The sequence below is a fragment of the Stenella coeruleoalba genome (genome assembly GCF_951394435.1).
Source record: "Stenella coeruleoalba genome assembly, chromosome: 18".
In the NCBI taxonomy this organism is placed as follows: Eukaryota; Metazoa; Chordata; class Mammalia; order Artiodactyla; family Delphinidae; genus Stenella; species Stenella coeruleoalba.
The window spans coordinates 68081038-68225216 of record NC_137164.1 but is presented as its reverse complement, the minus strand read 5'-3'; the positions used below and the strand labels follow the sequence as shown (position 1 = coordinate 68225216).

Here is a 144179-nt window from a genome sequence, read left to right as displayed (position 1 = left end):
TTTGTTTTGATGGGCAAAAGACTTGAACAGGTACATCAAATGACAAATGTATCTACAAATGGTCAATGGTCCCATGAAAAAGTGATCAACATCATTAGTCATGAGGGAAATGCAAATTAAAAGAAAAATGAAATGCCACTTGGCACCCACAGAATGGCTAAAATGAGTAAGACTGACAATACCAAGGATTGACAAATGTTGTGGAGCAACCGGAATCCTCATGTATTGCTAACGGGAACAGAAAATGGAAAAACCAGTTTGGAAAACAGTTTGGCTGTTTCTTATAAAATTAAATACACACGTACCTTGCAACCCAGCTATTCTACTCCTGGTCATTTACCCCTAAAAAACTGAAAACGTATGTCCAGAAAAAGATATACACACACATCTGTGGCAACTTTATTAATAATAACGAAAAACTAGAAAAAAAGTCAAACTTCCATCAACAGGAGAATGGATAGTGCAGATATATCTACACAATAGAATATACGCAATAAGAACAAACCCTTGCACAATATGGATGAATCCCAGAAACAGTATGCTGAGAAGTCCAGAGGAGGCAGTTAATGATATTGCTCAATAGTTCAGTGATGCCTCAGGGACCCAGGCTCTTTCTCTATTTCTGCACCACCCTTACCATCCTGACTTTCATTCTCATGATCATAAGAGAGCTGCCACAGCTCTGGACATCACGTTCATGTCAAAGGGGAGAGGAAGAAGGGAAGGGCAGCACCAGCTCCATCTGTCTACTTCTTATCAGACTTTCACTTAACAATTCTCTTTTATGGCTTTCATATGTTTTGCCAGAACTACATCACACAGCAACCCCTATGAAAGCCAGAAAGAAGAATTACCCATTTTGATTTGCACCAATTTTGATTTCTCTTCTTAGAGGTAGGGCATATTATCACCCAGAGCAAAATCAGAGTTCTTTCAGCAAGACAGACAGGAGGAATGGATCTCCCACCAACAACTAGCAGTGTCAGCCATACAACTTCAAAGTCGACACAAATCAATCTAAGTCCCTTGGGACTGGGACTAGGAAGAAACAATAAGGAGATGGAATGGCCTGAGCCACATTGGAGGCACCCTCTAGGAGTCAGGGCACTTCCTCTCAGGCAGACACCAAGAAATTCATTCAATACAAAGGAAGAAACAGTGGCATCCCCAAACAGGATATTTTGAAATACTGTAGCTGCTGAGTAATGAGAAGCAAGGACCAAGATGTGGGAAGTCCCAGTGCTATGTGTTGACATTAAGAAACAAGTTAGATTAAGGAATTTAAAGAAGGAAAAACAAGGGTGTATTAGTCAGCTGGGGCTACCATAAGAAAATGCCACATACTGGGCAGCTGCAACAACAGAAATTTATTTCTCACAGTTCTGGAGGCTGGAAGTCTAAGATCAAGGTACCAGCCAGTATGGTTCTTGGCGAGGACTCTCTTCCTGGCATGCAGATAGCTGCCTTCTTGCTGTATCCTCAACCTGGCAGAGAGAGAACTCTGGTGTCTCCTCCTCTTCTTGTAAGGGTACCAGTCCTATCGGATTAGGGCCCCACCCTTATGACCTCATTTAACCTTTATCACCTCCTCACAGGTCCCATCTCTAAATATTATAGTCATATTGGACGTTAGGGCTCCAACAAATGAATGTGGGCAGGGGACACAAACATTCAGTCCATAACAAAGGGTGAACAATTAACTATTTAGGGGATATGTCCCATTTCAAATGAACACATGATCATGGACATCAGGACATTTCTCCAGACCGAACGTCTGGACAGAAAAACCATAACAGCACCACCTGGGATGGACTAAACCCCAAGTTTTTGTTTCCCCACTAGAGTCAACAGGCTCAGTATGAGATGGCGTGTTTGTTTCAAATGCTTAGGACACTCATCTCTGCATGACCAGGCTGCTATACACTACACAGCCAAGCTCCCGACGGCTGCCTGGAGCAGATGCATTGTTTACAAACAGAATACACTGGATGGCATATAGCAGCTGTGATTAAGTTAATGACTAAGTGCTGTTTTAAGATGGCATATATCTGAAACCCACATGTCTTGCATGCTATTATTTGGTTCGGTAAATGTTTAGACAGCTGGAGGACGTTTGCCCTGACACTGGCATTAATATGCACCATGCACTCCCAGCAACTGAGTTCTTTTTCCTCCTTCATATAGGAGAGACTTTGCTGTTCCGAGGCAAAGCCATCAGAGCTGAACCCTCTGTGCTTCGTGAGCCATAGTTTATGTTCCATACAATGAAAAAAATATAACTGCCCCTTTGTCATTGTCTCATAAGAACATGGACGCGTTTTAGCTGAAACAGGTGTAATAATCTTCTAATCCAGTGGTGTCCAAACTCCCTTTAGCAGCAGAACCCTGTTTTCAAGTGAAATATTCTGCAAAGCCCCAGTAACTACAAGAGAGGAAAGCAGTGCCGCTGGGCTAAAACACAGATGCAGACAATTCTCACAGTCCCCCAGGGAGGCCCTAAGTGCCTTCATGATACCCTAGATCTCAAAAGAGCCTGGTTTGCAAAGTATTTCTCTAGTCTGTTTCTGAGACTTCTTGAGCCTCTTTTGACTCCTTATACATCTTGGGGAATAGAATCAGACCTTTCCTGTCAAACGTCAGAGTCAGGAGCCTAGTAGGGAAGACTAGGCAAGAGAATTAAGACTGAAAATTTCCCATTTAGCTGAAATCAACTGTGAACTCTGTGTGCTAAAATAGCTGAAGGGAAAAGTAGAGCCCATCTCTCCCAGGCAGGAGATGAACATTAAAAAAAATAATAAAAATAAAATATATACAGGTGGATTACTTACTTAGATGGGGCAGGTGTGAATCCAGTTTTGAATCCTGGTTGAATGGGGTGGGGGTAAGAGGCCTGAGACCTTGTTCACTGGTCATCTGCCCATCCCTACTCAACAAAAAGTGGAAGTCTCAGAAGCACCTCTACAGAACACTAAGTCTCCACAGGACACATTTTGAAATCCGTCCTTCAACACTAATGCCCATAATACTAATGGGCATAGTAAATTACTAGCAAGAAATAATGCTTCTCAGTGGGGCCATCCAAGAGAGATCATGCCTCAAATCAAGTTGGTCTTAGCATTCTTCACTCTTCCTTCTGCCCTCTTGCCTACTCTCAAACACAAAATACTCTCTCCTGCTGAAGAGAAAAGATACCAGATGAACTTGCTTATACGAAAGTATGGGGGAATCACGGCTCACCCCATTCATGACAATTCTAGAGAGACCAGAAGAGGACAAACTTGAAAACAAGCAAATAAAGCATCTAAAGAAAAACTGAAAACATAGGGGGTAAGGAAATTCACAACCACAAGTCCCCTCAAGTCACAGCTTAGAGGAGAGACCTCCTTCAATTACTAAAGTAGAGTTTAAGAAGCTGGTATGAAACAGCCTCGAGGAGACTCCATTCAAGCAGATTTCCATGCACTTATAGTTTAATCAATAGTTTCACAAACATTTATTGAGCACCTACTATATGCAGAGCACTTTTTCAGCACTGGGGAGAGATTAAGGACACTGGTCCCTTCCTTAAATGAACTCAAAAATCCAATGAAAGAAAAAAAGCAAATAGTTGAAGGGAAAAGAATGTGAAGATGTATTTTTAGAGAGGAAGACGCTAACTCATTTGGGAAGTTGGTAGGGTGAGATACGGCTTCACAAAGGGGTAATGTTTAAGGAGAACTTTGAATAATAAATGAAAGTTCGACCACCAACTTAGAAAGAAAGTTTATTCCAGGACCCAAGACACGTGTAACTGGGAAACATTTGAAAGCATGAGTGGCATGCTATAGTTTATTTAGATACATTACGCCAGTGGAATGTGGAACATGTATTTGGGGGTATGAAAGCAAACTTGGGTTTAAGGAGCTTGGTTAGAAAGCTGATTTAATAATATAGGCAAGGGCTTCCCTGGTGGCGCAGTGGTTGAGAGTCCGCCTGCCGATGCAGGGGACATGGGTTCGTGCCCCGGTCCGGGAGGATCCCGTGTGCCGCGGAGCGGCTGGGCCCGTGAGCCATGGCCGCTGAGCCATGGCCACTGAGCCTGCGTGTCCCGAGCCTGTGCTCCACAACGGGAGAGGCCACAGCAGTGAGAGGCCCGCATACTGCAAAAAAAACAAAAAAACAAAAAAAAATAATATAGGCAATATATGATGGAAGTCTAGGGCAGTAGTAGAGGTGGTGGCTTTAACATATCTTTAAGACATAAAATGGAAATAAATTGATGACCAAGGGGGAATGGATGGAAGAGAAATAGAAAATATCTCATGGGCATCTCCTCCATCTCCCCATCACACCAAATTGCTTTTTCCTCTATGTCACTATCTTCATTTGCACACTATCCCTCACCCAGTCCCCAAGCCAGAAACTGGAGAGACAGTCTTTTTTTTTTTTTGCGGTACGCGGGCCTCTCACTGCTGTGGCCTCTCCCACTGCGAAGCACAGGCTCCGGACACGCAGGCTCAGCGGCCATGGCTCACGGGCCCAGCCGCTCCGAGGCATGTGGGATCTTCCCGGACAGGGGCAAGAACCCGTGTCCCCTGCATCGGCAGGCGGACTCTCAACCACTGTGCCACCCGGCAAGCCCTGGAGAGACATTCTTAATTCTTCTCTTCTCTTTATCCTGACATTCAATCAGCAAATCCTGTGGAATCAACAGCTAATTATTTCTTAAATATGTTTACTTCTTACAACCCACTTGACAATGCTGAATTTTACTTGAGACCCATGTTCATGTAAATCATGGATGGTTAATAAGTCGCCCTACCCTGTTGTTTTCCAGGCAACAGCCTATTGCAAAGAACCCCCACCCCTTCCCCAGATGACACAGGCAAGACTCATGGATGTCCCCTTGTTTACCTATGACAAGGCTACACACAAACCCTCCAAATTCCCATTCTTTGCTTCATAAAGGATTGCTTGTCCCCACTGATCAACCAGAATAAAATGCCCATTAACATGACTTGATCAAACTTTAGTCCAGCTTCTCTCCTTCCTTTAGAGCCCTGAACTTGGATTCACCCTCGGCCTGAGTCAGCATACAGCCCCCTCCTTAAAGGTTAATCCCAAAATAGGCTGAACTCAGGGTAAAACTGATCTACTGTCCTATATCATGCCACCCCCCTTGTTCATCCCACTTGCCCACAGCTGGTTCTTTCCAGCCTTGTTCACTCCTCTCTGTAAGAGAAACCTTTCCTGCCCGACCATGGAGATGCTTTAAGATCTCAGAGTCAGAGTTCTCTTTATTGCAATAGCTCCCATTTCTCCTTGTTGCAATAATAATTTCCAATAAAGTCTCTCCTTCCTTAATTTGTTTTATTTGGCACAATGCATCACCCTTGGCCAAGTCATCATTCTCTCTCTCCTGACATACTACATTGGACTTCAAACTGCTCTGGCCACTTCCCTTCCAGCCAATGTGTTTCATTTCCCACACTCTGCTCACAAGATTCCACACAGCATGACCCCTGCCTACCTTTCCAGTCTCGTCTCTCACTGCTCTTCCCCATGCTGGGGAAGCCATTCCAGGCTATCCTCAACTACTTAAATATAACACAGTCTCTTGTCTTTGGACCTTCCAACATGCTGATTTCCACACCTAGCTACTCACTGTGGCCAAACAGCTATTATCTGAGCTTTGAGGTATGAGCTTTGAGGTCTCCTGATATGTAATCCCATAGCTCACTTTAATAATAGTTTGTACTCTACTAGATAGCAAACTATGCAAAGCAAGGACCACGTCTGTCTTATTCACTTGTCTGTGCTATCTCAGACATAGAGCTCAATTAATATTTGTTAAGAAGATGAAGATAGAAGAATGGGTGGAGAATAGAGATAGGCCATCAGAGAGGAAAGAATGATTTCCATGAGATGAAGTAGCCATAGAGATAGGAAAATCAGGAAGCCAAGGTATGTGAGAGTTTCAAGGAGGAGAAGTTGTTCAACAACAGTGTGAGAATTGAAAGGAGATAAATTTTGAATAGACTAAGAGATCACTGATGAACTAGGTAAAAGCTGTTTTAGTGGAGTGGTAGAATAGAAGTCACGTGGAATTGGGTTGAAAATTTAATGAGTGATGAATTAGGAGAGGAAACTACCAAATAGAGACTGATCATCCAAAAAGAATAGATGACAAGGGCAATGGAGTGACAGGACAGTTACTGGAAGAAAAAGTCTCTTCTTTACCCGCTGCCCATCCCCATGCTCTACTGTCTTGGTGTGTACAGTCCACGCATAGAGAGACCATGGTTTGAGTAGAACATGTCAGAGTGCTTATTTCAGCCTTTCTTCACATAGAAAAAGGAGTCTACCCAGCTTTCAGCTGAAAAATCTTAATTGTATGACCCCCCCCCCCCCCCCACCGAAACTCAACAACATTCGCATCACCAGAGTTCCGCAAAAGCCTATTTGTCCGGGGTTATTAAACATGTACCTTCCAGTCTTCTTCACTGTCCCCTCAGCCTGAAGTAATAACACACTGGGGAACCACAAAGAGAGGAGAATTTTACTACTGTGCTGGTGCTCCCGGCCCATGTAAGCTGTTGACTTCCAGGAAACCAACGGTGGGGATCCTTCTCTAACCAGTAACAAGGTCAAGATATGAACCTAGACTTTTATTTCTGGTGGAATGGCCAAGCAGATAAACTGAACGACTCTCCCAAGTGAAACCACTTTAAAAAAGGATAAAATTTGAGAAATATCTTTCTAAATGAGTTGGCCCTAGTGAAAGAATCCACAATGGCCAAAAATAAAGTAAAAGCGAGAACTGTGGCAGACAACAAAGCCTCAAGCTAGCTCTTTCATTCGAACAGTTTCTGCTGAACCCTGATTTACTGAGTTTACACTCTGATGATTTCAGGTGTTGGAAGATTCAAGAGGAGAGGAAACCGAGGACTCACCAAAAAGTGGGGGAGGCCAAGAGGAGGCTCGCCACCTAAACTAAGGCACCAAAGAACTACACCTTGATGGTAAAGGTGAGGAGACATAAACGGGCCGATCAGAAGAAGACATCAAGGAAATATGCATGTCTTGACATTGGTGCTTGAGAGAAGAGGGTAAAATTTTCCTTGAGAATTCGTAACCAAAAAATACCCCTTAGTAAGTCTATGATCTAATACATAATAATTGAGAGTACAAAAAGAAGTCCTAGCTTATTTCCAAGGTTGATGGCTCCAGGTTGTCAATACTTGCAAGAAATAAATTGAAATCCACTCTGAAGAAAGCAAGGCTCCTTGGAAAAATGGCTGATTCTAGGGCCGGGGCGGGGGTTACTCAGGATGGGCCCAGATCACCTTTTAGTCCCAGAAGGTAAGGAAGTGCTAAAACTCCCCAAATGATAGGGTCATATCAGAGGGACACAGGAACCAACCTGAAAGAATTCCCAGTAGCCAAGGTTGGAACAATTTGAGCAACAATGTAAGTAAGGTAATATTGGATTATAAACCCAATGTATGAAATAAATACCCATGGGTCCAGATTTATATTAATGAATGAATAAATAAATAAATGGGAAGTGGAGCATAACTCCCCATTCCTTAAGTGTGAGCTGCACATAGTGATTTCCGTCCAAAGAATATGGTATGGAAAGGAAGAGAAAAAGATTAACTTACAGTGGAGAAACCTTACAAATACTACCTGAGCCAGGTGATCAAAGTTAACATCAACAATGGTAACACAGGTTGATAATACATCCCCTGATATGATGTGATGAGGACAGCATTTCACCTCTGTGGTCTTCCTCCCAGAACCCCAGAGCCCCAGTCTAATCATTAGAAAAACATCAGACAAATTCCGGTTGAAGGATATTCAACAAAACATTTGATCCAAATTCTTGGAAACCATCAAGGTCATTAAAAAAAAAAAGGAGGGAAACTATAAGAAACTGTCAGCCAAGAGGAGCATAAGAGATGTCATGTGGTATCCAGGATGGGATCCTGGAACAGAGAAAGGTCACTAAGGATATACTATGGAAATCTGAATAAAGTATGAACTTTAGTTGATAATAACGTATCCATATTGGCTCCTTGTGACGAATGTCTACCTGCAAGGCTCTTCCCCATGACTTCTGTGTGGCTCATTCCTTTGCTGCTTCCACATCTCTACTCGAACATGAAGTCTTTCCTGACCACCCTATTTAAAGCAAAATCTTCTCACCACTATTTGCTATCCCTCTTCCCTGGTTAGTTTTTCTCCATCACCAATGAACTTGACACATAATTTAGAGAAACTTTGTAGTTTAAAGTCATAGACTATCAGGAACTTCACTATGTGACATTATATCAATAAGAATGAAACATTCCACTCTTGCCTAAGAATCTAAATCACTTTGACACGGAGAAGTATTCTTGATTCACAATCAATGCAGAGCTTCAGATAAGAGGCTTCTGGACTCAGTATTCTCTGTCTAACTTAACTTTGTAGAGTCCAAAGAAACAGGTCCTTGGGTTCACTTTGCAGTGAAGATCTGACAATGCTTTGACAATGCTACCCTTCTCCCATCCTATACTATCTCCATCTTTTCCTTTGTCTGTTTTGACACCTAATGATTCTTGGTGTATGGTTCCCTCATGGCAGTGGGTCAATGAACCTGATTCTGTCAGACTATAGGGCTCACAGGGAAGCTTCTAAGGTACTGGTACACAGCTATTCATTTATTATTTTTTAATTTGTACATATATATTTTGTGGCACTCACATTGAGGGTTTTTTTAATTAATTTTTATTGGAGTATAGTTGATTTACAATGTTGTGTTAGCTTTTGCTGTACAGCAAAGTGAATCAGTTATACATATACATATATCCACTCTTTTTTAGATTCTATTCCCATATAGGTCATTACAGAGTATTGAGTAGAGTTCCCTGCGCTATACAGTCGGTTCTCATTAGTTCTCTATTTTATATATATCATTGTGTATATGTCAATCCCAGTCTCCCAGTTTATCCCTCCCCCCGCTTCCCCCTTGGTAACCATAAGTTTGTTTTCTACATCTGTGACTCTACTTCTGTTTTGTAAATAAGTTCTTTTGTACCGTTTTTTTAGATTCCACATATAAGTGATATCATATGATATTTGTCTTTCTCTTTCTGACTTACTTCACTCAGTATGACAATCTCTATGTCCATTCACGTTGCTGCAAATAGCATTATTTCTTTCTTTTTTATGGCTGAGTAATATTCCATTGTATTATGTGTATATGTATATATATTTATTTTATATATATATATAAAACTCACATTGAGGTTTACCTGTTAAATAAATTATGTTATCTTATCTTATTATGTTATCTTCATTTACTAAGAGAAGTCAAGATTAGCAAAATTATGTCTCTGAGGTAGATCCTCAAATAGACCTTGACATATCAAAAACTTCTAATAATTTATATTTTGTTCTCAATTCATGGAATGTCTGACTTTCCCAAAGAGTGATGCCTCTTCCTTTGCTGATGCAGTCCAACCGTGAGCGGACAAATCAAACCATTCAGTTCAGCTGCAAGGAAGCCAACATCCTCAGATGAGTGTGTTCCCTCCTCCTAGAGCCAGTGATAGGCTCTGGAAAATTGGCCCCCACCACTGCATTACTATTCCATCATATCCTTGCCAGACGTTCTGTCAGATTGATAGGGTGCCCATCCCTCTTTATGTCTCATATTCCTTTAGTAGTCATTATACCAACCTGTCTAGGGGCCCAGACATTCTATACTTGTTAGACACAGATGTGTCTCAGAGATAAATTATGCACATTAGATTTTTTTTATGTGACTAGTTTATTGAATCACTGTGAATGATAGTGACAACACAGTAGGGCAATCTTTTCAATGAATCACTGATTTGCTGAACATCTGTTGACTTTTAGTGAGAATTCATCATTGAATGACATAGTGTAGTTTGTCATCTTTCTTCATGTTTTCATTAGAACTTATTGAAACATCTCAACTAGAGAATTCCAAGGGTTTTTTTTTCTCCCATGAAATAAAAAGCTATTCTCTTTCAAGAAAGAATTAATAAATTTTACTACGTGTTTTAACATTTTGACTCTTTATGAAAACCTTCCATGGGTCCCTGTACCCTGGCTAGGATTCTTTAGAAATCCTATTTAGAAATCCTATTTAGAAAGTGGTGTCACATATCTAAGTTCTTTTCAGCAGTAGCATGGTAATAACAATAATCTCTAACTTTTGCTGTGTGTTTACTATGTGCCAGCTAATTTACATACCGGCATGGTCTCATTTTATCCTTACGACAATCCTGAAAATGTAGTATCCTTATCGACTTCTGAGGGTGAGGAAATGTTGGCTGAAAGAGACTGGGTGACCTGCTCAAGGGCACAAAGCTGAGTCAGGATATGGACCCAAGTGTGTCTGCCCCAAAGTCTACATATCTTCCACTAAACTCAGGCTCCAGTATTGATGCTCCAGCTAATTAGCTGATAGCCAGACCTTTGTCTCGCTATGAAGAAACAGGACTCCATTTTTATTTTTCATTTTTGCCAGTCGTTATGACACTCTCAAGCATGAGGCATGCTAGGACTTCCGAAGTATGAGTCAGAGAGAACGGAGAGGAAACCAGGACCATGCTGGACGGAGGTGAGCAAGCTGCCCTGGTGCAAGAAAGACTAACTTCTGTCCAGTGCTCAGTGTCAGACACACACGATGAAAGAAAGTCCAAGCTCAAGTTGGAACCGGCAGAGATCAAGTGAAATCCCAAAGGGCCACTATGTGTAGTTAGCATCACAAGGCTTGTACCACGCAATGCTTTAAGTCAGAAGGTGGCATTGGGTTTCCAGGACTGCAGCTGGGGGCCATGGAAGGCTGAGGCCAGCCCCCAGGAGTGCCAACAATTAACTGGAGAACTAGCAGGGAAAGTAAAGGACCCTGGTGTGGTGAAAGGATCCAGCCAACAAGAAGCTCTCAGTGGGTACCTGGCTCCAACTGGTGAACTGACGCTTCTGCTCACTTCTGCTGGTCAGAACTGGCTTAGAAAGCAGGCAGGACTAATGTCACAGATGACAGACACCTGAGAATTGAGCTGGGAGGGTGGAGGAAGACCAGGAATCGGCCTTTGCAGGGATGGATGGGGTGACTGTTTTATTGTTTAACATCCTAGAGGAGGAAGGTTTTTGAAATAGTACATCAATAAAACATTTTAGAAGTCAGTGAAGGTGGCTTGAACCTCCTCCCACAGATTGAGAGAACATTTCATCAATTCCAAAGTAAGCAATAGCTCTCCAAATTAATTTTTTTTAATATTTATTTTTGCTATGTTGGGTCTTCGTTTCTGTGGGAGGGCTTTCTCTAATTGTGGCAAGCGGGGGCCACTCTTCATCGCGATGCGCGGGCCTCTCACTATCGCGGCCTCTCTTGTTGCGGAGCACAGGCTCCAGACGCACAGGCTCAGTAGTTGTGGCACACGGGCCCAGTTGCTCCGCGGCATGTGGGATTTTCCCAGACCAGGGCTCGAACCCGTGTCCCCTGCATTAGCAGGAAGATTCTCAACCACTGCACCACCAGGGAAGCCCCTCTCCAAATTATTTTTAATACACAGAAATGCCCATAACAGTGAAAGTCTCCACTGAGTCCCTCAATTTCGCCCATCTCCACCTGCCACACCCCCCGCAAAAATTCAGAAGTATTAATGAAAATACTTTCTCATTTTAATGTGATATAAGTTTTAAGTCTGGAAACAAAGGTACAACTATTATTGTGTTGTAAATATTAACACTTCAAAAGGCCAACCCAAAGACCATCCGGAGGATGCCCCCTGAATGCTTGGATAATAACAATTATTGATAACTGCATCATGCTTGTGCTTTTACATGTTCTTCCATTTAATAACCACATTTTAGGAACACTCTTTCATTTACCCATCACATCTCTAGAGTGGTTTAATTACTGTTTCACATTTACAGATAAGGAAACCCATATCCAGAGATTTTGATTGACTTGCCCAAGGTCACACAACCAGAAAGATCAAGGCTGGGTCTAAATCCCAGTTCTCTGACTCACTCTATAGTTTATGCCTTGCTTCTCTCCACCACATTGCACTACCTCCGCCCTTCAAGAAGAAACAGAGGCCAGGTTCTGTACCCAGTGCAAGCCTACTTGGTCCAAGATGGACTTTTTTCAGAGGGGGTCCATCAGGAAAACAGTGATGAAGCCCTATGATGTAGTTAAGACATAAATATGATGTGTGAGCCATAGGGATTTTGGAGCCTCAGAAAGAAAGGAGCATCCTTGATTTCAATTGTGGCACATTCACTCTGTGATCACGCTTTTCTAGTCTGGTATGTCATTCCTTTTTAATCTCCAAATAACTCAGAATGTCACATGTCGCAAAAGCTGTGAAATTCTGAGCCTGCCATGGAAATACGACCCCTGATGCATGTCAAAAGAAACTGGTCAAATCCAGCAGAACTTCTTCCAAGGAAGCTTTGCATTTTTCAGCCCACTGTTTTCACCTCTGTATCAACTGCAATGAACGTAACATTATGGGTTAAATGGTTACTTTTACTCATATTCGTTAAAGAAGCACCATTTAACTATCTGTGCATAATTTGAGGTAAAATAAATTACTCTATCTAAGACTCTCTCTATTCAAGAGTCCCTTTCCATTATATGAGATAAACTGTGAAATCTGTCGTTTTTCCATGACCATACTATAAAAATCTATTGTCTTTCTCCATGGTTTCCATCTTTCCTTCTGACTTTATAGATAAGATGGACTTTTCCCAGAGTATCAATGGAGTTAGATCAGTAGCACAATTCATAATTGCATACATTTGGCCAAGGAAAAAAGCTAGAATGGAGACATGAGGGTGTTTTCCATCTAGTTAAGGCAGGTTGGCTGAGGATGAGGGGAAAAGATCATTGATTTACAAGATATACACTCAGATTCAACCTCAGGTGTTTTCAGGAAATTCTAGAAGCCATTAGCAAATGAAAATCAAATGGTTCAGGGCACCAGCCTTTATGTCATCTGAGAATGGTTTCTCCTCAATGCTACACTTAATATTATGACTACCTACATCTCAGTTAGTTATGAAGATTTACTCACATGATGCTTTTGCCTTATCGGGGCAGTTCTGGCACAGATATGGCCCTGAGCCTGAAGAGAAAGCTCACAGTGCTCAATGATCAAAAGCTACTGATTTTGATATGAGACTCTAAGACTCTTTGTAAATATTGTGATAATGCTGAAGGTAAGTTGTCCTTTCTGCCATATCTTTTATTTACAAAGTATTTGAAACCAATTAGAACCTTTGTTCCCATCACCACAGGACATGAGCTGTTTACTTTCATTTCCAGGAAAAGGAGATTTCCCTTAAATTTCACAGGGAAAGGAAAACGGAGAGTCAGCAAGGTGAAGTGATTTCCAAAGTCAGAAGTTGAGCTTGTATTAGGAACAGTTGCTTAACCACACAATCATTTGTCGACTGATACTCTCATTACTCACTGTACCCAGGAGATCCTCAAAATTACATCAATCTCCAGAGTGGTGGAAACATAACAGGGTCAATTGCTAGGTGCAAAATGGGACATTGTCTCACTCCCTCCTGACTCCACAAATAAGGAAGCTGTGGCCCAGACTGGAGGAAGAGTGTCCTCCCGGCAGCTTCTTTAGCCGGGAGAACTCCGAGGTCTTTCCCGAACTAGAGGATTCTGAAGTTATTGCAAGGGTCCCAGGGTAACAGCTAGGATGACTATATACCCCAGTTTCGTGGAAGATCTCAGTGTACGTCTGTTGAACTTGCAATAGTCATTAATTGTACTCCCTCTCATTTTCAAAAGTGAATACTGGCAAAATATTTGGACAATATAGTATATAGCCACCCTAGTCATGACAGAAACCCTAATTCTATCTGGGTTTACTCTATAAGAGATTCAAATTCTTTAAACTGTTATAAGAAAGCAGAAAAACCGATCACTATAACTAGAAAAAATATGAAATGCTCTGCTTCATGCATTCAACAAATATGTATAAGACATAGTACTTACTTAGCCTTATAGTGAATATGAAGATGTGTAAGACTATGGTCCTTGCCCTTTTTATGAGTTAAGCAAAATTTATCCTAGCTTGTAAGGTCTCATTGTCTCATGTCTGTCCTTCCTGGGTTCCAAAGCCCAAACTCCTGTGAGTTTGTTTTTTATTATTAGAGTTTGGATTCTCCATATTTCTGCTCATGTGACCTGATCTCTGCTATTCTTATCTTGTTCTTCCTTGATATAGTGGGAGTCCTGTAAGAGGGACCCTAGTGATTCTGTCTCATGGTAGACAAATCATTGTGTAATCCTCTCCCCTTGAGTCCTGGTAGACTTATCAGCTCAATTCTAAAGAGATGGGCTTCGCTGGTGGCGCAGTGATTAAAAATCCGCCTGCCAATGCGGGGGACACAGGCTGGAGCCCTGGTCCAGGAAGATCCCACATGCCACGGAGCAACTAAGCCCGTGTGTCACAACTACTGAGCCTGCGCTCTAGAGCCCGTGAGCCACAACTACTGAGCCCGCGTATCTACAGCCCGTGCTCCACAACAAGAGAAGCCACTGCAATGAGAAGCCCACACACCGCAACAAAGAGTAGCCCCCGCTCGCTGCAACTAGAGAAAGCCCACATGCAGCAACGAAGACCCAATGCAGCCAAAAATAAATAAAATTTTCTTTAAAAAGTCTTAAAAAAAAAAAAAGAAGAATGTGGCAGAAGTTACTGGATATCACCTGTGAGATTAGGTTGCAAAAAGACCGCTTCCATCTTGGGCACCCTCTCTTGCTCTCATTTGCTCATTCTGAGGAAACCAGCTGCTCTATGGAGAGGCTCATGAGGCAAAAAATTTAGGGAGGTCTTTGGCCAACAGCCAGCAAGAACCTAAGCCCTTACTCAGTGCAAGAGTCCATGAGAATCTAGCTGACACTTAGACTGCAGATTTTGGAGAGACCTAGAGGCAGAGACACCTAGCTAAGCTGCACAGATTCCTGACCCACAGAAATTATGAGAATGTTCGTTGTTTTAAGACATTAAGTTTGGGGATAACTTTTTACCTAGCAACAGATAACTAATACACTTGACCTGTCTCATCCTATACCAAAGACCTAGGCTTCTCACTATGCCAGCACTGACCTTATTCTCACTCTTAGCAGAGGCTAGTAAACAGGCAGCCGCAGTTCTACTCTGTCCTTCAAAAAGACTGGAGATGACCAAGGAAACTTCCATTGCACAGCAGACTAGTGACCATAGCCTTTCCCTGTTTCTTGCAGACCCAAGATTCTGGTACCAGTCTCTGGGCTCAGTCCAGCCTCCAGGGCTACTGGAACCATGTAGCAAATGCCTGAACCATCTCTTAGGGTCCTTCTCTTTCCTGTTTTACTTTTATAAAAAATCAGATGTTAAGCTCATCTTCTATGTTCTTTTTAGCATTCCAAAGGCAGACTGATGGCTAATTATCTTGCAAGATCAGTTCACAGAGTTTCAAATTCAATTCCCAGCAGGTTTTTAATCCTTTTTCATGAAGGTGAATAAACAGTCGAGACATTTGTATATTTCTATGGTAAATACAAAACCAAGCATGTTAGAAAGATGCCATTGTTTCCATTCAGGAGTTAATGTTCTTTTTAAAAAATAAGTAAATAAGCCCAAAGGCATATATAACAAGGAGAAAACAGTGAACAGCAAAGAGACAGAATCTCCAAAAGAGCACAGCTAGAAGGTGTAGGTGTGCAAAATTTTAGTGTTGGTGGGTTTCACACGAAAGACTAGACTGACTTCTACAAGGAACATTACATCTTGTCCTCCTATGAGAACAATTCTCCAAGCATGTAAAAGTGCTTCTGCATCCATTAACGCTTCATTCTGAAAAGACTGACTATGACAGAGGGAAAAGCTGAAATCTCATCTCACCTTGAACTCATCCTACTTGTTAAAGATCAGAAAACAAAGATTTCTCTTCAGGAGAGAGCAAGGAGTACAGCTTTTATACTCCCAGGTAAGAGCAGAATTACACAGAGGCAGAATAAGATTTCCTTTGGGGAAATGAATGTCTTTTACCTAACAGTCATAAGCAATTCTAAATACTCTGGCAGGTTGCATATCTCATGCAAGGCCCAAACACAGAGCCACTGTGAGCCACCAAAAAAAGAAGGAAAACTCAAAAGTGGTATAAAGCAGAATTCCCCTCCCTTTGCACTGTATCCCCTTGGGATAACTAAGGAAGCTCTGTCCTCAACAAAAAAACTGCAGTCATCATGTGATCTTTATCAGACACAATGTGCTTTTTGAGAACAGAAAGGGTGACCTGGTCAGCTGCATAACACTCAGCTTGACTTCTTCCAGAATTCATGTCCAGTGGGCAGGGCAAAGCTGAGACAGCACCATTAGGATGTGCGTCCATTTCCAAAATAGATAAGATGAGCCCTTCATCACAGTGTTTTGCAATATCTGAGACTGGAAAGAGGCAGTGGCAGACAGAATCTGAGCCTCAGAATGTTTCAAAGTTCCATCCTTAGGAAAATGAGAAAAGAAGCCAACTTGGGACCTCCATCCTCTGAGAGCGCATCACTGGTCTCAGAGATTTAGGTTTAGAACTCTGTGTCTGCAAAGGTCAGCAGGGCTAACACAGATGGCCTCTGGCCTTCCTTTAATGGGCTCTCTTCCCCCTGACTGAGGACTGCTGTTCCTTGTAGGTCATTCCTTACCTCTGTGTCCTTGACTTGCCCGGCTCAAACACATCCCCCACCCCACACCATACATACAAGGACCCCAAAGCCTGTCCCAAATCCTTTTTCCTTTCCATTCAAACCCAGTCAATATAAAACGTGCCCTCCACATAGCTAATGACACAAAAGCTTCAGTGTACCAGCCCTCACTTATCATTTATACCAGGTACTGTGAAGAATCTGAGTCACTACTTCCAATTCCCAACCACCCAATTATGTTGCAATTTTTATCCAATTAATCTCTAAATAGTCTTTTGAGACAGGAAGGAGCAGTGACTCAGATAAACCAAATACCTTAAATCTATCTTTTTCATGTAGCCCTTTGCACACTGAAGCCAAAGGCAGCCGTGGCTCTATGAGCCCGCTATTGCTATCAGTTGACACTTCCAAGTTCAGCCTTAAAGAGGATGAATACAAATCAGGCACAACTCAAACTCTGACTCAGCTCCTGAAATTCCAGTTAGAAGGATTCAAAGGCCACATCCCCAAAATAAACAGTACTGCAACCTTTTAGAAAAACAAATTGGCTGCATATCTTTATGGGCTGGGTTTTATCCCTTCTAGAATTCATACATCAAAGTCCTAAACCCCGGGCTTCCCTGGTGGCGCAGTGGTTGAGAGTCCGCCTGCCGATGCAGGGGACACGGGTTCGTGCCCCGGTCCAGGAGGATCCCACATGCCGTGGACCGGCTGGGCCCGTGAGCCATGGCCGCTGAGCCTGTGCGTCTGGAGCCTGTGCTCCGCAATGGGAGAGGCCACAACAGTGAGAGGCCCGTACCGCAAAAAAACAAACAAACAAACAAAAAAAGTCCTAAACCCCAAGCCTCAGCATGTGACTATGTTTGGAGATAGGGTCTTTGTACAGGTCATTAGGGTGGGCCCTAATCAATATGACTGGTGTCCTTATGAGAAGAGGAAATTTGGACACAGGCATTGTACAGAGAGAAGATGATATAAAGACACAGGTAGAAGGCACACCTACAAGCCAAGGAGAGAGGCCAGGAACAGAGCCTTTCCTCACAGCCCTCAGAAGAAACCAACCCTGGCGACACCTTGATTTCAGACTTCTGGCCTCCAAAACTGTGAGAGAATAAATTTGTTTAAAGCACCCAGTCTGTGGTACTTTGTAATGGCAGCCCTAGCAAACAAACACAATATCCATTTCCATATTAGGAATCAGCATGGTTCCCTGGGTAGAAACATGTCTTGGGAATCAGATAAAGCTTGGTTGGAGTTACACCACCACCACTGCCTCACTTTGTGAACCGGGGCAAGGTGCTTCACTTTTTGAGACAAGTTTCTTCGTCTTTGAAATGAGGATAATAATGCCTAGCCCATTGAGCTGTTGTGAGGATTAGAGACGATGATGCACACAAAATGCTGAGCATGTGCTAAGTGCTCAATAACAGTGACTCAGCATTGATGGCTGCATGAGTCTTTGACCTTGACAGACCATGAATATACACAGCAATGACATTAAGAAAATAATCTCTCTGGATGCTGGAGATGTCAGTCTTTGTAGTTTATAAGCAGTTCAACATCAAGGGAACACGAGTCACCATGAATTGAAGGTGTCTTGGATGAATTATGAATAGTTCTGCTGACAGCTTCATAAGTTAAATAATACTTTCAGGAATAAATTCATGCAATGGATTCAATAAAGTTTTACAACTTTTCCAAGAGACGCTGAAAACTGAGAGATAGTCAGCCTTTAATTGCAAAACTATTTAGGTCCTAAAGCCCTAGCACCTAATCCAGCCATTGTGCCTTATTGGATTGTGGTTTACAGTTTACTGGATGAAATACGATTTCTCTTTAGCTTCCTCTATCAAAAAATAGAGAATTCTCTTGCCCATTAGAGGATAAGTTCTTGCCCACAACTTTTTCTTTACCTTATGGATTTTCTGATGCTGCCTTCTTTTTACACTTTACCCAGTGCAGTCCAGCAAACAAGATAATCAAAAGACATGGAGTAAATGTTGTTAAAGGAAAAGGAAATGTCAAGACACAAACTTTCTTCAAGTGAAATCATCCATGGTAAATGGGCCAGTGTCCTAGTGTTCAGCCCCTTATCTTGGATTGCTCCATTACTTCTAGCAAGAGGACAGGACCAGGCCTAGTACAGTCTGAAATCACCCCAGTATTTCTGGGTTAAGGTTGTATTAGCTGGTTGGTGCAAACCCCCCCATTCTTCTGGTCCCTGGAGGAAGATGGTTCTTCTTCTCTCTTTTTGTCCCTTCACTCTCTCATTCATTCACCAAAATCTGTGATTACTTCTTTAGTCAGGGAGGGCTAGGATCTGCTGTCAAAAGAAACAACTCCAAAATCTTTGTGTCTTAACACGACTGAAGTTTATTTCTCCCCCTTGCAAAGTCAAAGTATATGTCTAGGGCAACTGCCCACCACATGGCAACTGAGACATCCAGGTTGCATCTACCAACGTAACACAAGGCTTCCTCAGTTGCCATGGCAAAGGAAAAACCTATCAGGGGCTGGCTTGCACTGACAGTTCAATGCTTTGACCCCAAAATGGCACATGTAACTACTGCTTGCAGCCCATTGGTTAGAACTAATTATGTGCTCTCCCAACTGCAAGAAGAGCTGGGAAACGTAGTGGAGCACGTGGATATTTGGTAAGCGTTATTGTCTCTGCTACAGTCTCCTACTAGATTCTAGACCTGCATTGTAATATGGTATCCAGTATGCTATCTAATATGGTAGCCACTAGGCACGTATGGCCACTGGGTACTTTATACTATGGCTGATTCAAATTGAGATGTGCTCTAAGTATAAAATACAGACTAGATTTCAAAGACTTAGTATGATAAAAGATATAAAGCATCTCATTTATAATTTTATATTGATTATATGCTAAAATGGTAGTATTTTTATATATTGGATTAAATATACTATATTATTAAAATGTATTTCTCATGTTTATTTTTACTATTTTAATGTGGCACTAGAAAAATTTAAATTACAGATGTGGATCTCATTATATTTCTATTACACAGCCTGTTCTAGACTCTACTCCAAGCTCTGGGGATGGAGAAATTTAAACATAGCACTGCCTCTGCTTTCAGGGTGCTCTGCAAACCCCAGGCCTTGAGTGGTACTTAACCCTTCTAATCCTCTGCTTTCTCATCTGTAAAACCTGGATCCTAACTGTTTTCCCTTCAAAGGGCTGCAGTAGGACTAAATGAGTTCATGCATATGAAACACCATGATGGGCTCCTAGTGAGCATTCATAATTCTGAGTCATTTTTTCCTGTTGCAATTCTTACCCCTGGACAAAACAAAATACTAAAACCCTCTTCTCCTTTTCCCCATTTTATACTGTTCTAGTGGTTCTGCCCTTACTCCTGTCAAGTAGCAAGAAAACTATCCTACCCACTTTTAAATGTATGGAAGAGGCATAGAGCTAAGAACACATGGGGCAATCCTCAGTCTGCCCCACTGGGATGGGAATTTGGACAAAGCCACAAGACCAAGAAGTTGACAAAAGTGTAGAAAGAGAGATTCTGGCTAAAGGAATACAAAGAGTAATATGGGGAACATTGCCATATGTCATATTTTAATCAATCGCTTTGAATTTTGGTAGTCTTAAAGATAATACTGTTATAAGCCTAGTAAAGTCTGAATGAAAAACACAGGATTTCAGTCAACCAAGAAGACAACTGCTTGGAGGAGGGAGTGTATGTGTTGGCATGGGGGTGGGGCTGTAATTAAAGATAAGGGTCAGATGGAGACACATGGGTAAGCTGGAATAAATATAATTTGGAAGCTTCCAAGCCAGCATACTTTAAATATTTGTTCACCACTTACCTGGAGGACAGAATGGGCACCAACACTGGGAGAGCAGGAGAATAGGGGCTGTGGTAGGTGGCTCTCCAGTTAGCAAAACAGTTACCCTTACAGCTAACCTAAGCCACCTCTTTTAAAGAAAGATTATATTGATACAGCCACTATGAAGAATAGTATGGAGTTTCCTTAAAAAACTAAAAATAGAACTGCCATATGACCAGCAATCCCACCCCTGGGCATATACCCAGAGAAAACCATAATTCGAAAAGATACATGCACCCCAGTGTTCACTGCAGCACTATTTACAATAGCCAGGACATGGAAGCAACCTAAATGTCCACAACAGAAGAATGGATAAAGAAGATGTGGTACATATATATAATGGAATATAACTCAGCCATAAGAAGGAATGAAATTGTGTCATTTGCAGAGACGTGGATGGAACTAGAGACTGTCATAAAAGTTAAGTAAGTCAGAAAGAGAAAAACAAATATCACGTATTAACACATATATGTGGAATCTAGAAGAATGGTACAGATTAAACTATTTGCAAAGCAGAAATAGAAACACAGACGTAGAAAACAAATGTATGGACACCAAGGGGGGAAAGGGGGGTGGGATCAATTGGGAGATTGGGATTGACATATATACACCACTATGTATAAAATAGATAACTAGTGAGAACCTACTGTATAGCACAGCAAACTCTACTCGGTGTTCCATGGTGCCCTAAATGAGGAGGAAATACAGAAGGGAGGGGACACATGTATACATATGGATGATTCACTTTGCTCTACAGCAGAAACCAACACAACATTGTAAAGCAACTATATTCCAATAAAAATTTTAAAAATTTTAAAAAAAAAGCAAGTTTATAGCCTACTTTTGTGACTAAAGTATGCCCTTTCAGGGTCTCAATCTTACCTCCAGAAGAGTATCAAATTCCCTGGGAGAAGTTCTCATAAGGAACAATTTCTAAATCTTGTCACCTTTCCCGTGAGGCTTTAGAACCCAATATGCTGCCTATCTGTCTTCTCTCTTAATCCAAGGAGATTGGGTCCCAGGTCAAAGAGCAGGCTTAATGGAAGTAAATCCATGGCACAATGCACAATAAATGAACTTTAACTGGGGAGGAAGACTGTAGCAAAAAGAACTCTCAGAACTCACATGGGATGTTATTATATAAAGTCTGACTGAAGTCCCCTCAAGGCCTTTTCAATCCTTGGATGATGATGAGAAGAAAGGATACAAAGACTGTTACTCTCTAAGAAGATGGAGGTAGGGATGTGATAGGCAAGAGAGAACCATTCCAACGGGTTGATCTGGCCTGGCGGCTGCTTGCCTGGCAGCCCCACAGTGGTGCTGATGCCACAGAGAGACTAAGTTGAAAAGCTTCTAGCAGTGGGGTGGTACAGGGAGTTGTGCTGAACACAGCTCTCAGACTGTGAGTTCTATGGCCTGAACTGTGTCCCCCAAAGTTCATATGTTGAAGCCCTATCCCCCAGTGTGACTGTACTGAGATAGGGCCTACAAGCAGGTAATTAATGTACAATGAGGTCATAAGGGTGGGGTCCTGATCCATAGGATTAGTGTCCTTATAAGAAACACCAGGAGCTCATGCTCTTTCCCTCCCTCTCCCTGCCATGTGAAGACACTGAGAGAAGGCCATCTGCAAACCGGAAAGTGAGCCCTCACCAGACACCAAATCTGCCAGCACCTTGATCTTCGACTTCCTAGTTTCCAAGACTGTGAGAAATAAATGTTTGCTGTTTAAGCCATTCAGTCTATGGAATTTTGTTAAGGTAGCCCAAGCAGCCTAAGACAGAGCGTAAGGATTTTATTTAAAATAAGAGGTATAATTCTCCCTGTATAAAGTATGGGGAAAGATTCCCCTCCCTTCTATTTTCATTTACTTTAGAACCCCTAAAGCTGTAATTTCTTCTCTCTTTGAAACGTAGATAAATCCTTTTGAGAACTAGGTAGGTCTTTTGTCAGCTTTACAACACAGAAATGCCTTTATCAAAGACTGGGACCCATCTCTTTAAAATGTAAATGTCAAGACAGATAGCACCCAGACCTCCCATTTCCTGTGAGCACCTGGTTCCAAGCTGTAGGAGGGATCTCCTAAAGAGATGAGAAGTTTGTTTTCCCTCTATATAAAGCCAATTATCTAACACAGATAGTCACCCCAATTACTGGATAAAGTTAGTGACAAATGGTGCTGTCAAGTCCTCTTACCTGAGAACTAGTTATTGTTTATCTTGAGAACGTGTCTTTAATGAGTTGTATCTGCTTGGCTATATAAAAGGTGAGATTATTTTCTGCTTTGCAATCTCTAAGCGGGTTGCCTGTGATGTGCATCGCTTGCTGGTTTAATGCTTATTCAATAATAAAACGGGTTTCTTTCTCTACTACCTTTGTGGAGACAATTTCTGGGCTGGAGGAAGATTCTGTTCTTAATTCTATTTCCCCAATAGAGTTCAGTTCTCGGCATCCTCTCTGCAGCCTGAAAGACAACAGGCCATGTAAGATGGAAGGATTCCAGGGAGGGTATAGGACTAGCAAATCCACTGTTAGGACTGAGCTCTGGAGATGTTTTCTATCTTCTGATTTCTCCTCTGGGCTGGTGAACCCTAGAGAAACACAAGCATTTGGTGATTACTTACTCAAAGAGTCTGCAGCCACATGCTTCCCTGTACCCAAGATGATAAGAATGGTGTGTTGCTGCATTTGTTTGACCTCCACTCAAATACCAGGTCTCAGGTTGGACCCTGGTTTCCCTCCTCCAGGTCTGTGAATCTTAGAGATTAGCATCATAATCACCTGAGGAATTTTTCAATCTGCAAATGTCCACTTCCCACCCGACCCATCACATCAGAAACTCTGGGGATGGGGCCAGGCAATCCGGGTTTAACAAGCTCTCCAGGTTATTACACTGTTCATTAGAGCTTGAGAACTACTGCCTTAGAGCAACAGTTTAAATCTGAGGAGCTTTCAAAAGACTGAGGTCTGGGTCTCACTCCCAGTGATTCTGATTTAATGGGCTTGGAGTCAACCTGCTTAAAAATTCACATGATTTTTTAAAACTACCCAGACATTTTTAACATGCAACCCAGGTTGAGAACCTCTGCCTCAGAAAGTCTACATAAATGGACTCCTCATGCATGAACCCCCTGAAATTTTGTGTAAAATTGGGTATATGTGCATATGTGTACTTTTCTGGAAGAGGATCCATACGTAACTTTCATCAAATTCCCCAAACGGGTCTGTTATCCAAAGTGTTGAATAATAAGAGACAGTGCATTTTCTCTTGTTTACTTAGTAATGGGGAGACTTCATGAAGAAAGTGGTTCAAAATTTAATGAGTGCCAGAGGTGCTAATTTAATGTTAATTAACCTTTTACAACCAATAACAATATGGTTTCATATATCTTAGAGCAAGGAAGGGAAAAGTGAAGATAGCTATTACTTCATACTGGTCTCTATCATTGTCATCATTAGAATTTATTCAACATCCTAGAGAACAGGCTACCATATGTTAGGGAAGTTAATAAAAGTAGTCTTCAGGCTGCAGAGGCAATAATAGGCCTTTGACTGAACAGAGACCCTGAAAAGAGTTACGTGCCAAAGTGCTGACCAGCAGAAGCCACAAAATTAGGTCTTGAGAACCAACAGATAAGGAAGGGAGTAAGTCCAGCAAGTCTTGAGAACTAGCAAAGGGAATAAGTCTCAAAGCTTCCGGGGCCCTGGGAATCTGGCCAGTTCCCGGGGATCAGCAAACATTCTGAGACTTACGATTATAAATACAAACATTTAACATAATCGCCAGAGCTGCACATTTGCACGTAAGCTGGTGATTATCAGCTTGCGGCTTGGCGATAAAAGCAGGATTCCTTGGGAAGACACTTTGAAGTCTCACCCGTTGGGTAGACGCACTGCCCGGAACCTTCCCAGTTGGGACTCCAGACTGCTGTTCCAGGGATCTCCCAACACTGCTTCAATCTGGATGAAGTTCTCCCAAATTGCTGATGTATGCGCTTCTATCTCCATACATATTGCTCGTTCTCCCAACTTGGTGATGCAAATTCTCCCTGGTTAATGATGTTCCTCGTTCTCTCAATTTGGTGATAAATGTTCTCTCAAACTAGTAACATACTTGGCAATGTAAATGCTCCCAAACCGATGACATATGTACATATATATCTATTGCTTGTCATACTGTAATCTACTACTAAGATAATAAATTTCCTTATTTCTTGCTTATTGAAGTGTGGAGTGGTTATTTTGCCAGTGAATCCTCTGAACCTGAAACCAAAAGTCTTTCAGTAGAACATAAATCTTTTGGCAAAACACCATACTGTGTTTATCTCATCTGACCCCTGGCAACCCTGTGAGCTATGACAGAGCAGGTAATACGATCCTACTTATACCTGAGAAATTGAATGACTTGCTCAAGGTCACACAAGTTGTAGCGAAACAAGAACTTAAAGAAATATGTCAGTGTTTGGTCTGAACTATGAGAGACTGAATATAAAATGGACAAGCAGACCGTTTATACAGATGAACTCTGACCCACAACCTGCAGCAGCCTGTGAGGAAGCCAACCCCCTACCTACAATAAACAGCCCAGGAAGCCAGCCTGCTGTCAGTCAGACTTGCAGGAGCCAGGTTGCCATCCCTAGTGACAATCCACGAAGCTCAACAATAACTTCTGCAACAATCTGCCCCAAATGGCAAGGAGTTAATAACTGACAGCTTTCCTGATTGTCGACCTCAATTCCAACTTAGTGCCAACCAGAGAAAGCCAAATATGCAACCTAACCAATCACATAGGAGCCCCGCTCCTTAGCCCACCTCCAGCTTCCCAGGCCAACAGCCTCCAATCAGGGCACACCTGGAGCCTTCCCTTCTCTCTTCTGTGAAGCTCTCCTACTCCCCTGCCTGCCTTTGAATCTCTGCCAAACACAAGTGACGGTGGCTGACTCTCTTGCTGTAACAAGCTCTGAATAGCCTTTGCTATTCTCATTGGCTTGGTCTTGATTTATTTCCACAACTATCAACCCAAGCTTGCCCTTCATAGTTTCAAAAACAAAGAATATCACTAAGAGCCAAATATGTCACACTTTCACACTGATACACGAAGAAGAAGATGATACTTTTTCAAGTTAGCCCAGACTTTTCCCAAAGAACTTTCTAAACACTCTACCAGTGTGTGGGTCAATACAACAGCTGGATCCATGGAACAGATACTAATCCCAAAGTGATTCCCAGAGTAAGGATCTAAATCAGATGTGAAATGAATGTCCTAGGTGCCACCTCCTTCCCCCCTTCCCCTGAGGTCTTATCAATCTGACCTTCACCTTTGGACTTCACTCTTCTAGGGTAATAGTTATTTCTTAACTATGTATAGGTTTGTTGTTGTTTTTGTCGTGGTGGTGGTTGTTTTTACTTTTTTCAAAGCATTCCTTTTTTAATTTTTTTATTGTAATATAGCCAATTGACAATATTATGTTAGTTTCAGGTATACAACATAGGGATTCAGTATTTTTATAAATTACACTCCTGAAGCATTCTTTATTATCGTTTCTCTTATTGAATGTGAAGTGTGTGGGGCAGAGAAATGAGAGGAAACTGATCCATAAAGAGGTTGCATAGCTTCCTCAAGGTCACATGACCAGGGCCTAGGCCTTCCAACAAGGTTCTCTGGTTCTTTCCTGAAAACACACAGAACCATCCAAGGCAGAAACATGGGACACGGCTGTCTTCACATTGCCAGCCCCCACCTTGCTCATGGGGCCCTCCTGCTCCCCAGGAAAGGCATTCTCTTCCCTCATTACCTGCTCACCTTGTCCCCAGGGAGCGTGGAATAAGTTTCCTTCACAACCTCTTAATGACACAGTGGGGTTGGGGAAGAACATTGCTGAGTCATTTCCAGCCAAAGGAAGGTGTTATTTATAGCAGTCTGCACAAACCAACTGTGGTGTTAGCTGAAATGCCTTCCTTCTGGCACAAGATAAGTACCAGGTTAATTGTCACCTGTACCCTTTAAAACAGCTCATTAAGCATATATAGGCTGCTAATTGCCTCCTCCAACTTTTCCCATCTCTCTTCACTGGACATAATAGGGTTGCTTAGCCTCTCCCCAAATGGGTCGCATTTCATACGACCTCAGAGGTTTCTTCTTCCAATATAGTTTAAGTCAATATGGTGCATTCTTGGCAAAGGATGACTATGGGGGAAAATGGAAATCTGCAGTATTCCCATCAATGTATGGTCTGTATATGTTTACTTTATAACTGTCACTTGACCCTCCTCCCTGCGTTTCTACCTTTCAGCCTTTCACACTGCTTCCTTTCCCTTGCACATTATCCTCCACTGTGATCACCAGGTATTTCATCTTTCCCATGTACCAAATGGATGTTGACTCCAGGGAGGCGGGACTCATTTACTGTTCCTGAGCTTCACATCAAAGTGCCTAGTTGAGGTTTATGTGCCAGAGCACAGGTTAAAATGAGCAACAAGATAGATGTCCCTTGACACTGACTGAGTTCTAATTACACATTGTCTTGCATTTTACCCAGAGAGACCATAAACCAAGTTACTACCATATCTTCCCTTTATATTACAGCCCTATTAGCCATCACTGAGTCAGTGCCCAAAGAATTTGGTTGAATCAATGTCTTTATTATATAGTACACCCAGTTCCCAGTATTTGGAAAATAACCCTGTGTGATTTTTCTAAGGTTCTCACACATTCCTGTTTTCTTTCTTTGCTTGTTCTTAGATCTGCAGGGGTAAATAGTAAGTTTAAATTTTCTCTTTCTCCAACTGATTCATGTCACCTAGCATAATACCCTAAAGGTCCATCCATGTTGTCACGAATGGCAAGATTTCAGGCTTCTCTGGTGGCGTAGTGGTTGAGAGTCCGCCTGCTGATGCAGGGGACACAGGTTCGTGCCCCGGTCCAGGAAGATCCCACATGCCTCAGAGCGGCTGGGCCCGTGAGCCGTGGCTGCTGAGCCTGCCCCACAACGGGAGAGGCCACAACAGTGAGAGGCCCACACACCGCAAAAAAAAAAAAAAAAAAAAGGCAAGATTTCATCTTTTTTATGGCTGAGTAGTATTCCATTATATATATATATACATATATATATATATATATATATATCACATCTTATTTATCCATTTACCCCTTGATGAGCACTTAGGTTGTTTCCATATCTTGGCTATTGTAAGTAATGCTGTGATGAACATAGGGCCAGATAATTAAAAACTTCTTTTTCTAATTAAAAAATAAATAAATTTTCTCTCACATTTAACGCTTACTAATAAGAAATATTATCAAAAGTCTTTTTTTTTTTTTTTTGCGGTACACGGGCCTCTCACTGCTGTGGCCTCTCCCGTTGCGGAGCACAGGCTCCAGACGCAAAGGCTCAGCGGCCATGGCTCACGGGCCCAGCCGCTCTGCGGCATGTGGGATCCTCCCAGACCAGGGCACGAACCCATGTACCCTGCATCGGCAGGCGGACTCTCAACCGCTGCGCCACCAGGGAAGCCCTATCAAAAGTCTTATGCTTGAAATTTGGAGTAGACATATATACGTATATAAAACTTTACTTGAGATTTCAAACATAGCTAAATGCTTGAAATTTCCATTACTACACTTGTACACAAATATTACAAACTTAAAGAGTATGAAAATTAAAAGAGGAAATGATCACTGAAGTGATATTTTACATTGGCCATGGGACAGATTAATGTTTGAGGTCTTTAAATGTTAAGATAAAGTGTTTAAAGGAGATAACATGAAATCTGTAGGACACCACATACGGAATGATATTATTTGCTCTGTAATGGAGCTTACTGATGCATGGAAAAATACTTTCACTCTTTACTTTTCACTTTCTTTCTGAAATTTTACAAATGGGTGTAGTTATATTCCAAAAAAGCTTTCTTTACAAAAATAGGCAGTAGGCTGGATTTGGCCCAGGGGCTATAATTTATCAACCCCTGGTCTAAACCAATATTGTAGCCACTAACCACATGTGGCTATTTACATCTAAATTAGTAAAATTTAAAACTCCTTTCCCCGGTTGCACATGCCACATTTCAAGTGCCCAATGACCACATGCAGCCAGTGGCTGCCATACTGGACAGCACAAATATAGAACATGTCCATCATCACAGAATAAACTCATCTCCCAAGATATTCAAACTACATTAGAATTCTTTCAATAAGAGTGAAAAAAAAGCATTTTATTCCCTACGATACTAAATCCTAGTCATTTTTGACACTTTCTCAATATGAATGATTTAGAATAGCGTCAAGTCATGTGAAAGCTTCATATTCTGCACAGAATTGCCATGGTATGATTTTGAGCAACATTTTAATTTTCACCAGAGACAAGGTGTTAAAAAGCATGTTGGAATTTTATTTACAAAATTTAAGGACGGAAAACAAAGCTATCTATACAATAAAGATTATAGAGTTGGCCTTTTAAGGAAACTGAAGTCTGAAATACAGTAATTTTTTAAAAAACCAAAAATCTGACATAATCATGTCTAGGAAATGTTTCATTTAAAACTACCATCTGGTTCCAGAAGCATTTGAAAGGGACTCTGTCCAAGTTTCACTTCCCAGGACTTCTACCCAAGAGCTTGTTCTGGTTTCCTTAGGAATCAAGGGTGGAAGCAAGATGGAAAAGGGACAACTCCTTTCTAAAATTGTGAGTCATAAGAGGCTCCAGTTCATGACAAGGAAGCTTGCAAAGCTACACAGGACACGAAGAATAAGGGGAAGGACTTTAAGAGAAAATAGCATCATAGTATTTCCTGTGCATAAGCTGCCGTTTTTCCCGTGCATTTCTTGGTGGGTTAGGTGGACGTACTTCTTATTGCCCACCTGTAATTCCCTTTATAGAGAGAGAATTCACATTCCAAGAAAAACAGAAATTCAGAACCGATGGCTTGAGAGCAGCTCAAGTTCATCCACTCCCCTAGCAGCCAAATGAAGTTAGTCTCCTCAGCAGCCCATGTGAAAAGGGGTACATAGGCAGGCGGCCACAGCAGCAGCAATCAGCATTTGTGCTCAGAAAAAGCATGACTGCCAACTACAGAAGGGAGGATCAATTGTGGGGAGCAAGGTATACCATGCCAAGAAACCAGTGAGAAATGTGTTCAGTTAACCCTGGCACAGGTAGGCTGGGGGGCAATAGTCTCCTTCCAAACTGCATAATTTTATAATTAAAGACCGGGGTGGCCAAAATAAATAGAATGACATTAATCAAGGCTTAAAAATACCAGTGTACAAATCAGTCTCTTCCCTTTCAAAGAAACTCTGACAGCTTCCAAAGGGCATCATCTTGTGCAAATGACATCCTGTATCCTAACTGTTTAACTAGCTCGGGTATCAAAAGGCTGTTCTGACTCCGCTGGGAATCCCAACACCACATACAACAAGCCGGGAAATGCCGACCGCTATCTCTGCATGATTACGGTCGCATTCCCTATGACAGTCATCATCCCCAGTCCTTCATCAAGCCCTCTTTTTTCTCTGACTCATTTTCCCTTTATAAACATGGCCAAAGTGTGAGTGTCCTCGTGGGAATTTTCTGGGATTTGATGTGGTTTCTGGAGACATACTTTGAAGATGAAGGCAGTGAATTTCACATGAACAAAAAAAAGTGAGTTGTGGTTCTCTAAAGCTGTGCTTCTCAAACTTTAAAGGGATGCACATCACCTGGGAACCCTGCTAAAATTCTGATTCTGGAAGCTTGGGTGAGGCCTGAGGTTCGGTATTTCTAACTATCTCCTAGGTGATGGTGATACAGCTGGTCCACTGAGGACACCTGGGCAGCAAAGCTAAGTAGCACATTAATTTTCCACGATCAAAGAATGATCTTTAGGTGTGGGATTAATAGAGGGTATTACTCTTTAAATGCAGAACTGGAAAATGCTAGAGTGAGATGGGACCTAAGAGTTATCTAAGATAAACCCTTGTGGGTTTTTTTGGCCATGCCATGTGGCTTGCAGGATCTTAGTTTCCCGACCAAGGATTGAACCTCTGCCCCCTGCAATAGAAGCATGGAGTCTTAACCACTGGACAACCAAGGAATTCCCAAACTCTTCATTTTTAAAGGATGTTAAGGGACTCACCCAGAGTCTTACCACAGAGTAATGAGAGATGCTGAGTCTGGCTTCCTTTTAACAGACACAATAGCACAGATCCCAAGTGCTGCACAGCAGGACGAGTGTGTGCTGTGACAGAGGGGAGTGGAGGGGGGCCGAGAAGGGAGAGGAGAAGGGGAGAGCATCTTATTCCTCACCCATCTGCATAAATGAGTTAGATAAAGAGCCTGGTCCACAACTTTAAGAACCATTGAAAATAGTTCTCAGGCTAGCTAGGTTCCCATAAAATTAATCAACCCTCAAAGATTGTATCATTTCTACCACACTTTTCCTTGTAAGCAATACTATCACATTGTGAAAAAGCAGGTAAGGTGGTGTGGATCCCATGCTCACTGTCTAGTAAAAGTCCCATTTCGCTCCACTAAAGAGGAAAGAAACCGACTTGCACTAACACCTACTCTGTACCTAACACACTGCTAGTTTCTTTATGTATGGGTATCCCATTTAATTCTTGCAACAAATCTGTAAAATGGATAGAATTATCCCTGTTTTCTGGATGAGAAAAGTGAATTTGAAAATGACTAAGTGCCAAGTCTGTGGTAAAACAGCTAGTAAGCAGCTTAGCTAAGATTCAAATTCATGGCCGCCTTCCCCAAACCCTGAGCTATATTTTTGTTTTCAAGCCTAAAATCATATCAGGCCCACAGCTTAAGTCAACCTATAATTAGCCTCCAAATTTATACAGGCCTACCTCAGAGATACTGCAGGTTTGGTCCAGACAACTGCAATAAACTAAATAGTGCAATAAAGCAAATTACACAAATAGTTTGGTTTCCCAGTGCATATAAAAGTTATGTTTACACTATACTGTAGTCTACTAAATGCACAATAGCATTATGTCTTAAAAAATGTACATACCTTGGGGCTTCCCTGGTGGCGCAGTGGTTGAGAGTCCGCCTGCCGATGCAGGGGACACAGATTCGTGCCTTGGTCCGGGAAGATCCCACATGCTGCGGAGCGGCTAGGCCCGTGAGCCATGGCCGCTGAGCCTGCGCATCCGGAGCCTGTGGTCCACAACGGGAGAGGCCACAACAGTGAGAGGCCCGCGTACTGCAAAAAAAAAAAAAAAATGTACATACCTTAACTAAAAAATACTTTATTGCTAAAAAATGTTAGTCATAATCTGAGCCTTCAGTGAATCATAGTAGTAACATCAAAAATCACTGATCACAGATCACCAAAACAAATATAATAATAATGAAAACGTTTGAAAAATTGCAGGAAATTACCAGAATGTGACATAGTAACACAAAGTGAGCAAATGCTGTTGGAAAAATGGTGCCAATAGACTTGCTTGACACAGGGTTGCCAAAAACCTTCAATTTGTAGAAAACATAGCATCTTCAAAGTGCAATAAAGTTTAATAAAATGAGGTATGCCTGTATATGTTCCATTCTCAAAAGCTACAATTATTTCTAAAAGAAACTTCCTGTCCCACACTTTATCAGCTGTTGGACCTAGGCTTTTAATAACAAGTAACCCAATTTCATCTTTCAAACTCTCCAGCCCATGAAAGTTCCCTACACACTTGAGTGCTTAAATACCTTTTTGTAATGGGCAATAAGAACTTTAAACTCACCAAGAACCACCAGCAAAACTGATGAATAAATCAATTTCTAGAGTCCACTCAATCATGATAGGTGGGTGTAAAAGAACAAGAGAACAGAAAGCATTGCATGTCTGAAAATACAAGTCTCTCAATGAGAAAAGCATTCAAGAAAAGCATTTGATTTCCAAGAGACAGCGTCTGGTAATAACAATGGTGAATATGCATTAGCTTGTATCATCTGAGAGCTTAAATAGATCATTCTGATGAAAGTCTATCCACAGATGAAAAGTTATCTCCTACCTGGCCCTTTAAAACATTCTCCAGTAGAAAGGTAACCGAGCAGAACGCTATGAGGCCTTCCCAGAATAGACCCCCACCACCTGCCTTTTGTCTGTAGAAAAACTTTAATCAAAGAATAAATTTAATCAGAGAAATGAGAAAATGCAGAAAGAAAGGAAAACTGTCAAGCAAGACATAATAATGACACTTTAGCCATTAAACAAAATCAGGGACTTTTAGTCCTTCCTCAAGGACTATAGATAATATTCTGAGCCATGGCCTTTGAGCTGTTTTGAAGATACTGAAACCCCCAACAGGTAGAACAAGTTAACTGTATGCTGCCCACAAGCACGTAGACCACAGACCAGTTGGAACCAGAAGGTTGATGATGCTGACTCCCAATTACCTCACCACCAACCAATCAGAAGAATGTCCATGAGCTGATCACGCCCTGCTCCTTGAACAGTATAAGACTTGTCACTACCCCCTCCATGGCAGGACACACAGTTTTGAGGGCATTAGCCTGCTGTGGCCCCCTTTGCCTGGCAAAACAATAAAGCTATTCTTTTCTACTTCACCAAAAACTCTGTCTTGGCATTTCTATTCGGCACCGGTGAACACAAGCACAGAGAAATAGGGAGAATTGAGGCTCGTAGGGGGACTAGGTCAGCTTCCTCCAGGCAGGAAGCGTAATAGCCCATCAGTGAAATCAGGATTCTAAGCCTCAGGTGGGGTCTCTGAAGGACCAGAAAAGCAGAGGAGGAGGGACTCACTCAAGTTCATCCATTAACTAACTTTTTTTTTCCTTTAGGATCTTCAGTACATAGATTTTAATTAATCATACCTCTGTGTTCAGGGCATATTATAATAGTTATTTCATGTAGGAATCCTCTCTCATTTTCTTTTGTTTTGTTTTCTCCTGTTTGATCCCCAACCCTCATTCCTATTTTTCTCCCCCGACAGGCTTCCAATGTGATGTGTTTGATATGCATCTTTGAATAATTTTATAGATGAATCTGTCTCCGTCCGCTCAGGCTGCCATACAGTGGCTTAAACAACAGAAATGTATTTTCTCACAGTTCTAGAGGCTGGAAGTCCAAGATCAAGGTGCCAGTATGGTTGGTTTCTGATGAGAGCTCTCTTACTTTCTTACAGATGGCCATCTTCTTGCCACGTCCTCATATGGCAGAGAGAGAGAAAGCTCTCTGGTGTCTCTCTTTATAAGGGCAATAATCCCATCATAAGGGCCCCAGCCTCATGACCTCATCTAAACCTAATGACCTCCCAAAGGTCCCACCTCCAAATGCCAACACATGTGGGGTTAGGACTTCAAAATAAGAGTTGGGTTGGGGGACACAATTGGTCCATAGCCATATGCAAATTAAAATTTGCATAAATTATACTGTTCTCTTTTTTTAAAACAAATATCCCCCAAAGAACATGCCCTGCTTACTGCTGCCCAGGGAGCAGTTTTAGCCATTTTACTTGGGCAGAATATGCGTAAATGAAAGCAGAGAAAGGTTGCCTCAGGAATGAAGAGAAGGGGGCCAAGGGAATTAATTTCCCTCTGTTGGCAGTTTTGCCTGATCCTGGGTGTCATCCCTCCTGGACACAGCACTGGAAAGCCAGAAGCGGATACAGGTGAAAATCCACACATAAAATTCAGGCATGACAAACTGTCATAACAGATGGATTTTATGCCATCTAGTTCTTCCTTTAAAAATTTTTACACTTTTAATATTCACAGCATGAGAGCTACTTATTTTTGCTTTTTACTTAAATAAAATTCCATTATAAAGATTAAGGCCATAATTACCCAGGAAACTGTGTGAGAATGATCTAAGACCTGGAGTCTTAGACTAGAGCTTTATTGTGAAACAGACCGTCATCGAGATAATGGAATAGAAATGTGAACAATGTGTAAGCATTTATTTTTCTATTGCCTTGAGGACATCCAAACCAAGGAAGGTAGGCTTCTGAGGTTAGATGTGTGCCAGTGGGTCTCACACTTGAGTTGGCATCAGAAGCCCCCAGAGGGTGTGTTAAGTTTGGGCCCATCTTCAGAGTTGCTGACTCGGAAGGTCTGGGGCTGGGCCCAGGGATCTGAATTTCTCACAAATTCCTACTTGATGCTGACGCTGCTGATCCAAGGCTCTTGCTTTGAGGATCCCTGTTCTGTCAAGATGCAGATGCATTGAAAGATTAGAAAATGGGCTGGGATTCCCAATTGAATCTTTGTGTTTAGACAGTATATATAAAACATATGATTATTTTTATGTGTGTCTCCTTGTTTTTTAAGTCCTTATGACTCTCTAGATATATATTTGGAGCACAATTTTTACCCACTACCCAACCTATAATGGGGTATCTAAATACTCTTGTGCCCTCAATTTTTGTCTACTTGATCTGCCAGGTTCTGAGAAAGGTGTGTCAAAATCTCTCACTATGAATGTAGATTTTCAGTTTATTCCTTTGCTTTATTTATATTTCAAAACTATGATGAAAATTATAAATTGCTTTATGATTCTTCTATTTTCTTGGTAGGTGTTTTATTAATATAATTCATCTTTTCTTTTTCCTTCTCAATGCTTTTACCCTTGAGTTATATTTTGTCATTTTAACATTGTTACTCCTGTTTTCTTTTTATTAACATTTGCCTGGCATATAATTTTCCTTCCCTTTACTTTCAATCTTCCTGCACCATTTGGTTTTATATTTGCCTCTTTTACACAGCTCATAATGGAATTTTTAAATTCAATTCTGAGAGTCTGTGTCGTTCACATAGATTGTTATTCCTGACATGCTTTTACTTTCTGCTATCCTGTTTTGGTTTTCTGTTTAATGTGTACCTTTTTAACTTTTTTCTTTCCCCTGTCTCTTACCAGTAAAAATTTCCATATTCTATTTTTCTCCTCTAATTACTTGGAAATTAAATCTATTACTTACTCTTTAAATAGTTACCTTAAAATTTTTAACATGCACCTTTAAGCATATTTTCCAATGCTTTCCAAAAAATTTATTTATTTATTTATTTAAGATATATTCAATGCCTGCTTACTCTGTATGAGGCACTGTCCTGGGAGCAGGGATTCTGCAAAGCATGACATGGACAATAATCTCATGGAATTTACATTTGAGTGGGAGGAGAAAGATAATAAAGATGGCCTGTGGGTATTTACAGTCCAGCAAGGAGACCAGTGAAAAAGAAAGAGGGCAGTGGGAGGTGAGGTCAGGAAGGTGATGGGGGCCAGGTCACAAATGGCCACGTGGGTCAGAGTGAGGACCTTGGCTTTTGCATTAAGTGAGTTTGGAGCCATCGGAGGGTCCTGATCAGAGGAGAGAAACCCTCTGACTTGGGCTTAAGCAAGGTCACTCTGGCTGCAGTGTTGAGAATCTAATGAAGGGAAGCAAAGCGAGAAACAGGAAGCTATTGAAAAAATCAGGTGAAATATAATGGTGGCTTGGACCAGAGGAGTGGCCAAGGTGGTGAAAAGTAGTCGAATTCTGGCTATATTTTAGAGGTAAGGGCCAAAAATAAAGTTTGCTGGGAAACCAGATTGTAGTAGGAGCAAAAGAGAGGAAGACAAAGACTTTCTGTGACCTAACTAGTCAGGGTCCCCTGAGCCTTCAGACCCCACTCTCAGTCTCTGTCCTTGGCCCATTTAGCCCAGTTTTAGCAAGAATTCTGCTAGGCTGGTTTAGTGAAAATCTCCCACCTTTGATATCTGTATGGACTGAATGACTCTCCCTCCCCCAAAATGCACATGTTGAAATCTAATCCCTAATGTGGTGGTACATAATTAAGACATGAGGATAGAACCCTCATGAATGGGATTAGCGCCCTTAAAAGAGTCGGGAGAGAGCTTGCTTCCTCTCTCTCAGCTCCCTCCACCATGTGAGGATACAAGAAGTTGGCAGTCTGCAATCCAAAAGAGAGCTCTCACCAGAGCTCAACCATGCCAGCACCCTCATCTTGGACCTCCAGCCTCCAGAACTGTGGGAAATATATTTCTGTTGTTTATCAGCCACCCAATCTATGGTGCTTTGTGATAGCAGCCTGAATGAAGACTTATCACCCTCAGCTACCTTCAGCAAGAATACTGTTGAGTTAATCTAGCATGAATCCCCCTAGCCTTGATGTTTCCTCTTAGAACTTTCTATCCACTGACCCCCACCCCACCCCCCACCTCCACCTCCACTCTGCCCTTTGGCTATAAATTCCTACTTTCCTTGGTGTATTCAGAGTTGAGCACAATCTCTCTCTCCTCTACTGCAAATCCCATTACAATAGTCCCCCCCCCCCCCCCCCCCCGCCCCAAATAAAGTCTGTCTTATCAACTTTAGCAAGTGCCTGAATAATGTTTTCTCTACCCAGAGTAACACTAGAATGTTTCATCCCAAGACTGAAGGCCTGGCATTGCCACTAATGGGAAGAAGAACTGGTTATAGAAGGGCAGGTTGGGAAATATTGGGAGGTAAGTTCAGAACATGTTAAGTCTGAGAAATCTCTTACACATCCAAGTGAGATGGAAAGTGTGCAGTTATAGAGAAGGGACTGCAGGCTATTGGACACAGCAGGGCTAGAGAGAAGCATTCAAGAGTGTTCAGCGCAGGGGTGGCTTTTGCTGATACAAACGTGGAGGCATCCATGAGGCAAGCAGTGTGGAGAGAAACGAGAAGCTTCTAAGAACTGAGTTTTGGGACAGTGTACATTCAGAGGTCAGCAAGAGAAGCCAGGGGAAAACTTAAAAGCATAAGACAACAGTCAGAATAATAGGGGGGAAATCCGGTGAGCGCACGTCCTGGAAGCCAGGTAAAAACAGTGACCTATCTATGAAATGGTGAAGTATGATGAGACCAGAGATGGACCATTGGATTTAGGAACATCACCAAGATCTGTGGAGACATTCATAAGATCAGTTTCAGTGGAGACAAAAACCTGTTTGGATTGTTTTCTAGAGAGAATGAGAGGAGAGAGATTGGAGGCAATTATAGACATACTTTCCAAGGGTTTGGCTGCAAAGAAGGGAGGCCATTGGTGGCCACTGTCAGGCCAGGAAAAATATTTTTTAAGATGGGTAAAATAGTAACATGTCTGTATGTTGATGGCAAAGATCTGATTGAGAGGAAATAACCCATGCTTGCAAGAAGAGAGAGAAAAGAAATAATGGAGAGAAGGTAGACTATATGGACATATGCCCTTGGAATATATTTGTCGAAAACACCAGATCATTTATTCCATAAAGTTTCCCACAGTCTGGATGTCGGTTGTTGCATTTCCACGTATAGTTTAGAATGTTGGTTTCTAAGCGTAACTCTTTAAATAGCAAAACTCTCTCTTTAAAATAAAAATACAATGTGAGTGATATTCACAGTCGATAAATTGTAGGAAGGCACAGCTTTCATGTTGAGGTACGGCAGGTTAGGAGAGCCCAGATATGCCCACTCACGTGCGACCCCTCAGGCCACACCAGAACCAAGGGCTGCACCGCAGTTGCTGTGAGGCCTTGGGTATGAACTACTCTGGGGTGGAGAATCAGTACATAAGCATGGATTTCTGTTCAAAGTGAGATTTTGAACATCTCCACTTGTTTATGGCATTGAGCTGGAATGAGATCAAAATATTATTTCTTGAAATAAACAGAATGCAGAGTTTCCATTTAAAGCTATTGCCGTGACTAGAGATTATTTTCCATAGAGAAGAATCATAAGTAACCATCCTGTTTTGGATTTGTATCCCTCTTTGCATTTTGAGAGTTTTCACAGACATGATATCATTAAATCCTAACTGCCAACTTCCTGATAGCAAAGCTGAGGCTCTGAAAGGTCAAAGGCCATTATCACACAACTAATAAATGGGATTTTTCCATATAATGTTCTCTTCTTTGGCTGTCGAGAAAATAGTACTGACCACAAACATCAATAGGGCTTCCTGCACTTTATAAGTCGTTTTGCAGAAGTGGCGATGCATCTGACTCAGACATTCCGTTTCCTTAATGATTAAGGGGACATGTTCTCCAGATGACAGTGCAGAACCAGAGGAACAAGCTGTGGCTACTGAACTAAGCAAAATTAACCAGGTCCGAACGTGGCCCCTTCAGGGCACTCTCACTAACTGAGCAAGGCCTGGGGAACCTTCTAATTCTAATTAAAGTTAGAGAGGGGGTGTTTTTCTTGCTTGTTGTCCATTCCAGGCAGGACGTAGAAACCATTTTACCATGTATCATGTTGTCTCTGATTAGAGAATGCACAGATTCTGTTGAAACACAGCTTTGGGGTTTCTTAGAACAGTAATGAAACAGAAGGGTATCAGCATGTCAAAAAGGAGAGAGAGTTCCACAGGAACATTTCTGTACAGAAACAGAGACCTTACTCAGGACTATGGGTTTCTCGGCTTCTCCAGACTTACAGTAATGACTTATGTGCCATCAGGAGCTAAGGTATTTTCACACCCTCATATTAAGAAGCAGAAAGTTCATAAATATTTACTAGATTGTTGCCTGTGACATATAACTTTTTCTGTCCCCATAAATTATAAAATGTGTTCAGATTTTTACGTCATTGGGGGGAGAAAAGTGTAGGAAAACAATAGACAAAATAGGTCAGTGAAATGGCCAGCCCCACTCTGGTGGGCTGTCTGATTCTTTTCCCTGACAAAACCCCACTATGGAGAGAGAAAGATTCTCAAAGCTCTGGAAGGCAGTAGCTTAAATGAAAGCTCCACATTCCAAGAGGAAACTGATCAATCCAAGTGACTTCCTAACTCGGAGTTCTCACACTAACAAAAGTTCAAATAATTGACCATTGAATATACTGTTCCCTAACGTAAGCTTCTAAACTAGGCTTCAAGTCACATTTTCCAGCTTCCCTTCTGATACTGAAATCTTCACATTGATTTTCTTCTCCTCTTCTGTTGTATCTCCTACAATCTAAACTCGTTTTGATTATCTCAAATAATCAAAATAACCTCAAATGAGAAATAATAATCAAATAATGACTAAAATCTTAGGCCATTTAAGGACATACTGCCATGATGCCACACCCCCAGAGACAGAGCACATAGTTTAAAAACTGGTGGTTCGCTGTTCAAATCTGTCCTACAAACATGTATTATCTATGCCACAAAGTGTTTTAAAATTTTTAGTTGATTACTAAAATTTACAAATTGGAGGATTTCTAATGATTTTATGGTGCAACTTAAAAATTTGGAAAATCTGGCAATACTAGGTTCACTGATTCTCTTGGTGTTTCCATGTTGCCACAGTCCTCACCACTCCCTATTGTCCTTACACTCAGTCTATTTCACTTTATAGGCATTTGAGCTTACAGTCTCTTTCCAAATGTAATCCCTACCCAAATGCACCCCCTTCAATAACAGAGGAACCTCTAAGATAAATTTTAAAATCACATTTTCTTGTTCTATTTAATTATTCATTGATTCATTCCAATACTGGCATACCAATGCTAGCCACTGAGGCTACAAAAATGATTAGAACCTTTTTGGATACTTTTTTTTTTTTTTAACATCTTTATTGGGGTATAATTGCTTTACAATGGTGTGTTAGTTTCTGCTTTATAACAAAGTGAATCAGTTATACATATACATATGTTCCCATATCTCTTCCCTCTTGCGTCTCCCTCCCTCCCACCCTCCCTATCCCACCCCTTGGATACTATTTTATACACCTAGTACAATGGCTAACATCCCAAAAAACCTAATACCACCAAATGCTGATGAGGATGCGCAGCAACAGAAACTCTCAGTCATTCCCAGTAGAAATTCAAAATGGTACAGTCCCTTTGGAAGACAGTTTGGCAGTTTCTTTTGTGTCCCTTCACAATTCATATGTTGAAACCCTACCCCACCAATGTGGTTAGTATTAGGAGCCGGGGGCTTTGGGAGGTGATTAGGATTGGATGAGGTCACGTGGGTAATCTCATGAAGAAGATTAGTTCCCTTATAAGAGTCACAAGAGAGCTTGCTTCCCTTCTCTGTTCTCCATCACGTGAGGATACTGAGAAGTCAGCAAACCTGGAGGAGGGCCCTCACCAGAACTCGACTGTGCTGGCTCCCTGATCTCAGACTTCCAGCCCCCAGACCATGAGAAATAAATTTCCATTGTCTATAGACCCCACCTATGATGCTCTGTTAGAGTGGCCTGAACTAAGATACATGCAACTGTTTGTAGCAGCTTTATTCATTAAAAAATGCACAAAACTAGAAGTAACCAAGATGTCCTTGAGTATGTAAATGGATAAACTGTGATATGTGCATAAAATGGATTATTAAGTGATAAAAAGGAACAAGTTATTACATACACGACATGAATCTTAAATGTATTTTGCAAAATAAAAAGAAAAACTAGTCTGAAAGGTTATATAGATATACCTGACATCGTAGAAGAGGAAAATCTCTAAGGACAGAAAACAGATCGGCGATTGCAGGGTTTTGAAGAGGGGGCAGGGGGGCAGTGTTTGCCTAGTTGGAAGCACAGAGCACTTTTTAGAGTCATCTAACTAATCTGTATGGTACAGTAGTGGTAGACACATGATGACATGCATTTGCCAGACCCATAAACTTTACAGTACAAAGAGTGAATCTTAGTGCAAGAAAGTAGAAAAAAAAAAAAAAAAAGACTTAGGAGGTCAGGCTATCCCAGGATGGAATAGAGACAAAAGAACCTAACTTTACTACAAATGTATGAAATAACTTCAGTACAGAGGTGGTAGGAAAAAGGTGCCGGCCTAAGTAACTTTGGAAATGAGTAGAGGTTGCAGGACTAAATTAGGTAAAAGGAAGCTTACATAAGCACAGTACTCGAATTGATAATGTTTTCCCATGGGGGAAGAGGTTAACAATTCTGAAGCCATCATAGATAGATAGATAGATAGATAGATAGACAGATTTTGGAATTGAACAGTTAAGTAAATGGATGGCAGATGGTGGGAGCCAGATTTTTCACCACTGGAGTGGGAGATTACAGACAAGCAAAAGAAGACTAGAGTGATCCAGGTAGTAATGGATTTGAGTTCAAGAACATCAGTATGACTTCATGTTTAGCTTAATTTAGATACAGAAGGATACATATAGAAATATTTATAGATATACGTATACACATGAGTTAGTCTACATGCATATATCTTCTTGCTCTCTCAGCTGGGAAGGGCTGGAAGCATTGACACCCCAGTAGCAATGAGCACTCCTAGGGCCACCTATTAGCTTCTAATACCACTGTCCAATAAAAGGAACCAGGGCTCCTTGAAGAACTGGCTGATTCCAGGGCTGGGATGGGGATTACATAGGATAAGCCTGGAGCATCTTGTAGTGCCAGAAAGTCAGGAAGTGCTCAAAAAAAAAAAAAAAAAAAAAAAGATGGGATTATGTAAAAGGGACACAGGAACCAACCTGAAAGAGCTCCCTATGGCCACAGCTAGAAGAATTTGAGCAACAAAATAATTTAGTACTGGATTATAACTCAATGTATAAAATAAATATGCATGAATCCATACTAATATAAATGACTGACTAAATAAATAAATGGAGAAGAGAGATATCTCCCATAGAGAAAAATCCCAAACAATTTATGTAGATACTCCCCCATCAAGGAGGTTGAGTGTGGGCTGCACTTAGTGACTTGCTTCCAACAAGTAAAGAAAAGCAAGTGGGGAAAAGTACAGTGGAGAATACTGGCAAATACTACCTGAGACAGGTGATGAAGGTTGATATCATCTGTGATAAGTCATGTTGATAGCATGTGACATTTCCCCTTGATCTAATGTGATGAGAATGACACCATACCGCTGCTGTCCTCCTCCCCAAAACAAAACACCAAACAAACAAACAAAAAAACAGTTTAACTATGAGAAAATAACATCAGACAAAGCCAACCCGAGGGACAGTCTACAGAATACCTAACTAGTACTCCTCAAAATGCCAAGGACCTGAAAAACAAGAAAGTCAGAAACTGTCACAGACCAGAGGAGGCTCAGGAGACATGATGACTGAACGCAATGTGGTGTCCTCGACTGGAACCCAGAACAGACCATGGACGTTAAGGGAAGCCTGGTGAAATGTGAATAGAGGCTGGAGTTTCATTAATAATACCTACCAAGTTTGATTCCTTATTTGTGGCAACTGTATCATGATAATGTAAGATAATAACAATATCTTACTGAAACCGGGTGAGGGGTACATAGGAATTCTCTGTACTGTCTCTGAAAATCTATCTCTCTACTATCTTTGAAAGCCTATCTCTGTGATATCTATAAACCTAAAATTATTCTGAAGTTAAAAGTCTACTTAAAAACAAACAAATAAAAAGAAATCTTGAGAAGTTTTCCTATCTAGAAGGCGACATATTTCTTCTGGTTAGAACACTACACCCCTGGTAAACTCTTAATTCTTCCTGTAGCTCTCAGCTTAAGCTATTCCTACACCCTGAACTGGGTCTCTTCTTTGTTACTGCTCATACAATCCTTTTCTCATTATTCCCAGCAATTATGCCACTATATTTTTATCTGGGGAACACTGGTTAAAATCTGTCTTCCATGAGGACAGATACTGTGTCTGTTTTGCTCCCCACTGCATTATCGCAATACCTAGGAGAGAACGTAGCACACAGCTGATGCACAATAAATAGTTTTGGAAAGAAAGGAGGAAGAAGGGAGGAAGAGGGTGATGGAGAAAAAGAGAGAGAAGGAAGAGGGGTGGATATGCATTATGATAGAGCAACTATCATAAGATGAGGCAAATCAGACTGGGCAAGTGGAAAGTGAGTGATGGACAGATAGGGCACAGAGGATTTTTAGAATACCGCAAATACTCTGAAAGGTATTCTGATGGTGGATACAGGTCATCATACATTTGTCAAAACACATGGAAGATACAACATAAAGAGTGAACTTTAATATAAATTATGGACTTGAGTGACAACGAAGTGGCAAGTAAGTTCTTTGACTTTAAAAATTTGCCACCCCAAAATGTCTCTTTGGCATGTGGATTATTCTGCACTGAAAACAATCAAGGCCCAAAAGACTCAGGAAGAAACTTTGACCTTCCCTCTAACTGTCTAAGAGAATGTAGATAGAGGACCTATCCCAGGAAGGGAACTGTCACCGCAGACAACTATAATGTGAACTAGGTAAGGTAGACCGAGAGGAACCTAGCAAAGTCTCTGTTAGAATTCCTCCCATTGTCTCTGCAGGGCCCAGGCAAACATTTGCTTTTCCATCTCCACGTGAATTGCCTTCCTCCTCTTGAAGTCCCAAACCACTACCCCCAACAGCCTCTTTTGTGTTTAGCTGAAGATGGTATTTAAGGTGAGGGTTTTGGCCATTTTGGTGAGTTACTCAGTTCTTCTGGGTCTCTCCCATGTATACACGTTATTAAACTTTTGTTCTATTTTCTCCTGGTAATCTGTCTCATGTCAATTTAATGCTTAGTCCAGCCAGAAAAACCTAGAAGGGTAGACGAAAATTTCTTCCCCCCAACAGTAACAAACATACCACTGTGGTGGGAGGTTTGGTAGCAGGGAAGGCTATGCATGTGTGAGGACAGGGTGTATTTGGGAACTCTCTGTATCTTCCTCTCAATTTCTCTGTAAACCTAAAACTGCTCTAAAAAATAAAGTCGATTAAAAATGCAATCAGGGCTTCCCTGGTGGCGCAGTGGTTGAGAGTCCACCTGCCGATGCAGGGGACACAGGTTCGTGCCCCGGTCCGGGAAGATCCCACATACCGCGGAGCGGCTGGGCCCGTGAGCCATGGCCGCTGGGCCTGTGCATCCAGAGCCTGTGCTCTGCAACGGGAGAGGCCGCAACAGTTAGAGGCCCGCGTACCGCAAAAAAAAAAAAAAAAAATGCAACCAACTTTCCAAAATATGAGCTATACGTTTCATAACATTTATACAAATGGACATATACATTTCATATTTGTACATTCTTACACACATAAAACATTTCACATACATATATAAAACGTGTACAAAGTCTCCTTTCCAAAAGATCACCATTGCGCAGTTGTTTTTGCTTCTTTGTTTTTATTTTCTTTTGTTTACTTTTTGCCCTCTAAAAACAACATTGCAAACTCCATGTCCAATGCACTGATGAAATCCATAGTTTGCCTGAAATGCAATCTTTTATTTCAAGCCATGCCCACTTTTTTAATCGTTTTACATATTTCCTATGTGTCTCTAAAAACATATTTTATATCACCTTGCTATTAAATCTTTAACAGATACAGTTCAACAACATCCAGGGGCAGAAAGGGATGCACTGACTCATAGGTGATAAAAATTCACAGTAAAGCCACAGATGTAGCAGAGTGAGAATTGCCACACCAGCAGGAACTGGAGATAAAAGAGGATTACATGTGATGAAATGTAGTAACTGACTAGAAGTCACCGAAAAATACCAGATGGATGACACTGCTCTGTATATCTCTAATGAGCCTGTAGACTTTATTGAGTATCACTATAGGTTCACTTTTAGTATTTTCCTGAGTGTAATTGAAGTTTATTGATATGCTATTATTGCCCAGTTTAGATGTGACCATAAAAAATACCATTTGATATACTTGTGTCTCCATAGAAATCTTGGGCTTTTTGCTTAAAATGAAAGCTCATAGTCATAATTGTCATAATATTTATTCCTCTTCCTCCATCAGACCTTTACATAGACTATGGACAGTAACTGCTCCAGATAGCATTGAAATTGCAGGGATATTTTCAGGAGTGATTGGCACATAAAAGATCAGACGTGCAATTTTGGATACTACCAAGGGAGACAAAGGATTTTTATGTCGAAGGTAAAAGAAAACAAATTTATATGCTGAAATGAGTTGCCATAGGTGGTGCAGTTCTCTATTAGTTATCATGGGTCTATTTCCCATTTAGTTTTCAATATAGGAAGAGGATAAAAATAACTGTCCGTCTGAGCTAGAATATTTGTTCTGTAAACACAGAAGCCTCAGATCGCAACAAAAGACCTCTCAGCATAATAAGCAAAGGGCATTTCCCTCCACAACAAACATTTTAAATTAAGCTGGAAATAATGGGTGTGAAAATGATTGCTTCTCAGAGCAGCAAAGAAAAACTCTCCGTGGGAATTCCAGGTACAGCTTAGATCATATCACCATTGAGTTCGAATAAACCGATAAGAAGCTGCTCTAAGCCCCAGGTCAAAGGGCCATGCAACTTGATTGTACTTTCACAAGCTGAAAACCAAATTTCCTTATTAAGGAAAACACCTGAATTCTGAACTCTGGTGAGGGCTTGGAGTAAAGTAAAGCTGCCAAAGTGATGTGTGGTCCTTGGGACCTGAGGCTTCCCAGAGGAAACAGGAAGGGAAGGGAACTCCCAGCTGAGGGAGGCTTTCCTTTTCCCCACCCCCTTCCTCTCTCCAACCCACAGACACATGTGCCAGCCGCACTGGTACGCCCCGCAGGTCCCACCCAACACACTTTTTCCATGAACTGCACCTTCAGTGTTGAGAGCAATGTGCCAACATTGGCTAAAGTCTGGACGGCACCTCAACCTACACTTCCAGCCCTGATGCAGTGTTGCTCAGAAGGCTTCGAGCAACAACAAAAGGCTTCAAGCAACTACAAAATCCACTTTGGGTACTCGGAGCCAAGGTTAATTACCCCCAAAGGTCAGCAGCTGTGGCATCAGCCTTTGGACGACAAGTCTACCTGCAGTTAATTAGGACTTACGGACTGAGAAAAAGTCAAGTGGGCCCACCCAATCTTTGAATGGGGCTGATTCACAAACTGCCCCATTTCAGCAGCACTGGGTCCCTCTGATGCTGGCAGGCCATCCTCAGGAGTCCCACACACAGACCTCAGAACCCACAGACTGCCGGTCACAGCCACAAAGATCTTGTCACGTATAACGCTGGAGACCAAAATCTGTGTTCCTGGTCCTGAGTGCAAGGTTCTGTGGGTTGCCATTCTTAACAGGTGTCACAGGATACAGACAATGATCATATGAAATTATTATTATTATTATTATTATCATTATCATTTATAATTCTCTTCAGGGTCAACTTGTCGCTTAAAGCACTTAAGCACTTATTCTTTCAACAGTATTTGTGGGGTGCCTGCTCTTTTTCAGGGAATGGAATTGGAAAGTCTCTCCACTTATTCTAACAACAGTGTGTGTTGAGCACTCAGTGCCAGGCACCTTGATCTATACTGGATTGGGGGAATCAAAGGCTTGGCTACTGCACTTGTGGGGCTCCCATTCTCGGGGGGCGATGGGAAATGTGCCTTCCCACCTCCGGTTTCCATGAGGAAACCATACCGCAAACACTCCTGGCCTCCTGATCCGCTACTAATCCCTTCCCAAACAGGCGGAAGGACTTACCCGGTGGGTTTGGCTCAAGCCTCCGTTGTGTGGAGATAATTCAAAGATTCTCTGCAGGCGGAGGACAGTGGGATCTGCCCTCTTCCTTCTCCACCTGGATCAGCAGAAACAGCCCTCTAGTTGAGTGTAGATGCTCGAAAGACTCTTTCTCCCAAGAGGGCTGCCCAAGGGCTCAACTGAGGGAAAGGAAGGTGCACACCCATCTGGGCACAGACATTAACCTACACCTTCCAGTCCTACATCCCAGCCTCCGTCGGTGACAATGGTGATACTTCAGTTTTCCCTTCATAATGCTTTGTATCTTATTTTCCAGCGAATCCAAAACTTAGATGAAGATGGGGTTGTATAATAGATTCCCTCAAAGATACCAACAGCATCTGAATAGAGGAAATAGAAGGGAAAAAAAAGTAAGCCAACAGCTAATTATACAGTCACTAATTGTGTAATATGGCACGTGCCTTGCCTTCAAGGACCTTACAATCTATTAGGGAAAATAAGACATGAGTACACGTGGCTTTAATACATAACACACCGTGGCACTGAAGAGACAGAAAGTGCTATAGGACTGACAGAGAGAAAGCCAGGCATGAAATTTACACAGAAACCAAATCACATGATCAGCCAGCCCCCTTTTGGTGTATGCTTCTTTGGCAACGCCTATATGTCTTCTGTGACAATGTCACTCTTGTAACAATGAAGGTGCCAGGATAACTCTGTGTTCCCTGATGAATCCTGGCACCACTGTGGCTTCTTATATTATCTTGCTTCTTGGATTCAACAGAATTTGTTTTGATTATTCCTTGATAATTCATGTCATAATAGCAATAATTAAAACTTCACAGTTTCAGCTTTTCCCTTCCTCAGCTTTTAATCTCACAGCTTATAAAAAACGTTTGCAGCTTTCGAGAATTATAGGAAAATACGGTGCAAAAGCCAAAGAGCATGCAACTTCATTGCAACAAATTGGGTGAAAAAGAGGGAGAAGAGAGTTTGAAATAATAGGTCAAAGAAGAAGCTGAAATTTAGGAGACTGCAGGGAGTCACAGATAAAACTGGTGGCCCTGCCTTCAAAATTTTCATTATTGCTGTAATAAGGACTGTCTTTATGTGGACCCCTCAGTGTATGATGGGTCTAATTCCAGAGGGCCCTCTGACCAAATCTTTCTGTTCTGTAGAGAGGGAAGTGGTGTGTGGGGTTGATCTACCTCTCAGAAGCATCTTGGACTCAGCCTGAGAGATCTCGACTTTTTTCTGCTCCCTTGTAGCTTGTCAACTCTGGGTACCAGACTGGTTACACTAACGCCCTCCTAAGTGAAGAGGATGTCATGTATTTTGAGTTCCCTTGGCTTTAAAAAGATATGTCACCAAGACCTCACCATTATGGTCCTGCTTCTCACAGCCCTCTGCCTTATTAGGGAACTTCCTAACGGAGTCAATGAGGGTGTCACACCTAAAAAGAGGCAGAGAGACAAGGGCACCTGGCGTGGGTGTCATCAACTGTCCCCACCAGCCCACAGTCGTATCTGTCAGCCTGGCCTGCTCCCACGTGCAGATATGCACCCACACTCTTGCGCGCTCACAGCCCCGCACCCCGGGGCCACAGCTGGTTAGACTAGGGGTAGGCAGTGGATACAGGCCAGGCCGTGGTCCCCTCTCAGAATTTGGAATTGAGGGGTCCAAGGAGCAACAGACAGACACAGACGGGCTTTGAGGCTAGATCTGTACTTGGGAGATGTCAGTGGCCTCCGGCTTTGCCTGCTCCAAAGAGCAGCACAGAGAGCCAGTCGGCCCAGAGAAAAGAATGAAGAACAAACCACAGGGAAAGAGACCAAGAGGTGAGCAGGAATATCCCCTGGAATTTTAGCGGAATTCCTGGTTCCTGTAATGATCGTTTCTGAATCCCAGCCCATCCCTGACCTTAAGTTCTAAGACCCATACCTGCCTGTTGCTAAAAGATAAACTGAGGCATACTAAAAAGTTTAAGAGATTATATGAGCAAAAATCATTTCAGGCAGCGCCAACCTGGCTAGGAGGGCTCCACCACCAGGAACTGGGGCAAAGCAAAGCAAAGCAAGGAAATGATTGATTGGCTGGAGCTTAAAGCCTCGTTGGCTGTTTGTGATTGGTTGCCCTTAGGTTTCGATTTTGTAACCTTGAGGCATTTACAGGCTTCGCTGATTCTGGTTTGCTTACTAGGCCACCACACACAGCATTAGAGCCATCTCAGCCTAATGGCCTCCTTGTTTAATTAATTTAACACTGTGCTCTTATGATAAATTCCTCTTTTTTTATGTAAGTTGTTTTGTTACTTGAAACCCAGAAACCAATACAGTGCAGAGCTGCTGTAAAAAGTCCCTGGGCATGTAAGTTGTAGCAAAAGTCATCATGAACAGTGATGCCTCGATTTTGTGTGATGTCACTCTCCCTGTGAATTCCCTTGGATACCTGAACAGTGCCTGTACGCCTCTCACTTTATATCAATATTCTCCAGCCCCAACCCGAGTGCCTCCAGCCCCTCCTGGAAAATACAGCTAGTAGCTGTTGGCTGGGATGTGCCCAGTCACTCCTGTCTCCATTAAGATAATGGATGGGGACAGTGCAACTCAGATAAAAACAGGAGGCTCAGCAGTGTCCAGCCCAGAACATCAAAACACAATGGCAGTCGTTTACATCAGTCACAAGTGGCTCCACTTAACAGCCTTTTTGAAGAAAAAAAAGGAGAAAAGAGCATTCTTGTTGCTGCATTGAAAAGTGTGAAAATGATCATTTGTATAACACAGCTTCTGCCTTGAACACTGAGATGCCCACAATGTAAATGGAGATCAAAATAGCGGCCGGCAAACAAATAATGCAAAAGTGTCTCAAGAAGAACACCCAGGGTTTCGTTTTCAGATTTATTTAAAAGGCTCATGGGTTGCAAGCATCCTTTCTTTCTCATTTCCAAAGGGTTTGTCATGCCTGTCCTGTGCCAGTGTGACTGAGCTGGGTCTCCAGTGCCCTTCTTTAAAGCATGCATAAAGCAGAGGTGCCCAGGGCAGGCCCAGAGCACCAGACCCAGCTGCCACAGTCCTGGAATGCAGGCCACCGCGGGCCGCAGAGCGATGAAAGACCAGCATCAGGCATCTCCAATGCTTTGATTTTCAAGAACAGCTTGACACCCATAGCAACGTGGCTAACGTGAAAAACACAAGATAAAAACATTCCATTTAATTAAAAGCTCACAGTTCAATGGTAGTATAATTATTACAAGTGCATTTTATGGCTGTCTGCATTCATTTTGGGTACATAAATTAATATGCAAATTACCAGCCCCTCTCGTGTTCTTAAGAAGTTCCCCTGTCAGTCTTTTCTCCTCCGACATGTCAGTTGCATAAAGCGTGGCTTTTTAAATGCAAAGTAAAATTCACATTTATGGTTCTTCTGAAATCTCCCTATGCCGGCGAGCTTTGCTTTAGATGAGTGTTGAATTAACAGAGCACACCTCTCTCTGAAGGCCTTCAGGACCACAGAGAGACTGAGACAGGCATGGCCTTCTGACTAATCAGGGTGAGAGACTATTTTCCATCTCAAGGACCACCTATCAAGGTATTTGTGGTTCTCATTCATCCCTTCAAGGACTTTGTTATGGGAAAATATTGTTCTGATGTACAAAAAAGCAAATTCCCAAACCATAGACAGATGAATTTAATATTATTCACCGGGAAATCCTATAACGAATTACTTAACAGATGGTCTGTAGGTATTTAGAAAATACTTTGCACACAGGCAGCAGACCCTTAGAAATGGTGTGGGCTCTCAGAACATGATGTGCCCAACTGACCTCATTTCCCTCTTTGAGAGAGTTACTAAAATGGCTTAGCTGCAACATTCCATAAGTATACCTCACTGTGAATAAGGCTTTCAGGAAAATCTTTCGTGACTTCCTAGTAGACATATACAGAAGACGAACCAGCTGTGTGAACAGTCCCATCTGTTTTTCTTGGGCTACCAGAGACTCAAAGGTGGGACTTACAGGTGAGCTCTGATTCTAGGCTTGGTACCGTTTCATCAGTATCTCTACTGTTGGCCTGAATAAAGTGAAGGAAACCAGAATATGTCACCCCACGATATGCCTCTTTGACATAAGAATTATTTTGAGCTTAAGGCAATTAAGAAGCTGCAATCACGGAAAAAGTTTCCTGACCTTCCCCTATTTGCTAAAAGCAGGACACAAGTTTACAAAGGGGTCCCTCCTCCCCTCTCTCAGGAAGGACAAAAGCTAATCTAATCTAGACCTTCATCAGCCTGGAGATGGCACCAGAGGAATCTGCATAACAAACTTTACCAACTAGCCTTGATCTACCATTAGTTTTCCCTGCTTCTGACTTCCCTGGGGCCACAAGGTCCTTTTCCTTTTTCTTGGTGCTTCTCTAAAACTTATTGTTCCTATACTAAGATGCTATATAAACTCAAGTTCTAAACAAACCTTTGATTTACTCATCTCTGGTCACTCCATGTGTTACATGGGCAGTGCACATGTTAAGAAACCTCTGTTCATTTTTCTTCTGTTAATCTGAAAGTCTCATTTAAAGGGCCCCAGCTGGAGAACCTAAGATAGGTAGAGGAAGAGATTTTTTTCCTCCCCTACAAAAGTCAGAGAAAATATGCTTGAATGATGTATAAGTGTCTCAATACTAGAAGGGACAACTAATATACTCTTTGTCAGAATTAAAACTCCTGAAGTAAAAACATCTCAGGAGACTGAGCCTATTCAATGAAAAAATTCACTTTTAAAGAACAAGAATGACTCAGTTCATCTGAAAAAAAAAGAGTTTTGGCTTCCAGTGAATCCAAGAGTGCCTGTTAGCTTGACATGGATGAATAAATAATGGTAACAGATTTCATTAAATAAGAATTATAGAAAATAAGCTAAATGAGGGCAAGGGCTTGGTCTTTCTCACTGCCAATGCCAAGAACAGTGACTAGCACATAGTATGTACTCAATATTTATTAGATAAATAACATTTTCTATCCAGCTTTTAAAATTATAAATAGAATTTACATTGATTGTAGAAAATTTGGAAAGCATAGAAAAGCACAAAGAAGGAATAAAAAATTACCCTGAGTCCTGAGATAATCTCTCTTAATATCTTAGTATAGTTCCTTCAATTCTTTTCTCTATGCACTTTTCACATGGTCTAAATAAACAATTTTCTATCATAGCTTATTTACATTATAAAAAATTATTTTCTAAATCTCTAAAATCTTCATAAATGCAATTTATGTAACAGTCCAATTTGTAGATGTACCACCACTAACTGTTGGCTATTGAGATCGTTTCAAAATGTTTTATATATTTAAAAGATGCTGGGGAAAGTACCCCTGTGTGTGAAGGTTTTCTATGTTTCAGAATGCATGAAAACTTCGTTGCCGTTGGAGATCTCCAAAAGTAAACAGAGTTCCCTTATGAAAACAGCCAAGAAGGCAATCATTCCTCCTAAAATACAATGCCTGCCAGGAAAGTGACAGAGAAGAGAATTAACTTGCGTGAAGCATGAGCTTTGGACAGATTTCTTTCTGATTTTGGTTCTGCTGTAAACCAGCTCTGTAACAAGTTTTCCTGCAGCCAAGGCTCAGTTTCCCATTCTGTAAAATGGGAGTGATAACATGGACTTTGCTGCATTGCTGTGAAGGAAAAAGGGAAATATTGCCTAAAGTCCAGATGTAATAACTTAGGACATGGTGGCTGTTATTGTAAACATGGACATGACTATCCAAGCTTCAAGCGTCTGTTAACAGAGTTCTGTAACTTTGCTCCCTGGAACACATAACCAGTCACTGCTGGCCAGAAAGTTCCTCCAAGTCAACTGAACAACGAGAAAGCTTTGAGAGCAAGCTCATTTTTTAGAGGGCATTAAATTCATACCACATGTACCTCTCCTAACAGTCCCCTGCTACCTTCCATGGTATAGCGTTCCATCTTTGCCTTAAATTTTTTCCAGAAGATTCCAGAATATCTGTTATCAATCTATATCAGTAGCTAATAATTCTATTCAACAACAACAACAAAAACAGTGAGGCCTGGGCTTTCCTGGTGGCGCAGTGGTTGAGAGTCCGCCTGCCGATGCAGGGGACACGGGATCGTGCCCCAGTCTGGGAAGATCCCGCATGCCGCGGAGCGGCTGGGCCCGTGGGCCATGGCTGCTGAGCCTGTGCGTCCGGAGCCTGTGCTCCGCAGCAGGAGAGGCCACAACAGTGAGAGGCCCGCGTACCGCAAAAAAACAAAAAAACAAAAACAAAAACACAAAAAACAGTGAGGCTTTCCTCCTGTCTCTAGAATCTAAAGCAGTATTGCTGTGGTTTACGTGAACTATAGGGGAAGAAAAATCATCTTCCTTCTACCCTTCTGAGTTCTTGGCTGAGACCCCCTATAGTAAAAGATTAACAAGAGAAAAATAGGTTGAAGCTTATTAACATGTATACCTCATGTACACATGACAGAGACCCAGAAAAACTCAGTAACTCCCCAAGATGGTTCAAGCCACCACCTTAAACACCATCTTCAGCTAAAGACAAAGAAAAGAAGGGAAGAGGAGAGGCTAGTAAGGGGAGGTGATCAGGAAAAGCACATTTAAATCTAAACTTTTCTCCATTTATAAGAGTATCTTAGATTTAGAGCCATTCTTCTCTTCCTGGTACAGAGAGCTATACTCTCAGAAATGAAATTTTCCTTTACAAAGGTAACTTCTATTCTATCTTCAGAACTCCTCCTATGTCTGCTGCTTTTCGAAAATAATCAGCTCGGGCTTCCCTGGTGGCGCAGCGGTTGGGAGTCCGCCTGCCGGTGCAGGGGACACAGGTTTGTGCCCCGGTCCAGGAGGATCCCGCGTGCCGCGGGGCGGCTGGGCCCGTGGGCTGTGGCCGCTGGGCCTGCGCGTCCGGAGCCTGTGCTCCGCAGCGGGAGACGCCACGGCAGTGAGAGGCCCGCGTACCGCAAATAATAATAATCAGCAGCAGCAGCAGCAGCAGCAGCTCGAGATAATCCTTATGCCAGAGAGTTATATTTGGGGGTGGCATATTCTGCTACCCTTCAGAACAACAGGTGGGACTGCTAAATATCCAAGTAGATGTTGTTGAGGAATGGCTGGTTACCAAATTCATATCTCTTCCCACAATCAAAAAAAATTTTTACTATATCCTTGTATTTTCTTCTACCAAACTTTCATTTCCCAAATCTTTCCTTCTGTTCAATATTTCTTTCTGAAGAAACTACCTACAAGTATTGCTTCCTCCATCAAATAATCAAGGTAAATACTGGATACATTATTCCATGAAGGATCCACCTCCCCTGCCCAACCCGATTTCACATTCTTTCTTCAAACCTAGGTCTTAATATAAAGTGTTCCTATGTGGTAAGCTGAATAATGGTCCCCAAAGATGTCTACATCCTACTCCCTAGAACGTTTGTATAGAACCTTATAAGGCAAAAGGGACTCTGCAGATGTGATTAAGTTAAGGATCTTGAGATGGAGGATTCTCCTGGATTATCCTGGTGGGCTCTAAATGTAATCACAAGGGTCCATTTAAGAGGGAGGTAAGAGGGTCACAGAAGGACGTGACAACAGAACATGAGGATCAGTATGAGGAAGGGGTCATGCATCAAAGAATACAGGTGGCCTCCAGAAGCTGGAGATGGCACAGAAACAGATTCTCCCCTGGAGCCTCCAAAAGGGACCAGAATTGTTGACACCCGACTGTAGCCCAGTGAGACTGATTTTGGACTTCTGGCCTCCAGAACTGTTAAGAGAATACATCTGTATTGCTTTATAACACTAAGTTTGTAGTAATTTGTCACAATAACAATGGGAAATTAATAATCCTCACTGACTATTATCCTTCTTCCAGAAAATCTTTACTTCATTACCTATGTCCTGTCATCTTCTTTTGTCAACCTTATGAACAAATTACACCTATAGGGAAAAGAAATTCTAATACCACTGGTATTAATTTAAATATTATAATATTTTTTATTGTAATGGTTTTAAAACACGATAAATATTGAATTAAGTATAAACTCCTTGTGCTTATAGCTCTAAGACAACTCTACAACCAAAATAAATTTACAAAGTAATTACAAATAAAACTACAACACCAATACAATTTTTCAAAAATCATTAATGTGATGGATGATGTTTACTAAGAGCAAATCATCAACTTTGAGGTTAAGAGAAGAAAGATGTACACATGCCTTTGGGTTTCACTTATTCTGGAACCTCTTGACTTTAAGCAAGATGGACCATCATTGAAGATTTCACTGTTACCTCTGTTGTTATTTTTCCTTTCCGCACTAAACTGAAATATAACCCTGATCCATTTTATTGATGGGTCTGACAATGTCATAGTACATTTGAAAACAAAATACTGGAAACTTCTACCATGTTATTTAAAGGAAAAAATTCATGGGCTTCCCTGGTGGCGCAGTGGTTGAGAGTCCGCCTGCCGATGCAGGGGACACGGGTTCGTGCCCCGGTCCGGGAGGATCCCACATGCCGCGGAGCGGCTGGGCCCGTGAGCCATGGCCGCTGAGCCTGCGCGTCCGGAGCCTGTGCTCCGCAGCGGGATAGGCCACAGCAGTGAGAGGCCCGCGTATTGCAAAAAAAAAAAAAAAAAAAAGTTTAAAAAAATTCATAATTTCACATTTAATACTATAATTGTTGCTAATAAATTATTGAAAAGAAGTATGTACACATTCAGGATCACAGCAACATCAATCAGTACTTCGTGTTGGTTCTTTCATATCGAGCAGCTACATGCCACGTGTTAATTCAACCTTCACTTTTTAATATTTGAACTCCTACAAGTCCCTTTTTCATCCAGTGTCCTTAGCACATTTTTTGGCTTATGCTTAGTACAAATATGATGGCAAGTAGAAAAACAAACAAGGCCTGAAATTTCTAGGCAGTACCCAATTAAAAGATAGTCATGCAGGTCACCCAGCTTGCCATCAAATAAATAGAAGTGAGAATATAAAGAAGGGAACATTTCATAAAACTCATGGACCCTGGAGAATGTAACTATAAGTCCCAGGGGCCAGAAAAGCCATTTTGGAAAATTTTTAATCTAGACTTTTCTCATTTCTCTACCTTCTTTTTTCCTCTCCTCCAGTTGCTGTAATTATTTTGCTCCCATAAATTTCCTTTCCTTCCTTAAGGTGGCCCAATACGTTTTACTTCCCTCTCTCTTGCCTAATGGAAAATCTCACAGATATTAATCTCCCACCTGGAAATCCTTCCTTCCTTATGGCTGGTGGAGCCCACACCCTCCTGGATGAGCTGAGGAATGTAATAAGCCAAGAGCTGCCTACTAGTGACTACAGTGAGCATCATTCCAATTTTGTCTCTCAGCAGATGCGCTGATGATACATTTTTCACCGCGTTCCTTCCACTACAGTTGCTTACAGGGCATTCGAATGACTTACACCACATCATTACCTGATCATGTGGTTCTAAATACACCGACCCCTTGTCCAGAGACTTTCACAGGCATGACAATGAACATCTGCTGATCTCTCCTCACCCTGTCTGGAGCACCTTGTGAGAGAATCCATGGCTGTAACGCAGCAGCTACATGGGCATCAGGCCTGGGACATCAGCCTCGTCCCACTCCATCCACACAGGTGTGCTCTATCTCCCGAACAAAACAGCTGCAGACTAGGTGGCGATCATTTTTACTCAATTAATATCACTGCTAATATAGCTGTTTCAGAAAAGAATTTTGAAAACACCCAAGTAGTGCAAGCATACTGTCACACATTTTAGAACCTGAACAAAACTACTCAATGCCAAATACTCAAAATAAATATTCGGTTGACTTCAGGTAGAGAAAGCTTCAGACTCATTGAATGTCTCCCACTTTGCATTTGAAACGACTGCATCCTTGTTCCCGAGTCTTCATCCTTCCCTGGGTCCTTGAATTTTGTCTTGTGACTGCAGTTTTTTCTACTGGAGGCAAAGTTTATTCCTTGTCCCGCCAAAGTTAGGTTTGGCTATGGGATTTGTTCCAGCCAATGGAATGTGGGTGGAAGTGAGAGTGCAAGTCCTGAGCTAAGGCCTTAAGGGGAATTTCATGTTTCTGCTCCCCTTTGTAGACACTTCCAACTTCTACCATGAGACAAATATGCCCCAGCTACCCTGCTTCTCCAGAAAATCGAGAGACAGGAGACCTGCCAAGCCCACCTGTGCCCAGCTTAGATCAAATAAACCCCATTTGTTCGGGGCTGGATTGTGTCTCTTCACATTTCCTATGCTGAAGTCCTAATCCCTAGTACCTCACAATGTGACTGTATCTGGAGATATAGGGTCTTTAAAAAGAGGTCATTAAAGTCAAACGAGGCTTTAGGAGTTGGCCCTAATCCAATATGACTGGTGTCCTTTTAATCAAGGGAGATTAGGACACACCCATGTGCACACACAGAGGAAAGACCATGTGAAGACACAGCGGGAAGGCAGCCACCAGCAAGCCAAGGAGAGAGACCTCAGAAGAAACTAAAGCTGTTGACACACTGATCCTGGACTTCCAGCCTCCAGAACCCTGAGAACATAAATTTCTGTTTAAGCCATTCAGTCTGTGCTTATTTGTTATGGCAGCCCTAGCAAACAAATACACACCACCCAACTCATAGACACCTGAGTGAGAGTAAGTGATTATTGTTTGGAGTCATTGAGTTTGGAAGTGGTGTGTTACCAGTATCACTGTGGTCATAGCTAACCATTACACAGATTTCCAATTTTCATCCACAGTATGGTGTCTTGCAGTCACAGTATAAATGTTATGACTGTATAACACAAAACCAAAGTTCCTGGAGGGCAGGGACCATCTTCCATTTGGCTTAGTGCCTTATATCCAGGACAATGCCTAGCACAGAACAGGCACTTCACAAATGATGGTGGAGTGAATGGACAGGTGAGGAACAAGGGAGTGTACAAATAAATGAATGGATGCTGCCCCTGGATAAACCGAAAACAACCATCAAGGAAATATGAGAGATGAAAGGTACTCCCAGTTTTGAAAATTTAAGGGCAAAAACTGGCATGTGTTTTAAAGTCAATGTGCAAAAAACAGAGAGGGCTATTGTTTGTTTATTTGTTTGGGGGGTTTCTTCCCCACTCTGTCCATGAAACTGCATGTTCACTTTTTGTTACTGTTTAGTCCTTTTAAGTGCTGTATCTCTGGAACAAAAGATTATCTAAGAAGCAAGTTAGCCATTTATCAGGCAGCAACAGGGCCTGCTGCAGAGGCAGCAAGCATGCGACGTCCCTAAGAGCTGAGGACCAGATATTGAGAGCAGCTATCCATCACCAAGGACTGCAGGATGCTGACAGCACACTTCAGTGAGAAGGGAAAAGAATGATGACAGCAAATGTTCACTGAGGCAGTGCACGTGGCTGCTGTCATTTTTTTTCATACCCGTGACTCATTTATTTCGTAAGTGGAAGTTTATACCTCTTAATCTCCCTCACCTGTTTCTCTCATATGGCTACTCTCTTATAATAACCAAGACTGAGTTCCTCTGAGTTCAACAGTTTCATAATGGTTTCATACAATTCATAACATTCCTCTCAGATATGGTTTTGAAGCAATAATCAACTTATTATTACACTCTATGGACAGAACACCTGTGTCCCTCCCCTAAATTCCTGTGTTGAAACCCTAACCCCTAAGATGATGGCATTTGGAGGTGATGCCTTTGGGAGGAAATTAGGTTTAGATGAAGCCATGAGAGTGAATTATATTATCCATAATTCGATGGAATTAATGCCCTTATAAAAAGAGGGTACACCAAGAAGAGGCCATGTGGGGACATAATCAGGAAGAGGCCCTCACCAGGCACCTGACCATGCTGGGACCCTGAACTCAGCCTTCCAGCCTTCAGACTGTGAGAAATAAATGTTGCTGTGGTTTAAGCCCATTAACACCTGTCTATGATATTCAGTATAGTAGCCCAAACTGACAAAGACATTATGTGCTAACGACTGATGAGAACAGACTAATAGATAAGACAATCATAGCTTATGTTTATACTATACGGTGGGCAGTTTGGCATAGTAAAAAGTGCACAGAATTAAAATAGGTCTGTGTTTGAATTGTATCTCTACCACTTACCAGCTGTGTGACTTCAAGCGTTATTTTGCCTCTCTGAACTTTGATTACACAACTTTAAATGGTATAGTAATACCTGTGTTATCTGGTAGTGTGCCTGGCTTGACAAGTACTTAATAAATCAAACCTGTCTTAGGATCACTGTCTTTATTATTTGGCTTTGCTACAGAACAGAACTATTTAGCTCAAAACATTAAACATCTATTTCACTTAAAACTCCTCAAAGGGCTTCCCTGGTGGCGCAGTGGTTGAGAGTCTGCCTGCCGATGCAGGGGACACGGGTTCGAGCCCTGGTCTGGGAGGATCCCACATGCCGCGGAGCAACTGGGCCCGTGAGCCACAGGTACTGAGCCTGCGCATCTGGAGCCTGTGCTCCGCAACGAGAGGCCGCGATAGTGAGAGGCCCGCGCACCGCGATGAAGAGTGGTCCCTGCTCGCCACAACTGGAGAAAACCCTCGCACAGAAACAAAGACCCAACACAACCAAAAATAAATAAATATATATATATATATATATATTTTAAACTCCTCAAAGTTAGAGACCAATACTCATTCAGCACATTCTTTTTTATTTTTTAACTGAGGACTTTTTTTTTTTTTTGCCACGCTGTGCAGCTTGCGGGATCTTAGTTCCTGGGCCAGGGATCGAATCCTGGCCCGGCAGCGAGAGCGCAGAGTCCTAACCACTGGACCACCAGGGAAGTCCCTCATTCAGCACATTGTTACTGGACATACATACATACCTGTATTTTCCATAGGAAATGAGCCACTATCACTAGGGATAATTGACGATTCAGAGAATCCATTCATAGAAGGAATTTCCCCCACTGATGGTGATAAAAACTTAAATAACTAATTTGAAAGAATGCATCCAAGATGAATATTTTGCAAGCACTGGGTAACTAATTCATTTGAGATGAAAAATAAGTTATTTACTGATTTTAGCTAAATAGCTTAGTGACGTGTTTCTGAAGTTTTTGTTCCCTGGTCACATTCTCATTCTGGCTATATGACAGTATTTTCACTGGCTTCACCATGTTCCCATGTTAAAACTGAAAGCTGTAATTAAACTTAAATTTTTCCATTTTCTTTATGGCAGAAAATATCGACATATCTTCCATCCCCACCAAGGTTGTCTTACAAGATTTTTACCACAGGGTGGGTTCTAAAACTTGCATGTAACATAAGCTATAGCAATGATTATACATTGGGAATAGGTAGTGAAGGTTTAATCAGACCATTTATGCCTTTAGATTTTCACTTTTAACATTCTAGGAAATAAAGGAGGAAAAAAATCCTATTAACCCTTTGTGTCAGAATGTTATCCTAAGTCTATCACCTGAAAAATAGAGATCTTTTTATTTGCTATCCTCAAATTCAGGCATAATACTTAGCAATTAGAAATCTTCTGTATAATAACACTTTGTTTTCTTATTTATTTATGTTTGTTTCTTGGAGGTATTTATGGATTTTTAATAGTTTTATGTTATTTTAGATTTATAGAAATGATATATGCTCATTGCCTTCCCAAAATCAGAAAATACAGAAATTTTTAAAGAATAACAATCACCCCAATCCACAATCCAGAATTAACCACAGTTAATATGTGGGTTTGTAGTCTTTTAGACTCTATATATTCATACACAAAAATTGATTTTTATGAGTCATATTATACATGCTGCTTTGTATGTGTACATACATGCTACATATATAGTTATATTATACATGATTTTTTCCCTTAATAATTTACTGTGGATATCTTTCCATGTCAGTAAATATAGATCTATGCCACTATTTTCAATAGCTTTATAGTATTCCACTGTATAGAACAAAGATTGGCAGACTTTTGTTTCTGTACAAAAGATGGGCAAAGTGGGTCAAATTTGGCCCACTGCCTGTTTTCATATGGCCCACAAGCCAAAGATGATTTTTAGATTTTTAAATGGTTACATTTTGAATTATCATATTAATGCCTATATAATATCCTCAACTTTGCCTTCTGACCCCAAAGTCTAAAATATTTTTATCTTGCCCTTTAAGAAAAAGTGCTGACCCTGGTACAGGTGTATCATAATTCACTTAGTCCATTCCAGACTGATGGATGTGTTTGGCATTTCCAGCATCTCTCTACAGTAAACACCACTGTAGTGAACAACCCGTAGGTATACTTTTGAATGCAGGTCCAAGTTCTTCCCTAGGATAAAATCCTACTAGTGGAACTGGGGAAGCAAAGTAGCTTCGTTGTTAAAGTTATGATACACATTGCCTAACTATCCTCCAAAAAGTTGACCTATTTGTTCGGTTATGGACTGAATGTTTGTTTCCCCCCAGAGTTCATATGTTGAAGCCCCAACTCTCAGTGTGATGGTATTAGAAGGTGGAGCCTTTGGGAGGGCATTAGGTCATGAAAGTGGGGCCCTGGTCTGATGGGATTAATGCCCTTATAAGAAGAGAGAGCAAGAGAAAATCTCTGCCATGTGAAGACGTGGCAGGAAGGTGCCCATTTACAAGCCCAAAAGAGAGCTCTCACCCAGAATCGAATTGGCTGGCACCTTGATCTTGGTCTTCCCAGCCTCCAGAACAGTGAAAAAATACATTTCAGCTGTTTAAGCCCCCAGTCTATGGTATTTTGTTATGGCAGCCAAGAAGACTAAAACAGACTCTCATCCAATTCTGCAACCCTATGGGGGTGAAAGAACCTCCCTTCCCTTCACTCTAGCCTACCAGGGGGGAACAGATCTTTCAACCTTTGCCAATATGGTATGTAAACAATGATTCCACATTTTCTCTTAATTTTCATCTTCTGTTACGCGTGATGTTGACTCTTAGTAAGGTAGAATAACCGTTAGTTCTTTTGAGAAAAATCAGCTTGTCTTTTCCGCATTTACGCATGTGGTATGCAAAACCAGTAGGCTTCCAGAGAATTGTTTCATCTCCTTGCTCTTGTCTTGTGAATAATTAGAGATCCTTATTAATATACCCTCTTTTCCAAGATTTTAAGCATTTTGTGATTCTCTTCTGAGCCATTTCCAGCTACTCTCTCTCCACCCACATGTTTGTAGACAGATGTTTTTAAATGGCTTCCGTTAATTACTCCTGGCTGATGGTAAACTCTCGCAGGAAGTTCTTGGGACTGGAGGCACAGAAACACGTAGTGAGGGTGAAATGAGGTTATTTCACTGTATTTTCCATCTGAAACCAAGTCCAACAACCCGAACAGCCCACTCTCCCCACTGTGAGGATGCAATGAAATTCCCCTCATATATCAGCCTTAGAACTTTTACCCAAAAGAAAACTCAAGAGAATTTAGTCAGTATCAGCTAATTTTTATCCTTGGACATGAGGGTGCTTCTGTTCAGAATTTTCTTCAATGCCCAAAACTATAAAAATCTCACTCTCTCTAGCTAGTGAAAAATCAGTACATTCTCCTAATCTCAGAGTTCATTTGAAAACAAATTTCCACATCAAACTTCAACATGTTATTATCTAGCCTATTTGGATGACTATGGTACGTGTCTGATAGAATTCAGTAGCAATAACAATCTCCAAATTCTATTAGGAACTGTCAGTTACACCCCTCAAGTGTCATGAATTCATAGGAATATCTCCACACTAAGTATCTAATACTGCATAGAATATAAGTAGTTGCAAGAAAACAAATTTCTAATTAAACCCACCTATAATATAAAAATGGTGAATCCTGAAAGATCTTGGAAGAGAGCTTATGGAAATCAAAGTAAGTATCACCCCTTCCCATCCTCACTGAGAATTTCACTGACACACACCAGGAAAGCTAAACCTGAAAAATCAATAGCTAACTAATTAGTAGTCATTACCTGTCTGCTGTGCTTGAAAGACCAACCAGAATTTAGATGAGAAACACTGGGAGATTTCACACTGCTGCTTTAATTTCAAATGACGCCACATTAAAGACTGAGCTATTTTCAGAGTATTAAAGAAAGCTGCACCAGGTTATTTGTGTTTGGTTTGTTTGGCTGATTGGTTTGCTTTGTTTTTATTCAGTATATATGTTGTTCATTTATTAATCCATTCAACATTTATTTTTAAGTAACAAGAATAAAAGCCTCTGTATGCCTGCATGCAAGCCCCCTGGGACATGTGCAATTGACCCCTCCTGCTTCAGCAGCCACCTCCCCACTTTCTCTCTAGAAACTCAGCAGCAGAAGTATGATGTATCTGAAAGAGACAACTTGTCAAATGCTTGAAAAACGAAGGAGGAAATCAAAGAAAAGGCTGGAAAACATAAGCTCTCAGTTTCTTCATCTGTAAAATGGGAATGTCAGTATTTATGTTTTAGATGTACCATGAAGATAAAATGAATTATTACATGTGGGTTTCATAGAAGAGTGGCATGTGGTAAGTACTCAATAAATGTTAGCTATTCTTTTTTTTTTTTTTTTGGCTCAAATTTTGAGTCAGGTACTATACATGGTGCTGGGAAATACAAACATAAGTCACAATTATTGACTGTATGTTGCTTACAGTCTAGAGCAGGAAGACATTCAAGTAAATTACATATTACAGCCCTGTGTGATACCATTCAATAAGAACACTACATCCCAGACTCAGTGTTAAATACTTTACGTGAATTATCCTGTTGAATTCAATTATCTTATTAAATTTATCTTTATCTTTTAAATTCAATTATTATCCCCATTTTACAGATAAGGATGCTGAGCCTCCGAGAGATTACCCACAGTACTCTAAGCGATACAGAATATCATGTCAGGGACAAAACAAATACGAGAACTCAGGTCTGTATGGACCCAATGCCTACACATGCTCTCTTAACGTCATGCTCTACCTCCTTGAGCAGGTGACACTGGGTAAACAGAGTCCTGAGGACATGCAGCTGTGGGTCCAAATGAAAGGGTGGAGAGAAGATCCCATGGCAGAAACACAGCCATGGGAGTCCAGGGGGTAGAACTCCTATCTTGCTCTGAGTCAATTTACTAATTAGCATTGGAGAGTTCAAAATATTCCTAAAGATTTTGAAGTTTAAATAGATAATCTCTCCATCTGTAAAATAATTATTTTGTGAGCATGACGTGGGGCAAGGAATGCTGGCCCAAGGGTCGGAAGAACAGAATTCACATCCTAGCTCATTCCCTACTTTGCTCTCTGAACTCTAGCAATTATATCTTTTTGAGCCTTTGGGTGCATCGTCTGAGAAATGAAGACACTGGACTAGATGACTCCTAGGATTCCCTCCAGCTCTAACACTCTCTGTTCTCTATTTCATGGCTCTGTGTGGGCAGTATGTGTTCAATCAATTATCCTTCTGAGTCTAGACAATTCTCTCAACTCTGATTCCTAAGACACCCAGGTACACCTCCACTCCCAACTCCATTTACTCTTTGAGCCATTTCATTGGCCATTTCTTCCTTTTTAACTTTGGGCCCCGTATTAGATTCCTAATGCTGCCGTAAGAAATTAACACAAACTCTGTGCCTTAAAACAACGCACGTGGGCTTCCCTGGTGGCGCAGTGGTTGAGAGTCCGCCTGCCAATGCAGGGGATACGGGTTCGTGCCCCAGTCCGGGAGGATCCCACATGCCGCGGAGCGGCTGGGCCCGTGGGCCATGGCCGCTGGGCCTGCGCGTCCGGAGCCTGTGCTCCGCGACGGGAGAGGCCACAGCATTGAGAGGCCCGCATACCGCAAAAATCAAAACAACGCACGTTTATTATCTCACAGTTCTGTAGTTCAGAAGTTGAAATGGGTTTCACTGGGCTGAGATCAAGGTGTTGACGGAGATGCCTCCCTTTCTGGCAGCTCTAGGGGAGGATTCTAAAAGCTGCCCACGTGCCTTCTTGCTCCATCATCCAAGCCTGCAAAAGCCATGGCCACCTCTCTGGTTCTCTTCCGTCTTCCCCTTCCCTTTCTAAAGGCATGTGTGATTACATTGAGCCTACTTGGATAATCCAGAGTAACCTCCCTAGTTTAAGGTCAGCTGATGAGCAAACTTAATTGCACCTGCAACCTTAATTCCTCTTTGCCACAGAACGGTTCCAAGGATAGGGAAGAAGACATCTCTGAGGCTGTTACTCTGCCTACCCCAGGACCCTTTATGCTTCAGAGTCTCTGTGCTACTTTCAGCCAGTTTGGATGACACAGTAGTAGCTGTGTAAGTGGCAGCTGCCAGGGATGTACTACCTGGACGTCTGAGGTAAGCTGCCACCTACCTCCACACCTGTCCCTGAAGTTCACTGCCACCCTTTGATGGGAGAATATGAAAGACCTGCCATGCTTTAAGGATGGAAACTAATAGTGACCCAAGGATTACCTGGCTCAGTTGCAGGTGCCACACTCCTCAGTCTCCTTTCCCATCACACCCCAAACAGTCCAGCACTTTGCTAGGGCCTCATTCCCACAATGCCTTGCTCTCAGCTAGGCGTCATCAAAGCCATTATTTGCCTGTATATTATTGAAGCTTAAACCAATATGTTAATAAAGAAAAGCCCTAGAAAACTAAAAAACCCCTATAAGAACCACAGGAATGAAATGAAAGGAGATCTTTTACGTAAGGTACCATACCCATTGGGTTACAATGTAAAATGCCCAGTTAAATTTGAACCTCAGGTTAACAACAAATAATTTTTTAGTATAAGTACATTTCAAATACTTGATGGAATTACTTAAACTAAAAAAAATTATTTGTTGCTTATCTGAAATTGACATTTAACTGGGTGCCTTGCATTTTCATTAGCTAAATCTAGCAAGCCCATCTATCTGAACCTCTTCAAACGATAGTATCTTACCTCCATATTCCCTCTCGCCAAAGGCTAGATATATTTCCAGGGTTCACTGTTCCCTAGTCCAGTAGAGAACTACGTCATACAGATCCAAAAATATGATAATAATTGTTACCAGAAAATTTTAAAGCTACTGCATGGCAACCATTTTTCCTGCATTGTTTCCACACAGATGTGTTATAACCCTCCAATCAGTCCTGTAAGGAGGAAATTCAGTCTTGGAGAGTATCTTACCTTTTGTTACCCAGCTACTAAAATGCAGGCTGAGAGTTCAAACCTGGGTCCTCTGGCTTCCAGACACTAATGCCATCTCGCCCCGGGAGCCACAGCTTCTGCTCTGTCACATGTTTCCTTGGTTTTGTCATCCACACATTTTAATTCTCTTCACCAGAGCTTTCTTTCTCTGGCACTAATAAAGCCATATTTGACTGTTGTCAAACTTGAGATAAATGTACATGTGGGTCCCAGACAGGAAAAGATGAAAAGCGCAACTGAACTACAGGACCGAAGCGAATACCTTCTGCTCTCACATAGCACAGTAGCTTAGCTATCCCTGCATTGGTAGCTTTTTCTGTATTTCTGTTTTTAAAGTCTGAGGCATATCGTTAACTAGGCTATATCTTTGACAAAGTTGACAGGACCAACTTTTATTTAATCCCATTCAATATTGGATGTGCTCCAAAGCCTACCTTTGATTATCTGGACTAAAGGAGGGTATTGCAAAATGTAAAGCAAGGCAAAAATTAACTCTCCCTTCAGAATCTATTTCCACGCTTAACATTCTGTCTAAACTGTGAAGCAGTGAGTCAGAGACTCCCTCACCTGAATTCTGTCTGGCTCTGCCCCACACACCCCCAGCCCTCCCTGCTCGACTCTCCATAATCTCAGGCTAAGAACAGCTACTGTATGCTCTGGTCTCCCCGCAAGACACAGGGATGGGGTGAGCTTTTGGTCTCCAGAGGGCTGCCCTATTAGGGCACAGCTGAAAACAACAGCTTCATCTTTCAGGACTATAGATCCAGGTCTACTAACAAGTTCAAGTGCCTCCAAGTGATGAATGAGCTATAACTCCTTGCCTATCGTTGAATTATCAATAAAAACCATTTATCTCTTCTTTTCTCCAACTCCGCAGGTGTTAGGAGAACAAGATACACTACACATTATCTCTGCCCTCCAAGGACTCATAGTCTGGAGAAGAATTAGAATAACAAAATACAATGTAATATGAACAGCTTTTAAAAAGTGGTACATACATACAATGAAATATGTATTTGGCCTCAAAAACAATGAAATTCTGTTATATGCTACAACATGGATGAACCCTGAAAACATTATGCTAAGTGAAATAAACCAGACACAAAAGGACAAATACTGTATTATGCCACTTACGTAATGTAATTAGAATAGTCAAATTCATAGAGACAGAAAGTAGAAGGTGTGAAGGAGAAGTGGGGAGTTATTGTCTAGTGGGTATGGAGTTTCATTTGGGAATGCTAAAAAAAAGTTCTGGAAATGGATAGTGGTGAGGATTTCACAACATTGTGAATGTACTTAATGCCACTGAATTGTACTCTTAAAAATAGTTAAAATGGGGACTTCCCTAGTGGTCCAGTGGGTAAGAGTCTGCACTCCCAATGCAGGGGGCCCAGGTTAGATCCCTGGTCAGGGAACTAGATCCCACATGCATGCCACAACTAAGAGTCCGCATGCCACAACTAAGAGTCCACATGCTACAACGAAGATCCCACTTGCTGCAACTAAGACCCAGTGCAGCCTAAATAAATAAATATTTTTTAAATGGTTAAAATGATCAATCTTATGCTACCTATATTTTGCTACAATAAAACTCTCACCAAACTGAAAACTTCCTCTTAAGGTAACCAGAAGGCTTATAAAAAACTGAAGTCTGATTATTTCTTTGCCAAAAAAGGAGAAAGTGCTATAGCAGATACATTTTATAATTGCAAAAAAAAAAAATCACCTGAATATATAAATAAAAGCAGGCTGGCTGCTTAATTCACTAGGAGGCCAGTATGATTTTGCTTTATAACATTCAAAGCATAGGAAAGAGTATCTTTCATCTAGGAAACTAGATAGCATATGACTCAGCTACAAGCTGCTACAGTGGGACGGAAATTGAGTCTCATTTTTGCGAGGGGTAGGAAGAAGGAGCTTTCTTGAGATGTTACAAGAGTCTCAGGGAGTTAGTCATGTCCCTCAAAGAAATCTATCAGAGGTCATAACTCGGCTGTTTTCCCTCGGACATGGACTCCCTTCACACCTAACTCAGCCACTAGTGTTCAGTCCCCAGTAATCTACATAGTGACCCCTCTCCCCACTTCTTATCACTGATCAGGGTTTTTCCAAAAAAATTATACATAACATAGCGGTACTTGTGATCTAGATATTTCTAAATTGTTCCATCTTAGATTTCATTGGCAAACAACATGTAGAACAATAAACATGAAAGTGTAGCTTTCCTTGTGAAAACTAGATATGAAATATGAAAAGAAAAACTCCATATTGTTACTTAATGCCAGTTTGAGTTAGATTTTGAAAATATCTTGAGCCATAATAAAGGGACTGCCTGTACAAGAGTATTCCCCTTTTACTGTATTCCTTTGCACATCATATGCAAGATATGGGCTTATGCTACTCAGCATCAAAACACCAGGCTCAGTTGTCTATACATGTGAAGGCGATATTTGCAAATGGTAAGGCAGAATTAGGATACATTCCTTTAAAAATACCTTTGAGCATGTTACTAAGAATAAGAAGTATAACAAAAGACTGCTTTAAATACCACATAAAGAAATACAAATTCTATTAATACTGAATTCTTGCAAAGCAAGGTCAAGGAACCTAGGACTTTTGGTAGCTAGACAAGACTGACCTTGGCTTCAGTGATTTAAAAACAAAGAGAAGATTACTGGAGATAAAAGCAGGTTCTCCTAGGTAACGCTGTCTGCCCTTTTCGGGAATCGGGAATCGGCAGTATTGTGCATTCCTCCTATAGTTTTCATTTTATCAACTTGCCTAACATTGTTTTCTTATTTGTAACATATGTTGAAAATACTGTCCTGTTACGGTTGATTTTATTAAAAGTCAGAGACAAGGATATAAAGTGATTAATAAAACTGATTATAAAATGCTTTACAAAGCATCATAGCTTTTATTTTCCAAGTAATTAATTCAAAACATTTTACTGAAATGCTAAATGGCCTGGAAGAAGCAGCATCTTACTAATCAATGGATATATAACTTAATCTGAGTTTCCCAGAGAGCATTTCTGTTTCCCACATAAGATATGTATATGTTCAGGTCCCTGGAGTTACATCCCCAAATTAACAATCTGAAAATTATGTGACCATTTCTCAGGGATGAGCATCACACTCTGATAGCAATTCTGAAAGTACACTTGCCATGTACCCTTAAAAGATTTTCTACCCCAGTGGTAAATCACAGTAATACGCTGCTGCTGATAATGCCCATAATATCAGCATCAATCAAGATTATTTGTTGCAGGCAAATATTTGTTGCAGAAATGATCTCTGATTTAAGTAGGAACAGCATGACTGAAAGAATATTGAGAAATCACAAAATTACTGGAAGGCTATAGAATGGCACTGTCCAATAGAATTTCCTACAGTGACAGGACATGTTCCATATTCTTACTGTCCAATACACATGTAGCTGTAGAGCACTTTAAATGTGGCTGGTGCACATTAAACAAAAATTAACTGTAGTTAATTTAAATTAATTTATATAGCTATGTGTGACTTGCGTATATCATATTGGACAGTCCTGCTGCAAAACCAGGAACCAATGTGGGTAGGCAGTAGCCACCACAGCTAAATCCCTCCCTAAAAACTAATGCAGTGAGGACTCATTTCCCCCACAAGACAATGCAGCCCAGGACATGGAATACAGCCACTGTAACTTCTAGAAACCAATGCTGCTTCTACTGGGACAATCTGCCACATTGGAACCACTGTGATCTCAGTATCTTTGTACAGGGTGGAGGCATCATGTTGGTTAAGCCTGGGTTAAGGGCCCACTTCCTTCCTCCCACAGAGGAAAGAAAGCAAGTATCTGGCATTTAAAGCTTCCATAGTGGAAGACAACTTGGCATAACCTTTAGCCACTTTTTTCACCAAGATTTATAAGGTAGGGCACTCCTCTAACACAGAAATGGGATCCAGATGCTAGACTGCCAAGCAAAAGTGACAAGTGTCCACTGTGTCAGCCTTTTGGTTGTCTAAGATCATCATACACTCTTCTTCTTTGGTAACATTTGTTGAGAGCTCATCAAGTCTAAAATTGTTCTAAAAACTTTACAAGAGTAAACAGATTTAATTCTCACAACAGTCTTAGGAGGTAATGTAGTAGGTTAAGTAACAGCCACCCAAAGGCATCAGTCCTAATCCCTGGAACCCATAAATGGTACCTTATAAGGAAAAGGGGTCTTTGTAGATGTGAGTAAATTAAGGATCTTGGTATGGGGCAATTATCGGGGATTGTCCTATCCAATCACACGTGTCTTTATAAGAGTGAGGCACAGGGAGACTTAACTCACTCAGAAGAGGAGAGGGGCAGGATTGGAGTGATACAGACTGAAGCCCAGGAACGCCAGCTGCCACCAAAAGCCGTAAGAGTCAGAAAGGATTCTCCCCGTGAGACTCTGATGGGGGGAGCGTGGCCCTGCTGACACTGTGGTTTCAGACTTCAGGATCTGAAGTATGAGGCAGGGGGTAGTCACACTCGAGCAAGGACAAGACTGTACTAGTGATGCCTGGGTCTCCGTGTTTTGTGTCACGTGATCCCACCTCTTGCCCCAGCCATGTCCACTCTCAGAGGTGGGAATCTGACCAGAGACTGGACAGGGACAAATGACATAGTCTAGAGTGAAATAATGAGCTGAGACCCTCGAATTCCCCCTCTTTGACACTTAGGAAACGTGGAGAATTGGGGCCAATTCAGAGGGTGCTAAAGCCACAAGGGGATGAGGGGGGGCAGGGCAGCCATGGTGGGCACAATTGAAGCTGGAGTCAAGAGAAAGCACAAGTAGTAACTAAGCCGAGATGGTCAGGCTTGGTGGAAAGGAAGATGAAGCTGGCGGGCGGTAGAGCAGAAATGCCTAGAGAAAGAACTACGCGGTCGTGAGAACCGGTAAGACAGCGGGTCCTTCAAGCTGCCTTCAATTCCAAATGTGTTCTTATAATAAACACCCTTTTCACGAGGTAACTCAAGTCTCTTGGAACTCATTTTCCCAACTACAACAGTAGATCCTCATGCCAGGAACTCCTCTCACCCTGTTATTTGGGCCGGATATGTCTGGGGTGGGGATGGGGAACTTCCAACTGAAGGTTGGGTGGCCCTAATTTCAAGGCCAGAGTTAAGCTGAGATTGAAGCAGCCAAGGTCCATTCTCATTATTCAGAGATTCTGTACTTGCAAATTCACCTACTCAATGAAATGTGTTTGTAACCCCCAAATCAACACTCAAGGCACTTTCACGATCATTTGTGGACATGCTCAGAGCAGCAAAAATTCAAGTCGCCTGGTGTGCACATTCTCAGTTGAGGTGGAACAAGGTGATGCTCTGCCTTCTTATTTCACGTCAGGCTATAAACAGGTGTCCTTTTCACTGTATATTCAAAGCCACTTTTTTCACATCTTTTCTGTTTTTTCTTGGTTGTTTCACCATTTTAAATGGCCCCCAACTGCAGCACTGAAGTACTGCTTACAGAGAAAATGTGTTCGGTAAGGTTTTTTCAGGTGTGAGTTATATTCTTTAAACAGAAACACACATAAAACAAGGTTATGTGTTGACCAGTTGACAAAAGCATTGTGACCAGAGGCTCATAGGAACTTAGCCCTGTATTTCCCCTGGGCACAGAGGTGAAGTACTCACTAACTCAGTGTTTTCAGTGACCACAGAACAAAACTGCCCTGAATACAGAGAAATGACTCTATATTGTGTTAATTTCCAGATGGGCAATGACCACGTCGGTCATATTCACATACCCAGTATACAGTAAGTATGTAGTAAATACTGTTTGAATAAAGGAATAAACAAATTAGTTCATTCACTAAAGATCAAAGCAGCCAATAGCTTGTGTCAGAAATTTTCTTTGCTTTTGGGAATTAGTTCTGAAACAATGGCAATGAGTGTCACCTACATAAGGGTGATCGCACAGGGTTTTTAAAATTACATCCTATTAACTGCCACCACTGATGCAAAAACTCCCAAACTGTACTCAGCACTTTCCTTTCTAGAAATGTTTGACTGTGTTTCACAGCCAATGCATAAGCCCCAGAACAGCGCTTGTTGCTAAGCATCGTTGCCTGTAGAGGGAGAAACTGACATGGTGAGTCTAACGTGCTTGTCTGAGGTCAGCAGTAACACAGGAGAACGGATTTGAAGCTCCTGGTGTGTGTGTCGTAACCCTTAGCCAGTATTCATTTCTTCAAAGTGAAGTCAATTTCCAAAGAGAATTACTTCACCTCCATATAACTGGAGGTGTCACTATAACCAGAATTGCAATTTTAGTGCTTCCGTGTTGGGGCAATTTAGGACTTAAATTTTACTTCATTATGTTTCATTATAAATACTTCCACTGTGAAAACAGAGTTCAGTTGGCAGTCTTTGCCCAGAAGCATCTCAGAACTAATTTAGCATGAGGAATTTAAAGCTGTCTTCCTCCAGCCTTGTTTTCTAGGTCGCCCTGGAAGCCACATGGAACAGGAGGATGGAGGGGCACTGCATTCACAGCTCCCAGCATTCACTTTAATCTTCTCCCCAGTGCAATTATCTTACTAGGCACTGAGAAATCTATTACCCGAATTTACAGCAGTTCTGGAGCCATAAGACAGCACAAATTGTTACCATTTTGATTGGAAACATAAATTGCAATCACTTCAGAAGGAAGCTCCACATTGGAAGCCCTTGTCAACCAGAGTGATTTTCATTGGGAAAGAAAGCTGGTCACAGAGGATGGCTGGGGAAGGAAATGTTTCTAAGGTACCATGGTTCCTATCATAGGTAAGGCTGAATGTATTCACTGAGCAGGCTTCAAGGAACATCACCAAATGTAAATTTAGAGGGATTTATAAATGACTCATATATTGTATGTCATGTTCATATTAGCCATAATGAAACAGATTGCAAACACTGAGTAAAGTCGTCAGCACAATATTTGTCATGCCCAGAGAAGCCAGAAATAATATCATAGTTCTCTCCTCAATTTTAAACATGAGCATTAAATCACAGTTTATGCTAAAAGATTAAGCACACATTAGCCTCTTCCAGGGCATATGGATTGGGGGAAGAAGGAAAAACAATGAGAGAAGTAAATGCCCGCAGTCTCATAGGAAGACAGATTTCAGAGTAAGCCATGGAGGCTGCGTAGAGCAGTAGAAGGAGCACTGAAATAAGACTATGAAGACCAAGGCTTGAGCATCTCTCTGCCTATCATAAATGGCTATGCCCTTCGAGACCAGCCACTTAGATTTTCTGGCTCTCAATTCTGTCTTCAGTGAAATGAGGACAATTAAAAACTTCCCTCTCTATGAGGCAGAGTTGTTAGGAAATGCTGTAAAACCATGTCCAAGTTTTTCAGAAGTCTGTATATTACCTGCATATGACATTTAAAGGTGGGAGGAAAGTATCCCAATGTTCACAGCAGCACTATTTTACAATAGCCAAGATATGAAAGCAACCTAAGTGTCCATCAACAGATGAATGGATACAGAAGATGTGGTATATATTTACAATGGAACACTACTCAGCCATTAAAATGAATGAAATTTTGCCATTCACAGCAACATGGATGGACTTGGAGAGCATTACGCTAAGTGAAATAAGTCAGAGAGAGAAAGATAAATACTGTATGATATCATTTATATGTGGAATCTAAAAAATACAACAAACTAGTGAATATAACAAAAAAGAAGCAGACTCACAGATATAGATAACAAACTAGTGATTACCAGTGGGAGGGGGGGAATTTAGGGGTGGCAGAGTGGGAAGTACAAATTATTGAGTGTAAGATAGGCTACAGGGATGTATTACACAACACGGGGAATATAGCCAATATTTTGTAATAACTGTAAATGGAGTGTAACCTTTAAAAATTGTAAAAAATAAAATAAAAACTTAAAGGTTGGAGGAAAGTTATCTAATGAAAATTTGGATTTTTATAAATGTAAATGTTCATAAAGGCACTGATGGCTCTGATACTCTCCCTATCCACAGTCAAGGCAACTGTACTGGAAGAAAATCAGTCAAGACACTCAAATCACTTTCCCAGCCCTGCTACTAACTAGCTATGAAGTTTGAGCATGCCACAGACATTTTGGATATGAATTTACTCATCTGTAAAATGAAGTAACTACACTAGGTGGTTTCTAAGGCCCTTTCCAGAAAGTTCTACAATTTTATGGAGGATTTTTTTCCATCGTCTGTTCTGTGTTACAGATACTTCCAATCTCTTCCCATGTTCATGGGTCTTGTCCATTCCAACTTCCTTGGAAATAACACTGCCCTAAATAGTTTCTGGGCAGAAAGGGGACCACTGAAAGCAAAAGAATGAATTTCCTTTCTTCTCCTTTTCTGAGGTCCCATTAAAATTTGTGGGAGTTGGAAATGGGGATGATTAGTTTTAGGATTCCCGATTTCTTGATAGGAAGAGGGTATTTGGAAGGAAAGTTGACTTTGCCAAGTATCACAAACTCCTGAAAGTGATGATATCTGAGCTGAGTGCTTCTATGAAGCATGTTCAATAAAACCAAATCGATTGGGCAAAGCAGTCTTCTACGGCTGAGAAAAGAGGATACAGTGATCAGAGTACAAAAGCTGCCCAGACTTCAATAACGTATTGTTAACTGGCATAATCTTCTGAGAAAGTGTGAGCCCTCAAATTAACAGCACTGAATTGAGCCTAATAACTACATTGCAAGACATCATCTCCCCTCCTCAATCAATACTTAATTTTCTCACATGGCCCTCGGCCTCCCACAAGCTTTTATTATGTTTTGCAAGGAACAGCGTTGACCTTGGGGTGTGCCAGTCACCTCCAATCTTAAAATCCCCAAACAGCCAAGTGTGTCTGGAAACATTCCCCAGACAAACAGAGGCTAAAATCTATACCCAGAAAAAAAAATTTTTCCTACAATATTCACTTCATATTGTGTCAGATGTGTCAGATCTTCATCATACAGTAAGCCTAGAATGATTAAGATTTGGAAATCAGCCCATGCTTTTAGGAGAAGTAACTTTAAGAGACTTTGCTTGAGGTCACATAGTCGATCAGCAAACTCACACTCTGAGGTTGCATTTTGCTGTCTAAATTTCACATTCCACAATCCTGGAGCTTCAGTCACTGAAACTCAACCAATCTTGGGGGAAAATGATTTTTTTCATTTCAATTAACAAAGATTACTCCCGAGTGTGATGATGGGATTAACTTTGAATCTTTGGGGACTTCAATTTTGTTCTAGCATCTCAATGTTGTATATTACACAGGAGAGCTACATTTTAAGGTAAGGAGAGAATTTCTCAAAATAAATCATCTTCTATTTACTCATTTAATTCATAAATGAAGCGCTGAGTTGACGTTTCTTCACAAGGCAAAAAAAACCTTAAAGAGACAGCTCAAGTTCCATCACATCCTCCAAAATGTTCTATGGTTAACTCTATAATAAAATGTTGCCATTCCTAGCATCTGTATTAGATTTGTATTAGGTTTCTGTTGTTAACAAATTACCACAAACTTGTCCACATCCAGCAGGAAATAAGTGCATCTTTGTCCGAACATTTCAGGAATAATTCTTGAGATTCACTAATGATTAGACTGGCTTAGGTCTCATGATCTCCTCTGAACCAGTGTCTGGGACCAAACCAGTCTCTGATTGGTTTAAACTATGTCCTCTGTTCTACCTCCAGAGCAAGACAGAAAGCAAGGCTGTTTTATTAAAGTAAGCATAAATGGATGTCAGGCAGCCAAAGCGTTGTGCAATTGTCCACTATATCATTATATTTGAATGTTTTCATCAGTTTTGTTGTAAAGGGATGAGAGTATGTTATGTTCTTTTGTTTTTTTTAATAAATTTATTTATTTATTTATTTTTGGCTGCGTTGGGTCTTCGCTGCTGCACGCAGGCTTTCTCTAGTTGCAGCGAGCAGGCTCTACTCTTCGTCGCAGTGCGTGGGCTTCTCATTGCGGTGGCTTCTCTAGTTGTGGTGCACAGGCTCAGCAGTTGTGGCTCGCAGGCTCTAGAGCACAAGCTCAGTAGTTGTGGCGCACGGGCTTAGTTGCTCCGTGGCATGTAGGATCTTCCCGGACCAGGGCTCGAACCCGTGTCCCCTGCGCTGGCAGGCAGATTCTTAACCACTGCCACCAGGGAAGTACCGAGAGTATGTTGTATTCTTAACTACTACCCCACTGTTGGATATATTAGGTTATTTCTAGTGCCTTGCTATTCAAAAACAGTCACCCAAACAGCCACTTTGCCCTAAAATATTCATTTTGAGAAAATTTTCCTAAAATATATTTGCAGGAGCAGAACTACTGAGTCAAATACAATAAGCATTTTTAAGGCTCTGAAAACATATTGCCAAAGTTCCTTCCAGCAAGCATATATCCCTTTACACTTTTGCTAACATTTTGAAAGAATTTCCACTTCAATGCCCTCTTACCAACATGAAGCATATTCATCTTCCTCCATCTTTGCCAGGGGGATAGATCCAAAGACGACGAAGAGAGAGCTTGATAAAATCAGCAGATCTGATCACGCAACTTTCCTGCATATAAGATTTCAGTAACTCCCCATGACCTTGAGGACCTAAGTCCAAACAACTCCTTAGAATGGCACAGAGTGAAGTAAGCCAGAAAGAGAAAAACAAATATCGTATATGAATACATATATGTGGAATCTAGAAAGATGGTACAGATGAACCTACTTGCAGGGCAGGAACAGAGACATAGACATAGAGAACGGACTTGTGGACACAGTGGAGAAGGGGAGGGTGGGACGATTTGGGAGATTACGATTGACATATATACACTACCATGTGTAAAATAGCTAGCTAGCGGGAACAGGCTTTAAAGCACAGGAAGCTCAGCTCTGTGCTCTGTGACGACCTAGATGGGTGGCATGGGGGGTAGGAGGGAGGTCCAAGAGGGAGAGGATATAGATATACATATAGCTGATTCACTTCATTGTACAGCAGAAACTAACACAACAATGTAAAGCAATTATACTCCAATGGGGGAAAAAAAAAGAATGGCACACAAGGCCTTCTAACGGTCTCTCCACCTTCCCCACCCCCTGTTCCCCCCTCCATCGCTGTTGCTTCCCAACCCACCCCTGGCAGATTGAACTAGAGTTCCTCAGTAGCCTTGGTTCATATTTCTGTTCATATTTCTGTCTTTGCATATACTCTTCCCTTCTCTGCCTGTCATTCTATTTCCACCTTGTACATACCATCCGATCTCAGCCTCAATCACACAGTATTGCATCAGCCCTTTACATGGCCCTTTCCCATAAAAAATATCTCCTTTCCCTTTTTTACAGTAAAACAGAGTCTTTATCCATTTTTGTATATCTAGGCCCTAGCACAGTGTCTGGCACCAAAACAAGACATAAAGTAAATAACCATATAACCATTGAATAAATGACAGGCGGTAATGGAAAGAGAATGGATATTGACAGAAGAGAGTGGGAAGAAAATTGGTATTATAAGAAGCAAATCCAAATTTGACCTCTGTGATTTTGAACACAAAACTTAACCTCTCTGAGCTTCATTTCATTATGTGACATGAGGCTAGCTAGTCCTTACCATCATATCTTCTTCACAGTATTGAAGATCATATTGAGTGTATCAATATGCTATATGACTATCAGATGTACAACAAATAATAAAATAAAAAATATTCTTGGACTTCCCTAGCAGTCCAGTGGTTAAGACTCTGTGCTTCCAACACAGGGGGCGTGGGTTCATATTCCTGGTAGGGGAACTAAGATCTCACATACCACATGGCCAGGGGAAAAAAAAGGAGAAGGAAGTACAATTATGTTGTGGATGAAGGAATAAAACTTAAATATATATATATAAAAATATATATATATAAAATATATATATATGTACACACACACACACACACACATATGTATATATATTCTTTAGGATTTTAGGAAGCACTGGCTCTGCAACCCTTCATTAGAAGCCTGTCTCAATGTTTTATCCTCTTCATAGACCTCAAACGATGATATGGGTGAGGAAAAAAATGACAGATGGGAAAATAAAAAGTATACAGGAGTAAGTTAACGAAACAGATGACATTCTGGGGGTTCTAAGATGGACTCCAATTACCCAGTATTGAAGCAAATCTAGAGTTGCAGTGGACACAGCTGCTGGAGTTGAAACGGCCCAAAGGATGTTTAACATGATCAGGACCAGACCTGCACAGAAAACAGAACCCACAATCATCACCAATGCAGCCAACCTAGTAATGATGTCTCCCGCCTCATAGGAGATAAAATTGGGAAAAAAGCAGAAAAGGGCAAGTAAGTGATAACAGAAACAGAGCAACATCCAAGGAGGAAAAAGATTCATTCAGGAAGACGAACTGGCTAGAAGTCTCTGACACACACCCCTACCTACCGATAGGCCTGGCTCCAGCCACGATAAGAGAAAACACAGAATTATACGGAAGAACGAATCTGCAGATTATGCATATAAGTTGCCGACTGGCGGGGTTTGGCCCTTTGGCTGGTATACACTGACCCTGGCACTGAAGAGAGACTGCATTCACAGCCTCTGGAAAATAGAGGCTGGTTTCAATAGCCGCTGTCGCTTCCCATAAGCCGCACCCAAAGATCTGCCACATGTACCTAGACGGGGCTGCCTCATCTTCCAGCAGATGAGGGCCTGGAGCTTGTGGACATTACAGGCAACTGAGGAGGATTAATTAGACCGTGTCTCCAAAGCACTTGGAGTTCCCTGGAGGGAGGCCTTTTAATTATAGTATTGGCCAGGAGCAAGTGGGAAAATAGACCGGCAAATAATATCAATTTTGTCTGGAGTACAAAAGAATAGTCTCCATTTGGATTATTTTCTTGCCTCAAGTAATGCATCTGTGTTTTCCCACCTTCTTATTCTAGAACCCAGATTTTTTTTTTTTTTGGTCTGCATCGGGTCTTCGTTGCTGCACGCGGGCTTTCTCTAGTTGCAGTGAGCGGGGGCTACTCTTCCTTATGGTGCGTGGGCTTCTCATTGCGGTGGCTTCTCTTGTTGCAGAGCACGAGCTCTAGGCGCGCGGGCTTCAGTAGTTGTGGCACGTGGGCTCAGTAGTTGTGGCTCGCGGGCTCTAGAACACAGGCTCAGTAGTTGTGGCGCACGGGCTTAGTTGCTCTGCAGCATGTAGGATCTTTCCGGACCAAGGCTCGAACCCATGTCCCCGGCATTGGCAGGCGGATTCTTAACCACTGCGCCACCAGGGAAGCCCCAAACCCAGATATTTCTTAAATAAGACACATTAATCTTATGCCTCCATTTTCTTGTAGGATGTGCTGTACTATTCTTTTCATTGATATTATTCAGACACGTTATTATTCAGCTCAATTCATTTTTGAGAATTGCCTTTTTTTTTTTTTTTTTTGTGGTACGCGAGCCTCTTGCTGTTGTGGCCTCCCCCGTTGCGGAGCACAGGCTCCGGACGCACAGGCCCAGCGGCCATGGCTCACAGGCCTAGCCACTCCGCAGCATGTGGGATCTTCCCAGACCGGGCACGAACCCGTGTCCCCTGCATTGGCAGGCGGACTCCCAACCACTGCGCCACCAGGGAAGCCCGAAAATTGCCTTTTAAAGAGAGAGAGAGATGCTTCTTTTTTCTACCTATTTTGAATTGTATATAAAATGAAGAGCAACAGAATATTTACAATAACTTGGTTGCAGGATTTGGTTAGAAATGTAATTTGTTTGTGAATTAATTCTATTTTCAGAAGTAAACATCAGTTACCAACACCTGAAAGAGGCACACAACACAGTTTAAATTTCTAGGAAATTTAGCTATACTTCAAAATTCAGATAAGAAAGCCAAACAGGGCTTTCTAGTTGTAACACCTTTAACAGGTCCAATCCCACCTGCACAAAAAACTGGTTTAAAAAGTTCATATTTATGTATCTTCCACAAAAGATTGAAATAATCAGCATCTGGGCTCATGCAGGAATTTGTGCACTTACTCATTTGCATTTGGGAAGTGGGAGGTTTGACTCTGTTCCATTATAATTTTATTAATCATTTAGGATTAATTATTTCAATTAATGATATGAAGGAGTTCGATTTGGTGAATTAGGAATAGAGGAAAGATTCTCTAGCATCTACAGACTTGTGTTCTAATTTTAATAAGTTGAAAAAGAATTTGGATTGGTGGGTCCTACCCTGGCACGAAGGGACATGGATGCAGAAAGCAGCATAGACTCTAGGTCGACATACTAGAAGATTAGGGTTGAAATGACAGGGGCTCATGGACTTGCAGGTTTGCACAGTGCTTGGCACAGACATGCCCCTCAATCTTTGCAATCTGTTAAGGCAGGAAAACAAATGCAGGCTTCTCCCACCCTGCCCTCCTCCAGGGAAACTAGGAGAAAGTGGAAGAATGAAAGTGGATTTTGGAAGGAAAGAGAAGCCCAGGGTACAGTCACTTAGCTCACCAGTTCAAAGGCATTTCACCTGTGAGTCTGACCACTTGAGTGGAGGATGATCGTTTTGATAACTAAATTGCAGCCAGCTGCCTTCAGGCATCAAATGCCCTTTCCTGTGGTGCCTAGAAAGCCCTGCCTGCATGTTAGTAGCCATACAACAAACCACGGATGCCTACTTAAGGCTTACACCCCAGCAGGCATGCCCAAAGCCAGGTTGGGGCGTCCTTCCAACAGCTACAAGTTCTGCTCAGTGTGCTCTTTTCCCAGCACTATGCAATGCAACACAGAAATGTTTTTATCCTTTTTAAAAATATATATTTGTTTGTTTGTTTGGCTGTGCCGGGTCTTAGTTGCAGCATGCGGGATCTTTAGTTGCGACATGAGGGATCCAGAAATGTTTTTATCCTTAAACAGAGAAGAAGCAACCCGAGCTAGGGAATTTAAACCATTTGCCCTATCAATAAATAGAACTGAAATCTCCACGGGTCAGGTATTTGGTTGCTTTTTGCCATAACTGCTTCAGTGTCAGTCCTTCTCTGAAGCTTCCCAGAGCCACTGTCAGGCCCTCACGGTCATCCGTCCCACCTGGTTCCCTGGATCAAGGGCATATAAGACTGGATTGGATGATTCCCAGCTGTAGATCATCTTTTTCATTTGCATTATGATTTCTTCTTTGATCCATTGAGCTATTTAGATGGGTGGTTCAATTTCTAAATGTATGGGGATTTTTCAATTTAATCTTCTTACTACTGATGTCTAACTTAATTACATTGAGGAAAGAGAATGTGGTCTGAATAATTCCAGTTCTTTGAAAGTGGCTGATACTTGCTGAAGGCCTACTATATGGTCTATTTTTGTAAATGTTCCATGTGTGCTTGCAAAGAATGCACCTTGGGACTGAATTTTACATACGTTCAACAAATCAAGAATGGTAATTGTGTTATGCAAACCTTCTTCGCCATTTTTTAGTCTGCTTGGTATAACAATAATTGAGAGAGATGTGTTGAAATCTCCCACTGTGGTGATGCCTTTATCAGTTCTCCAATTTAGTCCTATCAATTTTGCTTTATATATTTGAAAGATATTTTATTATGTGTATACATTTAAAATATTAAATCTTCCTAGTGAATTAAATATTTGTCATTAAGAAGTAATGAAGGCTTCCCTGGTGGCGCAGTGGTTGAGAGTCCGCCTGCCAATGCAGGGGACGTGGGTTCGTGCCCCCGCCTGGGAGGATCCCACGTGCCGCGGAGCGGCTGGGCCTGTGAGCCATGGCCGCTGAGCCTGCGCGTCCGGAGCCTGTGCTCCGCAAGGGGAGAGGCCACAACAGTGAGAGGCCCGTGTACCACCAAAAAAAAAAAAAAAAAAGGAAGTAATGACACTAATAATTCACTAATAATGCCTTTTACCTCAAAGTCTATTTTGTTTGATAATAATCTGGCTGTCCAGCAGTCTTCCTAATTGTATTTGACAGGAATATATTTTTTCACCCTCTTTCAACCTTTCTGTTCTTATAAATGTGTTTTGTGAAAACATCATAGTGCTAGATTTGTTTTTTTTTCCCATCTGACTGTTTTTCTGACAATCTTTTAAATTGTAAGTCCAGTTTATTTCTTGTTTTTGAGATTAATGAAATACTTGAACTTGTTTCTGCCATCTTTTTAATTTTTGTCTCTCCCTTTCTATGCATCATTTATTCTGCTTCTGTACTTTTCAATGTCTCTTTTTTCTTCTTTTTGGTCTTCATTTTGAATTGACAGAGGATTTTTGTTTGTCTTCATACCACTTTTCCATTTATCACCTTTACGAGCTTGGAAATTAAAGCACCCTAAACCTGTTCTTTTAGTGACTCCTTTGAAATTGTACTACGTATATTTAACTTAAAGTCTAATAATAGATTATACCTTAACCTCTTTGCCAAAAATACAAGGACTTCAGGGCAGATTTACTATCCTTTCCCTAATATCATTAACAACCTTTTAGTTGACAAGTGCTTTCATTCTGGGTCATTTTTTTTTTCTTTTTTTTTTTTGCGGTACGCGGGCCTCTCACTGTTGTGGCCTCTCCCGTTGCGGAGCACAGGCTCCAGGCGCACAGGCTCAGCGGCCATGGCTCACGGGCCCAGCCACTCCACGGCATGTGGGATCTTCCAGGACCGGGGCACGAACCCGTGTCCCCTGCATCGGCAGGCGGACTCTCAACCACTGTGCCACCAGGGAAGCCCCATGGGTCATTTTTAAGGACAAAAATTAATCATTATTCACTTATCTAGAAACACTTTGAAACACTTAAATTTACCATTTTCCTGGCTCACCATTCCTTTTTACCTCGCAATCCTTCTGCAATCATTTTTCTTCTTCCTGAAATATACTTTTCAGAGGGTTGTTTAATGCTAACTTCGTGGTGGTAAATCCTATGCATTTTTATCTGAAAATCTCTTTACTTCTCTCTCACTTTTAAAAGATTATTTTGCTAGGTACAGAATTCTAAGATGACATTTATTTTCTTTCGTGAAGATGTTATTCTACTATCTTCTGTATTCTATGATGGCCTTTGGGACATCTACTCTCTGTCTGTCTTTATTAATGATCTATATTTTTCTCTGCCAACTTTAAAATCTTCTCTTTGGCATTAGTATCCGAAGTTTCATTAATCTGTGTCTGGAAATGGAATGTATATTTTCATCTCTTTCAACATTCTGGAAAATTCTCAGCAATTATCTCTTCAAATATTGCTTTTTATCCACTCTTTCCTTTCTTTCTAGCATCTCTTAGACTTGTTGTATTACTTCTCATTCTATTCTCCCTCTTAAATTTCCTGCCATATTTTCCATCTCCTTTCTCTGTGTGTATACAGAGAGAGTGTGTGAGTAATTTCTTCAAACATATCTACCAGTAATATTCTCTTTACGTGTGTCAAGCTCACTGTTCCTTTATCCCACTGAAGTTTTTTTTTTTCTCCCAACAATTACAGTCTTCAGTTTTAGAAGTTCTATTTTGTTTTTCCCTGAATCTCCTTGATCATTCCTGATGTCTATTGCTTCCTCTGAGTGGTAAGGGTTAATGTGTCCAAAGCAGATTCCCTGAAAGCTGGCCTCCTAGAAAAGGACTTGGCTGCCTGAAAAGTTCCGTGGAAACCAGCCACCAGCTCATTGCTTAAGGCAATCAATCCTAGTCAGCCTCAAAGTTTGGCCTGTAGCCCTCTGACCATGCCAGGGGATGGGCTACACTTCCTCATCCATGAACACTGAGTTGACAGTCCAGCTCTGGAGCCAAAGTTCTGCCACATCATATTGCTATTGTATCCCTTCCCAAAGCATGCAGCTTAAAGCCCCTCAGCCCAAGGTCAGGGTCCTTCTTGTGATGTCTGGCTCTGTGCTACCCTTAATCTATGCATTTTACCCAATAAACACTGCTGCAATGAGACAATGCCAAGTCTTCAGGTCAGCTGCCCTCCAGCTGCTGGCCCTCAGTTTGGTACCCACTCATACGTCAAGATGCTGCTGTTGGCGTTTGCTCCCCTGATAACCCTTTTCCTCCTGCTAACTTACTACTCAGAGTCACTCACAGTTTGCTCCTTTAGGGAAAGCAAGGAGAGAAAATCCCCTCCATCCTCTGAGCTAAGCAATTCTTCAAAAAGTAGGTCTTATTTAGAATCGTTTTTCAGTAGGAAGATCCCCCCAGAGTATCTCAGCCTCATACTGGTAGAACAGAAGTCTAGGGAACACCTTAAAATTCATTCTAGTTGTGAAGCCTGAAATGCAGCGGTGGTCCCAATATGACACCCATCAGATCTTCGGTCTCTACTTGGCATACCCACCCTGTCCCCCACATACACTCTGACTTTACAGCAAAACCAAAGCCAGAGGTTGGCTTCGGCACCCTCCCCTCCATCTCTGACATCCATTTCTCAAAGTTTCTCAGGTGCTGGTGAGAGTGCTGGGATCTAAAATATTGTTGGAAGCTGTTGTTCTCAACCCTGCCTGCAGGTTAGAACCATGGGGGAGCTTTTTTTTTTTTTAAGATTTTTTTGACGTGGACCATTTATAAGTCTTTATGGAATTTGTTACAATATTGTTTCTGTTTTATGTTTTGGTGTTTTGGCCGTGAGGCATGTGGGATCTTAGCTCCCCGACCAAGGATCGAACCCACACCCCCTGCATTGGACGGTGAAGTCTTAACTCCCGGACCACCAGGGATGTCCCCATGGGGGGAGCTTTTAAATATCCCAGCGCCCAGGCAGCACCCCTGATCAATTGCATCATGATCTATGTGTGTGGGACCCACGCATCAGCATTTGGATGCAAAGGTAAATAATTCACAGTGCTGGTCCTAGATGAACTCCTCCACCAGAGGAGGACACAGATAAGCAGACTAGCAAAATAACGTGACCTAGCCCATATAAGAGAGCTGAAGGAGATCAGAAAATGCCATCCCAAAATATGTCACTTTGCCATATGGATTATTTAGAGTTGAAGTCATTTGAAAATAAACAGGTGCAGAAAGAAGCCTTCTCAGAACGTCCCTTATCTGAATAAAAGCAGAAATTTCTGAGAAGTGAGGACTGCCATAAATCTCCTTTCCCTGAAGTTTTACCACCAGGAAGAAGATGGAAAGTCAGCTGCAAGATAAGTCTGCACAAACAACCCTTACTAAAATAACCCTTATCTTCCATTAGTTTCCCCATATATTTACCTTCCCATAATTTACCATCCCTAGAAGCCCAAATCCCCCTTCCCTTTGTGCAGTCACTTCTCCACAATTTATTGCCCTTTGTTAAGATGGTATATAAGCTTCTGAGTCTAACCACTTTTTTGGGTTTTTACTTTTTTCTTGTAAAGCCCCAATGCAAGTAAAAATATTAACAACAATTTTTAAAAATATTTCTTTTCTCTTGTTAATATGCCCTTTGTTGATTTAATTTTCAGGCCCTCAATCACTGAACATGAGAAAGTAGAAGAAATATTTTTCCTCCCCTACAAGCTGTGTATATGTATTAGGAGCAGAGAAAAAGGAGTGATTATTTCTATGAAAGGATGAGGGGAGAAAGGTCAGAGCCAGATTCACAGGGGAGGGAGGAGAGGCCCGTGCTGTCTCTTGAAGATAAAATAGAAGTTTGCCAAGTGGAAAGAATTCCAGGCAGAGGGCACAGCAAAGTACAGAGGCATGAAAGAGCAGAATGCCTCAGGAAGCATCAAGCATTCCACTATGGGTAGAGAATGTGGTATATATTGGAAAGCCTCTTAGAAAGATATGAAAGTCATGATCAAAAAGCTCAGACTTTATTCAGAAGGCAATGGAGAAATATTGATGGATCAAAAACAGTAAGGGACTTGCTTGCATGTGCATTTTAGGAAGAGGTAAGGAGATGACACCCCTGCTACTGTCCATGTTGCTCTCGTCATGAGACCAAACTCTCATTTTTTTTTTTTTGCGGTACGCGGGCCTCTCACTGTTGTGGCCTCTCCTGCTGTGGAGCACAGGCTCCGGACGTGCAGGCTCAGCAGCCATGGCTCACGGGCCCAGCCGCTCTGCGGCATGTGGGATCCTCCCGGACCAGGGCACGAACCCGTGTCCCCTGCATCGGCAGGCAGACTCTCAACCACTGCACCACCAGGGAAGCCCCAAACTCTCATTTTTGAATGTAGTTTTACGCTGAGACTGCAGGGCCAGGCCACACCCTTCTAGGTGAGGGTGCCGTTACTCAGAAGGGAGTGAAGTCCCAGTCTCACTCCTCTTGAGAAGACTGAGATTCTAGGCCAGGAATTAAGGACTTAGGAGTTTATTGTGAGGTCAAAGGAAAAGGAGATCCCTAGACATGCTTGAAGAACTCATTGCCTCAAGAGGAAAGAGGTCCCTGCCCCGGTTCAGGAGCACAGAAGCCAGCAGGGAGCACCACAGGTCTCACCAGGTCACTGAGCATCTCCAGTAACCAGTACAAAATGGCTCCTTGTATTGTCATCCCCTGTTTTTCTCATAAAGAGAAAAGGTTTTTTAAGTGCTGACATGTCAGTCCCAGTCTCAACTGTGAGATGGAAAATTAAACAAAGGGTCCATGTCCTGAAGTGGCACAGGGAAAGTGAGCTGTGAACATAGCAGAGGTAGCAGCCATGATTGGTGGCATCCCCCGGGAGAGGGGGCATATGAAGTCCAGATAACACTCCCCTCTCCCCCCAAGAACCTCTTCCACCATTCACTAGGTGGACTGGAGTGTCACTTTATTAAGAAAGCTCAGGGGTCTTCAAAGTAGGAGCTATGGACAACAAGGGACAAGCCTGGAGTCAGGAAACTCCATTAGGAAGATCCACATCCAGTTAAGAAATGATGATGACCTAAGACAGTGAGCATGGAGAGGAAGAAGAAGACACACTTAGGAGGTAGACTCCACAGGGCATAACGAAATGGGCCAGATGCCAGGAGCGCAGGGGAGAGCAATGATCTTGCAAACTAGGATCAAGGGAGCATGCGTGGGAAGCAGCAGGAAAAGCTCCTGAAGAGAGTGGAAGGAAATGATTGACGCAGCATTTTCTGGTCCATAGCACCAACCTTAAAAAATGTGATGGGGTGCAGACTTGGCAGGAAATCCAGGAGCCCACTCCTCTGAATGATGAGGACAAAAGTCATGCCCATATTTATATCTGCCAGGCCCAGCTTGTCGCTGAATACATGTTTAATAGACAAACAGAAAAAAAGGGAACTTCATATTTAATGGAAACATATCAGTGCAGCAACAGTGAGCCTGCTGCCTGGTAAGAGCCAGGACCCAAATCAGTCTTGCTCCCAATCCTGTGTTCTTTCCACCATCCAGTGCACTGGGGGAATTCAGTTTGGTTTTGGTTTTTGTTCTTGTTTTTCCAGTTTTTTTTTTTTTTTATTGGGGATGGTCTCAGTTTTGTTTAACCAGCACTGTTCTCCTAATGAGGGCCATATGCCACATGGCAAACAAGGTATATGTGTAAGGAAACTGAAGCTCAGAGGGGCCAAGTGTCACACAGCTAAGCAGGGTATGAACCTGAACTCACACCCTCGCCTGTCCTGTTCCAAGCCCATGTTCTTTCCACTGTGAAAGGCAGGTTCAAATCATGCCTTGCTAAGCTTCTACTAGTCACTGTGTCAGCCTTGATTTCCTTGTCTGCAGTGCCTGCCTCACTATCTGCCTCTCATGCCTCAGAGTGCTGGGCACGCACACAAAGACCGTGGTGCAGCCTCTGGTCCAGAGTAAGTGTGCCAACCCACTGGTGCTCATGGGAGGCGGAATAATGGCCTCCAAAGACCACAGTCCTAATCCCCAGAACCTGTGGCTGTGTTGGGTTACATGGTAAAAGGGACTTTGCAGATGTGGCAAATTAAGGACCTTGGGATGGACCTGGAGGATCCTAGATTATCCAGGTGAGCCCAGTGTAATCACGAGAGTCCTTAAAAGTAGAAGAGGGACTAAGAAGTAAGGCATAGAGTTGAGGGAGAGAGTGAACGATCACTGAGTGAGTTGCCAGGGACCCTTCCTCACAGAGGTTTGGACAGGCCATCAGGTCAGGCTCAAGGTGAGTAGCCGAGGATGCAGGAGAAACTGAGGTAAGCAAACAGCACAGGTACGTGGTGTGAGGACATCCCTCCAGCTAGAAAGACAGCATCTATCATTGAAACTGCCAGCCCACAGTTCGCAGGTTCTGTTTAGTTCAGCCCACACAACGAAGCACTTTTTTTTTTTTTTGCCTCAAAACAAAAGGATTTAGTAACAGAAAAAATGTCTCCACAGTTAAGTGTCTGTCAAAATTTTAGAAATATCAAAACTGTGCAAATGCTCAAATCAATGTCATACACTAAGCTAGTAAAACTTGTCTTTGTAGCTGCAAACTGAAAAAGTCACCCACTTATATTTATGATCACACAAACCACCTTATTTTCTCAAGGTTCAGCTTAAAGCAACATTTAATAGACGAGTTCGAAACGGAACACTTGCTTTGTTTTAACACAGCTGTGCTCAGACGTCTCCATTATGTCCTCAGAAACCATCCTGGACTAAGCCAATTCAAAAAATACAGTTCAAAGCAGCGCCCCACTAGCCGCCTGAAGGTATCCTTGGAGATAATGGAGCGCTTCTGCATTGAGGCTTTTGCTCACCATTGAGGGAACCCTTCCTGGACAGGCAGCAGATGAAGCGTTTTTTATTTTTAATTAGCTGCCAAAGTTAAAAATTGGAAGATTTCATGTAAAACTCCAGGCAGGCTGTCAACACAGGCTCACATTCCATGAAACAAGAGTGAGCTGGAGAGCAGAGGCTCCCTTTTATAGAGACTATCGCCCACTACCCACCTGTACACTTGCCTGGCCCCGGAGGCTTGAGGGCTCAGCCCCGATGTTGGGAAGCTGTGGAAGTGGTGAAGAGTGGCCAGGAGGGGGCAGCTGAAAGCCGGACTGTGAGGTGTTTCAGTCGCCCACTGAGTAGTCAGGAGACACTGGTATTGCCTCCTGTTCTCGTACCTTTCATAAAATGTGACTGGAAATCAAGAAACGGGACTGGTGGGGAGCACAGGAGAGATCTCCACTCTGTAAGTGGCTGAGAGGCAGTAAAGGCCTTTGGAAAAAGCAGGGCCTAGTTTACCTGTAGGAGGCCAAGCTGGCCCAGCCCCTTTCCTTCTGTTCTAGGCTGGGAGGGCCCCAGAAGAGGTTACTGCTCAGTAAACCCATCCTCCGACCTACATACAAATAGCATGTGCTGTCATGGGTGGAACTGTGTCCTCCAAAATTCGTACGTTGAAGTTCTTACCCCCAGTACCTCAGAATGTGCCCTTATTCAGAGTTAGGGTCTTTACAGAAGTAACCAGGTTACAATGAGTTCATTAGAGCAGGTCCTTATCCCACGTGACTGGCATCCCTATGAAAGAGAGATTTGGAGACAGACCCTCACACAGGGAGAATGCTGTGAACACGAAACCAGCCACCTACAAGCCAGGAAGAGAGGCCTGAACAGATTCTCCCATACAGCCTTAAAAGAAACGACACCTTGATCCCAGACTTCTGGAGCCAGGAGACAATACATTTCTATGGTTTATATAGAAGTTCAATAATTCTGGCTCCAGGACCCCTGTTTATTACCTCTCTTTAGCTTCTCACTGTGCCCCTTCCCAGGCTATCAAGAGCTAGCCAGCTTCCCAAGGGCTGATGACATATTTTTTTTAAAGTTCAACTGAGGAAGAGTGTAGTTGTCATTCATGCTGCTCACCAAATATTTCTAATTCTCCACTCCTCCAGGGGGCCTGGAGCACCACACTTCCCAGCTCCCGTAGAAGTGAGGCAAAAAAAAAAAAGGTCAGGTATGACCACGTGACTGGATGGGGACAATGAAATCGGAGCAGAGGTTTCCTGCATCATTTCCAGGAGGAAGGGTTAAAGGGCCCGTGCACATGTCCCTACACCCCTTTTTCCCACTGTGGTGGCCTTGGAAATACATGTTGAGATGGACAGGGTCTCCAGGTAGCCCAACAGTGTGAATGGACTTAATGCCACTGAACTGTACATTTATAAATGGTTAAGATGATAAATTTCATCTTATGTGTATTTTGCCACAATTAAATTTAAAAAAAACAAGGTAGGTCCCTGTATGACTACAATCAGCAAAGCTCCCTGGACTGTTAGCATGAGCTAGAAATAAACTTCTGTTGGTTAAACCACTGGGATTTGGGGATTGCTTGCAATCTTGCTGCATTTTACTGAACACAGAGTAGATTTAGCTTCTGTAATTCCTCTTGAAAACTCTAGTGTTTAACCACAGTTAAAACTCTTCTTCTTAAATAGTAGTTTAATTCTCCTGTTTATTAGAGTTACTACAAATAACATACTTAAGAAAGAGAATAGCGGTTTTTGGTTTCAATACTTTCTGATAGCATTTTTGTTAGATTTTTAAATCACTCCAACAACAAAAAGTAGAGGTAAAACGCTACCCTAACATCAAGGCTTAAACCTACATTGCAATCTAACGATTACAAAACTCTTTTACCTGTGTTTGTCATGTGCCCCACTAAACAAGCTGAGCTAGGAATCATGCCTTATTACCCCCAACCAAGAGCTGAGAGCACTGAGGTCCAGAGGGACCAGGAGGTGACAGAAGCAGGACTAGAGCCCAAGTTCAAGGGCCAAGGGCTTCCCTCTCTGTGCCTCACTCATTAGGAGCACTGCAGAGACTATGTTTTCATCCCATTTCTAAACAGCAGTGCCCTATAGGTAAGACAATATAGCCAGCAGTAAGAACTAAAAGTACTTTAATCCAAATTATAGCAATATCTTGCAAAGCTTAGCACAGCATTACAAATAGCTCATTGAACCAAGGCAGTTTGTTTGCAGGGTAAGCAAGCAGATTTTCCGCACAATACAGCAGTGCAGCTGGCAAGAGCAGGCGCTAAGATAAAGGATGAGGTGGGGCGTAAAGGGAGCTCATTTAGCAGTAAGTAGTAGACTCTAATGAAATTGCATTTTGGCCCTGTCATCATCCTTCTGAGAAAATTCCCCTCAAGGTTTTCCATTTGAATCCTGGGCATATTTATGAAGATCAAAGTAATGGCTTTTTAAAATTAATTATGTGAATTTGTAGCTCAACAACATTGAGTGAAAGGCGGGTGTTGTACCCCATGCCTTGTTACAGCTGTACATCACACACATCAAAAGCCCAGGACGCTCGTGAGAGCACGTTCCCTGCGACATCAAGCCCCAAGCAGCCGGGACAGACGGTGGAAAGAGTGCACAAGATCAGTCCCCAAAGTTGTTGTGACAGCTTAACTGTATTACAGTGCTCGGATAATCCCATTTATTTGGCTTTCTCCTCTGAGCGAACGCTGGCCCCCAGCACAGCTATTACCAGGATTAAGATTCACAACTCTGATGGTTCGTCTTGCCCGCTCTAATACCAGCCCTGCTCAAAAGCCCTGGGAACTGTGCCTTGGCCATCAGACTTGCCCCTAGCCTTCGGCATGCTGAGACCCAACAGCGGCTAACTAATTGCAATTAAAATCTGCCACGTGAGTGGAAGAGAATAACATAAATTAATCAGTACATTAGCAGAATTACATTTAAATGTTCAAGTGTGCATTCAACATAGTGGGACATTTTAAATTATAAAGCAAAGTACTTCATTATGGATGCTGATATTTTAATGAGGAAATGTGATGTTTGGTTAAATAGGAATACAATATAGAGACTTCCTTAAAATTAGCATCAATGATGCATTTTTCATTCAAAAGACAAGTTGTGGTCTGTGTAATTCCTGCATATCAATGTGGAAAAATTGCCTGGAGCTGTGGAAACAGTTGAACATCTCATTCTCTGAAGACTTAATAATTTCAGCTGTACTAACTAGCACTTTATGTAAATTGTCAGATAAATCACAGCAATAAATACAGGTTTTAGAAGAACAGAACAGTATGCCCATCCTTAATTTATTCAATCATCAATTCATGTATGCTGAAGCTAAGGGATATGAAAGATTAAACGTTTCAGGCGGAAAAAAAAAAAGGAAAAGAGGAGAAAATGTCTTTGATAGCCATATGGAAGGAGACTCCAGAGTAAAGGTCCCATCCAATTTTACAGAAATCTTGCATATTAAAATCACTCTATAAAAAAAAAATCACTCTATGATGCATCTAAATATAAAAGATGGGTTACAATTTTACTGTTTGTTTTCAAGTACACACAGTCAAAGCTTAGTAATCAACATATACACCAGAGTTTTAAAAAGACTTCCTTATAAAATCATTATCGTATTTAATTGCATAAAACATAGAATTTAGGCCATGCACATATATTTGAAGGACTGCGTCAGGTCGTCTTTATAATTTGTATGTATCACCTGAAGCTTACAATGTCAGAGGCACACATCCAAAGATAAATGATAGAAGCTGCCAGACACTTGGCTTGCTAGTCCTGTCACTGGTTAGAGATGGGGCAAGCCAAAATGGGATTTTGTCTTCTTCAGGGCTGGCCTCTGATTTTATTAGCTGTGAGATGAATTCCTGCCGGTTTCTGTGATATATCAAACCCAGGGCAGAGCAGGATTTTGGCTGCACCGCGCAGCTTGCAGAATCTTAGTTCCCGGACCAGGGATTGAACCTAGGCCCCCCCCAGCAGTGGAAGTGCCGAGTCCTAACCACTGGACCACCAGGAAAGTCCCAGAGAGTGTTTTAACAACAAAGAATACACACAGGACCACGCCATTTACTGTATATATGAAATACGTGTATTTATTTACAAGTATCCAAGCAAATACAGACCAGAAATGGACATCACAAATAAGCAATGCCAAACACAGACCAAATGAAAATGCACATAAAACCCCTCTTCCATGATATCCATTCTCAGCGTTGGAATCACTGCCCACTCCCCACTAAGCCCCACTCATGATTTTCTGTTAAAATTGCCTAATTAAGCATGACTTTGCTTCTCTTTCGCAAAGAACAACAGGTCCTAGCTGGCTCCTTCCTTGGGTTTCAGGAGAGTTTTTCTCTTTCCAAAGAAATCTTTCTCCTTAAACAAAGGCTTTCCTGAGTGTAATCACTCCTGTGGTTGACTTTCCTTATGATAATGTCATCATTTTGCCCCAGCTGATAGGAAGCCACCTTCTCCCAGGTAAGTTAGAGCACAGCTTGGCAACCTGACATCTATAAATATACCAGCTCACTTAGAAGCACAACCACTGACAATGCTGGATTTAACATGAGCTCAGTGATCCTGGAAAACAGTGAAGGTTAAGAATTCCCCACACTCTTTGGCTTACTGCGAAGCACTCTCCTTCCTCACGACTTAGATAAGACTCATGAATGCCTCCCTTGTTTTCCTAGGACAAGGCCAGACACAGACCCTTCAATTCCAACACTTGGCCTCATATAAGACTAGCTAAACTGCTTGTGCCCAATGATAAAAATGCTTTTTAACCAAACTTTGGTTAAGCTTCACTCCTTCCTTCAGGCCCTGAATGTTGGCCCATCCTTGGCCTGAGCAGCAGATGGCCCCTCCGGAGAACTGGCTGGCCTCTGGGTCAGATATTCTCTGATCCATCATCCCATCACTTCCCCAACACCCGATCCTTCTAGACTTGATTACTCCTCTCTGTAAGAGAAAAAACCTTTTTGCCTAACTCTTGAGACACTTACAGACCTTATGCTTATAGCATTCCCCCTGCCCCCCACTCCTGCACTCCTTTGGAATAAAGTCTCTCCCTACTAAGTACAGACTTGTGTTTTATTTGACCTCAATAGCCAGTGGTGTCTAAGTGCCTCAGCTGCATGCAAAGAAGTCTCATTCTATTCCACGTGAATTATGAGTACTAAACCTCAGAATGAACCGAGGCTACTGGAAATTACTACAGACAATGGGATTTTCTTAGGTACTATGAGAGTTAAAAGCTCATTATTTTTGTTGACCTGCAAACAGAGCAGCCAACCTTCTACACCAGTCTCCACTCACAACAGCCTGAGTCTAGTTTGAACAAAGAATTAGAAAGGAGTGAGTGTGTCTGCCATTCCACAGCTCCCATCAGGGTAAGAATGAATCCTGAACAGTTGGAAGGAAAGTAGGCACGGTGGGACTTGGTATATTAATATGGCAAAGCTCCAAAGCAGGTGTAGGGACACTGATGGTTACAAAAGCTATCATTTCTTTATGGTCTTAGGCCTACTAATTATAAAGTGTTAGTTATGAAACTTGCACTTGTGTCTGCATTCATAGATATGTCTATAAATTATGTTTCTTTTATTTTTATAGTCCACAAATATATATAGAAATATTCTCAGGAAAAATAATAATCATATTAGGGCACATAATTTCCTCAGTCTACTAATTAGAATGGAGTATTTCATCTCCTCCAGAAATAGCCAAAAGTGAAACCAAAACGAAATGGAAACCAAAGCTAAGAATGCTTTCCATATAGTAAGCTGGAAGTTGGCTGTGTCCACTGGTTTGGGCTTAATAACATGATACCATTTTCCCATGAGTCTGTATTTCTTGTGAATTCCATTTTTCACCAAGGGCAAGAAATGATATTGAGCAAAGGCAAAATTTTAAAAAGATAAGTTCTGGTGACATTTATCTTTTCTCATCTTTCCAGTAGAAATGTTATACCACATACACCATTTTAATAATCCAAAACAAAGCCCTGTGTGGTAAAATAAACAAAGAAAAAAAGAAAAAAGCCACTGGATTCCATTTTCAGGGCCCACAGGAATGACAAAAGAGGTATGACAACACTTCAGAACATAGTAAAAAATTTGTTACCGAGAGCAAAAAATGGTGAATTTTTTGGTGAATGAGAATCATATACATAAATTAAAAGTTTTTTGCTGTGTGGAGCTTCATTTCAAGTTAAACTTCTCAATAATTAAAGTTCTCTTTACTGTAAACATTTTTGTGAACAGGGCGATATTCACTTTCTCCTCACCCTTTTTCCTTAGTGGGGTAGGCAGTTGGATGCAGAGAGGAAAATAAAAGCTCTTTGACGCAGCCCAAGATCAGGAAAAAGATTTGGGAAATACCTAGTTTCACTCACCCAGGCAACAAAATTTTATAAAAAGATCCCAAATAATCCACAGAGGCACAAAGTTCTGACGACTTTCAGGACCCTGATTCTAGCTCAACCTCTGCCCTTTATGGTAGTCACCAATTCCAATTTTTGACCAAGCTGGTTCTGTTTGCACGCAAGAGTCTTTAACACATACCTGCTGCGTGATTATTTACTGTACTAACTACTACCTAGCGCTTTCTATATGCCAGGCACTCAAAGTGCTCTTGGTACACAACCAACCAAAGGGAGGACTGACTGTTCCTGTTCTACAGACGGGGTATCTGAGGTTTAAAGAGGTTAAGTAAATTGTCCGAAGTCACTCACCTATGAAGAAAGGGAGTAAGGACATAGACTCAGGACCATCTGGATCTTAATCACTCTGCTACCCAGCTTCCCAGGACAGCAGGCCCAGGTCTTGAACCTCATGGATGTATAGGAGATGCACTTCTTCACTGGTTTCCCTACACTCCCTTGTCTCAGCTTCCATAGCTGACTAACCCAGCATAACACACACACACACCGAATAACACAGTGTTGATAAGGTTGCAGTCGGGTCTTGGATTAGCATCAGCTTTATTTCTTTGGGTTGACAGTCCACCTCTGCAGTAACTCATTGTGTATAGTTTAGCTATCAGAAGACACTATTTCCCCCTCTTTTTGCAACTTCTTGCTCAAAATACCTTAAGGTCGTTTCCTTTTGTCCTTTGTAACAGTGACATGGGAGAAACAACACAACTACAGAAAGATTAATGTGCTTAGAGTAAGCTGGGTGTTATAAAATCGAACTGCACCCACCCCCAAAAGACATGTCCTAATACCCCACACCTATGAATGTGATCTTACTTGGACATAGTGTCCTTTCTGATGCAATTAGTTAAAATTAAGTCATAACGAGTAAGTGGGCCTTGAATCCAATATAACTAGCATCCTTATAAGAGGAGGAGAGTGCCATGTGAGGACAGAGACACACAGGGAGAAGATAGTCATGGGAAGACAGAGGCAGATGTTGGAGTGATGCTGCCACCAGCTGAGGAATTCACATGGCTACCAGAAGCTAGAAGAGGCAAGGAAGCATCCTCCCCTACAGGTTTCAGAGAGAGTATGGCCCTCTGACACCTTGATTTCAGACTCCAGAACTATGCCTCCAGAACTGTGACAGAATAAACGTTTGTTGTTTTTTTGTTTTTGTTTTTTTTTGTGGTACGCAGGCCTCTCACTGCTGTGGCCTCTCCCGTTGCGGAGCACAGGCTCCGGACGCACAGGCTCCAGCCGCTCCGTGGCATGTAGGATCTTCCCGGACCAGGGCACGAACCCGCGTCCCCTGCATTGGCAGGCGGACTCCCAACCACTGCACCACCAGGGAAGCCCACGTTTGTTGTTTTAAGCCACAAAATTTGTGATACTTTGCTAGGACATCCCTAGGAAACTAATACACAGGGTGACTTAGAAAGGCTGGAGGCAGGTACATTAGTTTGCAGGCTTTTGAATTTGACAGTCCCTATATGAGATGAGAGGCACCAAGCTCTGGGCCAAGGTGGTTATGGGCAGTGAGAATAGAAAATGTATTGACTAAGAGGATCTCCACCCATTAAATCATCAAGAAAAAACTTTGCTTTATTAGCTATTCAAATAGAAATTGGCAAGAGCAAGCACTTGAGTTAAGAATGCCCTGGAGGCTTCCCTGGTGGCGAAGTGATTGGGAATCCGCCTGCCAATGCAGGGGACGCAGGGGACACGGATTCGTGCCGGGGTCCCGGAGGATCCCACATGCCGCGGAGTGGCTGGGCCCGTGGGCCATGGCCGCTGGGCCTGCGCATCCGGAGCCTGTGCTCCGCAGTGGGAGATGCCGCAGTGGTGAGAGGCCCGCGTACCGCAAAAATAAAAAAAAATAAAAAAAGAATGCCCTGGAAGTCAAACTGGAGAGTCACCTCAATTGCTGTCTACCAGCAAAGATAAAGACATAGTGCATTTATTTGATTTCTGCTCACAAATTAGACAAAGCATGAGAATTTGATAAAATTTAAAACCTAAAGAAATAGAATTGGAGGAATTAGATAATATAATCCAAAATTCTTATAAATGGGGGAAGAAAATAAGATCCTGAGGAGTTGGGTCTCATAAAGTTTACAGACCTAGATGGACACAGAGCCAAGTGGCCTCCAACCCCAAGTTCAATGCTGATTCTTAACAAGCATGAAGAGGGGACCTGGGAAGCCTGACATCAGCAAGATGGCAAAACAGGAGATTCCAGCCCTCATACCTCCACAGAAACATCAATTTTGACAACCATCCAGAGACATACTTCTGTGAGAACCTGGGAGTCCAGTGGAGAGGTTCCAAAGCCCTGTATAAGCGAAAAATTCACAGAAATAGAATAAACGATCCTAAAATTCATAAGGAACCACAAAAGACCCTGATAGCCAAAGCAACCTTGAGAAAGAACAAAGATGGAGACATCACACTTCCTGATTTCAAATTATATTACAAAGTTGTTGTATGGTACTGGCATAAAAATAGAAACACAGACCAATGGATCAGAATAGACAACCTAGAAATAAACCTATGCATATGGAGTCAACTAGTCAGCAAGGGTGCCAAGAATACACAATGGGGAAAAGATAATCTCTTTGTGTCTCTTTGCTGTTGGGAAAACTGGACAGCCACGCGCAAGAGAATGAAACTGGACCTTTATCTTATACCATATCTTACACAAAAATCAACTCAAAATGAATTTAAGACTTAAATATAAGACCTAAAGCCATAAAACTCCTAGAAGAAAACAGAGAAGAAAACCTCCTTGACAATCGTCTCAGCAATAATTTTTTTGCATATGACACCGAAAGCACAGGCAACAAAAGCAAAAATCAACAAGTGGGACTACACCAAACTACAAAGCTTTTGCACAGCAAACCATCAACAAAATGAAAAGGCATGGGAGAAAATACTCACAAATCATATATCTGATAAGGGGTTGACATCTAAAATATATAAGGAACTCATATAACTCAATAGCTAATAATAATAGTAATAATAATAACAATAATTTCATATAAAATTGGGCAAAGGAACCAAATATACATTTTTCCAAAGAAGACATACAAATGGCCAACAAGTACATGAAAAGGTGCTCAGCATCACCAATCATCAGGGAAATGCAAATCAAAACCAAAATTAGATATCACCTCACACCTGTTAAATGGCTATTATTTAAAAAAAAAAGAAAGATAACAAGTACTGGAAAGGATGTGGAGAAATAGTGTGGTGGGAATTCCCACTATTGGTGGGAATGTAAATTGGTACAGACATTATGGAAAACAGTATGGAGGGTCCTCAAAAGAATAAAAACAAAACTACCATATGACCCAGCCATCTCCCTTCTGGGTATTTAATCCAAAGAAATTGAAATCAGGATCTCAAACAGATACCTGCACTCCTATGTTTACTGCAGCATTATTCATAGTAGCCAAGATATGGGAACAACCTAAATGTCCATTAATGGATGAACAGATTAAGAAAATGTGGTATATACATGCAATGTAATATTATTCAGTCTTTAAAAAGGAAATTCTGCCATTTGTAACAACATGAATGGACCCGGAGGACATCATGCTAAGTGAAATAAGCCAGACACAAAAAGACAAATACTGTATGATCTCACTTATACGTGGAATCTAAAATAGTCAAACTCACAGAAGCAGAGAGTAGGAGGATAGCTACTAGGAGCTGCAGGGGAGGGGAGAGGTAAATGGGAAGATGTTGGTCTACATATACAAAGTTCTAATTATGCAAAAAGAATAAGTTCTGGATATCTAATATGTAGCATGGTGACTACAGGTATACTTGAAATATGCTAAGAGGGTAGATTCTAAGTGTTTGCACCACAAAAAAAAATAATAATAACTATGTGAGGTGATGGATGCTCACTAGCTCACTAACTTCTCTGAAGTGATTATTTCACAATATATAGATATATCAAATCATCAGGCTATACGCCTTAAATATATGCAATGAAAACAAAAACAGGAAGAGACTTTACAGACAGAAGTACACCAGGGTAAACCACCAAATCTTACCTGGTGGGGTGAAACTTCTAGAACTTCCTCACTTTCCTGATCACAGGAGGGGTAGGGATGGAATAACTCAAGAGTAAAATGTGAGAGTATTTTTCTTCCTTTGGGATGGGGGAGGGGGGTGATTCTCACCATATTTTCAGGGAAGGTAGTAACACCTTGTGTTTCTAACATTGTTTAAAATGTAGGTTTTATTATTATTCAGATATGATGAGGCCAACAGATCAGGAGATGATTATCATTGAAGAGATAGTTTGTTATACTTACAGAACCCAAGGTGTTGGGCGGGGGGGGGGGGGGGGGGGGGGGGCGGGGGGGCGGTGAACATCCCATGGTGTGAGGCCGTTCGGGGAAGAACTAGGGTTGGCCAGGAGGCCAAGAGAAAATGCGGGCAGGGCATAACGAAGTCGGTATGTATAGCAATCACGTTGCTTTAGGAATAAATGAAGGATAAGCTTACTACATAAAATAAAATCCAAACAATTCTCTTCGGTTAGTGTAAATTGCAAATACTTCCGATAATTCTGATAATAAAATGACGTGCACGCCGAACCCTGTTATGGTCACCATTCTAATGCATGTAGTATTTTAAGTCTCCTTCCTTGTAACTTTCAGAGAGAGCCATCTTACTCTTGTATACTTTTAGATGGTATTATCACAGATAAAGACAAATTATATTACATATTGTTGAAACTTGGTAAGTAGAAATATATCAGCTGTAATTACATAGGCTCTGTGGAGAAAAATGTGGTTTCTGTGGGAAGGAACATGCAAGGCAAGGTAAGTGGGTTTCGGGTTGGCGGGTTTGAAGAGTTTCTGCAGGCTCTGGGGTGCAGGGCTGTCTCCCGTTGTCCGGTACCCGGCCCTGGGATGACAGGCAAATTGACAGTGGCCCCGACTGAAGGAGCTAAACAGAGGACATGGCCAGGGGCATGGGCTCTGGAGTGATTGCTTTGCATGTGAAAGGTACACTGACACGTGTCATTAGCTCTCTCTAGGAAGCGGCTAATCCCTCCAGGGCCAGCAAGGCCCCAAGATGTCAATTTGGCAAATTACAGAAAATAAAAAGGCAGGATTAACACAAACTGTCGCAGGCAAAGCCTATTACCAATTCTCGGGAAATAAAAGTGGAATCTGGGTAATAAAATAAAGTCTAACCTTTTTCTTTTCCTTCGTGTTTAATTTCGTTGCTCACAGGGGGCTGCGCGCTGAGGCCTCGAACTGGGTCCTTCAAGCCAGAGTTGCCGGTGCAAAAATGGCTGCTCCGGCACCTCAGCTGGGCGGGCCGTGTGCAGAGAGGCCGCGCTGGGCGCCCAGCGCCTGCGCCTGCGCCTGCGCCTGCGCCTGGGCCTGGGCCTGCGCCTGCCCTGCGAGAACCCCGCCCCCTCCCTGCAGCTGCGATCCCTGTAAAGCGGCCCCACCCACTGCCTGCTGGCGAGGACCTGTTCTGTAGAGCGCGAGCTCGCGCTTCTCCATTCTCTGATCAGAGAAGGAAGCTTCCCTTTGCTTCTGACCCAAATTTGGGCTCATTCTGTTGGCTTGAATGACACCAGGCAAGAGAACCCTTATTGGGGAGTGACTTGGGAGGATCTGTAACAAAACATCTAAGCCCTTGCTGGTGGGCCCTCAGGAATGAACTGTTTGGTCAGCGGACCTGAAAATGGAAGGATAGGACCCTGAGGGATGGGGAGAGGGGATGAGGAGGGTCAGGAAAGGGGGAAGGGTCTTGAATCTTTGAAAACTAGATACTTCAGCCCTATCCTGAGAACGCTCTGGGGAGCAGTAAGAGCCAGAACGTGTGGACGAGGACAGGTATGCAGGGCAGGGCAGGGAATCTTGCGGGGGACCAGCACCAATCCCAGCACCCTTGGGAATAAGTAAGGATGCCCAAACAATCAGGGTTGGCATCCTCCAATTTTTAAATAACTCAGCAGTAACGTGAGAGGCGATCTATTTACCAAGTCAACAATCTGAGAAGTATCGGGTCAAAAAGAGTAACTCAATTCCCCATTTCATCAGGTACAATTAAACCTAGATTATTAATATGAATGTTTTCATCATTATAGACCTATCAGGATGGTTCAGAGCAATCACATATTGATACGTAAAGGTTGGCCTATTAACTACTAAAATTAATTTGTTTAACATCTTTATTGGGGTGTAATTGCTTTACAATGGTGTGTTAGTTTCTGCTTTATAACAAAGTGAATCAGTTATACATATACATATGTTCCCATATCTCTTCCCTCTTGCATCTCCCTCCCTCCCACCGTCCCTATTAATTTTTAAGATTTTTTTTCCCCTCAATTTAAAATTCCCTTGTATTTAAAATATTCCTTACTGGTTAGGTAAGAAAATCCTGGAGAATTGTCAGTGTCCTTGATGACATAAAGGTTTTTGCCTTCAGGATAATCAATCATTCCAAAATAGTCAGATGCTATGTTCCCATGCTGGTTACTGAGAACTCCCACATGGCACAAAGAACTCGTCAGAACACTGTGCTAAGGGACCTGACTAACCTTTAGCCTGGCTTCTACCTGTACTATGCTATATCCCTAAAGGTGACCCCAGCCCTCCACGCTGCGTTTTCATTCAAGAAAACACAATGCTGCCAAATTGAAAAATGTACATTGTCGCAACCCACGTTGCTAAATCATTACTAGTAATTCTCCACTTACTCTCCCTCTGCAATTTTCCATTTCCCCATCTCCCTCCTAGTCCCTTTTTGTTCCCTCCTTTTCACTTCCCCACAGATCCCACTTCCCCTTCTCTCTTTAAAAACTTCAGTCACCTTGTCTTAATTGGAGTTGAGCTAAGTTGACACTGCCGTCTCTCTTCCCTACTGCCGTCATCTGTATAAAAGCTATCTTGCTGGGACTTCCCTGGCGGTCCAGTGGTTAAGACTCTGCAATTCCAATGCAGGAGGCACAGGTTCAGTCCCTGGTGGGGGAACTAAGATCTCACATGCTGTGCAGCCAAAAAAATAAAAAGCTGTCTTGCCACTAGCATTGAGCATCCAGGGCTGGTTTTCTTTGACATTGCTGGAATAAATTAACCAGAATCATTCAGTCTCATCACCAAAATGTGGCTCCCTTTTTCCCTTATGCCCCTGCTATAAGCGACAGATCAAGAATGGAACCTTCTGGCAGAAATATCAGAAGAATGATAGCCTCAGGAGAGCACTGTTCCAGATATTCATGAGGCCATGACATCACTGTAAGGTGATGTCTCCACCTACCAGACTGTCCCTGGGACCAAGATAGGATTCCCAGCACTCCTATAGCCCAGCAGCAGGCAACTTTGTGACAGCCAACTGCTGACCCAAGATCCAGCAGAACATGAATCAACTGTGTAGGACTAACTGGAACTGAAAAGCATAATTTAATTGTGGTTAGTGTCATTTTTCTCACAGCTGTTGACCAGAAACAAATAGACTGCCAGATATTTCTCCGGCAAAGTTGAGTTTATTTGGGATCAGCAGAGAATTGCAATTCAGGGTCTGCAACCACTGTGAGCTGTGTTCAAGTCCCCCGCACAGCAAGGGAAGGAGAACTCTTTTATAGAGGGGAAAAGGAAGTTGGGAGGGCTCTAGAAAACAAAGAGTCCATGGCTTTTCATTGGCTGAAGCCCTGCCAGGGAAAAGGAGTCTTCATTCTACTTACAGGGGTTGGGCCTTATCTTTGCAGGATGTCAGAGCTCCCCCTTCTGGTCTCCCAACTCTATCTAATCTGTTTAATTAATTTTTTAATAAACAGATGTCTGTTTATTAATTTTTTACATAGCCACAGGAAAAAACACTTTTCTTTCACCTTGCTCTATCTTTTCTTTCTAGTATTTAGCAGGCTAATCTTGTGCAAACTGCAAGAAAACACTCATTGAAAGGTATGTTGCTCCAAATCTCTCTTCAGAATTCAGAGGAAATACTGTATGAGAAATCTTAATATAAGTTACAGGCTAATAAACTAACAAGAGAACTTAAGGATGATGAGTCTGTAGTCCCTGCACTGAGTCCCTTTATTTCTCATGGCAATGTAGTTATTTACACAGATGCAATAAAAATCTACCTTTGTAATGATATAATTGGATAAACCAAATTTAACCATTCCAGAAATGTCTTACTTAAATCACATTTAATTGGGTATGACCAGCCCATTATTAAAAAAAAAAACAAGGACTGTACTTCACATGTGGAAGTGATGCCTACAAAAACCATGAGGGAAACTGCCTAAGACCTCCTCTCTGATTTATGGGGTCCCAGCCTTAAAGGAATTCAAGACTTGCCCTTCCTGGCAGGCTAGGACAGGCAAACATGCTGTTATGGACTGAATGTTTGTGTCCTCAAATTCATATGTTGAAATCCTAATCTTCAATGTGATGTTATTAGGAGGTGGGGGTCTTTGGGAGGTGATTAGGCCATGAAGGTGGAGCCCTCATGAATGGGATTAGTGCCTTTATTAAAGCAACCTCAGAGAGCTCCCTCATCCCTTCCCCCATGTGAGGACACAGTGAGAAGACTGTAGTATGAACCAGAAAGCAGGCCCTAACCAGACACCCGATGTGCAGGCACTTTGATCTTGGATTTCCCAGACCCCAGAACTGTGAGAAATTCCTGTTGTTTATAAGCCACACTGTTCGTGGTAGTCAATATAGCAGCCTGAACAGTCTAAGACACATGGGATCTCAGAGAAAGAAGATAAACTTTACAGTTACAGGTGCTGCAGGAGAAACCCAGTTAGCGTTCTTAGTTCGTAGACTGAAAATAGATGAAAATAAAGCAATACAGAGTACTTCTGGCATAATGAAAGTGATCAAAAATATGACTCCAAGGGCTTTGTAAAGGACACAAATTCATTCTTTAACCTGTTGACAAAAAGTTAGTATATCTAGGAATTGGAAAATTTTATTTGAGCCAAATTTGAGCATTATAGCCCGGGAAGAGCATCTCAGAAAACTCTGAGAACTGTTCCACCAGTTAGAAATGAAGGAACAGTTATATAAGGTTTTTGAAACAAAGGACTATACCTCAAATGACGTATTATTGACAGTTTACATAATCCAAATCTAAGCATCATCCTGGTGGGTCATGAGACCTCTTACAAGATCAAGAAGGAATGGTTTTAGTTTGTTTGTTTGTTTTGCGGTAGCGCGGGCCTCTCACTGTTGTGGCCTCTCCCGCTGCAGAGCACAGGCTCCAGACGCAAAGGCTCAGCGGCCATGGCTCACGGACCCAGCCGCTCTGTGGCACGTGGGATCTTCCCGGACCGGGGCATGAACCCGTGTCCCCTGCATCGGCAGGCGGACTCTTAACCACTGCGCCACCAGGGAAGCCCAGGAATGTTATTTTTAAGGAGCTGTCTTGCTGATGCTGGGAAAATGTTGCTGTTTACGGTTAAGCAGGTATTCCTGCTGATGGAGGAGGTTTGGTCGATGCACAGTGCAGATACATGATGCACAGTGTGGGGAGAAAGGAGGCCAAAAGGCAGAGAAGAATTTTTATGTCTAAATTTTTCTTGTCTTGCCATAAAATATGAATTTTATTTCACAAGCCATAACATCCAAGCTTAATACAATCAGGTCTTAATTATCATCTCTTCTTTTTTGTTCGTATGTCAATTAAACCATCCAAATAGAACAAAACATCAAGTTAATGATCTTCTATCAGAAAATCTAGAACAGACATATTTGGTCAAATTTATACCGTCAGGGTATAATTTGCTCATAAGGGGACTTGAAAAAATGAAACTGGCATTCTTTTCCTTAGCTTATCTCTGTCTGATACAAGAAGATTGCAACTACCACAGCTCAGGAAAGATTTACATTTTTAAAAGCCATGCATTCCCTGAGATAAGCCTTGAATTACAGGGCCATTCTAAAGCCTTGCAGAGATAAACTCTGATCTGTTTCCTATTGTCAGAGACAAGACTTTCAATCAAAACAGAACTGTCAACTGCTACATAATAATTTGAACTATAAATACAGCCTTCTCTCTTTATTCTGGGAGTCCAGTTGCTCTGAAAGCTTGACTACAGTGATGAAAAAATTGTCTGAGTGGAGTTTTTTATTAGAGACAGGGTGGATAGATTTCTTTAGAAAATAAATCATTTTTTTTAATGGGTGGGAGGACTAAAACCAATTAAAGGTAACTGCCCAGCCATCATCCACAACAACTAAAACATGGTTCGTAGAGCCTTTGTTATAATGGGTAAAGAAAATCAAAGTTGGACGGTAAAGCAGTAAAAACAGATTTTACTCAGGAAATACCGCAATGGGGGAAAGAGACCTCAGTATAGAACTTGCTCTATTCCAAATAAAGCAGAGATAAGTGGGGATTTACAGCAAAGGAGCAGGGTGGAAGGTCAGTAGATGGGAAATTACTGAGAGAAAACACCAGGGACAGAAGGGGATTCTGGTCAAAAAGACCTAACAGGACTCTTGCTAAAGGCAGACGGGGTGATCAGACGCCCCCTGCGGCATGGTGGAGGATGAGGAAATTCGGCCAGATACCCAGGGTGATCAGGTACGAAGGGTGGGAGATTCTTGCTAGACTGACTTAGCAAGGTGCTTGCTACAACTGGCCTCTGCAGGACAAGGCCCAACGGTAGGACTGAGTCAAAAAAGGGCTAAGAGGGGACTGTCTAGAGTTTGGTCAAGGATAGAGTCTTTGTCAGTTGCCGAGGAGCTGTCCTGGCGATTGTCCTCAAGGTTTATATAGTCTAGACACGAGTTACCCTGACGACAAAACCTCCCCAACTTGGGAATTTCTGCTGCCTTGACCGTGAAAGGTCACACAGAAGTCTGTAACTGTCGGTGCCTGGCTTTGGTTCCGTGGTGGGGACAGGTGGGCTCAGTCAAGGGAAGTTGATGCTTCCTGGAGAGGGAGCTATGGCCAGGAGAGAAGGAAAGGAAATGGGGAGGGGGCTGGGAGGGCCAGGCTGGAGGAACTGGTGTAGCGATTCGAGAAGTCACGAGGAGTGACAGGAGTGTGTCGGTAGCCACCAGGTCACGCACCTTCTCTGCTATTAAAGCTCATCCAAGGGACCCTGAAACTCCAAATACAACCTTCTGCAGGGCAGAATTCCCCTTCTAATTCAGCAAAGCAATTCCAGGGAGAAGGGACACCCCAGGAGGCCAAATCACAGATGGGCTTCCTGCCTCCTCTGTCTGACCCAATTTTGACCTTGAAGGCCAGCTGGCCAGCGTGTTAACCAGTAGTGCTGCCTGAGCCTAGCAAGGGGTGGACACGCTAAGCAGCATGTCCCCAACCAGCTCCTCGAAGTGCTGGCCTCCACTCTGCAGCGATTCACCAGCAGTACCCTGCAGAAACCACGGATGGACCCAGCACACGCCCCTAAGTCAGTACTCAAGAGAAACTCACTTTTTTCCTGAGACAAGCAGAGAGCTGAATGCTCAGACACGAAGAAGTGAAGCACCGTATACCATCTCTTTTCAGTTGCTTGGAAAACAATGCAGCCGCTGAAGGCCAGGTGTTTTAAAAAGGTACTCAGGCCTCAAGACTTAACCATTAGCCATTTCAGAGTGCAAGGGATACTTTCAAATAGAAGGTGATTGGCCCCGGGCTACCTGACCTCCTCTCGTTGAATCTTGACATGGGTTAAAACTGGCAAACTGATCAAAAAGACGATTGATTGTTACTAAGTCATGTTTATCGAGTGCTGCCATGGGAAAAAATGACCAGGACTTAGTATAGAGAGGCTTGTTCAAAAGGATTATTGCAAGGAAGGAAAAGGTACTATGGAAAAAGGGGGATGGGTATAGCTGTGACCACAAGCCCGTAAGCATCTCAAAATCAAGCAGAAAAAAGAGGTTTCTTTGTAGGGTGTGGGAGAGAGGAGCAGAATCTTTGGAGAGGAATCTAAGCAAGCAAGGGCAAGTGGCCAGCGGGGTCTGACCAGAAAGGGTCTGGCTGTGCTCAGCTGATTCCCAGGAAACACTGGTAAGGGGAAACAGTCCACCGCTCCCGCTAGAGGGTCAGCAGAGTTCAGGGGCCCGTAGGAAAGAGGGGGGGCTGACAAAAATTTGGCGAAGACAAAGCAGAGGGTAAGAAAGGGGCAACTGGGAGCTTACTAAGGGGTTAGCACTGGGTTAAAATTCCCACGAAGGCGCTACTCTTCTTTTTCCCATTTTGCAGAGGGAAACGGATTCTGAAAGTTCAAGCAATTTTCCCAGAGTCACACAGCTAATAAAGTCCATGTAACTCTTGTTACCCAAAGGGAGTAATATAAATAGGATATTTGGAGGGTAATATGGAGGAATTGGACCTTTTCTTTCATTTCACTTCCTCTGTAATGTTCAACACATGTTTGGGGGCGAATAGAGTGAATGAAGAGGGGGAGAGGCTACAATTCTACCAATCCACCCTCACTTAATCCCATGAGTCTTTTCATAACTGGTGTCGTACATCCTATGCTTTTGCTCTCCTAAATCTGAAACTAACTGAGCTTTGACTGAGTTGTTCTCCCCGAGTTGCCTACTAAGCTGCCCCGGGACACCCCAGAACCATCACGGGAAGACGGAGCCAAGGGAATTGACCACGTCGATACGCCTTTCTCATGAGCTTTCCCAGGGAGTGGGGGGAGAGGGCTAAGGAGTTGTTCTCTGCCAGGTCCACCCTCCTAAGTATTATGCACCCGGACAGTGGATGCCCTGACCACGTAGCTTCAGCCGCAGTGACTTTGACACTCTTAATGTGCACTTAAAAATCCAGATGTGCCTGTCTTGGGGCCAGGCCACCCATGTCACTGCCAACACTGCGTGGAGCTCCTCAGACTGGCTCCTCCATCCTTCCCTGCCCTGGGGGAGGCTGGCCTCTTCCCCATGAGACCCCAGCAGTCTCTCAGCTGTCTCAAGACCTCCATGATTCATGACGCTGAAACTGAGCGCACCTCCCCTCAGCTGCGTGAAATAAGTACAAACCTCTGCGCAGGGTTGGCCATGAAGAAATTCGATTTCTTTGGAGTCTACACATACACAAAACCTCAGTTTTGGTTCCTGAAAGTCTGGCACCCAGAGAGGGACAACACCCTTAAGGGACTAAATCAGAATTATGGAGTCTTATCCACTAGCTCCTTTCAAAAAGAATCCCACATCCAGAAGGGAGTGTTTCCCAACAGGCTGCACACAACTTCTAGCACTTTCTGAGCTCCTCCTTCCACAAATGCCCCATGAGGCTCCTTGAGTTATGGTCCCTCCCCAGCCACGTCATGTCCACAAGATCAGGCAGTTGTATACGAATGAGACTCAGAGACTCTGGGTTGCAAACGGATGCAAATCTACCTGAACTCTGGCTTGACCAAAAAAACAGGAATTTTTTTTTTTTTCGGTACGTGGGCCTCTCACTGTTGTGGCCTCTCCCTTTGCGGAGCACAGGCTCCAGACGCGCAGGCTCCGCAGCCATGGCTCATGGGCCCAGCCGCTCCACGGCATGTGGGATCTTCCCGGACCGGGGCACGAACCCGTGTCCCCTGCATCGGCAGGCGGACTCTCAGCCACTGTGCCACCAGGGAAGCCCCAGGAATGTTAATAATACCTGCTCATAAGTGGCTATAAATTCCATGAGGTTGGGACCAGATCCACCTGGTTCACCATTGTATCAATACCACCACACAATGTGCCCTGAACCTGCTAACGATTAATGTGCATTTGTTGAGTGAGTAAAAGAATAGAGGAATGAAGCAATGCTGCTTCGTTAGGCTTTTGTGAATATCAGTTAAGACCCCATATGATTTGTAAACAACACTTCTCTGCAAATAACAGCTAAAAATAAATTTGCTGTTATTGTTACTCTCAGAGATCTGTACTGTAGGCATGGTTTATTACAAAAATTAAAATGAACCATATTTATTGTAGAAATCATTTCCCAGAAAGAGTACATTTTTCTCAAATGTTAAAAATGGAAGAAATTCCTAATTTTGAAAGGCTCAATATTTAAGCCACTTGCATATGATAATAAACACATTTTATATTGAATACATAAATACCATGTGCGAAGAATTAATAGTGAAATTAAAAGTATTTTCAATCTTTAGAATCAGTGCAGAGAAATAAAAATAATAAATGTCTTACAAATAAGCATCTGGCCATGTTTCTTCTCCTCTGAACAACACATACACAAACACACCCCACACACAAGTAATAAAAGAAGGTCTGTTAGCCATTGTTAGATGCTACAAGCTGGGAAGCTAAATTGTTATTCCGGAATGGAGGGAGAAATTGCTGGAAGCAGCATATGATGACTAGAATTAGGCATCTCCCAGAACATTCCCAGAAACAAGCCTTCCTATGGTGTGATGGGGAGAAAACTTACTGATGACTTGGGGTGTCCAGAAGTAGCCATTATAAAATGTAACTAAAGTAAATTAAGCTGTCATCATAACCATGACACACAGGAAGCTAGGGACCCTGAAAAGGCAGGTTTCTCTAACGCATAAGAAATGTTACCATAAAAAAAGGAGTGCTGGGGCTTAGAATTTGTCAGCATTTATGCTGCAAAGTCCCAGAAGGAAAACACTGCCTGATGGACACAAGGAAGGTAGCTCTGTAATAAAGTGGAAGAAGAAAGCCTCAAGCAGCCAACAGAATTCTCCACCTAGACTTGTACTGATTCAGTAAGAGACTCTCTGGAGAGTGATTTCCTTCACCAGACACCTCAGCACTGGGAGAGTGCCCTAGATTTTTCTCCCTTCATGCTATCATGGTTTTCTCCTGGGGCCCTACGCTTCACGTGTAACAGGCGAAATTATCGTGTCCACGTTCTCCTCCCTGAACAGACCACGTGGCCACGGCCTGGGAGCCAAGGAACAGAGGCCGCCAGCTGGCAGACAGCCAGAGCCACTCAAGGGCGGCTCGTGTCTCACCCTGTACTTTCTGGAAGGAAAACGTCTCTTCTCTACATTCATCCTGCACCAGCTGGTGTAAGAAGTCAGATCTGGGGTTGTTCCCAGATCAAAGGAGTTGCTTGTTGTAGCCTTGGGAGTGGGAGCAGTTGTGTGTGTGTGTGTGTGTGTGTGTGTGTGTGTGTGTGTGTGTGTGTGTGTTTTCCTCGGTTCCAAGTCACTTGCCAGGGCGCTGACAAACACACACTTTGCCTTCTTTGGCAGCTCAGCCTTGCTGAGATCACAGACTGAGGACAGTCTTTATTCAAAGCGAAAGTAGATTTCTCTCTGTTAAATGCTGAGGTGAGAGGTATTTCTGTTTAATTACAATAATTTCTGATTTCCAGCATACAGGCTTCAAACCATAGCAGAAGGCACCTTCAACTTGTAGGAAGTCTCAAATGTAAACAGATTGGGTTCTCAAATTTTGAGAGTCAGTCATTTGAAATTCCTCACAGGAATTTAATGTAAACCAGTACATGGAAGGTACATGGTGACAGACGCGTCTTCTCGCTTTGGAGTCGTTTGGCTGAGAAATGGGCTTTCTTAGGAGGGATGGATTTCTCGTCAACAGAAGAATAGGCCACCACCCTGGCAAGCTCCCAGGTTCCTTCTCCAAGGTGTTTCAATTATTACTTCTCTAGATACCTTGTACATATATTTAGAATTTTAAAAAATAAAAGCTTATATGATTTCAGTCATCAAACAAAAAAATAAACAATAAAATGGAAATGGAAACCATTCCTGAATTACCTCGACTGCTAGTGTTTGAGGAAAAACAGTTTAGTTAAAAGCAGGTGGGACAGCGTGGAGACGTTCGTGGATCTTCCAGTGAAACTTAGAGAAACGCTGTCCAACCTTCAAGATACAAGTCCAGCCCTTTGTCACATGACCCCCCCTCCCTCAGTGCAGATGTCTCGATATCCTTAGTTTTGAGCCCAGCCTGCGGGGAGCCCCAGCTCATCAATGGCTGTGCCCTCTGCACATGTCACAGGGCTTTACCCTCTAAGGGCCAACAGCACTGCCCATAACCTTCATTAGACAGGGATTATGTATCTAAGTCAGCAGGAGAATGAGGTCCTCTTTTCTCCAAAATGACGAATGAAATAAGTTGCATAGACACAAACCCCTTACAATTATAAATAAATAAATAAATAAATAAGAACTGAGAATGTAACGCAATGATGGCACTTTATTGAGCAGGGAATTGTTGAGAGAAAAATATTGACATGTTGTGAACAAAACAGATTTGTCACAGAATCATGCCCTGGAAAGGAGCTCAGAAACCACCCAGTTCACGTCCTGTGTATATACCCCTTCCTAAACAGTTGTTGTCTAATGCCCCTTGGTGCTACTCTTATTGCTATTGTGATGTTATTATTTGTTTTAAGGCTCATCTCTTCCCTGGAAAGAAAAGTGCCCTAGTTCTTTCTCTGGTTCCACTTTCCTACTCTGTCTCCATTTCCCATGCTCCAAATCCCCAACTTGGGGAAGCTGAAATAATCATTACACTGTTTTACTCCTATGTGTTCAGATCATAAAAGAAAGACACGCTATAGCCTTTGATACTTGACCTTCATCATAGCCCTATCAAGTTACCTATTCTGCACAGTTTGATACAAAGCTGAACTGTGTGAACAAAAGAATGCAGAAACAAACAACTGTTATCAGGGAAGAGAAGTAACAAGAGCAAAGATAATATATATCAATGTAAAGACTCCCAGTTCTGTTTCAATGGTAAAGATTTGCCTGAAGCTCTCAACCACCAGGTCCACTGGAACCTGAGGAATGATAATGTTGACGCTTTCTGAACCTTGGGACTTTCAGTCAACTTAACGCTTGGACTCTGTCAACCTCTGCCCCATTCTATGCTGAATTCTTCTCTGCTCAAGCCCCTTCATGAATATGCATGGACCCTTAGCTTAAAACTTCAGTTTTTGTTTTGTTTTGTTTTGTTTTGTTTTGTTTGCGGTAAGCAGGCCTCTCACTGTTGTGGCCTCTCCCCTTGCGGAGCCTGCTCCGGACGTGCAGGCTCAGCGGCCATGGCTCACGGGCCCAGCCGCTCTGCGGCATGTGGGATCTTCCCGGACCAGGGCACGAACCCCTGCATCGGCAGGCGGACTCTCAACCACTGCGCCAGCAGGGAAGCCCAAAACTTCAGATTTGCTGTTTGAGGAGAGACTGCTTTGGGAAAGATCCTCAGCATTCTCCTTACTTGCTGTAAGTAATAAATCCTTCCTTCTCCTGCTCTTTGGTTTGGTTGTGTCTTTTGACACCTAGCAAGAGGCAAACCCAGTTTTGGGGGTAACACTCTCTCATGCTTGTGCTTATGTAATGGAAATCTTGTACATGTATTTTGTATTGTGTAGTTTTTGCTTTGAAAACATAAGAAAGTTAAGTTAATCTTGCATGAAATATGATAAACAGAGTATCTGCCACAGTGAACACTCAGTCACTTGTCCTAACCATAATTGGTACAAATGGTATTTTACATTGCTCTCCTCATGCTACTATAAATGCCTGTTTTATTTTAGACACGCTCAATAAATGTTTCTCTCACTAACTCAATTACAGAGCCCATGTAAATGAAATCAAAAGCAACTTGGACTTGTTGTTTTCCTAAGAACTGTGTAGCAGGATCCTCTGATATTTGTAGGCTGTAGTTTTTAATTAATTGCAATCAAGATAAACAGAAAACTCAATCAGGAATCAGCCTCTAAGAACAAAACAGGAAGCTGTTTGAGCTGCTGTGGATGACTGCACGGGTGGTCTGATGAAGCCATGTCCACAAATCCAACAGAAAACATTCAAAGGAAAATCAAGAATCAGTTTCAGAGGAGGCACGCACCTGCACTGTTATTTTGTCTACAAACTCCAAGAGAGCTTGGCATCTCCCAAAGCTTGTGTCAGAAGGAGAGTGAAGGGGAAACAGGAAATGCCAGAGGGAGATGGACCATTTCTCTGTCAGGGGTCATCTTAGCTAAATTCAGGAGGACACAGCAATTTTTTTTATATATATAGTATTTTTTTAATCTATTTATTCAATTATTTATTTTTGTCTGTGTTGGGTCTTGGTTTCTGCGCACGGCCTTTCTCTAGTTGCCGCGAGCGGGGGCTACACTTCCTTGCAGTGTGCAGGCCTCTCAGTGCGGTGGCTTCTCTTATTGTGGAGCACGGGCTCTAGGCGTGCAGGCTTCAGTAGTTGCGGTATGTGGGCTCAGTAGTTGTGGCCCGTGGGCTCTAGAGTGCAGGCTCAGTAGTTGTGGCACATGGGCTTACTTGCTCTGCGGCATGTGGGATCATCCCGGACCAGGGCTCGAACCCCTGTCGCCTGCATTGGCAGGCAGATTCTTAACCGCTGTGCCACCAGGGAAGTCCAGGACACAGCAATCTAAGAAAAAGAATCAGCAAAAATCAAATAGTTTAAAAAAGAAGAAGAAGAATTTCACCGGATTTTAATTTGCTCAGACAAGGTGTTCCTTCCTTTGTTCACTGCTCACTGGAATGGAACGTAAGGGGCCCATCTTGGAGCTTCCCTGTCTTCTTGTTTCTAATTCTTTATTCAGTTTGTAAATAAGACCATACTCCTCAAACACTATAGTTCTTCCCACTGAGACAGGAGGGAAGGGGACAGGGTGCAACCATCAAAAGAATGACACAACTGTTGAGGATACAACAAAAACTGGTTAGAACCTACTAGACCCCATTCTCTCTCATGTCCCATTCTCCTGCAATGCCATTTGTCTTTTTTTAACCAAATTGAATTGTAAATTCATGAAATAAAAATACATTTTCTAAGGCAAGTCAAGGATGATTTGAATATAAAAATGTTTCTCTGCCCTTTGGCCTCCTCTCTCCCCTCTGCTGTGCATTGGGTATTTGCATTTTGCATCGACCAGACCTCCCCATTGGCAGATATACCTGCTCAGCCATAAAGAACAACATTCTCCTAGCATCAACAAGATAACTCCTTAGGAGGTATCCTTCCTGCTTAATCTCGTAAGGGACCACAATGACCCATGACCCACTACTCGCTTTGTACAAATAGACCCGGACTGTGTAAACTGTCAATAATACATCACTGAACGTACAGCCTACTGTCTCAAAACCTTATATAACTGTGCTTTGACGTCTAACAGGTGCAACAGCCCTCAGAGCTTTCTGAGAGCCTCTTCCTGGGGTTATAATCCTCAATTTGGCTAGAATAAAATGTTCTATTTCTTTCTTAGATCAAATGATGAATTTTTTTGTACAAAATCAACTCAAATCTCCTATTTATAAGTAGCATAATATTAATAACCATGGAGGCTGCCCAATGAATGGTGCTTCCCCAGCTCCAGCCAGCTCTCTGGCTGCTGCCTTTCTTCTGGTTCTGGCAGAACAAGCCCCAGCCTATCAATAGGACCTTTCCTCACCCTCAGTCCCCTGTACCCATTCGATCCTATCTCTACCTCCCAAGGGATGCAAATCATCCCCCACAGGACCTCAAAATACTATTTTTTTTAGTGAATAGCAAATGGCAGAACGCTGTGTGTACTATGATCTCAGTTTCATAATAAATTTTTTTCAATAGATAATCAAGTATGTGTTAAAAAGTTGTAGGGCTAGGGGCTTCCCTGGTGGCGCAGTGGTTGAGAGTCTGCCTGCCGATGCAGGGGACACGGGTTCGTGCTCCGGTCCGGGAAGATCCCACATGCCGCGGAGCAGCTGGGCCCGTGAGCCATGGCCACTGAGCCTGCGCACCCGGAGCCTGTGCTCCGCAACGGGAGAGGCCACAACAGTGAGAGGCCCGCGTACCCCCGCAAAAAAAAAAAAAAAAAGTTGCAGGGCTTTTGTACAACACAATAGGAAGGCGTGGTAACATGGGAAGCTTTCACTTTCGTTCGTGATATTTAAACTTCATATATATTTATACAACTGTCATCTTTAAAATAAAGATCAATTTTTCTAAGACAACCTCTTCTGATTACTCTTTTTTAACACTATTCACGCTCATCTTTTCTGTAATGTTTTTGACAGCTGGATATTTTTGCCACTGTTTAAATGTATATAGTTATGCATATATTTTTCCTTCTTTCTTTTTTTCTTTCAGTTATTGTCCTCTCTCCTCCCTTATATTAAAAATCTCCTTAAGATTAATGTAAATTTTATATCAGGTAATAGACGAGATTGTCTACAATCAAGAGACATGAATGCCTCTTTTAATACTCCTTAGAGCCCAGTTCATGGTAGACACTCTGTTGAACAACTAAATGAGGAGTGAGTATGTATAGTAATGAAGGAATCACACCAGCCCTTGGACCTATGTAAAACCTGCTTTAATATTCATTTTTTTCATCAGCAGTTGTGTATTTTCTCCAAAATATATATAACATGTATTAAATTATATAAGCCCCAGTAATTCTCGAAAACCTCCTTCTCTTTGTTTACAGCTGCCAACAAATTTACCAAAGCCAGATTTTCTTACCAACAATTTCAGTCACTCCTGACGACTGGTCAAAAACCCAGGACCCTTTTCAAACGATCAACAGATGTGGCGATTTAAGAATTACCGTGCTGGGCTTCCCTGGTGGCACAGTGGTTGAGAGTCTGCCTGCCGATGCAGGGGACATGGGTTCGTGCCCCGGTCCGGGAGGATCCCACATGCCGCGGAGCAGCTGGGCCCGTGAGCCATGGCCGCTGAGCCTGCACGTCCAGACCCTGTGCTCCACAACGGGAGAGGCCGCAACAGTGAGAGGTCCATGTACTGCAAAAAAAAAAAAAAAAAAAAAAGAATTGCGGTGCTAATGCAAACTCAGCCAGGGTCAATAGTGACGGATTCCACTTAGCTTTCTCAGGTTGGATGAAACAAGATTTTACAGCTTTTTATATCACCTGCTTTTCCAGCCTTGTATTTGTCTATCAACATTTAATTGTACTTCCAATGGCTGGAGACAAACCATCTTTTCTTCTTTCCAAATGAGAATTTGTAGGGGTTTTCTAGTCCCATTTGCCACCAAGTGCTCATCAGAAGATGAACATCCTAGCGGGAGGTCAGTGATAACGAAGGAAAAAAAGAGTTCAGCTCCCAGGCCCAGTGATGGAACCAGCAGAGGACCTTACCCAGCTCAAGTTGCCATGGCAAACCGCCTAATGAAAAAATGCTTCCATTCTGAACTCCTCACCAGAGGGTGATTAGAATGTAAATAATGGTGAGATATGTAGGTGATAACATTTTTCTGTTAAAAGAAATACGATGCAAAGCACATTCCCTTTGATTAGTCACCTGCAGTAGGTGTGGCTACTGTTTATCCCACACCGAAGCCCTGAAGCCTTTTACAAAACCTACTGTTTTCCATCGGATCTTTCTGTAAACTCCCATTATACTGCATAATAAATATGCAATAATTAAGGCAATTTAAAATTTAAATGGTTTTGGGGCAATTAGAGTGAAGTCTGTCATTTTTCTCACTGTAGGGTATGCATAGTGTATGGGTTAGCATCTGTTCTCAGTAATTCCTCCAATTCAATTACATCACATTTGGAAACTGCAGGCAGATGCAAGGCATCGCTTGAATCACAATTTATCTTTTTTAAAAATTTAATTTTTATTCACATGAAATTCAGGATATGTATCCCTAACCAAAAGTGGGAATTTTACATTTTCCATTCCCATCTATAAAATGCCTGCAGTATTGAAAACCACACGGCCCATTGCCGTAACACAGCCCTCTTGTTAAACACAGCTTTTGCTTTTTGGATTACCTGGACACCTACCACAGGAACTCGTCTCCTGCATGGGGAAAAGTTACACTGCAACTTCATTTTGGCATTGAGATGAGGTGAGCAGGGTGAACAGAGGCATCAGCACGCTGAAAAATCCAAAGAGAAAGAGCTCGGTGTGTTTGGGGCACTCGTTTATGTCTTTGTGCATGTGTTCATTTGATAAACATTGCCTGAGCACCTAGTATAACTCTCACCTGTAGAGTAGGACTGGGTGTGTCAGTTAAGCCTTATACACTTGGCCAAAGGCAAGGGGCTACCTTCTCAAAGTTTATCACCATTCTCTTTGTCCATGACCTCACAACAGGTAATAAATCTGATTCTGTAACTCTACCTACATACCGCCACTGATGCTACAAAATAAAGTTTAGTTCAGTGACCTAGTTCTCTCCAAGGTTGCAGCCGTGAGTCACTGCTAGCACTAAGTCACATCTGTGAGAACTACAAAATGGCACCCTCTGAATGAATAAATTACAAAAGCCGCTCCTTTCTCAGGATTTTAGCGCCCACCTTCCCCCTCCACCAAGCTACTTTGACCACGTGCTATCGGCACACCGCAGAGGGATGATGGTTCCTTCCCACTAGTCCAGATCTGACCCCATCTGCCCCAGCAGAAGCCATTTCCTGCATATCCTGTATCTCTGGGGACTAATGCTACCTTGACTGCTCTACCCAATCCCTGGCTTCTTGTGGCTGCCACACCCCCTTCCTCCTCGGTCTAAAACTGTCCCTGGCTTCCCAGGTGTTTTCTGAAAGGCATCTTGGTTGATCCTTACAAGTGTTCTCAGTGGATTCCTCCTCCTTTTTGAGAGACCCTCCATACCCCAAAATGCCTTGAGGTTTTGTTGCAGGAAAGAGAATGGGGCGCGAGAGGATGGTCATAACCCAGGTCTCGGGCAAGTCCCTGGGACGGCTGCCAAGTGTGTGTTCTTGGCTTCGCACAGGAAAGGATTCAAGAGTGAGCCATAGTAAAGAGAAAGAAGGTTTATTCAGGGAGAAACAGAGTGTGGGCCATCTCAGAAGGAGAGAGAGCACCAGGGTACGGGGTGGTCAGTTTTAATAGGGGTGGGTAATTTCGTAGGCTAATGAGTGGGAGGAGTATTCCAGCTATTTTGGGGAAGGGGTGGGGATTTCCAGGAATTGGGCCACTGCCCACTTTTTGGCCTTTTATGGTCTGCCTTGGAACAGTCATGGTGCCTGTGGGTGTGTCATTTAGCTTGCTGATGTGTTACAATGAGAATATATTGAGGCTCAAGGTCTAGTGGAAGTCAATCATCTGCCATCTTGGACCTAGTTGGTTCTAACCAGTTTATGTTGTGTCCTTAGGCTATGTCATTCTTTTAAAGGTTGGGCCCTGCTCCCTTCCTGTCTCAGTTTAACAGTGCAAGTGCTCTTGATTCTATACATAGCTCACAGGATGCCTGCCTCACCCCAAACCTATACTTCTTCTAACTCTATTGATGGAAGGTAGAGCACCCCATCTCCACACCCGAGAAGTGTGATACAAAACAAAACCCCACAGGAATTAGCCTATGGAGACTGAATGGTCATTATGCTAAGAGCATGGGCTTGAGAAACCTGGAGGAAGATGGTGGTTTGAGTGTGTGTCTCAGATCCCTCTCCATCTCAACTCCAGAGCAACACAACACCAGTCAAGCTGGAAGAGTCTGGAGGGTGCACTGGAGGCCATGGGTTCCCCCAACATCTCTGAAAGAGAGATGTATCTTCTCGGTGTCTGGGGAGACCCAAGGAGTCTGTAGCTGAATAAAAGGGGAGTTTAGCAACTCGAAGTGGGGTATTCCCTAGGCACCAGAGCCTGGATTGTTTTCAGGGAAGTTCTTTATCTGCCCATTTGTAGCATAGGTTCTGGAAGAATGTGCACATTCCTGTTGACCATGAAAGCTGAGGTGATTTGCTAAGTCCTTTGCTGGGGAAGCCTGTCACTTGAATCACTCTCAGAGAGACATTGCAACATTCTAGTTTTGTTCATAGAGGGATCACCAGCTTGACACTGCTCAGGAGTCCTCGACATCCTGACCAGTGTGAGCGCTGAAGGAACAACCAAAGTGAGCAGGTTAAAAATATATAAATTTGTATGTAAAAGGACTCAGTAACCTAGGAAAGGGAGAGAGAAAGGCAGGGAAGAAGGCCAGGTCATGGAATATCTGGATAGTGGCTCCCACTGGAGGAGAACTAGGGAAGACCCAGAGGATAACTTTGAACAGATGACTAATAAGAAACCCAAGGAGATTTAAGTAGAATACCTGAAATACATTCTGGAAGTTTAAGAGAGAAAAAAGAAAACTTGATGCTATGGACTGAATTGTACCTCTCCACCACTACCCTCAAAAAAAAATTTATGTTGAAACCCTCACCCACAATGTGACAGTATTTGGAGATGGGGTCTTTGGGAGCTAATTAAGTTTAGATGAGCTTATGAGGGTGGGGCCCTCATGATGGGAGTAGTGCCCTTAGAAGAAGAGATACCAGAGAGCTGAGCTCCCTCTCTCCCGCTCTCCCTCTCTCCCTCTCTCCTCCCCCACCCCCATGTGAGGACACAGAGAGAAGGCAGTCTTCTATAAGCCAGGAAGACAGCTCTCACCAGAACCCAACCATGCAGGCCCTTGATCTTGGACTTCCAGCCTCCCAGTGTGTGAGAAAATAAACTTCTGTTGTTTAACAGCACCCCCCACCACCCACCCAGCCTAAGGTATTTTGTTGTGGTAGCCTGAGCTAATTAAGACACTTGACATCTTTATTTTAAAATTCAATATATGAATTGGAAAAGAAGATGATCATGGCTGAGATCCAAATTAATGGTCCACAAGATCAAGAACTCATAACCCAAAGCAAAAACACAATGAGATGAAAATCCTAAGGGAAAACACAAGAGGTTCAGAGGAGCAATCAGTCCTTGATATCACTCAGATTTCAGGGCAAATGCATATTTTCACACCTGCAAGGATATATATGATCAATGTTCCCTAGCCAAGGAAAATAGGAAGTACTTACCCAAATGCCAATTGACTGAGATCAGACACCCCAAGAGAGGAAAAGATGAGGGGAGAGGAAATGGTAGTGAGCAATGATTCTTTCAATTGATAGCTACACTAAATGGATAGTGCTAGTGTGTCAGGGAATCTATACTATGAATGGCATAGGAGAAAACTTCACATAGAAGGGATATGCTTAATGGAAATAAAAGGACAACTTTTAAAATATTGTAACAGGAGAGTGTAACATACATCTTTCAGAATTTGACAAATCAAGCAGAGAAAAATCAATAATAATAGAGAGGACTTGAATGATATAATCAACAAGAACAATTTAATAAGTATAGAGAACTGTGCTTTCCAGAGAATACAACTTTTCTCTTGTATCCATGTTATAAAAATTAATCATGTGCTTAACCACAAAGAAAACCTCCCCAAAGTAGAAATCTCACAAGCCATATTCTTGGTTCCTACTCTAACAAAATGAGAAATAAGCAATAAGAAGATGATCCCAAAACTTACATTATTAGAATTAAGGAACACTCCCTTAATCAATCTTTTATCAAAAGCATATCAAAATTTGTTTGCAACTTACCTGAAAATGCATCCAAAAACTAAGCAAGACTGATGGATGGACAGAGGAATGCGTAGTTGGGTGCATATGTGATCCAATAAATAAAGCAAAATGTTCATTGTAGAATTTGGTCATGATGTTCACTATATGATTCTTTCAACTTCTCTGTATGTTTGAGCCATTCTGTAATAAAATATTGGAAGAAATGTATAAAAAACTAAAATAAACAATCAACTAGAAAGTACTGAAAGGAAGGTTTTATACCAAAACCATAGCTTAAAATGTTTTTTCTAAATAATGTGATCCCCTTATTTATTATTTAAAGGGGTTCATTTGTTTTCTTTCCAAATATTTTTATCAATTAGGTACTATGTGCCAGGCATTTTCCTAAGAGTTTACATATATTAACTCATTTAATCTTCACAACAACCCATTATACAGAGCAGAAAAATAAGGTACAGAGAGTTTAAGTAACTTGCCCAAGGTCACACAGCTTATAAATGGCAAAACCAGGCTTTGAACAAAAGCAGCTAATGTTCAGTCCATGTATTTAATCACTGCATTAGATTGTCTCTTCTAAGTTTTTCAAATTAAGAAAATAGATTAAAATTGTTCAAAAACAGAGCTAAAAGGATTGATTTAAAAAGATAAAAGCTGGGGCTTCCCTGGTGGCGCAGTGGTTGAGAGTCCGCCTGCCGATGCAGAGGACACGGGTTCGTGCCCCAGTCCGGGAAGATCCCACATGTCGCGTGGAGCGGCTAGGCCCGTGAGCCATGGCCGCTGAGCCTGCGCATCCGGAGCTTGTGCTCCGCAAAGGGAGAGGCCACAACAGTGAGAGGCCAGCGTACCGCAAAAAAAAAAAAAAGATAAAAGCTGAAATAAGTCAACTATACTTCAATTAAAAAATAATAAAAATAAGGACATTTCAACAATTTAAAAAAGATAAAAGCTGACATTAATTAAATAAATATTATGGAAAAAAGATAAAAACTAAAACTTGTTATTTAAATAGATTTCTAAAATAGAAAATCGCTAGAAAGCATAATTACCAAAAAAGAGAAAGCTAATATATAATTCTTAGAAATGAATAAGTCAATTTTACTAGAGGTGTGGAGTAAATTAAAATATCAGAAAATATTAGCTGCCCTTTAGTAATAAATTTGAATATCTGAAAGCAAATTAGTATAACAAAAGTCAATCAAGGATAAAGAGAACACCTAAACAGACCAATAATGAGAGATGACATTAGAATATTAAAGTACTCCTATTTAGAAAGGCACTTGGTCCATTTGGTTTTCTTGCTGCTCTCAAACTTTTGAATAAAAGTAAATTTTTTCTTTTTTGGCCACGCTGTGCATCTTGCAGTATGTTAGTTCCTCGACCAGGGACTGAACCTGGACCACGGCAGTGAAAGCACCGAGTCCTAACCACTGGACTGCCAAGGAACTTCCAAAAGTAAATTTTTATTTCTTAGTCTTTTCTAGGTCTTTGAAAAAGATAGAAGATAAACTTAATATAAGTTTCAGAGAACTATGCAAACAGTATGTTTGTTCCATTTTCATAAAAGTGAACAAAAATGTAAACATTACTCATGGGTATATATTTTGTTCAGGCATAAAAAGCATTGTGAACAGTGACAAACCAGGTTGCTAGAGTTGTTTATTTCAAGAGGATGAAAATTGGGAGGGGTGGAAGTTAAAATGGGCTTTGAAGTCAGCCAAACCCAAATTTGGGTCCCAGCTCTGCCATCTACTCCTTGTGTGACCTCGCTCATTTGTGTAACCTCTGTCTTCATGAAGGGCTTATAGTGATCAATTAACATAATGCATTTAGAAGCCTGATCCATATATGGTAGTAAAGAAACTCTGGCTATCAGAGCTAGAATTCCCTTTTCCTCCTAATGTGCTCGTCATAGCAGTAAGAAGTGAATGTCTGTGTCACCCAGGTTCACACCTCTAAATGTCAGCTATATCCTGAAATTCATATTCTGCATGTTTCAAAAGGCACATAGGCTTTCTAAAGTTTCCTACATGGTACCATTAACTTGCAAATTTCCAAACCATGTCACTGAGACCCAAAACTAATGGGAGGTTGGTTCCACAAGATCTAAATGGGCCTTACGGAGGAGGGTTGCCATCAAACAGAATATGTCTGTTTCCAGTTCTGCAAAAATCCATCCCCATGAATCTGCAAAGAGAGAAAATCTGGTTAACTGCCCCCTTTCTACCATTTTTAGAGATGTGGGTACAAGTCCTGGCCGTCACAATCACAAGGTCTATTTAGGTATACTTCTTCCCCAGTGATGGACTGAATTTTGTTTCCCCCCCAAATTTTATATGGTGAAATCTTAATCTTCAGGGCAACGGTATTAGGAGGTGGGACCTTCGGGGAGTGATTAGATCGTGAGGGTGGAATCTGCATGATGGGACTAGTCCTATAAAAGAGGTTCCCACAGAGCACTCTCAAAACTTCCGCCAGGTGAGGTTATAGCAAAAGACTGCCATCTAGGAAGCAGGCTCTCTTGCCTGACACCAAATAGGCTGGCGCCTTGATCTCAGACTTCTGAGCCTCCAGAACTGTGAGAAATACTGGGTTTTTGTTGTTCTTGTTGTTTGTTTGTTTATAGGCCACCAGTCTATGGGATTCTGTTGGAGCAGCCCCAACGGACAAAGGCACCCACTAAAGACCATGCCTCCACCCAGACATCAAAGGCCAGTGAGGCTTAACAAATACACCTTCACAACTCTCACCAAAGACAATCAAATGTGAAACACGACTTAATTTTTGGTAGAACACAAATGCCTTGCATGCACACGTACTTCTAACACACAATATATTGGAAACTCAGAGTGTAAAAGAACTGGAGGGAGTTGGTGATAAGCTAAAAGCATATCTTCTAGGGGAAATGCTTCTGGGAACAGTTTTGTTCTGGAAATATGGGCCCTCTCTCCAAATGCCAAATAAACTGAGGAGATGAACCATATAATTCAAGGTTCCCAATTACTTTCACTAGAAGGAAATATCCTGCTGATTGGGCAAAAGCGTTTTCTGTGAGTTGAATAATGTGGGTAATTTCCTTAACTCTATTCCATTTTGCCCATTTCCATGCCATCCAATCCGCAACCTGTGATCTCACTAAAGCTTCAAGTCCATTACAGTGCAAAGGTCGTCTTCTCCCCACACAAATCAGCTCCGAATGACCATGAATGGCTCGTTGCTGCTGCGGGGAGCCTGCAGTACTGGAAAGCAGCCAGCAGCTGTCACAGATGCCACAACAGCTCGTGGTCCTCCGTCAATGCCTGTTCCACAGACCCTTAACTTCGGGGACGTGCCATTCGTCCCAGCACCAGCTGGCACGGTGACAGGTCTGTCTGTGGAGGGGTCTTCGCTAGCGCCGTCCTCCCGGCAGGGTTTTGGAGGATGAGGTGCTGCAGATACTCATCTTTCACTTCAGGACATGTCATCCTGCTAAATGAAGAAGCCCAACCCCCTTTGGGGTTCCCTGGATCTCCAGCACAGAGGGACACATGTACCGTCACCTTCAACGGCTCCACCTGGCCTTGTGAACAGCTGCTGTCCAGCAGCAGAAACAGCCTGACTGCCTGGCAACCCCCTCACGGTGGACGTAGGGGGTCACGGCCCCCATGCCGCTAGGTGAAAGGTTTTGCGACCCCCTACAGCTTGAGACCATCAACAAACGCAGCCAAGAGATGGACGCCCAGTGAGGAAGCAAAGGGCGCAGCGCTGACATGAAGTACCGCTGAGGAAAATGAAAAACGATGTTTCGCTGACCTCAGCCCAACCCTCTGTCCGTTGTCTTGGAGGCGTTCCAAGCTTGTAGGCTTCAGAGGAAGCTCTGGCAGAGGCCAAATGTGCTCTGTGTGCTCAGAAGTTCATCAAGGTCTCTCCTTGCTGTCCCAGGCCCCCGGAAGGAGCGGTGGGGCTGCCAGCAGGTTCCAGGGTGAGGGATGCAGGGGCCAGGGAGTGAGTGAGGGGGAGAATGGAGATGTTGCAGGAAGGGGACCCCTTCCAGGGCCCGAGAGTGGGCTCTTGTCTAACACTCGGAAATGCGTTGTCCGAGGAGACACACGTGCTGACAAAGTAACAGACTTTATGGGGAAGGGGCACCTGGGGGCAGAGAGCAGCAGCGTGAGGGAACCCAGGAGAACCGCTCTGCCACGTGGCTCGCAGTCTCGGGTTTTATGGTCATGGGTTAGCTTCCGGTTGTCTCTGGCCAATCACTCTGACTCAGGGTTCTTCCTTGTGGCCCGAGCATCCCTCAGCCAAGATGGATTCCAGCGAGGAGGATTCTGGGACGTTGGTAAGACATATGGACTGGAGTCTCCTCTCTCCTTTTGACCTTTCCCGAATTCTTCTGGTTGGTGGTAGCTTGTTAGTTCCACATCCCTTACCAGGACCTCCTGTTTAAGATAACTCATGCAAGTGGTTACTATGGTGCCTGGCCAGGGTGGGCGGTTTTAGTCAGTGGTTCCCCTAACAGAGTGGTGTGTAGGCTGAGAAGAGGCAGCGCTGTACCTTTTTAGACCTCCAGGCAGGCTGTAGATGGGGAGAGGGGAGCACGTGATGTGCAGGATGATGGAAGCCAAAGGAGAGTAAGAAAATAGGCTATGTGTCTTTTTTTTTTTTTTATTGGTGGTACACGGGCCTCTCACTGTTGTGGCCTCTCCCGTTGCGGAGCACAGGCTCCGGACGCGCAGGCTCAGCGGCCATGGCTCACGGGCCCAGCCGCTCCGCGGCATGTGGGATCCTCCCGGACTGGGGCACGAACCCGTGTCCCCTGTATCGGCAGGCGGACTCTCAACCACTGCGCCACCAGGGAAGCACTGTGTCATTTATTTTTGCCCAAGTTCCAGCTGGGTAGCAGCCTAGGAGCTCACAGAGGGCAGCAGACTTGCTCCTTTGCATCAAAACCCAGTAGGGATGGTTTGATTTACAGTTGAAAAGGTAGCGGAAGAAAGGATTTGCCTTTTTTTTTTTTTAACAACAACAACAAAAAGAGGTTTTCTAAATCACTGTTCAAAGCAAAGAGCCTGAGGCAGGGAATGAGAAACACATTGATCTGAAATCAAACCACCATAATGGCTATCTTTGGGCAGCTGTGTGTGAGTGTGTGTATATTTGTGTGTGTGTGTGTGTGAGTCTGTGTGTGTGTAGCCTGGAGGTAAGTAGGGACAGGATGTTATTTGTGTTGGATAAGATAATTTTCAGATATCCTTTGCAGGGGTAAGAGGGAATCTTTGTTTCACATGTGGGTGAACTTCTTGCTTTCATAACATGAAATGCCAGCACCTTGCTACCCAGATCCTGTAAATCTGAGCGAGATTCACTGACATGACCTATGAGGGCTACTGCTCCCCTCCGCTCTCACCCCAGGCCACCCAGTCCCTGGCAGCACTGTGTTAAGAAAAACAAGCATAGACCTGAGAAGGTACACAGGCCAGTTCATAAGCACTGCAAAACTTGTGTGATTGACCCAAAATCCTGCTGCTCACATAGAGTCTATTCACTGAAGTTTAGAAATGGGTCTAAAAATTGTACTCTGCACCATGCTGGGTTCTAGATATATAATAGTAAACACGAGTGACAAGTTGCTTCCCCTCATGCAGCCTGTGGTCTAGCTGGGGAGAAAGACTTTATACAAATGAATATGGAATTTAAAATGTGGATAGCCAAACAGAGAAAGATAAATACCATATGATATTGCATATATGTGGAATCTAAAAAAAAAAAAAAAAAGGATATAAATGAACTTATTTACAAAACAGAAACAGACCCACAGACACAGAAAACAAACTTATGGCTACCAAAGGGGAAAGGGTGGGGGGAAGGATAAATTAGGAGGTCGGGATTAAGAGATACACACTACTATATTTAAAACAGATAAACAACAAGGACCAAACTGTATAGCACAGGGAACTAGACTCAATATTTTGTAATAGTGTATAAGGGAAAAGAATCTGAACAAGACTATAAATATATATAACTGAATCACTGTGCTGTACACCAGAAACTAACACAACATTGTATTTCAACTATACATCAATAAAATAAAATTTTAAAATGTAATTAAAAAAATTTTTTTAATGTGGATAAATGTGATGAAGAAAAAGTGCAGGACACTTTGAGAAAGATTTGTATGAGAACTTTGTTTAGGTTGTGAGGCCCACAAAGGCTGAGGCCTAAATAATAAAAAGCCAGCCAGGCAAAGGGGGTGGGAAGGGTGGTCCTGGCAGAGGGCACAGCATGAGCAAAGGCCCTGAGGTAGGAAGGAGATTGGAGAATTTGAGGAACTGTAAGAAAGGAAGAGTAGAAGGAGATAGAGACATAGAGGAAAGGAGAGGCCAGATCACATAGGGCCCTTTAGTCACGGTACCATTTTTGTATTTTGAAAATAGTAGCTTCACAGTGAAAAAAACCTGACAGACACCATGTTGACCAAATAATAAAAGTTAACACCAGCAGTGGCATGTAGAGTCATTCTACGCCTCCTGGTAGGATGTGCTGAGAAGGGCACAACGTCATTTCACTGATATTCTAGCCAAAGCCTGCATAATCTGCATTAATTATGAAGAAACATCAGGCAAACTCAAAATGAAGAGCATTCTACAAGATAAGTGGCCCATAATTTTCAAAAATGTCAAGGTCATGAAAGACAAAGATTGAGGAACTCTTCCAGATGAAAGGAGACAAGAGCACTAAATGTGTGATCCTAGACCCCAAAAACGAGGTTGTTGGGACAATTGATGACAATTGACTAGAGTCTACATATTCGAGAACACTATTGCGATGATGTTAATTTTCTGATTTTGACAGCTGGACTGTGGTTTTGTAAGATGTTAACATTTGGAGAGGGGACTTCCCTGGTGGTGCAGTGGTTAAGAGTCCACCTGCCAATGCAGGGAACATGGGTTCGAGCCCTGGTCCAGGAAGATCCCACATGCCACGGAGCAACTAAGCCTGTGCACCACAATTACTGAGCCTGGGCTCTAGAGCCCACAGGCCACAACTACTGAGCCCACATGCCACAGCTACTGAAGCCCGTGCACCTGGAGCCCGTGCTCTGCAACAAGAGAAGCCATCACACTTAGAGGCCCGCACACTGCAGCAAAGAGTAGCTCCTGCTCGCCACAACTAGAGAAAAGCCCGCGTGCAGCAACGAAGACCCAACACAGCCAAAATTAATTAATTAATTAATTAATATTTTTAAAGATTGGGGGAAGCTGGGAGAAGAGCCTATAGGAATTATTTGTACTATTTTTGCAAGTATTCTTTAAGTCTGAAATTATTTCAAAGTGAAAAGTCAAAAAATAAATTGAAAGAAATATTTAATTAAAAAAATTTTTTTTAACTTTTAGATCTCAAGGGAATGTTTAGGTTTTTAAACATCTGTCTGACCAGTGCATGGGAAATGGATTGGGGGTAGGACCACAAGGAGGTGGTCATGGTGCCAGGAGTTTTGAGTAAATGGCATCAATTTCCTCAGCTGTCAAATGAGAGGGTCCAGCTATCTGTATTTACAAGGCAGGTTCAGACTTACCTGCATTGGAGTCACCTGGGGAACTTCAGCCCTTCAGATCCCTGGGGCCCACCCCTTCATGCTGATCAGCAAGAGAATAGTGGTGTCTTGCTCAACTCCAGCTGCTATAACAAACTATCACAGATGCAGGAGCTTAAACAACAGACATTTACTTCTCATAGTTCTGAGGCCGAGAAGTCCAAGATCAAGGATCCTGGTGAGAGCCCTCCTCCGGCTTGTAGACGGCCACCTTCTCGCTGTGTCCTCACTTGGCAGAGAGAGAGTTCTGGAGCCCCTCCTCTTCTTATAAGGGCACCAGACCTATCAGATTAGGGCTCCACCTTTATGTCCTCATTTAACCTTATCTCCTTATAGGCCCTATTGTTATCCAAGAACTGGGTTCCCCTCTTGGTGAGTGTCAAGACGAAAGACACAACCAAGCCAAAGATCGGGAGAAGGTTTTATTCCTTGCAGCAAGTAAGGAGAACACCAGGGATCTTTCCCAAAGCAGAGTCTCCCTGAACAGCGAAATTGGGGAAGTTTTAAGCTAAGGGTCCATGCATATTCATGAAAGAGCTTGAGCAGAGGAAAATTCAGCATAGCATTGGGGCAAAGGTCGACAGAGTCCAAGTCTTGGTTGATTGAAGTCAGGAGGGTCAACATCATCATTCCATCCTCCACTGGGGGCCTGAGTTCCTGCAGAGCTCAAAGATATATTAGTATGTGTATCCTTTGAGGAGGCACTAGGCTCTGCTTTATCATTGCACTGTTGTTTGACTGCCTTCTCTCCATTCCTGCATTCCTTCGTTCCCTCAGGTTCGTTGATTACTGAGACCTGTTCAAGGCCAAGCATTGTGGCCAGGCTTAGATCACAAAATGGCTTAGGACAAAATGGCTTCTCTTACGTCAAAGAAAGCCATTCCTGGTTCTCTTTCTCTGGGGACCCCCTGACCTATCTGCTTACTCTATCTTCAAATACAGTCACATCGTAGGTGTTAGAGCTTCAACATATGAATTTGGGGGTAGGAGGGATACACTTCAGTCAGTAGCACATGGAGTCTGGGAACCTGTCATCTTGTATTAGGAACTTTCCCAGGCAATTCTGTTGTTCCTCTGAGATTGGCACCTGGTGGCTCTGGGTTGGGGAATTCTGGAATTCCGCACCTTCATCCCCACCGTGAGCGCCGCAGGCCCTTGTGGGCTGCTTGCTGTGCCTCATAACCCATCTTGCTCAGTCCGCTGCATTTCGTCAGAGCACACAGTATGGCTCCAGGCTCTGCCACCACTCTCCTGCTCACCAGCCATGTGAGCCCGGGAAGGTCACTTCCTTCTCGTGGCCTCAGTTTCCTCATCTGAATAGTGAGGCGATTGCACAGATGATCTCTGCAAGATCCCTATGTGCTATAAAACTCTGATCCCTGAGACTAATGTTCCAGAGGCTTCCATTAGGCCCAATTCAGGGGTTAGCAGAGAATATTAAAAAGCACTCAGGATCCCTCACCCCATGGCAACTAAGAATATTCTATCTCCCGTGCAAAATCCACCCCATCAAAAAACAAAAGAGCCTCTGGCATATTACCACCTTGTAAAATCTAGGTATCAGGGAAACCTCAAAACAGGAGTTCTCCCCTTGTTTTGAAGTGCTACATGTCAGCTGTCCTTACCCAGAGTCAAAAATCCTCCTCTGCAGTGGGTTCAGGTCTTACGTTTCTCTGGCTTCCCAGGGCTCATGGATTTGCTGCCCTAAACAAAGAACGGTGCTTCTCCACAACACCCCACAGCCTACTGTGATGGACAGGGAACATGGGGAAGGATATTTAAGCATTTTAACAGCGTGGATAAGCGATACCTAAGACATACAGTGCCCATGTCAGAATGCCAAGAGGGGCTGAGCAGGGAGAGGAGCTAGTCTCTGCTTTTGCCGCCTCTGTCCAGCTTAAGCATCGCCCCATCCAGGAAAGCCTTCTCTGAACCACTCCTGTCTACACGATCTTCCCCTTCTATAAATTATTGTGGCATTTACGATCCCTGATCCGTCCCGTCTTCGAAGCCCAGAGAAGCTAAGACCATGTGGGTTTCGCACAGCACTGAATCCCTGGTGTGCTACAGATTGCCTGGCCCAGAGCGAGTGCACAATAAATATTTGTGAGATAAGTGGATGAGCCATTTTTAGCTGATGGACCCGCCTCCTGTTTCAGTCTGTTTCAGGGACTGTGTTTTCATGTCTCCTTCCTAAGACAGGCATAGTCCCTTCCCTTTTTTTTCTTTTTATCCCCAACACCTGCAAAGAGCCTGGTCCATTGGAAGCACTCCACAAACGCTCCCGTGAAGGAATGGAGACTTATGAGCGAACTAGCGGTTAGCACTTAAGGGGGACGCCTCAGCGGAGGTCTCCGGAGGAAATGAGAAGAGGCGCTGCCATGCGGAGAGCGGACACCCACCAACACGCAGCACCCAGACGTCCTGGGCTGGTGAGGGCTCAACGGCATGGCCAAGCTGGAGCTTCTAACAGAAGAGTTTATTGGACAGATTAAGCAGGTGCCTCTTGGGCCCGCGTCACCTCGGATTCCTGCTGCAGCTGCGGACAGCAGTTCTGAGTCACTTCCACTCCATTTACTGTTTTCCCAGAGTCTTCAGTCTCACCCCACACCTCTCTGAGACCTGGAAAGGGGCCCACTTTGTCCACCTCCATGCAGAGCATATGGCAGTTCTGGGGAAAGTTCTCCGCCTCCGGGGCAGCCCAGGATGGGAGCCGCAGAGAGATGCTTCTCCAAGACCATCCTCGGGTGGACAGTTTGCTCCAGGTCCTTGGAAGGGCCGGTAGGACTGCGTCCAGTTGTCCACAGCAGCGACCAGCCCAGTAATCTTCCCTTCCAATGACTTCTCCTCCTCTTTCACTCTCCCTGGCCCCTCACTTCTACTCTTTGAGTTTGGAAAATGAGTAGGTTTAGACAGAGAGAAGAGAGCACATCTTAAGCAGAAAGAAAAGCAGAGCAGAAGCAAAAAGGGAGGGAGGCTAGAAAGGCAAAGGACGAGAGACATCATCATTTGCTGTAGTTACGTGCGAGATTCAGGGTGGAGCCTGTAACCCAGATCATGGGACAAATGAATGCAGGTATCAGACCCACACTGGTTATCCAACGCTGTAAATGTGGCAGGAGGGACGGGGAAGAGGAAGATCACAAAACAGCCTAGACACGTGTGTGTGAGGCAGCAACCCTGGCAGAGAAAGTCACCAGCCTGGGTCCTCTCCTATTTCAGAATGTGAAGCTGCATCGCCAAAGCTGTTCGTTGCACAGCTTGCAGCTTTCCAATCAGCTCCACATTGGCTCCATCAGTCCCCAACAAGAAGACCACTGTGCCACTCTCATGTACCAGGACATAAATATGTAAGCAGTTCGATATTAGCATTAATTAGCAGCGAGAGCCTGGAAATGCTTCACCTAACTCCAGGAAGTGCTGATGGAATTGTGCATCTTTTTCCTGTCGCAGGAGTAGTCAAGAATCATGCATAATGTAAAAGCACAGAGTGCAGCTGTAGCAGCAGGCTGCATCGCAGGAGATTATTTCACTGTGTTTTTATGATCGTGAAGAACTACCTTTCAACCAGGATCCCGAAGCATATACTATCCTACAGCCCTGGGGTGGTACTGGGTGGTGTGGAATCGTAATACACAACAGTAAATACCCATCCCGCTCAGAGGCCCCAAAGCTGGGCTCTTCATTGATGTTCAGTCCATATTTATAGAGTCTAGGAGTGCGGTGGCAGCAACATAAAGCAGGTGCCGCCTGACCAGCTGTGAGGCTGATTCGGACGCGTGGACGAGCCATCCTCTGGCAGAGAGCTGCTCAGCCCAGGAAAGCCCAAATTGTTCAGACTCGGAAAAGACGAGCCACAGCCAAGGAAACCCTGTTTCATGGTGTCAGCTCACCTCCTGGTCCTAGAGCCTCTGTGGGTTAGAGCATCTCCGAGGAAAAGTGAGGAAAATCCCACCGGGCCCCTCAGTGTAGCCTGTTGTTTATTGCCCTCCTTTTCTCAACCACTATGGGTTTGGGGTTTTTTTTCCCCAACAGCTTTATTGGGATATAAGTCACATCCCATACAACTCACACATTTAAAGTGTATAATTGAATGTGTTTTGGTATATTATTCATTTTTTAACTTGTGGTAAAATTTATATATAACAAAATCTGTCATTTTAATCATTTGGGGTAGAATAATTTTTATTGTGGTAAAATATACATGAAATTTGCTATTTTAACCATTTTCAGGCATACAGTTCTCTGCCATTAAGTACAATTCAAATCTTTTAACCATCACCACCATCCATCTCCAGAACTTTTCATCACGCCAGACATAAACTCTCTACTCATTAAACAATAACTCCGCATTCTCCCCTCTTCCCCCCAGCCCCTGGTAACCTTGAATCTATTTTCTGTCTCTATGAACTTGGCTATTCTAGATATTTCATGTGAGTGGAATCATGCAATATTTGTCTTTTCATGTCTGGCTTATTTGACATAGCATAATATCTTCAAGGTTCAGCCATGTTGTAGCATGAATTAAAATTTCATTCCTAATAATGCCATTTGCAGCGCATGGATAGACCTAGAGATTATCATACTAAGTGAAGTAAATCAAACACAAATATCATATGACATCACTTATAAGTGGAATCTAACAAAATGATGCAAATGAACTTATTTACAAAACAGAGACAGACTCACAGACATAGAAAACAAACTTATGGTTACCAAAGGGGAAAGGGGGAGGGATAAATTAGGAATGTGGAATTAACAGGTACACACTACTATATATAAAATAGATAAACAACAAAGACCTACTCTGTAGCACAGGGAACTATATTCAATATCTTGTAATAACCTATAAAGGAAAAGAATCTGAAAAAGAATATATATATGTATATATGTATGTGTGTGTGTATCTGAAGCAATTTGCTGTACACTAACACAACATTGTAAATCAACTATACTTCAATTTTTTAAAATTCATTCCTCTTTACAGCTGAATAACACTCCATAATATGTATGTACCACATTTTGTTTATCCATTTATTTGCTGGTGGATACTTCAGTTATTTCCACCTTTTACCTGCTGTGAATATTGCTGCTATGAACACTGGCCTGCAAGAATCTGTGTGAGGGGCTTCCCTGGTGGCGTAGTGGTTGAGAGTCTACCTGCTAATGCAGGGGACACGGGTTCGAGCCCTGGTCTGGCAAGATCCCACATGCTGCGGGGCAACTGGGCCCGTGAGCCACAACTACTGAGCCTGCGCGTCTGGAGCCTGTGCTCCGCAACGAGAGGCCACGGCAGTGAGAGGCCCGCGCACCGTGATGAAGAGTGGCCCCCGCTCACCGCAACTAGAGAAAGCCCTCGCACAGAAACGAAGACCCAACACAGCCAGAAATAAAAATAGATACATTAAAAGAAGGCTCAACATTAAAAAAAAAAAAAAAAAAGAATCTGTGTGAGTCCCTTATCAATTATTTTGGGTATGTACCTAAAAGTGGAATTGCTGGATTATATGTTAATTTAGCTTTTTGAGGAACCACCAATCTGTTTTCATCCACAGCACCTGTACCATTTTACATTCCCACCAGCAATATATGTGAGTTCCAATAGACTTCTTATTCTCCGTTTGTTTTTTTTTAATTATAGCCATCCTAGTAGTTGTAAAGTGGTTTCTTGTGGTTTTGATTTTCATTTTTCTGATGACTGGTGATATTGACCGTCTTTTCATGTACTTATTGGCCATTTGTATAGCTTTCTTTGGAGAAATGTGGTATTAGTTTGCTAGGACAGCCATAACCAAATGCCAAAGACAGGGTGGCTTAAACAACAGAAATTTATTCTCTCACAGTTCTGGTGTCTGGAAGTTCAAGATCAGGGTGTCAGCAGGTTTGGTTTTTCCGAGGCCTCTCACTAAGGCTTTTAGACGGCCACCTTCTCCCTGTGTCTTCATATGGACTTTCTTATGTGCCTGTCTGTGGCCTAATCCTCTTGTAAGGACACCAGTCCTATTGCATTAGGGCTCACCCCGATGACCTCATTTAACCTTAATTCCCTCTTTATAGACCCCTATCCCCAAGTACTGTCACATTATGAGGAACTGGGAGTTATGCTAACATATTAATGCGGGAGAAGGGGGTACACAACTCAGCCCATAGCAGGTAACAAATGTCTACTTAAATCCTTTGCCCATTTTTTAAAATTGGGTTGTAACCACTGAGTTTCGATGTTGAATGTGTGGTTTAATTTTTATCTTAGAGAGGTGAAGTTCAGGTTAGGAAAAGAGAGAGAAAACCTATAGTGATTACTAGGTTTTAATCTCAAAATTTTTTTCATTTGATCAGATCTAAGCACACTCACACTGTCCCAAAGGACATACGTCTCTTTCTCTCCATAGAGCTTCAACCATACTAGCACTAAAATAATACAATACTATCCATCAGCGGTAAGCAAAAAATCACTATATTATGCCTCAGTCATATAGTAAATCAGTTTTCAAATGCCTGCTAGACTGTAAATTACTTGAAGGCAAGCATTATTTTGTACTTAACTTTGATTCTGGCTCCATGTTTGTTGAGTAAGTCATAGTCCCAGGCCATAACAACATTTTTTTCATGTAATAAACACAATAACCCATGTGGTAGGTATTATTATCCCCATTCCACAGATGATGAAATAGGGGCTCAGAGAAGTCAAGTGGCTTGTCAAAGGACACACAGTAAGCAGCAGAAGGAAAATGTGTGCCTGGATCTAGCCAACTCTTCTTTCCACTCTACCATGATTCCTTTCTCCATAAAGGTGGAAGTAAAATATAAGTGAACTGTAAGTGAGAAGCATTTATTCCAATGAGATTTCTGACTGAGCTGAGCCCATCTCCAAAAGGTAAATGTTTGCCTTTTAGAAGGTATCATTGTCTGTCTTCACACAGGTTTTTCTTCCTTTCCTTACTTCCTAAATTTTTATTTTAGGCCTTGCTAAAATCAAGGAGAATCACATCTCTGGGTTAGATTTGCCTACCAAAGGGGCTTAACAAAATAATGGGTCCTAAATAGTTGTGCAGTGCGTTAAAAAACAGTCTCCTGTCTTCGGTGGTAGAAAAAAACAGCTGTCTAATCAGGCCAATTTCTCCATGTTGCTTCAATTTCATACATTCACTGACAAGAATCCTCTTAGTATTGATACCATAAGCCAAAATTATTTTTTGAACTAAAGTTTTCTAATGTCAATCATAAAGGAGTATGTTTTAATTTCTTATGTACATATGAATTAAATAAATATTATATTAATAAACAAGAACTCAATTTCAAAATATGCTTTATTCATGGTAATTGTAATAAAGACAGAGGATTTTTTTTAAATCAAAAATGATAGGATGGAGGGCAAAAGGTTATGAGATGAAAGTTTTAATACACCAAGAAATTGAAAATAGTCAACGATTATTGTACTTTTTAAGAAGTCTCAATCTAAGACAATGATAACATTCACAAATTATCCATACTGGTTTCAGCCCTCTGCTGGTGAGATGAATTTCTGTTTTTGCAAACATCCAAGTAGGCCTGGGCTTTTCTTGGTAATGGAATAAGAAGCTTTTGCAGACAAGTCACAGCCCTCTCCCTGGGTGCTGTGGAGCCGCTTCACACAGGGAAGTGTCTGACCTCTTTATGTCCCCCGTGGTGGTAACCTGAGCCATGGTGAATCCAATCAACACTCTCACCTCATCTGATGAGGTCTAATGGGCAGTCCTTCTCCAATGGCTCCATTAACCATCAGTCACCAAAATTGTTAGACAAAGGAGAAATCCATCTAAGGAATTTTGCCAATGTTACATGTTCTTCCCTTTCTGAGATAGTTATCTTTTGAGGAAGGGCATACAGAACCTTGTGGTCACTTGTTTAATAGAGTTTGTTCATTCCATCTTTTCTTTCTTTAAGGGGAAAAAAATAATCGCGTGTATAGAACATGTCAATGAAGTCCTTGGTTCATAAAGAAGAATCTGACCAAGGAAATCCCAGAACATCTTTTTATGTCTATATGTGTTTTTATTTTGTGCTTTGCTTTACTTTATGTTGCCAACATGCTAGCTGCTCCATGAGGCATAATCCACTATAGCACACAGTGGGGAATGTCAGGAAGACACATGACACTCTCAGTACCAGAAAGGTCTCTTGGTAGCATGTAGCCAGCTCTGATTGATTGGGGTCATATACTCTGGTCATATACAGTTTTATAGACCAAATCACACATGCTCTATCAAAATCATCTGGTTCTTAGTTTTCTATAGTTCTTCTGGTGAGGGACAATTTGGGTGGGTTCAGTAACCAGCAGGGTAAGATTAACTTCTCTGATCGAGTTGGACAATTGCTCACAGTGCTAGATTCAAAGGCTGGCTTCATGTGTGGGCTTCTAAGAACAGGGATTCTAGAGCAATCCTAAAAACTGGTTTGGGCTGGGCAGTCAAGCAGTCCCCGTGGTTCTTATTTTCTTACCCTAGTTCCCCCTTGATCCCACTCAACCAGTGGCGTGCTGATAAATGTTCAACAGCTCTCAAAAACACATGCAGATATATGTACAAAAATCTACTGCCTTTTAAAAACGTATCTGTTTTAAAAGATGTGTAACACACAATGTTTAAATGATAAAGTATACAGTATTCTTCATTGTAAATTCCATTTAGTCAACTGATTCTCAGAATGCTTTCCTTGATCTTTTTCCAAACTCTCGTATCTCTAGTCAACCCACGCTTGCAGCTGATAAATGATGTAATTTTGACAAGAATGTTGGTTGATATTTTTGTTTACATTAACGAGTAAGGTGAAACAATGAAGATGTCGAAGGTTCACCTGATCATCAACAACGCGATCAACTTCTTTGCTGAATCAGATAATTTTCTAATGCTGGAAGAATAATAGTTCCTCAAATTTTTGAGTTATTCACAATGTAACGGTCCCGGATGTGACAATCTTAAAGTTTACTCTGCATTATTAATATTTTCCCCATCTCATCCTAAGTCTAGACAGTCATTAAACCAACAAATCAAGCCCTACCTTGTAGCAGTTGTCAACTTCCATGGCAGATTTCAAGCTATGAAAGTGACATTGAACGTGGATTTGGGAAGAGAAGCACAGTATCACACGATCATATGCTATTTGTATCACATAAACACAATAGATGTCAATAACCTCAAACGTTAGGTAGTAAAATAAGTTGGAAGTGATGAGTTTTTCTTAATACAATTGATTTAATGATAAATATATATAATGTAATTTTTAATAATGGCTCTGTTTAACAACTGATTCTTGAGAATTCCTTGGTGGTGCCGTAGTTAGGGCTTCGCACTCCCACTGCAGGGGCACGGGTTCGATCCCTGGTTGGGGAAATAAGATCCCACATGCCACACGGCCCAGTCGAAAAAAGAAAAAATGGTTCTCAAAATTTCTGAATTTAACAATCAGCTCCTGCAAGCTGGTAGCAGCCAGATCCTTCACACCACTGCACCCAGCCCTCAAAAGATTAGGTTATAATACCAAAATTGAGAATGCTTTAAACTACAGGAAACAGTATCTGGCTAAGTGTGGCTAGCATGTAGCTCCATGAGGGTAAGGATCTTGGCTCACTGATGTCTTTTTAAAGTGCTGAGCATATTATAGATGCTCAATAAACATTACTGAGTTAAATTTATTGAAATAACAGAAGCATTTAGTTATCACACATAGTGAGAAGTCTAGATACAGGTGGTTCCAGAGCTGATCCACCCAGGGCACTGGGTCAACCACTCTGTGAGGTTCTGGTCTTTTCCTTATGGTTGGCAAGGTGGCTGCTACAGCCCATCAGACCCTCACAGCACAGTGTTGAAGGAAGGAAGCAGCCCCAACCAGGCCATGACAGACATCTCCTCCAGTGCTTTCCTGTTTTCTCAAGTAGGTAGAACACGATCTGCAGCAAGGAGGCTGGGAATGCCAGCAACCTTCTTTTTAGGCTCTGTGATGGGAGGTGGATAAAGAAAATTAAGGTCAGGTATCCTTATGACAGCCAAATAATTTCCTTGGTTTCCTGCCAGACCAATTCAATGCAAGGAATCAAGTAGTACAAATATTTACTTTGGTTCAGGTGTCTTGTGAATAAGGTATAATCATTGCTCTGGAACTTTCTGGGTTTTTTTTTGTTTTTTGGGTTTTTTTTGCGGTTCGCGGGCCTCTCACTGTCGTGGCCTCTCCCGTTGCGGAGCACAGGCTCCGGACTCGCAGGCTCAATGGCCATGGCTCACGGGCCCAGCCGCTCCGCGGCACGTGGGATCCTCCCGGATCGGGGCACGAACCCGTGTCCCCTGCATCGGCAGGCGGATTCTCAACCACTGCGCCACCAGGGAAGCCCTGGAACTTTCTGTTTTAATTGAATTCCTTGAAGTATTGTTTTAAAGTAAAATCTATGATGATTCTTCCTTCTGAAGGACATTTAGGAAGACTATGTTTTATGTACAATTTGACTAAACAAGTTCTGTATCAGATTATCACGAGTCAGATTCCTGGTATCATAAACACAACTACAAAGAAAAAAAAAAACTCCCTTGTGAAAATTCACTAGTCCGTAGAACATTCCAACAAAATACAAAATACAATACAATAAAATTCCACAGGGAATTTAGACAGTTCTTTGTAGCATATTTCCCTGGGTTTTGATCCGCATTAGTATTATTAACAAAGAGAACAACTGAAAACCATTCACACACAAAATGTTTGTATTCAAGCAACCCTCAAATATTTTGAGGAGCCTCCTTCCACCTAATGTTCAGAGTCCAAGGAAACAGAAGCAGCTGACTTGGGGCTCCCAAGGCTGTCGGGACAGATTCTGGTCACTGAAGAAGATTCTTTCCCATCTGTCACTGTCCAGACACATCTGTGGCAGAGAGAGTCCCTGAGTTCAGGGAAAGGCAGCAAATAAATGTCAGAAATAATAGTGTCTGGGGTTGCCTCTTTTCAGACTCAGAAAAGAATCACAGGACTTAGAACTGCAGCAGACTCTAGAGAGTATGTTTTTCGCTTACATCTAAAACTGTGTTCTCCACGGTCAGTTCATTCTGGGAAATGGTTTTATACAGAAGAAATGTGGGGTTTTTTTAATTGAGACTTTTCAGGGGACTTGTGTGCTGTAAATCTCAAAACAAAACAACCATAATACCTAAATTTTCCAAACATGATGTAAACATGGAACAATCTCCTTTTGTTTCAAAATGAGCATGTTTTTAAATTTTTTTAATTTAATTATGGTAAAATATATATAACATAACATTTACCGTTTTAACCATTTCAAGGGTACAGTTCAGTATATTCACTTTTTTTTTTTTTTTTTTTTTGCGGTACATGGGCCTCTCACTGTTGTGGCCTCTCCGGTTGCGGAGCACAGGCTCTGGACGCGCAGGCTCGGCGGCCACAGCTCACGGGCCTAGCCGCTCCGCGGCACGTGGGATCCTCCCGAACCAGGGCACGAACCCGCGTCCCCTGCATCAGCAGGCGGATTCTCAACCACTTGCGCCACCAGGGAAGCCCTATTCACATTTTATGCAACCGACTTCCAGAACTTTTCCATCTCGCAAAACTGAAACTTTATATCCATTAAACAGCAACATCTGGTAACCATCATTCTGCTTTGTTTCTATGAATTTGACTTTTCTCGGTACCTCATGTGAGTGAAATAATACAGTACATGTCCTTTTGTGTCTGGCTTACTTCACTTAACATAATGTCCTCAAGGTTCATCCATGTTGTAGCATGTGTCAGAACTTCCTTCCTTTTTAAGCCTGAATAATATTCTATTGTAGGCATATACCACATTTTGTTTATCCATTCATCCATTGATGGACATCTGGTTTGTTGCCACCTCTTGCCTATTATGAATCATGCTACTAAGAACCAAGGTGTGCAAATACCCAAGAACCTGCTTTAAATTCTTTTGGATATATATCCAGAAGTGGAAATTCTGGATGTCGAAGTTCAATTTTTAATTTCCTAAGGAGTTGTCCTACTGTTTTCCATAGCAGCTTCACCATTTGCCTTTCCATCAGCAATGCTCAAGGGTGGAACCCCTTTTTCAAAGAACTCTTAACATGGAACAAAGTTGGGAAACACCTGTCTCATCCAAAGCCATCATTTTGCAGATGAAGAAATGGAAACCCAAGAGGCAAAGGCTTTATACAGTAGGACACAGCTCTTTGATAGTGAGTCAGCCAGAGGCTCTGCCAGAAACATGGAGCACTGAGATGAAATTATGGAGAGAGTTTAATGTAGGAATTACTTACAGAGTTATGGGCATCCTTGAGGGACCAGCAATGAATAGGAAAACACCCAGGAGGAACAGTGAGAAGCAGTTCCCACCCCTCACCCACAGAGGAAGAGGGAGGAAATGATGTAACTGAGCCCAGGGAGACTTACCATCATGAGGTACGGCGGTCACCTCCAGAGTCACGGCACCGACAGACAGGGAGAGAAATACCCACCCACTCTCCCCTCCAGCCCATCATCTCCAGCCAGTTCCTCCACTGGCTAAACCCAAGCAGAAGCCAGATGGCAGGAGGACTGAATAGGTAGGGTCAGTCCTCAGGGCCAGGAGGGGAGCAGAGAAGAATAAGGAAGAAAAAGGCTAAAAGAAGGGAGGATGGGGTATTGGGTACAAAATCCATGGTGTCTGACACACAGGGCATCACAGGTGATTTTTTTATTGTAGAAAATTGAAAGAGTGGAATGTTCAGGCTGTTATAAAAAATGAAAAAAAAACCAACAACCAATAATCTCATTCCCCACAGATATCTAGGTTAACATTTTTGTCTCTAGTGTCTAGTGTACGGCAAGGTACTTGAGGTTTTAGATTGAGTTTGTTTCCAGGGCTGTGCAGTGGCGGCTCCAGAGCCTCTCCCCAGGAGGGGCCACGTGGCTAAAGGGGGGCTAGGAATGAACCTCGATGCCATGCTTGCACCAAGCACACTGGTTTTAATCAGATTGTATGCTTATTTGGGGGCCTTTCTGGGGCAGCTGATAGCTCTGTCTTTTTTCTACTACTCTGAAGACATTTCTAATACTTCTAGCATCTGCAGAGATGCTGTTTTTACTTAGATGGCATGTTTATTTTGGGTAGGTCTCAGGAGGAAGATTACGACGTATGTGGTCGGCAAAATTCCCCTACTCAAGCCTCCTCTTGACAATGCTGTCGAAGAGCTAATGTGGGGGGTTCCTGGGGAAGAGAGGGAATATATTTACATGTGGAAGGAAGATGAATTGTTGTGGCCAAAGGGCAGCCTCTGCCAGATGGTGTTTTCCAAACATTGCCACCACAAAGTGTCCTATCCTATGCGTTCTTCATACAATGTTTCCTCCCGTGGTGGGTGGGTCAGTCCCCTCCTCTTTGACCACCTTTACCAATATAGCAAGTGCACCTTGTGACTTCCAAGGCTTGACAACGCCGTACATCCCTGCCTTGAGAGGCTGGTGCTTGGAACCCAGGCACCATGCTGTGAGGAAGCCCAAACTAGCCCATGCGGAGAGATGCTATGAAAAGGACAAGTATAGGTGTCTGTCCTAATAACTTAGCTGAGATCCTAGCTGACGGCCAGCACCAACAACCAAACATATTACTGAAGATGCTGCCACATGACCCTAGCCCCTGGCCTTGGATTACCTTACCGATAGCCTCCAACCTTCCCAGCTGAGCATCTAGGCATCATGGAGCAAAGACAAGCCATCCCTGTTTTTCCTGTCCAAATTCCTGATCCACCGAGTGTTTGAACACTATAGAATGGTTATTTTACACCACTGGGTTTTGTGGTTTGTTACAAGGCCATAGTAACTGGAACAAATAAGGTTGAAGACTATGTATTTTATTCTCTGGATTTTTCCTTGTCCACTCCAGGGAAGCCTTTGTGTTCCCTTTCCATAGAAGTAGACTTTTCTGGAACCATATCACTCTTCTGCAGATTAGATCCTGAGTATGGAAAGGAAGGAAAATGAGTGTCTGGAGCGGGGGGGAGGGGCAGTTTTGTAGAAGGAATGAAAAAAAAATAAGGGTGAGTCCCCTAAACTAGAAAACTAGAGCAGGGACAAAGCCTGGAGCTTACAGCCCAGCACCACCAAGTCCCCCATAATGACCACGGAAGGTGGCCAGACCTCGGGGGGAAGTCTGATGTCGTGCACGGAGAGACCGGGCCCCAGGCACAGGGCACAGCATTGGCAAGACCTCTGTCCACGGCGGTACGGAAGTAGCAGAAGGTGCAGTGGGCTTCTCAGGCGTAGCCAGGGCAGGCCGAAGATCAGCTCCCAGAATAACTATCTCTGCATACGACACCCCCAGGACTTTGCTATGTAATGAAGTTACCCCAAAATGACTGAATGAGTTTTTTGCCTACCAGATAAGATGGTGGCTTGAAGTTCAATTTGATATAAAGAAAATGTTTTATGACAGACTGTCAATCCCTCCTATATGAAATTCACAGAAATTAGACATTAAAAAGTAAACAATACATAGTCATGGTGGAAAAGAAAGGAAATTCCAGATCAACCAGAAACTGCGAAGAAAAGTAGGCAAGGATAGACTAAAGAGGAAAAAGTACAGCCCAGGATGAAGGTGGAAGAGTTCTGCTAAAAGCCTGAAGGGTCCCCCAGACCGAGAGGGTGTGGAATCCAGCAGAAGGAAGAAGCAGCTCAGAGCCACCAAGATTTGCAGAGCAGGCAGGTCAGCCCTGAGCATCGTACCTCTTCCCTGGGCGGGGCAGCAGGCAGCAGTGGTGGGGTCCTCACCCCACAAGGCAGTGGGCACAGGAACTCTGGGAGCGAGAGATGTGTAGTGTCCGGTGTGTCTTAAAGACCATCTTATCCTGATGTATCACAGAAGCCTCTGCCCCGCTCACTAAAAACAGTGCATACAAGCCCAGTGGCAGTCCCCACACCCCTTCAGCCAATCTGCATAAATTGTTACAGATTTTGTAACAGGGAATCTTAACATTAAGGCACATAATCAAGAATCAAATATTTGGGGAGAACCAACATCACAGGATAGAGGCGGGGAAAATGAATAGAAAAAGGAAAACTAAAGAAGCAGACTGAATAGTGCCATCACAGAAGTTTGTTTGTTTGTTTGTTTTAGACAATTATATCAAGGTTGAAGGAAATAGTGCAGGTGAAAGAATACAGAAAGAACCAATAAAAGCTACTAGGCATTAAAATTATAGTTATAGGAGTTGAAAACTTAACATGATGGGTAAAAAAAAACAGAACGGCCAACAGCTGAGGAGCAAATCAATCGGAAAATGGAGCCACAGAATTTGCTCAAAAGACAAGATTCAGAGGGTTGTTGAATAAATCTAGCTCCAGCATCCATATAATAGGAATTACAAGAGCCTAGAGAAAATAAAATTTAAAGAAATAATTGATTAGAAATTTACAGAACTGAAGCAAGACATGAGGCCTCTGAACAAAGCTCATTACCCAGCAGGATAAATTTTTAATTAATTAGACACAACTGAGAATAGAGAACAGTTCATTGTATTCACATAGCTTAACTCTTGGGACCAAGAACTAAGACCACCTGTTCCAGCATGACTTATTTGTTCCAGGAAATCCTTGCCCAGAAAGATAAGGCTGTAAATGAACAAATAATTGCTGTTTACCTCAGGAAGTTCCTGAAAACCAAATTGTCTGGGCAAATGGCTTGTACATCTGGGCAGACAGTTTTTCCTCTCTGGATAATATGTGTCTACACCTGAGCAAACAGCTCATTTATCAAGCGGTTTACGTATCAATTCTTGCTTTGAGCTTCACTGTGTCCACCAAACCTAAACTAATAGTTAGGAGCTTTGCCCCGTTCCCGCCTTGAAAGTCCTGCCCTAAATCCCTAAATCACATGAACTCTGACCCCCCAAATGCTGTAAATAAACTCCCCCTGACTGTCTCCTTCCAAGACATTGCTCAGATCCTCTCAAGGTGATGGTCTCTTACTGCAGTAGGTTTAATAACCATCTTTGCTTTATCAAAAAGTTACTCTCAATAGACAATTTGTGGGAGTTGGCAGTTGAAAATCCATGGAGAAACTTCATTAAAATAAAAGAGAACCCTAAAAACCTTCTAGAGAGGAATAAACTAGTTTTCTGTAAGGAAAAAGAATCTGGTTTTTCTGGCAACAACAGTGGATACAGGGAGACACTGGAAGAATTCTCTTCAATTTCTAAAGGAAAATAACTTGGAACCTAAAATTCTGTATCC

General features: G+C 42.4%; 1 long non-coding RNA gene across 1 annotated transcript; it reads right to left on the bottom strand.

Annotated features, from left to right (window-relative positions):
• Positions 1 to 31378: 31378 nt before the first annotated feature.
• On the bottom strand, positions 31379 to 100437 carry LOC307176665. Its single transcript, XR_013824861.1, has 3 exons — positions 100308 to 100437; positions 46915 to 47291; positions 31379 to 31774 (listed from the first exon to the last, which is right to left on the bottom strand). It is a non-coding gene; the product is annotated as an uncharacterized lncRNA (long non-coding RNA).
• Positions 100438 to 144179: the final 43742 nt, after the last annotated feature.